The sequence below is a fragment of the Balaenoptera physalus genome (assembly GCF_965194825.1).
Source record: "Balaenoptera physalus genome assembly, chromosome: 16".
NCBI lineage: Eukaryota > Metazoa > Chordata > Mammalia > Artiodactyla > Balaenopteridae > Balaenoptera > Balaenoptera physalus.
The window spans coordinates 45,159,237-45,281,132 of record NC_138898.1 but is presented as its reverse complement, the minus strand read 5'-3'; the positions used below and the strand labels follow the sequence as shown (position 1 = coordinate 45,281,132).

Genomic DNA, 121,896 nt, shown 5'->3' with positions numbered 1-121,896 from the left:
AGTGTAGGAGGGTTCCTTTTTTCCCACACCTTCACCAGTGTCTTCTTTGGAAAAATATCTATTTAGATCTTTTGCCCATTTCTTGATTGGGTTGTGTTTTTTTTGACATAGAGCTGCATGAGCTGTTTGTGTATTTTGGAGATTATCCCTTGTTGGTCGCTTTGTTTGCAAATATTTTCTCCCTTTCTGTGGGTTGTCTTTTTGTTTTAAAGTTTCCTTTGCTGTGCAAAAGCTTTTTAAGTTTAATTAGGTCCCATTTGTTTATTTTTGTTTTTATTTTCATTACTCTAGGAGGTGGATCAAAAAAGATATTGCTGCGATTTATGTCAAAGAGCGTTGTTTTTTTTAATTTATTTTTTTTTATTATTTTTATTTTTTTTAAATTTATTTTTTTATGGCTGTGTTGGGTCTTCGTTTCTGTGCGAGGGCTTTCTCTAGTTGTGACAAGTGGGGACCACTCTTCATCGCGGTGCGCGGGCCTCTCACTATCGCGGCCTCTCTTGTTGCGGAGCATGGGCTCCAGACGCGCAGGCTCAGTAATTGTGGCGCACGGGCTCAGCTGCTCCATGGCATGTGGGATCTTCCCGGACCAGGGCTTGAACCCGTGTCCCCTGCATTGGCAGGCAGATTCTTAACCACTGCGCCACCAGGGAAGCCCTTTAATTTATTTTTTGGCTGTGCTCTGCTGCTTGTGGGATCTTAGTTCCCCGACCAGGGATCGAGCCCAGGGCCCATGGCAGTGAAAGAGCTGAGTCTTAACCACTGGAACACCAGGGAGTTCCCTAAGAGTGTTCTGCCTATGTTTTCCTCTAAGAGTTTTTACTCTCTGGCCTTACATTTAGGTCTTTGATCCGTTTTGAGTTTATTTTTGTGTATGGTGTTAGAGAGCATTCTAATTTCATTCTCTTACATGTAGCTGTCCAGTTTTCTCAGCACCACTTTTTCCCATTGTATATCCTTGCCTCCTTTGTCATAGATTAATTGACCACAGGTGCGTGGATAGAAGAACCCACTTTATGGTGTTGAGTCCTCCTATCCAAGATCTGATCTTTCCGTCTATTCCAGTGGTTTAAGGTTTTTCTCATTCAAGCATGTACAGTGACTATACAGATAGTGGGGAGGTGCAGCAGCTTCAGGACAGCGGTTGCCTCCAGGAAGGTTGAATGCAGTAGAACAGGGACTGCGCTTCTATCCAAAATGTTGTAACAATGTTTTTAATACATCTGAATGTTTATGTAATACATATGAATGTTTCTTATGAAACTATTTTTCTATATCTTTGAAATATTTAATAGTTTAAAAAATACTTAGGGGCTTCCTTGGTGGCACAGTGGTTACGAATCCGCCTGTCAATGCAGAGGACACAGGTTCGAGCCCTGGTCCGGGAAGATCCCACGTGCCGCAGAGCAACTAAGCCCGTGCACCACAACTACTGAGCCTGCACTCTAGAACCCACGAGCCACAACTACTGAGCCCATGCGCCACCACTACTGAAGCCCGAGAGCCTAGAGCCCATGCTCCGCAATAAGAGAAGCCACCGCAATGAGAAGTCCACTCACCACAATGAAGAGTAGCCCCTGCTGGACACAACTAGAGAAAGCCCAAGCGCAGCAATGAAGACCCAATGCAGCCAAAAATAAATAACAACAAAAAAACACTTAGAAATCAATTTTAATAGAAAAGGACTTTTATTGCAAATACAGTGACTCTTCATATTACAGTAGTTTATTCTGATAAAGCAAATGGCCATAATTTATGTATATTTTGGATATAAAACTATACTTTTTTTTTTTTTTTTTTACAAATAATATACTTTCCAGTGTGATGACACTTCTTCAATGAGGAAAAGATTGCATTCACAATAGAAACCATCCTCCCTGAGTCCACAGTCCTAAAATAACAAGCACTGTCCAGACATCCCTGCAGTGGAGCTGACCCTGACAAAGGGGCTTCCCCTCCTCTATCCCTCATTGCCAGTTGACAGTCACAGGAAGTGAAGCATTTCTGGAGTGTCTGTATCCACCCACTATGGAGAATGCCAGTGAGTCAACCAGAGCAGCAACAGTGAAATGGTAGAACTGCAGAGCCCTGACTTTGCATTTTAGCCTCTGTAGCCAAGGTCAGAAGTAAAACATTAAAACTATTTTACCATTTACCTTGCTGAGAGCCCCCATAACCTGTTTCACTAGTAAGCAGCAAAATTAGGAATTTTACCTAGGGACCACTAAAAAAAAAAATGTAGTCTTTTCCAACATGTCTGTTTTCCCCAGCATCTGGCACATAGTCGACCTTCATTAAGTGCTTGTGGGGCGAACAGAGAATCATAATCCTCATCTGTCCAGGGGTGTGTGGCCAATAGCCGTAGAAGTTATGGCATCACAGTGGTTTACTTTTAAAAGATGTTCTTTCAAAATGAACTCCAGGAAGAAAAGTCTACACAGAGAGAGATGCTGAAGCGATCTTATTGAGTAGTTTGTTGAGAGCTCTAACTCTTTCTTCCAAGAATCGGGATTTTTTCTCAGCACCTCGTTGCTTCTCTTCAGTGACCTGAAGCGCTTTCGTTAGGTGAGCATTTTCCACATAGAGCTCCTTGAGCAGCAAATCAGATCGTGTATTCTTTTCAAACTGGACAGGGGAGAAAGCCACACTGCACTGTGAATCTAATGGAGAAATGCCACGCTACCAGCTTGCCCCTCCCAGTCTTCCACGTTGTTCAAACCACAGTTTGGGGATTCTTACAAATTGGAAACAAATATTGGATGTAATGACAATTTTTGTTATCCTGGCGGGAGAGAGGAAATTGAGACTCTGATGAACTATGTGATAGAGAAAAGCCAATTTTGCACAAATTGATTTTTACCATAAAATGAAGACAAAAAGACCAAAATCTGTAGGCCTCGAAAAGAAAGGAAATTGTCAAGAGTACCCTGTCAAATTGGGTGTCAAAGGAAATTGTCAAGAGTTCGCTGTCTGCACTCTCACCTGCCCGCCCAAGTCCAAAACCTTGGAGTCCTGATGGACCCCTTCCCATCTCATCTTTCAGCTAGGCCTTCAGCGTGGGATACAGAGCCCCCCATCTCTTGGGTCCTAACAGCTGGTGTCCTCGTTTCCTTTGATGTGCTTTCAACCAAACCTGGGGTTTGGGTTGAGGTTTTGCCAGGAGTGACTGAGGGAGTCACCGAGTGTGACTGCTGGGAAGGAACGTGAGGACCAGGGACAGAGAGGGTGGGAGGATGGCAGTGCCAGCAGGGGAGGGGCTGCAGAGATGTGGGGGTGGTCAGGAGCGGGTGGCCTGCACAGAGTCACGCTGCCCGGGAACCTGCAGCTCCGGATGCCGCAGATGAACCAACCATACTTGACTGCTATGTAAGAAAAGTATCTCTACAGATTCTCACGTTTCATTTCCTGGAGCTCCAAGTAGAACTTTTAGGACAGCAATGGCCTCTCTCTCTCCTCTCCCCCTCTCAGCGATTCCACAGGACATGGGGTTCTCTTGGGTTATGTCTCCCTGATCAGCTACTTGAATGCCCAAACGAGGCGTCATCACTCACCTGCTCTTTCAGCTCACGCACTTTCTCTTGGAGGAGCGCTTCCACGTTCTTCAAAATCATTTCCACCTCCTCCACCCGCTCTTCTGCGGCTTTCAGCTGTTTTTCATGTGCTTCCTGCACAAAAGGAGCTTAGAGATCAACACTGTACGTTTTAAAAAGAATCATCGCGGGTTTGTTTACTTTAGAATGGAAATTAGCTGAAGTGTGCAAATCTGAGCATGTGGATAACCTTTCATCCGTAGAGGGAGGGTTAGAAATGTCTCACAAGCCACAAAGCTGCATTTCTCATTGTAGTCTAAGCAGATCAGCAGACTGCTTTGTGCTAGGATTTGTCCTTTGAGTCCTAAATGACTCAAAGGTGAGTTTCCCCAAACACATTAGTCTTTCTAAAGGATTTCTGACTAAATTTCTTTGTTTTGTCAATAATCTCTCACAGCTTAACTGTCTCTCCAGCATAACGTTTTTGCATAATGCTGAAAGGCTATTCTTCGTTAGAATTTGTGTTTTACAAACGTCGAATTTCACCCACCTTTGCAGGCTTGGCCAGTTCCTCCCTCGTGAAGGTGCCTCGCCCTCTGGCCCCACCCCCACCCCCACCTCATGAACTCTGAGGACCAAGTTGTGCCCCGCAGGTTTACACTTTACGGTGCTCACTCACTGATGCCTGAGAGGCTGCTTTGAGGTGGGAACCGCTGCCACCAGAAGTTGACAGAAACGGAAGCACAGAGAGGTTAAACAAGTGGCCTGAGGTCACTCGGCTGGGGTGGTGCAGCCAGGATCCAGATCCCTGCAGCGTGCTCTGAGCCACTGTCCTGCTGCCCTTTAAGGCTGCGACTCTGTTTCTATGTGTCTAGACGCCTAGGGCAGCACCTGGCACACAGCCGGGCTCCCCAAGTCTGTGCTGTCACTGCGGTGACCTCTTGTCCAACCACCCCCCACGCCCTGGCTACCTTTAAACATGACGAGCACGGCCCACCTCAGGACCTTTGCACCTGCCTGTGCTCTCACAGGGCTACACAGGCAGGGACCCTGCCTGTCGCCTCCCTTGCAACCCCTCTATCACCATCTTTCAGGCCTGGAAGCGGGGACCGTGTGTGTGGCTGTGTGGCTGGCTGCAGACACGTGCAGCCCGGAAGACAGACTGGGGGGCTTTGGGGGGCCTTCAGGGTCAGCTGCTCAACGCCCCCCAGTTCTCAGGGAAAGTTGGGTCCCATAGCTTCCATAAACCAGTCCTCACGTAGTGGGACATCTGCGGGGCCATCTTCCCCTGGGCACCTGGGCAGCTTTTGGCTAAGTCACCAGAGAGCCAGCCTCCCCCTCCCCGTCACCCTCAGCCGGCCCTTGGGCCCCTGTCCTCACTTACCCGTTCCTCCTCCCGGAGCTGCCGAGCCGCCTGCCGCTCCCCTTCCAGCAGCTGCTGCAGCTCAGCCACGCGGCCCCGAGGCACCAGCCGCTCCATCTGCTCCTGCAGCTGCTGCACCTCGTGGGCGTGCTGGGACCGGGCCAGCCTCAGCCTCATGGTGGCCCCGTGCAGCTGCCCAGGGAGAAGGCACCCAGTGTTGGGGTGACCGCCCAGAGCTACGGGGTCACTACCAGACACAGAAGACTGCATCTCTACCTTTAAGGTCACCCCACAAGGGAAGTGTCTGCAGCAAAACCCACGGTTCCTAAAGAGCCTATTTAGCTGAATTCTGACGCCCAAACTCCATTCAGCGGGCGCTTCTACACAGTGAGAGCCAGGAAAGCCTGCCTGTAATCCTCCACGTGACCTCCCGCCGGATTACGTAACCTTCTGTCATGTTTACCTTCCGGGTACATTACTGGGGTGTAATTCCTTTAATACTGTGACACACGCCAGCTGTGTACGGCAGCCTTCCTCTAAGTGAAGAGTTCATGCCCCTGACACTTGGCTGCGGCCGGGGTCCCAGAGGTGGGTTACACAGAGATCAGCCAGGGGCTGGGAGCAGGTGTGGATGGGCCTCAGCACCCGCTCCCTGGGCACAGAACCCACTGGGTCGTTGGTACCAAGCTGTCCAGAGCCTGGCCACTTCCCCTGACGGACCACCTGGGAGCCCAGATCTCAACACCACTTATATCACTTGGACTCTGGCAGCTTCGTCTGGAACGCACAGAACTTCCCTCTGAGACCCCACAGACAGGAGAGGCAACAGCTCTGCCAGGGGTCCTGCCGAGGGCAGGTTGGAGAGGAGGGCGCCGGCCATGCCAGGCAAGAGCGAGGCTGTGAGCCCGCAGCCCCACTTCCCTCACTGTCCCGTGTCACTGCGTGTCTCAGGGGCCACCCCAGGCGGTTCTCCAGGACGGGTCCCCCCAGAGGCACACGCGTACACACGGGTCCAGCAGGGCAGCTACCATGCTCTTTGGGATGAAGACAGGGGAGGATAGTTCTCACACACCCTCCACCAGATGTAGCCTCCTCCCGACTTTCGAGATTCAGACGGTCACTCTACAGTCACTCTGGCCCGTGTCTGAGCCCCCGCCCGCCCGAAAATGCTCTTCACACCCCCCTGCCCAGGTTCCTCGCTGCCCGCTCTCCACTTGGCTGGGTGGTACATCAGCAGCGCCCAACTGAGTGCCCCAAGCCCCCTCCTTGTGAAGTGAGGTGCGGGTGGAGGCTGGGCTGCCTCCGGAGAGCGCTGCTCAACTGCCACGTGAGAAGGGGGACGTCCCCAGGAGAGCAGTGGGGCCACTGCAGCCAGGAAGCCAGGGCCTTCGCATTCTGGATGCCGGGGCGGGGCAGCGAGCCCCTCGGACAGCAGCCCCTCCTGCCCTGAATCCAAACTGGACCGGCAGAATGTGGGGAAGTGATATCCAGAACTCCCGGGCACCGGCCTCAGAAGCCTAGCCACCTGTATACTCTTCTGGGGGCGCCTGTTGCCACACCACGAGAACCCCATGCCGTGGAGAGGCCGGTGCGGGTGCCCCAGTCCGTGGCACCCCTGTAAGTGCCCTCTCGGACGCCTGGCTCCCCTGCTGGACCTGTGACCTTGGAACCACTCATGGCGCACCGGTGACCACTCCCTCCTCTGTGTGCACCTCACCTCCGCACACCCAGAGGGTCCCTAAGTGCCCTGGAAGCTCCTTACTTCCCTTCTCCACACTTTCATCCAGGTGTGTTTCATGGGGGTCCTCGTCTAAATCACAAAAAGGGACGCCAGCTCACGTCACAGCAGGCTGCTTAAGTGCAGTATCTCCTGCCTGTGACGGCGGCTGCATGCTGGGCATCCCAGCGGGCACGGAAACCTCTGGCAGCCCAGCCCTTCTGCCAGCAGATGGACCTGACTGCTTAGCCTCGAAGGCTCAATCTAGTCCAGGCAATTTCTCAAGGTTCCTTTTGCACTAAAAATAGAGAAGGGAGCCCCCAGTACGTGGTGGCACCTCGGGGAAAGTGCCTGCTTACAGTGGGGGGCTGAGCCCACAGGAGCCTGACAGCACCTCATAAGGCCCCGGTGGGGGGTCCCGCACCCAGACTGACCCCTCTGTGGCCCCGGGCCATCTGAGAAGTGACTGTTCACACCAGGTGACCACAGCCAAGTCCAGGAGTCAGGCCAGGGGCCAGTTGGGGAACCTGGTGCAAAGGCTGGGCAGAGGCATGAGGGTTAGAGACCCTCTCCCACGGCCCTTTTCCCGCTGCCGTACCCTGGCCCCCCAAGCACACCCCAGGTCTGAGTCCACACTGGGTCCGTGGCCCTCAGGGCACCTCACCCCGTCACCTCCCTTCTGCTCGAGCTCCTCAGAAGAAACAGCCCCGCATCCCTGCACCTCACGCTGTCAGGCACCCGCCATCCCTCCTGGGCCCGCTCTGCTCACATCTGTTTGTCCCAGACCGCGAACTCCCTGCCTCCCCTGAGCCTGGTGCGCGCTGGACAAATGCTGCGGCAGGAGAGCGGGTGGAACGCCCACAGGAACGTGACACCTGGGCTCCACTGGGGGCGCGGAGCCGGGTCACCTCGGGGGCTGCTCTGCCCTGTTGGCCTGGACCTCAGAGGCCACCTGCCGCGTTCCCTGGCCCCTGCATCTGTAGAGGGCACACCTGGAGGCGCTGCTATGGCCTCCTGCCCTCGTGAGGAACAGGCGAAGCTCTTCACATGGCTCACTCGAGTTCAACCCGACCCTGGACTGAGCCTGACTCAGTCCTGGGCCTGGCGGGTGCCCAGCTAGCCGGGTGGCCTGAGGCAGACCAACGATGCCCTTGGCTGGACTAGTCCCGGCCAGGCTGTCAGAGGCAAGGCTGACCCCTCCCGGGCTGGGACCACCGTGCACACCCACCTGGTCCCGACTCTCTTCGAGGGCCTCTCTCAGCTGTGACTGTGCCAGTCTCAGGCTCTGACGTTCCTGAGTCACGTGTTCAAGTTCAAGTTCAAGTTTTTGGATTTGGTTATCCTGTTTTTTAAAAATCAATTTCACAAGTATAAGAAGTATCTTAGCAATGTGATACACGTTTAATGCAGAAACTTCAGAAAAGCAAAAATTACAAAATTCAACTCATCCATAATCCCAGCAGCCCAAGGACCACACCCGACGTTCTGCTGTATCTCCTGGCCCTCCCTCCACACGCACGGACTTCTGTCACTAAGACGTTGTATGCTGTGCTTTCCCCCTCTTATTATATCTTGAGTGTTAAATACTTTTCAAAAACATGGTTTTTAATGGCTGCACCATCATTTACTGACTAATTCAATACTGTTGATGATTCAAAGCTGATTCCAATTCTGTTTTGCTATTATAAATACCACAGCAATGAAAATACTTCCAGCTAAGTCTGTACACAATGCTCAGTAAAGTTCCCACTAGCAGAATCATGAAGCCAGAGCACACGGACGTTCCTGATGCTCTTGATGTATATTTTGCCATATTGTCCTCCGGAGAGGTTGTACCAACTTACTCTCCTATCATCAGGATTTAATTCCTTTCTGCTACTTTTTCTAGATACCAGGCTTTGCAAAAGCTGCTGAAGTCCACATATTTTCAGGGCTTGCTTGTTAAGTCCCTCACTTTACCTCCAGGCACATCAGGGCCGTTCCTGATCTGTTTTAGGCCAGACTGTCTGCCCCCCCCCGCCCCGCCGGCCACTCACCTGCAGCTCCTCCCGGCACGCCGCCTCCTCCAGTCTCTGTGTCAGCAGCTGAACAGTGATGTGATTCTTCTTGCTCTGGGCCTGGTGGGTAGAGGCCTCCTCTCCCAGCTGCAGGACCCTGTGGTTGAGCTGGGACAATTCGTCCTTGCATTTCTGACTCTAGAACAAAAAGGGATAAAACACAGATGAAAAAGTTATTTTTTTAAACCAACAGCATTCCAGTGGTTCTCAACCAGGGACCCTCTTGCTCCCCGAAGAACGCTTTGCAATGTCTGGAGATCATTTTGGTCATCACAGCTAGTGGGGTGGAGTTACTACTAGAAACTAGTGGGTGAGGCGCTCAGCGTCCCCAGAGTGATGGGCTCTCAGGCCACGGGGCAGAGGATGAACTCTGGTCCATCCAAGAAGCAGCAGACTGGGCACCAGGGGCGCTCACAGCCCATCAACATCCAACCACTGCTCTGGAGAACTGGCATGGTTTTCTTGTTTCTCCCACGGTTATTTCTAACATTATCTTAAGCAATTTGAAGGGGAAAAAAACCCTCGTTATACTTGAGGCACGTGATTCTCCTCAAATCATTGTCATTAAACACAAAAACCGAGGCTCTCGGTGGGGGGAGCACACTGATAAAATCGCCCACTTTGCAGGCAGCGGATGCTGGACCCTGGGCGGTGCTGCCTGGGATGAAACAGCAGCCAGCAGGTGACACACGGAAGTTCGTTATTTCCAACCGGGTGTCACACACCTTCACACAAACCACGTTTCGCTCATCTGCTTTTCCCCAGCAGCCGCTCTGGAGGCCCAGGGTCTGCAGCCCTCCGTGCCTCAGAGCGGGTCTACGCACAGCTGGTGGGCGCGTCACTGTCGCCCCAGGGCTGGGTGTTCCCACCACATCAGCCAGGCGCAGGAAGAAGCAGGCTGGGGCGAGAGCTACGGGTCTCTCCAGGGGACAGCAGAGGTCTGAGAAGCCAGAGGTGACAAAAACACTCCCAGAGGACTTCCCTGGTGGTGCAGTGGTTAAGAATCCGCCTGCCAGGCTGCACTGAATCCACCTGGTTGTGCCTTCCACACACACACACACACACACACACACACACACACACAGGCATAATGACTGACTGCTTAGAATGAGTTCCTCTGGCATTACCTTTTTTTCTCTAAATTAGTTTTTTCTTTAAATTTAACCTTCAGTTTTGAGTCACTTAGTTGGCTGTTGCATCATATGATTCTTTGGTTGTCTCCCAGTGATGCCAGATGGGATCAGCACAGCCCCAGGTGCTAGTTGCTAATGCCTATAAAATACCACCCACCCCCACAAAGGAGAATCATTTAAGAGTTCTTTGGACTTCATCTTCAAAAGTAGCCAAAGAATTCATGTGACATGTTATCCCAGAAAATCTTTTGCAGTTAGTGAAATTAGGGTATAACTAAGAACATTCAGAATACTACACACACAGTTTAGGTGATCTTGGTATAGTGGTGGGACAGCAGTAAAGTAATTAACATGCACATGCTCTGCTGGGGGAGACTAAAGGGAAAGAGGTGTTCAGCCTAGAAAAACATTTCTCAGTGGATTTCCTATGAAGTCAATGTGTCTTGGGTTTAACTTTGAAACAAATTAAAAAATTTAAAAACTGACTTACTGGGCTTCCCTGGTGGCGCAGTGGTTGAGAGTCTGCCTGCCAACGCAGAGGACATGGGTTCGAGCCCTGGTCTGGGAGGATCCCACATGCCGCGGAGCAACTGGGCCCGTGAGCCACAATTACTGAGCATGCGCGTCTGGAGCCTGTGCTCCGCAACAAGAGAGGCCGCGATAATGAGAGGTCCGCGCACCGCGATGAAGAGTGGCCCCCACTTGCCGCAACTAGAGAAAGCCCTCGCACAGAAACGAAGACCCAACACAGCCATAAATAATAAATAAATAAATAAATAAAAATTTAAAAAACCCCAAAAAACAAAAAACTGACTTACTAGCATTTGTGGATTTCAGATTGAGACCCATGTAAAAGCAGTGTTTTATTCTGTGAAAAAAAAAGAATCCACCAGCCGACGCAGGGGACATGGGTTCGATCCCTGGTCCAGGAAGATCCCACATGCCGAGGAGCAACCAAGCCCGTGCACAACAACTAATGAGCCTGTGCTTTAGAGCCCATGAGCCACAACTACTGAAGCCTGCGCTCCCTAGAGCCCATACGCCGCAACTACTGAAGCCCGTGTACTCAAGGGCCCGTGTGCTGCAACTACGGAGCCCACGGGCTGCAACTACTGAAGCCCATGCGCCTACAGCCCATGTTCTGCAACAAGAGAAGCCACCGCAATGAGAAGCCTGCGCACCGCAAAGAAGAGTAGCCCCTGCTCGCCACAACTAGAGAAAACCCGCGCGTAGCAACAAAGACCCAACACAGCCAAAATAATAATAATAATAAAATTTTAAAATTAAAAATAAATAAAAACACTCCCAGAAAGAGTAAGAGCTCAGCAAGGTGTCAGGACACAAGGTTGGCAGGTGAAAATCCACTGTACTTCTATGTCCTGACACTGAACATGCAGAATCCCATGTGAAAAACAAAACACCATTTCTGGCTTCTGGTCTGGCCTGTAAAGAGCTTGGAAGTCGTCACTCCCATCCTCCCAACACGAAAAAGCTGAGTAACTGAAAACTCAACCATTCTTCTGAAACCCATCAGAGAACTGAGGTCACAGGGCAAATCAACGCCCTGAAAACTGGAGAGACGGGCAAAGAGAGTCACAGCTCACCAGGAGCTGATGGCTGGAGCCCGAAACCAAGTGGCTACTGTGGGCGGAACTGTGTCCACAAACTCTCGGCTGTGTCTGGAGACAGGGCTTGCAGCAGGTAATTAAGGTTAAATGTGCTCACAAGGTGGGGTCCTAATCTGATAGGACAGTGACTTTATGAGAAGACACAGTGAGAGGGCATCGTCTGCAAACCCGGAAGAGCCTCGCCAGAACCAAGTCAGTCCTGCCTTGATCTTGGACTTCCAGCCTCGAGAACCGTGAGGCAATAAACTCCTGTGGTTTAAGCCACCTGTCTGTGGCATTCTGTACAGAGCCTGAGCAGACTAAGACAGTGACCATTTTGAAGTACACAGAGCGTTCTGTTCTCCTGCCCTCAAGGGAAACGTCCTTTTTACCAGATCAGATCCAGCGTGGGGAAGGGGATACCCAACTGCAGCCCCCTCTAACCTTTCTGACTCAGTACACACCTATCAGAGTGGCTAAAATAAAAGAGTGACAACACAAGTGTGGACAAGGATGTGGGGAAACTGGATCAAGCACACATTGCTGCCAGGAACGGAAACTGTTACAGCCACTCTGGATAACAGTTGGGCAATTTCTTATAAAACTAAACATGTAACTACCATACAACTCAGCAACTGCTCTCCTGGGCATTTATCCCATGAAATGAAAACCTATATCCACACAAAGACCTGCCTGGGAATGTTCACGGCACCTCTGTGACAGCCCCAAACTGGAATCAGCCCAGCCGTCCTTTAAAAGGTGAGCATTAAAACAAGCTGTGGGCGACTTCCCTGGTGGTCCAGCGGTTAAGACTCCGTGCTCCCAAGGGCCCAGGTTCGATCCCTGGTCAGGGAACTAGATCCCGCAGGCCACAACGAAGATCCCGCGTGCCGCAGCTAAGACCAGGCGCAGCCAAATAAAGAAATAAATATTAAAAAACAAAACAAAACAAGCTGTGGGACATCAATGCCTTGGAATAGTGTCCAGCGACAGGAAGAAACTAACCGGGGACACATAGCCAGGAATTATGATATGCGAGAAAAGGCAACCCCAAAGTTCGTATTCTGTATTCCTTTTGTATCACATTTTGAAATGACACAATTTTGGAAATGAAGGGCAGTTAGTGGTTTTCAGGTGTTAGGGGCTGGGGTAGGTGGGCAGGAAGGTGGTGGGTGTGGTTATGAAAGAACAACGTGAAGGATCCTTGTGGAGCTGGAGCTGTTCAGTATCTTGACTGGTCATGGAGACACGAACCTACACAGGGGATAAAATTGCATAGAACTTGACACACACACGAGTACACAAGTAAAACTGGGGAAGCCCGAGTAAGGCCCATGGATTGTATCAATGTCGATGTCTTGGTTGTGATATTCATTATGGACTGATCCCTGCCAAATCACATGTTGAAGCCCAAACCCCCAATACCTCAGAGTGACTGTATTTGGAGATGGGGTCTTGCAAGAGGTGATTAAGGTAAAATGAGGTCATATGAGTCTAATATGATGGTGTCCTAATAAGAGATGAGGACACAGACACATCCGAGGGATGACCATGTGAGGACACAGGGAGGGACAGCTGTATACAGCCAAGGAGAGAGGCCTCAGAAGAAACCAGCCCTGCGCTGATCTTGGACTTCGAGCCTCGAGAACTATGAGGAAATAAACTTCTGCTGTATAAGCCACTCACTCTGTGGTACTTTGTTATGGCAGCCCTAGCAAACTAACACAGATATATTATACTATAGTTCCATAAAATGTTACAACTGGAAGAAACTGGACCAAGTGTATTTCTCTGTAATATACTTGTTATAACCACCTGGGAGTCTGCAATTATCAATACTCATTTCAATTAAAAAAAGAATTAAAAAACAAAAACAAAAACAAGAATGACACATCCCAGCTTCTGTGCTTCAGTTCAAAAGCCAGTAAGTGAGACCAAGTACAGAAGGCATTTACTTATGGGGCAAAGGGAGACCACTGTGGAGGTCAGTGCTGAGTGAGACAGGGCATTTACCCGCAGGGTAAAGGGATTAATCAAATAGTTAAGTAAATCTACTGAAGATGAGGAAACCAGGTTTTTCATTGCTAGAGGCAAGAGTTACAAATATGGAAACGGAGAAAACCAGAATTACCCCTGTGATGTTGGAATTGCAGATAAGAGTTTGAATTCATGGTTTTCAGTAGGGAGATATATAAATAAATATACCTGAAACCATGTGCATGTGAGTGTAATAAATATACGTATACACTCCCTAGCTCTATGCACTAACTGCACCTGGACATAGCAATGCCCCAGGAGCCATGAGCACTCCTAGTGCCCAGATCTTGGTCTCTAAATACCATTCGGAACTAAAGGTCACCAAGGGCTCCTTGGAGAAATGACTGCTTCCAGGACTGGGGCAGGGAAGTACTAGATGAACCTGGAATATCGTGGGGCACCAGAAAGTGAGGAAGTGCTCAAAGAATGACCAGGACCTGTCAGGAGGACCCAGAAGTCACCCTGAGGGGGCTCTTATTGGCCAAATCTGGGACAATCTGAGCATAAAAATAAATACTGATGGTAACATATTAATAACCCATTGAATAAAACAGGAATCTATGATAGTAACATAATGATGAATAAATAAATGGAGGGCTTCCCTGGTGGCGCAGTGGTTAAGAATCCGCCTGACAATGCAGGGGACACAGGTTCGAGCCCTGGTCCAGGAAGATCCCACATGCTCTGGAGCAACTAAGCCCATGCGCCACAACTACTGAGCCTGCACTCCAGAGCCCGTGAGCCACAACTACTGAGCCCATTTGCCACAACTACTGAGCCTGTGCTCTAGAGCCTGTGCTCCTCAACAAGAGAAGCCACCGCAATGAGAAGCCCACGCACCACAACGAAGAGTAGCCCCCGCTCGCCGCAACAAGAGAAAGCCTGCGCACAGCAATGAAGACCCAATGCAGCCAAGAATAAACAAATTAAATAAATAAATTAAAATAAATAAATAAATGGAGAGAAGAAAAAGCTCTTCCTTACACTAGAACACCAATTAACAAATATAAAAGGAAGCTGGGATTTAGTCACCAACTGGCCACCATCACAGTAATAACTGACTCCACCAAGAAACAGAGGATGCTAAAACAAGGGGGTGAGAGTTTGATGAAGAACAAGATATTCACATCATATCAAAGCATTTCCCCATAAAATATTTAGCAATTATCAAGGGGAAAGTAACTTTGTGGAGAAGCCTGACCAACACCACCTGACCAAGAATCTAAGTTGACGTCACTAATGCTTGTGTCCCCGGACTGGATGGACTGAGAAGGACACAGCATCACTTTGGGGATATTCACACATAATCTGAATCCAAGCACAGGGAAGCTCCGGATACACCGAAACAACCGCTTGTAATCTTCAAAAGCACCAGGTCCTAACAACAAGGACAGGTGGACTGAAGCCACACGAGGTCCTGGGCTGGCTGATGGGGCAGTTTCATAGTCACACTGATTTCCTAATTTGGGGTGGGAGAGGGCTGATGGGTCAGCAACTCACTCTCAAATCTTTCATAACAAAGTTCTGTGCTTCCTTGTTGTAAGCTTGAAATTATTTCAAAATAATGGAAAAGAGAGGGTGGCATCAGCTTCATGCCAGGTGTCAATACTTCACCTGTGTGCAGAGCTCTTCCATCTCAGAGCAGGCCTTTTCCTTCTCTCTCTTTAAAACCTCAACTTCCTTCCTGTTGAAGAAGCAAAGTTAACAGTATCACTGACCACTCATCGCTCACGGTCACCTTGGCGGCTTGGATTTGTACACCTGCTCCTGGTACCCTACAGCCACTGCTCCGTCACTGTCCTACGCTATCGCTGCTGCTGGTCCAATCAGATCCCAGCTTCGGAACCAGAGGAACCCTGCCAGCACTGTAAGAACAAACCCTCCATGACGTTCCTCAATCACACACGTTAATCTCTCTCTGGCACATGTGACTGCTCTTCACACCCAGCAGCATAAACACCAACACAGGCTTACATTCACTGACATCTGAGGTCAAAGGGGTCCCAGCACCAAACTTAGGGAAAAATGGTTCCTGGAGGGAAAAATCTTGCAGATTTCAGAACTGCTGTAATGTAACAGCGATTGCTTATTGACCATCCACTTTGGATCCCAGGCTTTCATCATCAGGCACTTTTATCAAATCAACACCGCATCCTCGGCAGTTTAGAGCTAAGCTCATCTTGAACGTCATTAAGAAAAAAGCCAAACAAACCATCCTTGGATGAGGCTCTGATGGTGAAAGCAGAAATCCACTGACAGGCATCCCGAGCCTCCACCGCAACACACACCCACACCCACACACACACACACACACACACACACGCACACACACACACACCCACACCCACCCACACGCGCGCGCACACACCCACACCCACACACACACACACACACGCACACAAACACACACACACACCCAGCTCCTGCCTCAGTGCTCAGGCCCCCGACCCCTGACTCTGACTCACTGAAATCGACAGATCAGGAATGAACCTCGGAGAAAAGCACAGCTGAAACCATTATCAGGACAAGAACAAACAGATTCTACTCGCCCAGAAAGGCTGCAAGAGTATCTCTCGCCCCTACGAGAAAGCTCGATGCCTCCCCCGAGCCCTGAGCACGATGTGGAGTTATTTCTGCAGCGTGAGCAGTGCTTGCAGAGCAGCGTCAGAGGCACAGGGGCCTGTGCTGGAGCTGGTGGCGGTGGTGCTGACCTGGCACCTCCTACTTCTGTGAGTGAGGAGCTCAGGAAGGAGGCCCGAGGCCTGTGCCTGGCAAGGCTGGTCAGAGGGCAGCACAGCTCTCCTGGAATGCGGGTTATCTGTGAACACGTCCCACTTTCTACAGCAATGCCTTCTAAGCTTACTCTACGAAGAGCAAGCCCTGTCAGGGACCGGGCGGTCGGGGTGGGACCATTGAGACGGCCCTTACCTCTGTGCAGCCTCTGTCCTTTCTGCAGCTTCAAGCTCTTGCTGGATCCTTGCCAGCTCATTTTTCAAAAACGTGTTTTCTTCAGAGAGCCTATCCAACTTGATTCTGCATGAGAAATTTAAGAAAGGAAGAAGAGTGGGAACTCCAGAAGCTGGTCACCCCCACGCACTCCAGTCCTGCAGTGACCCTGCAGCCACACTTCCCCTTCCCTAGATGAGGGCACAGGACACCACTTCCTTCGCTTTCCTGTATCCCGTGTTAACCTGCTCTGGTTTGCATCTCCCAAGAGATAAGCTATAGAAGACAAAGCTTTCTTAGCTTCTAAAATGGCCACACAATCAACAACTCCCTGGTGTATTCAGCACCTTGGTTCTCTGTGTTCACAGCTGGCCTGTTCCTGTATCTTATAATCTCCACTGAAATGTGAGTGTGCCCATGGCTGGCACCAGTGCAAGACGCTGGGTGAGTCCTCGCAAGGTCATTGCAAGGAGAGTGGCCACCTCCTCCACCCAGGGGACTCCAGCACAAAGCTGAGGAACACAAGGACTGGGGAGGCCGGATCCCAAGGGAAGAGCGCCTCCATCCTACACCCTGAGCTCAGTACCAGGAGGAGCCTGGGACGATGCCCGTATCAGTGGACAGAGGGCGACCTGATGCAACATGGAGCCTTCACGGGGAAAAGCAAGTACCGACAGTGGCTGCCAGGACCAAGTCTGCCCGGAGCCCTCCTGGCTTCCGATGCTCTTAGAGTCTCCCTGGGAAGGTAACCCCATCGATGTGTGACACACGAGCAACTGACCAGTAAAGATCACGGGGAGGCAGCCTGAAACCCACTCCTGCTGCCCAGAGAGTCTATCCTTAACGCATGTTGGTCTTGCGGACACTTATTCCCCTAAACAGGTCTCTACCTGGCATTAGCTTCTTTTCAATCTAAAAGTACTCAAAGCCACATGACCTCATATGTTTATGTATTATTCTTATAATGTCAAGCATAAGTATCTCCTTCATAAGCATAAGTACCACTTCATTTTTCCTCATGAGGAACTAGAGAGAAAAATAAAGACATAGAAGTCAACGGAATTTTAAAAGCAGCAAAGGGTTTCAAGCAGGGGAGTGACACAAATGAGGTCTGTGTTTTGAACTGTCATTCCGGCTCCAGGATGGAAAACAAATTGATTCAAGGCAGGTGTGTGTGTGTATGTGGTTGGCAGGGGATTCTGCCGCCAGCTTCCTGGACCTCAAATAAGACGGCAGTTGCTCCACCCCAGCCGCGCACACTCACCAAATAACCAGAGCAAAGCTGATCATCTAGTGTGTGATGTCCTCACAGAAGGTAATGGAAACCTCCAGGGGTCCCCAAACAAAAAAACCCCGGAAGCTGAAACCAAAGCCATGAGCATTAAGCAACACAAAAGTGGGGTTACCCTGAGGCCAGCACCTACACCAGTGTGGAGAAACCACACCGTGGATACATGCCCTGGGCCAGTTCCCTGGAAGAGGTTAAAGTGGTCTCAGATTAAGAGGCTCCCAACTCTTGGCAAAAGAAAAACACATCCTTTCTGCAGGGAGCAGCCTCTACTACAGCTCCCAGGATTCCCAGAGATAAACATCACGTAAACATGAGCTCACAATTAAAGATCACAATATACGTGGAAAAGGACCACCTATGAGAGTCAGAAGAAGCCAGAACAACAGAATTAGATCCTGTAGGAACCTCAGATACTGGAATTATCAGACACAAACTAAGAAAAAATATTATGAAATGTTTACTTAACTAAAAGATGGAAATTAAAAAAGGACAAGCAACAAGAAGCTATCAGAAATGATCAGACAGGACTAACTAAACAGAATTTTGGAAAATAAAAAGTCAATGTCAAAAGAAAAACTCACTGGCAGAATGTGCCATAGACAGAAAAGAAGTCGGAAGTAATGAAAGAGGTTAAGAAATGGAGGAAGAAGGATGCTCAACATCACTAATCATTAGAGAAATGCAAATCAAAACTACAATGAGGTGTCACCTCACACCAGTTAGAATGGGCATCATCAGAAAATCTACAAACAACAAATGCTGGAGAGGGTGTGGAGAAAAGGGAACCCTCTTGCACTGTTGGTGAGAATGTAAATTGATACAGCCACTATGGAGAACAGTATGGAGGTTCCTTAAAAAACTAAAAATAGAACTACCATACGACCCAGCAATCCGACTACGGGGCACATACCCTGAGAAAACCATAATTCAAAAAGAGTCATGTACCACAATGTTCACTGCAGCTCTATTTACAATAGCCAGGACGTGGAAGCAACCTAAGTGTCCATCGACAGATGAATGGATAAAGAAGATGTGGCACATATATATAATGGAATATTACTCAGCCATAAAAAGAAACGAAATTGAGTTATTTGTAGTGAGGTGGATGGACCTAGAGTCTGTCATACAGAGTGAAGTAAGTCAGAAAGAGAAAAACAAATGCCATATGCTAACACATATATATGGAATCTAAAAAAAAAATGGTTACAAACAACCTAGGGGCAGGATGGGGAAAAAGACACAGACCTTCTAGAGAATGGACTTGAGGACATGGGGAGGGGGAAGGGTAAGCTGGGACAAAGTGAGAGAGTGGCATGGACATATATACACTACCAAATGTAAAATCGATAGCTAGTGGGAAGCAGCTGCATAGCACAGGGAGATCAGCTCCGTGCTTTGTGACCACCTAGAGGGGTGGGATAGGGAGGGTGGGAGGGAGGGAGACGCAAGAGGGAAGAGATGTGGGGATATATGTATATGTATAACTGATTCACTTTGTTATAAAGCAGAAACTAACACACCATTGTAAAGCAATTATACTCCAATAAAGATGTTAAATAAATAAACAGATAGATAGATGATAGATAGATAGATAGATAGAAAGAAATGGAGGAAAAGTGAAAAGACCTAACATCATACACCCAGTTGTAGAGGACAGTGAGGGGAGAAGCAATATTTTACGAATAATGGCTGAGAGTTTTTCATAGGACACAAATCTATACATTCAATAGACAATGTTTTCTAAGTAGGATAAGTAAAAAGAAAACCACACCTATGTCCTACGACCCAACAATTCCATTCTTACGTACACCAGCACCCAGAACAAAAAATGGGGCTCCCCAAAGCCCCCAAGGGTTGCCACTATCCTGACTTGGAAAAGTGACCCCTGGGGGACTTGTGCTGGGGACACAGATGTGCCCAATTCATCAACAATTCTTCCAACTGCACACGTGTGTGTATTTTTCTTGTGCGTATAACACTTTAATAAAAAGTGAAAGTGAAAGAATACACACCTAAACATACCAAAGAAAAACCAAAGAAGATGGAGAAGTTAACAGCAGCCAGAGGATACAACTCAGATCACCATTCTCAGGTTCTAGGGTTCAGTCCCTAGAACCTGAGAATGACCTGTTTCACGGCAAAGGGGAATCAACGCAACAGAGTTAAGGCTGCTAATTCGCTGACCTTAGACGGGAAGAGTGTCCTGGACTGTCCAGGTGGCCAAGGTGGGCACAAGGCTCCTCAACTGTGGAAGAGGAGGCAGAAGAGTGGGCGTCAGGATGGAGTGTGAGGAGGACCAACCAGTCACTGCTGGTGTTAAAGGAGGAAGGGGCCGGACCAAGGAATGTAAGGCCTACAGGTTCTCCTCCAGAGCCTCGGGCAAGGAAGGCAGCTGCTGACACCCAGATTTCTGCCCAGTCGTACCCACTTCTGACTTCTCGGCTCCGACACTGTGAAATCCTAAATCGTGATGCTTTAAGCCTCTGACTTTGTGGTAATTCATCACAGCAGCAATAGGAAACGGACGCTCACACAAGGCAGCAATGGTTGGATGGAGCAGACTGCCCAGGTCAAAGGGCAGAGGGCAGCCCTTTGACTGCTCATCTAAGTTCGTGCTCCTAGGAAGACCATCCTTCAGAAACCGGAGAATTTGAGACATTTTAAGATAAACAAAAAACTGAGGGAATTTCCTCCAGAGAGAGTTTCACTAAAGGGCACACATCAGAGGAAAGAAGATGGTCCCATAAAGAGGGCATCTAACCAGGCATCCAAGCTGAGGGCCGTTCAGCAAAATGCCTGGTCTGGATTCTTCAAAAATGTCTGTGTCCAAACACCCAGAAACAATCTACCAAAACTGACTCAGGAAGGAACAGAAGAGCTGAACAGACCTGTAACTAGGGTTACAGGTGCTGGAGCATGGAGCCTCCCCTGAGCCCCACCTGGGCGGGGCGGGGCGGGGGGGCGGGACGGCTGAAAGCTCCAAACACCTGTCTCGCTCCCGGTTGCACCCCCGGCTGTGCTGGCACATGGCAGTGCCCAGGAAACAGTGTCCAATGATGCAGACCCCACTGAGACTCAAACTGTGACTTTAGCTATGGGGCCAACAGGCCAGGGCAGGCAGCGTGGCAGGAGAAGCAGGGAGAGGACCAGGAGAGCCTGCTGGGCCTCGAGGCAGGGGCTGGGATGGAGAATTTGGACAGCACAGGTCTGGGCTCACGTGTCTGTCACCGGGAAGCACCCGAGACGGACAGCAGAGTGGGATTCTGGGTGCTGGGCTGCGTCTGTGCCGAAGGCCCCTGTGTGTGCCTGGAGCCTACTGTGGACTCGCGTGTGCACTGGGTCTGAAACCAGCCTGTCAGCAGCAGCCAAGATAGTAGACGTGTGTCCACACATTCACCTCGGGCTCTGTGCCGCTTGTGTGGCCCGGCACCAGCTCTGCTTCATGGTGGAGGGAATTCAGAAGTCTGGCCACCACAACCAAGGTTCCACGTCATCTGGGACACCCATCTCTGAGGCAGGGGCACAGAGCAAGGTCTAGATGGTGGTAAACGGTCCAGGTACCTCTGGGAGGAGTAAGGGGGTCTGGGGACAGAGCCTGGGGCTTCTGGCTATGCTAATGTTTTCTTTCTCAAGCTGGGAGGTGCACTGACATTTATTCATTTTGGTTTATCACAAATCCCATGTAACCCTTTTTTTCAGTGAAGCAGGCTGCCCCTGGTCACCCAGCGAGCAGGAGCTGGAGGCTCAGCTGGACACACCTGCATCTGTGGCGAGCCAGTGTAACCTGCCTGGACAAGTGACATGACACCTCACAGAGCCTCTGTCTCCACGGGACCTTGCAGGTGTGCTGTGCGGGGGTTAATGGGGCCAAAGACACTGCACGCAGAGCAGTAACCACATCACACGGCTGTGCGTGGCCTGCAAGTGCCTGCATCACCTCTGCAGCACCTGGAAAAGCCCTTCTAGAATCTTGGACTACTGAGATGGAGCGTGTGCCAGCCTGAGCCCCCAGGGGGCCGGGGAGGAGGGTCAAGCTGCACAACTGGGCGCTCCCCTCACCCGCCCACACACCAACGTCTCTGGCCACCTCCCCACCCTGAGGCTCCCCTGAGGGATCTCGAGGCCCCCAGCCTCCCGGCGGAGCCCAGAGGACAGGTGTGTGGGCCCTTCTCCTGTAACACAAAAGACCATGTTCCGGTTTTCCAAACTATCCCTTTCTCTCCTTTGCTCACACATCTCAGCTTTTTCAAGAACCCCACTGACCCAGACTAACGGCCTTTCCTGTTATTTTGGGGCTTTTAGGCCTTTTATCCACCTCCCCAAGGACCATGAGATGACAGACGATGGAGACCGTGTTGCCCTTGCTACCAGGAGAGTCAGAGGCAGGAGGTAAAGTGAGTTAAAATTCTACAAAGCAAAGGGCTTCAGGGCCTAAGCTCTGGTTAATACGTATTTTTGAAGTCAGAATCTTTGGGACTTCCCTGGTGGTCCAGTGATTAAGACTCCGTGCTTCCACTGGAGGGGCATGGGTTCGATCCCTGGTCGGGGAACTAAGATCCTGCATTCCGCATGCACAAAAAACCGAAAAGTCAGAATCTTTGTAAAATAATCTGTTCTTTCAGGGCTCACGTGTCTGCACCACCGAGAACCACTCAGGTAACAGCCACTGTGATTCTGAGCAGTTTGCCCAAATCCAATTTCAAATTCGGGTTCTGAGCAAGAAACCCTGGACGCAAAATCCCAAAAGGATGCAGTGCCGGACCTGACCCGCTGCAGCGCCTCCTCCAGCTGGTCCCTCTCCTGGGCCAGCTGCCGCGCGTGGCCCCGCTCCAGCTCCACCGCCCGCTGCAGCCGGTCCCGCAGGCCTCGGACAACCTCCTGCGACTCCTGGTGCAGCGTCGCCAGCTCGGCCTTCTGACCCTGCAGCACGCCAACCTCGAGCTTGAAGGCCCGCTCCAGCTCCTTTCTCTCCTCCGCAAAGGCCCTTTTCATCACCTCCATTTCCCTTTCATAGTAATTCACCTGGGAAAAGAAGCGTGAGCGATGTCAGCCAGGGGCCCCTAAACACGATCTGCCTGACGATACAAGGCTGCCCGGCACAGCATCCAAAGAGCGGGGGGCCCAGCCTCAACAAGGTGCTGGGGCCTGTGAATGGCTCCCCAGGGCCCGTGTGGCCGCCTGCTTCTGTCACGTCCCGTAACCTTCACTGCGGCCTCGGGGGGCAGGCCTGGCAGGCGCAGAAAGGCTGCTGGGGGCCGAGGTGGGCTGGGTGCCTGGCAGCAGCAGCAGCAGGAGGGCAGAGGGGGGACAGTGCCTACTGCGAGGCTGCAGTGGCTCTGAACCCCCGGGAGACCTGGCGGGCAAGGCCACAGCAGGAGCCCAGGGGCAGGACCGCAAGGAAGAGGTGGCCCCGCCTCGCTGGCACAGTGACACCTGATGAGACGTGGGTACCGTCCCTCAACAAAACCCACCACAGTTGGGTCACGGAGCAGGAGGCGTGTTCAGCCAAGAAGACAGGCCTGGCCAGGGTGGCCCGGGAGCCCCCCACGCAGGGCAGTCCCAGGGTGCTTCAGCTGGAACAGAGTCGGGAGCTGTGACTCCCCAGCACAGAGCAAGCAGGGAGGTCTGGCCTCAGCGCAGCCCTCGTGACGCTGGGATACCACAACCCTGCTCCCTCCCATTAGTAGTTATGCCTTCTGTCCTGCCTGCTTCCGAAGCGGGTGTGAGGCAGAACATCAATGTCATGCACTTTTCCCTGCAAACCTCCGTCCCCCTGAGCGCGCTCACTATGGGGCAGACGTGTGCGCAGAAGCGTCCCAGCAGCAGGAAGCTCCCTGACCCCTCCGGCCTCCCTCAGCCCCCCTGACCTTGGTCTCCAGCTGGATCTCGAGGTCTTCGTAACGTTCCTTCACCTGCTCCAACATTATCTCCGTCTCTATACTCACTGGGACGGAATTACCCACAAACGTGACAATGCCTGCAACAAGAGGACACTTCCGTTTATGTCCTGCCCAGGATGCTGCAGAGTCTGATCCAACCTCCAAGCCGACATCTGGACGAAGCACAGCCTTCCGCGGGCACTTTCCGCAAGAGGAATGCAATGCTGGCAGTAAGAGGACATGGGCCATGGACCGTCCGCTGCGCCGAGTTCTCAAAGCTGGCATCTTTACAAACCAGCATTTCGAGTCTTTGCCAGAACGCAGATCACTCAAAGGTACGAACGGCGAGGAGGCTCCCTGCCAGATTTGTTAGGCCCTTGAATTCCCGGAAAGATGCCACACGGGGTACATGTCCTGCCCCCTTGACCGTGGCAGGCACACAGAGGGATGGGGACAACGGGAAAACGTGACCACAGCACAGATAGTGCTTTAGGATGAGCCATGACAAAGCTCTGTCTTCATTCTTTATTTCGGCTTCCTCCTTTTCTCAGAGGCCCTCCCTACTTTCTATTACATCACACAAATCATGGGGGGGGGGGCGGTCTCAACAAAAACGTCAGGCAAACTAAGCACTTGTGGAGGCTCTGACAGATCGTAGGAAGAGGGTGTGAGCTACACCTGGTCCAGAAGATCCTCCCCTCCGGCAACATCACCCGTCCTTACAGCTCATCCCGAAAGGGCGCCTATGAACCCACAAGCGCGGCCAGCCCTCCTGGGCCCAGGGGTCCCCCACGTTGTGCGTGTTGGGGGGCACACCCAGGGCTTGACTCGGAACGTGGGTGTGACCGCCGCTGCTGGTCCACAGGCCGGAAAGTGAAGGGAGCAGACCCACCCTGACCTCTCGCCCAAATTGTTATCCACGAAAAAAAGTGACAGGCTGAACGACATCCTGAGAGAACTCAGAGTAAGTATCTCAGGAAAGAGGGCATCCCGTTGCCCTGACAACTGGAAGCCGCCACCTGCGTCTGGCCAAGTGGCACCCGTCAGGAGTGGCCCCAGCTGGATGCACTGCCGGCCCAGACTCCATGATCCACATGGCCCCCGCCACCACAACTCTGCTGTCCTGACTGTCCCTCCTCCTTTGAAGGGTCCAACAGGACCTCTACGGTCAGACGAGGGGGGAAAGTGTAAGATAAAACGCTCCAGCTGGGAGAGCGCTCTGGTTGTATCAGTGCCAACACGAAGCTTGGGGCTGCCTTCGGTGCCACACCTCAGAGACTTCTGGACACAGCACCCTGGGCACAGACCCCGTCTCTCCGCTCCCTGCGTTACGGATCGTGGCTCTCGACAAGGGTCACATGCTCTGTGCAGCTCAGTCCCCTCCAGGGACAGAGGAGGTGACAATAACCCCCTTCCCCATGGCCACACTGGCACCAGACCCTCATCTGGGGATCAGATGATACCAGCGCACCAGTCACATGCCAACACCTCCTGGCTGAGGGCAGCAGGGCTGTGGGTCTCGGCAGCCATCAGCTCCACTAATGCAGCTGCAGGTGAGGGGCTCCCTTCGGGCCCAGGTGCACAGGAGACCCCACTCGGTTTCCCTTGGAGGCTCCCATGTTGACTTTCCTGTTTTAAGTAACAGCTTTAGGACAATACGGGAGCCCGATGCTCTCAGGGTTACAGATGAGAGCGACACATCCTCTGGGGCTGCGTCTGCGTGACGTGTGGCCACAGAGGCGGTCAGGCTGCTGGGCTGGGGCTGTCGCGGTGGTTCCCACGGCAGCAAGGGGCGTGGAGCCTGGAGCACGCGAACCCGTAGGGCCCGCCCCGCCCAGCTGCCAGGGAGGGCGCAAGCAGCCAAAGCCCGTCCTCCTCAAGGACAGCTGTGGCCTCAGAACCTCCAGCCCAGTCTCTAGAAGGAGCCAAGAACATTAACCTCTCCGCGCTTGCAGCCCGTCGAGACCTCCCGGCCGAGGAGGCAGGAGCCTGGTTTTTCCGAGTGACGCCTTTGGCGTCGGCTCTGCACGCGGCAGGCGGAAGGGCCCTTCCCAGGTGCCACGGCCCCGCCCCGTCTCAGACCCCTTCCACACCGGCCCGCCGGCCTCGGTCCACACGGTTGAGCACCCGCCTTGTAAGAGCCGTCACAGACCCGAGACCAGCCTGTCCCCTGTCCCCCCGGCCTCCTCTCTCCTCCCCTCCCCCAGATGACCGTCTGTGTGGAGCATCTCCTTCGATCACCAACTCCCCCCGCCCCTCCCCGGGACCCAGGAGGCTCCCTGCGACATGCCTGCCCTGAGGTCATGGCAAGGTCATCGTAACCTTCACCACTTACTTCTACCGAAACGGTAGAACCCTCATCCTCCTCCATCTCCCTTGGGGCTCTGGGGGTTGCACAGACCCCTGGCCTCAGGTAGGCCCCTTCTCCCACACAAGAGGTCAGAAGGGCTTGTGACCACCTGTGCAGCTGGCCAGCCCCACGCCCCACCCCCAGCCCCGGGAAGGAGCACACGACCCACCACCTCGAAACACCGGGCTCCTACCTGCCGGGCCATGTCCCGGGGGCAGCTGGCTGTGCCGACTTGGGGGCAGCTGTGCCCGCAGGCCTTCCAGCGCGGCCTGCAGCTCGTCGTTGCAGTCCTGCAGGTCCTGTGGGCAGAGCCAGACCCTTCCTCCAGCCGCTGTGGCCACTGGGCCCAGGAGCGGGGCGTGCAGCCGGCGCCCGGGGAGCCGCTCAGCTCCCAGCTCAGCAGGGCAGACGGGGCACCGAAACCGCACCCAGGCACCTAACTGCTCCGCGAGCGACACAGGAGCAGGGGTCATCTCCCGACATCTTATGCCGGGCACCACCTTCCATCATGGGATACAAGGAAGGGACTCAGGGAAAAAAAGTGCAGTGAGAGTGAGAAATAGAGAAAATACAGAGAAACCACAGGTGGTTGGGTGAGCATGCACATAAGGGGAAGAGGGCACTTGGGGGCGTGAAGGCTTAAGAGGAAGGGTCTCTGGGAATTCCCTGGCGGTCCAGCGGTTAGGACTCGGCGCTCTCACTGCCGGCGCCCGGTTCGACCCCTGGTCGGGGAACTAAGATGCCGCAAGCTACACAGCGCAGAGGAAAAAAAAAAAGAGGAAAGGTCTCGTTTGTGACAAGCGTCGTTTGTCCACCCACGAATGAAATACACCTGAACAAGCACATTTGGTCACCTGACTTTCAAAAGGCCAGAAAGGGCAGCGTTCACATCCCACCTTCCCAGGTGGCCCCAGAGCCGGCACCACGGCCACATGGCTCTGGGTCCATGTCCTCCTCCCCCCAACCCCGGGTGGGGTGTGGCCGCCACACCTGGAGGACGGCATGCGTGATGCAGCTTCCACCCGGCTTCTCCTCCTGGGAAACTGGCTCTGGGGGAAGCCAGACCAGCCAAGGCCATGGCACGCCCTCAAGGCTCCACCTCCCTCCCTGATTTTTTTTCTTTTCTTTTTTTTGTGGCCACGCCCCATGGCATGCAGGATCTTAGTTCCCCGACCAGGGATTGAACCTCTGCCCCCTGCACTGGGAGCGCAGAGTCCTAACCACTGGACTGCCAGGGAAGCCCGCTCCTCTCTGATTTTTTGATCTATTTGAGTTTCTTCTCCAGGCAGCTCTTGTCAAATAAACCTCATCTTCCTGAACTCCCCGGTGGCCAGTGCCTGGCTTGTCTCTGCATCCGCCCTTGGAGAAGGAGCCTTTCATCAGCAGTTCTAGGCCGTGTGGGAGAAGGGACAGGCCCTGCAGATCTCAGAAGAAGCACAGATTTACTAGGATCACTGTACCTCCTTCAGAAACTCCTGGGCAAACACACAGTTTCCCCACAGAGGGAGCAGCTCCTTCCTGGGGGAAAGGGCAGGGCTGGGATGTGAGAGCCGTGGGGTAGACCTGCGGGGCGGCAGGTGTGGGCGCCCCCAGCCCCTCTACCCTACGATGTCGCCACGCCAGCTACTGAGCATGTCAGGTGTGGTCAGTCTGGATTGACGTGTGGGTAGCATAAACTCTACACCGATCTTAAACACCAGATTCCCAAAAAGGGATGTAAAATATCTCATTTAAAATGTGTTTATATTGATTATATCTTGAAACAATGACACTGTGGATGTAATAGAGGAAATAAAATATAATTAAAATGATTACTGTCACCTATTTCTTTTTACCTTTTTTAATGTGACTACTGGAAAACTTGAAATTACACGTGTGACTGGTATTTTTACTGACAGTGCTAATCTGGCAGGAAACACTGACAGAATCATTTCTACCCAATGTCCTCCCCCCTCGGTGGTTCTTTCTGCCCCTCAGATGGGTATTTTAAGAGCATATGCACGTCCCACAAATTCAGCAGTGCCAGAAAACAGGTCCTTAGGTGCCATGCTGGGCACAGACTTCTCTGCTCTCAGGCACCACTGTCGGTTCTAACCGATGAGGGTGACATGTGCCGTCCTGGGTCCCAGCCGGTCTACCCAGCGGGTGTCCCAGGGCTGGGAGCCAGGGTGCCTGTTTTCATGTGGGCTGCATGTGAATTTGGGGATGCCTGTGGATGCCCAGGGTGGTCACAGGGTCATAGGGTGTTACTGTGCTAGCCAGGAAAGGCAGCAAGTCCACTGCACACACTGTAGCGCTAAGGCTCTGAGGGCTCTGGACCTGTTGAGGCTTCTCTTCTCGTTAGCGGGAGAAGCGAGCTCAGCAAGGAAGCAGGGGAGGGGGGGATTTCAACAGCAGCTTGGAAAGCATCGGAGAGGAATGCAGAGGCGGCAGACCAACTGGGGAGCCGGGCCGTGCTGAGTCAGCACACACAGAGGGGCTGACCACCCAGGCACAGGCAGTGGGGGGGGGACGTCTATCAGGGCTGGTGCGTGTCTCAGTCCATCCGGGCTATTGTAACAAAATTCCACAGATGGAGAGTTTATAAACAACAGAAATTTACTTCTCACAATTCTGGAGGCTAGAAGTCCATGACTGAGGTGCCTGCAGATTCAGTGTCTGGTGGGAGCTTCCCAGTTCATAGACGGCCGTCTTTTCCCATGTCCTCACTTGGTGGAAGGGATGGGGGAGCTCTCTGGGGTCCCTTTATAAGGGCACTAATCCCCTTCATGGAGCTCCACCCTCATGACCTAATTGCCTCCCAAAGGCCCCACCTTTGAACACCACCACACTGAGGGAACAGGCTTCAACATATGGATTTATGGGGACACACACATTCAGGATGTAACAGGGTAGAAATGGGTAAAGAGAAAATCTGTATCTGGCACTTCTGACCAAGGACAAGCTACTCCATTATGGTGTCCACCCGAGGCAGCAGTGAAAATATGAAACCACAGAGAACCCCTAAGGAGGAAGCGATTAACATTTTACACTTCCCCCCACTTTTTTAAATCTTTTTTTTTTTTTTTGGCTGCGCCTCGCGGCATGTGGATCGTAGTTCCCCGACCAGGGATGGAACCCATGCCCCCTGCATTGGAAGTGTGGAGTCTTAATCACCAGACCACCAGGGAAGTCCTTACACTCCCCTTTACCAAAGTCAGCCTTGCCCAGAAAACTGAGGCTGACAGCTGAAAGAAAGAAAGAAAAAAAAAAAGCTAAGACAATAGTTGAATAGGAAGGGAACTCGGCAACAAGGGAAAACATGGTTCCTGTGCTAGCAAAGATCTTGCTTACAAGCACGGGGAAATGTCAAACAGTGACTTTGGAAAGATGGGTGACACACAGCAGGGAGGTTCAAGGTCGTCTCTACTCTGGAGACTGACGATAAGAAACACCCTAGGCCCGAGGCAGCGCCCCCAGGAGGCTGAGCACACCCAGTACACAGATCTTGGTCTCTAAAGCCATTCTCTCCAGTTAGGAGCCAGGACTCATTGGAGAAATAGCTGATTCCAGCGCAAGGGCAGGGGAAGCAGAAGATGAGTCTGGAGCATCTCACTGTGCTAGAAAGTATGGAACAACTTAACAAAACAAAACATGACAGTGACAAGTCACAAGGTCATGGCTGCCGGCCGGAAGACACTCCCACTGGCCAAATCTCACACGACTTGAGCACCAAAGTAATTTGACATAGTCACGAATTATCAATACAAACCACTGATGAGAAGGGCGATTCCTGAGCCCATACCAACCAGATACACAGATAGATAGACAGGACTTCTCTGCCTGACGGCAGATGCCAAGTGCCAACTGACAGATGTGGAGTGGATGACGGAAAACCATCCTTTTGCAACAACCATTGTGGCAAAGACGGGAGTTGGCAGGAATCACTAACTGATACTGAATCCAGTGAAACTTCTGATGAAGAGCAGGACATTTGCATGGTCTTAAAGTGTCACCCCACACTGTGACCAGGTGATCAAAATTAACATCACCTACACTGTGCAGCTGAGAAGGCATAACCTCAACTTAATCCCAAGGAAGTATCAGGAAAACACAACATGAGAACGTTTCTATTGAAAAGGAAGGAGAGACTGTATTCTTCAAAAATATCCACGTGAGGGACAAAGAAAGGCTGTGGGAATGTGCTACAGATAATGTGTCTCCCCAGATTCATATGTTAAATCCTGATCCCCAGTGTGATGGTATTTGGAGGTGAGGCTTTTGGGAGGAGATCAGGTCAGGAGGATGGAGCCCCAGCACGGGGTCTGTGCTCTAATAAAACAGCCCCCAGAGAACTCCCTCGCCCCTTCACAGAAGGACACAGTGAGAAGACAGCCGGCCACCTGCAACCCAGAACAGAGCCCTTACCAGACACCGAAGCTGTCAGCACCTTGGTCTCAGACCTACCAGCCTCCAGAACAAAGGAACTAAATCTCCGTGGCTTATAAGCTCCCCAGTCTATGGTATCTTTGTTACAGCCACCTGAATGGACTAAGAATGTTCCAGATTAGAGGACATCACACCGACATGACAGCTAAAGGCAACACCTGGCCCTAGACTGGGTCCTGCACTGGAGGAAGATGCTCTAAAGAACATTGTTAGGGGAATTCCCTGGCGGTCCAGCGGTTAGGTCTCCGAGCTTCCACTGCCGGGGACCCAGGTTTGATCCCTGGCCGGGGAACTAAGATCCCACAAGCCAAGAGGCACAGCGAGAAAAAAAAAAACAAAAAACAAAAAACATTGTTAGGTTGACTAATAAAACTGAAACACAACAAGCAGGTTAAAGGACTGTGTTGGTGGAAATTGTGAAGTTACTAAGTATCCACAGCTACCTAGGAGGTGTTGGGAAGCTGGCTCTCTAGGAAGAAAAGCCCAGCTTTGTAGCTTCTGCACGTTTCTTGGTGTAAATAACTCCCCCATCAAAGATTTATTAACAAGAAGCCAGCAAAATTCCTGAACATGTAACATCAACGCCGGGCACCTGAACAGCACCGCGAGGTTGAAGGGTCAGCCTGCTCTCAGGAAGCGCGTGGACCGGTTCAGGGTGGAGGGTCGTGATCGCCCGACTCTCCTCCGATGTACACGTTCGCGTCCACGTGCACACGGTGAGACGTACACAGCAGGTGAAACTGGGGCAGAGACATCCAGGTGTTCCCCAGACTAGTTTCACTTTTGTAACTTCACGTATTAGAAATTACTTTCAAATAAAACGCTTTTTTAATGCTTTAAATGTTAGTTTGAAACAGCCAAAAATATCCCAAATAATAGAGAGGGCAAATCTCTAAATAAGTAGCTTAGCACTAAAATGTAAAATATTTCTGCTGATATTTGAAAAAGTAAAATTTTGAGAACCAAAGGTGAAATCCGCAGCAGCAGTTAAGTGACAGAGTCATGTGAAAAAATGAAGCCGGTTACATTGGTTTGAAAAAATTCAGGTGCACTAAAGCAATGTATTAATTGATGGTTAGTTACAGGTACTCAAAGTGAGAGGGAAAACACAGCAGGAAAGAGAGTTCCTTTCAGAAAGTCAAGTGGCACATTCCAGCTGCACCACATCCCCTAACCACAAACCACACACACCACTCGGGCACCCAAGGAGGGTAAGAGCTGACCACACGCAGGCGCACCCGGGATTCAGGGTGTGGAGGGCAGGAGGTAAGGGTCACGTCACACTGCAGACCAGCACAGGCTCACCTTTATCCTCTGGTGTGGCCAAAGCATCGTGTGCAGAAAGACAGTTCTTAACATTAATTGGGAGGGAAATCATTAAGAGGCAAATGGATACTAGACCCCTAACTCCAAACAATAATGTTCTATCTGCTGGGGTCCTCGGTAATCTCGAGAGAGTAATGGGTTACGATCTGTTTCCCCAGCACTGACATTGTTCACCACCTACGCCCTCTTCTGCACAGCGGCAGCGCCAGCCGAGTGGGCTCACATTGGTAGATTTGGCCCAGGAAACGCAAACACTCAACCACAGGAGACAAGATGAAGCCCTGCATGGTGCCCGGACACACAGAGGGGGCCTTAGAACAGGGGCCGTCTCGCCATCTGGGCAGCCCGTGTGGGGCTGGGCACACGCGCTGAGCAGGCAAGTCCCACCCGTCTCCTTTCAGAACACGAGGCTCGGAGGACCCTGTGGGCAGAAGGCAGGCCGAGATCAGAGGCTCTGCCTGCTCTGCTCGTATGGGGATGCTCCTGTGGACCCGGGCTGGACCACCCTCCACGTGGAGGCCAGGGGGTGGGAGGGACCACCCGGGTCTGAGCGGACAGACCCTGACGACCCCGGGGGTAGGGGGGCACATACCCGGCACTTGAGCTGGTACTCCTTCAGGACCTCTGAGAACCGCTCCTCCTGGGCCAGGAGCTCCGTGCTCTGTGGCTCCAGCTGAAAGCCAGATGCAGGCAGGAGAATGAGCGCCGGGACCTCAGGCCAGGTAGAGGGTGTGTTGTCACCCCCAGACGCTGTCCCCACCAGGCTTATTAGCATCTGCAGGTACAGCCGCCCATCCCTCCTCTTCCTCCCCTCCCCTTGTCTAAAAGGTCTCAGGGCAGAAGGATGTTTGGAATTTATGGAAGGCGGCCATGCTCCCACCTGGAGCCTGGGCTGCCTTCCTGCCTTGGCCACCTGGGAGGCCCCCTGCCTGGACCTGCACCTCCCCTCCCCTCCTCCTCTGAAGGTGATGGTAAGGGCCAGCTGGGGGGCCTCTAACCTCTCCTCCGTGCCCCCCACCACCAAGACCCTGTCACTGGGGTCTGTGCAGAGGGTGCTGACTGCTCCAGGCTTTGTCACTAAAAGGCCAACGTGCAGGGCATCACCCGGGCGTCACCAGCACCCCTGCACTGCATGAAGGGGAGGAAAACACAGGGAAAGTAGCCGTGATAATTTTCTCTCCATTATAGAATTTTAGTAGAAAAAACCTAAATTCCATCGCCTGTGTATTCTTCGTCAAGACCCTGACGCCCTTTACCCAGCGCCCACGGGCGCCTCTCTGGAGACTCAGAATCAGCAAGAGGACCCACCTTGTCCTTCAACACAAACTCCAGATCATTCTGCAGCTTCAGGACCAGCTTCTCCGACTCTGCGAGCTTCTCCACGACTTCAATCATCTCCTTCTGCAGTCGACTGTTTTCCTACAAGACACAGGCCAGCGGTTGGCCGGCTTTGGGGGCGGAGGAGGGAGCTGTGTGGAAGGGCTGCCCCCTCCGAGCGAGAGGCAGGGCTCATGAGCAGGGAAGGTGGACCCCACGGAGCCCTTGGGGATACTCCCCCTTTCCCACCGCCTCAACTTCTCCCACCCACCCAAGCTCTCGGGCAACCCTTCCCGAGCCGTCTTCTAAAAACCAAATTGAAAGCTGTACCACGATGGCCCAGGTGTCCACCAGGAGGAAGGCAGTGTCCTCAGACACGAGAACCAACAAGAAGGCATGCCCAGCCTCTCCTCCAGGGGGACGGAGGCGAGGGAGGCAGGGCAGGTGTGGACAGAACCCGCAGCCCCAAGTTAGGGAAGGAGGAGGAAGAGGGGCCAGGGACACCTCACTGGAAGCAAAGGCAGGGTGGGTGCCGGTCGTGGGACGCTCTCCACAGCCCAGAAGACTGCGTCTGCCCCAGGGCTGGGGGCGCAGGCTGATGCTTTTGTCTTTTGCTGACCCCACTGGTGCTCTGGTCCCAGGGGTGCAGCAGAGGTGGCTGCAGCCGCTGACCCAGAGGCCCTCGGGTCCCCTGTCCTGCTGCCCACACGGCTGGAGATGAGGGACCATGTGTCTCCCAGAAAAGCCAGGACCCTTTCTGCTTTGCCTGAGAAATGGGCTCTTTCCATGGCTGCAGGAAATGTTCTTTAGTGTGAAACCCCCAGCACCACAGGGAGGGTTTAATCCTGGACCAGGAAGGTGTGGGTGTGGAGGATGGACCCTTAGGCAACCTCGCCTCCGTCTTTCCGGGCAGGAGGCCCTGGGGAGGCGCCCCCACCCCCGCCCCCCGAACACGCCTACCTTCAGGGCCAGGGTCAGCTTCTGGCGGAGGCTGGCCTCCTCGGCCCGAAGGCGCTGCAGGTCCTCCTCCAGCCCAGCCCTCTGCCGCCGGGCCTGCTCCCAGAACAGCTCGCGCTCCACCTCCACCTCGGACCGCAGGAGACTCAGCCTCCCCCTGTACCCCTGCTCCAGGCGTCTGCAAGGCACATGGCACATGGCTCGTCGGGCTCCTGAGGGGCGCCACCTGGGCCCCTCCCTCCCCGGGGTCTCTCGCTGGAGCACTCGGCCTCCGCGTCTGGGACTCGTGTGTCCCCCCTGGCACATGAGAGAGCTGCAGATGCTGTGCGGCGGGGCCTCCTTAAATCCCTCCTCGGGGCTGGTGGAGGTGACCCCACACAGACAAGGTGAGCCAGCGGGTCCCTTGGCCTCTGGGGTGAGCTAGCGGGTGACCTCTGGGTAGGTCTCTGATGCTCCTCGGCCATTCAACCTCCTCCACATCATCAAAAAATGACTCAATAAATAAAGGCAGCACCAAAGCCTTCGGTGACCAAACGCGCACAGAAGCCAGCCTCTGTCACGAGGACACAGGCATCAGAAAACCAGTACGTGGCGCATCCCAAAGCAGCCAGAGAAAGGTGCGGAGGCCCTTCCCCTCAGACTCTGCAGTGATCTTTTGCAATAACCATTTCTTTGTGTTTTTTTTTGGCTGCACCTTGCAGCATGCAGGACTTTAGCTCCCCAACCAGGGATTGAACCTGTGCCCCCTGCAGTGGAAGCACGGAGTCTTAACCACTGGACTGCCAGGGAAGTCCTCGCAATAACCATTTCTATCAGCAGGGAAAACAGTGCTAGATCTTAGCTTTATCACTAAAACAGTTGCTTAACAGGATTCTCAGACCCAGTCTATCTAGATTGAAGATGAATGAAACTCTTCGGCAGAGCTTGGCCACGTCAACAATCGAGCATGAGAAACACTGGGCTCGGCCTCCCTCAGTCTCACCCCAGAGCTTCGAGGGGAAGGAGGGCAGCCATCACTTAGGGAAAAGGTTTGACGAGTGTGATTAATCTAATAGCCCACAAATCCTGGGGCTAATTTTACAAATACAAATTTGATCATATCACTCCACTCTTTAAAGGGGAAAGGTGCAGTAAAATACGGCAGAACAGACCCACATCACAGGTGCTCTGTGGCCATCAGCAAGTATATGCAACACAACACAATTTTGTAAGTAATCACGTGCACGGAAAAGCGAGGGACTCACAAAAAATGTTAGGAGCGATAACCTCTGTGGACGTGAGACTTTTGCTCTTATTTTTCCTTTTACTTGTATTTTCTTTCTTTTTTATTATTTATTTATTTATTTATGGTTGCATCGGGTCTTAGTCGTGGTGTGCGGGCTCTTTGTTGCGGCACGAGGGCTTAGTTGCCCTGCGGCATGTGGGATCTTAGTTCCCCGACTGGGGACCGAACCTGCATCCCCTGCATTGGAAGGTGGATTCTTAACCCCTGGACCACTGGGGAAGTCCCTACTTGTATTTTTTAAGTTTTCTACAATGAACATGTATCATTTATTACTTTTGTAATAAAAACAACCTAACACAACCACAAAAACTATTTCTAAAACCGTACCAATGATGCCCCATTGCTCACTGGGCAAAATCCAAACACTCACGTGGCCCTCGAGGTTTCGTGTGTTCCCCCACCAGATTCTTGGACCGAGATACGGCCTTCGAGAACTTCCCTGAGTCCTTTCTGGGCGGTTGGGAGAGTCAGGCCGACTGGGCCGAGACCAACGCAAACCAGTTCTCAGCTACCTGACCGATCGTCTTAAATCGTCCACACTTAAGCTTGTGGGCGCTGGGGAGGGGGGCAGTACAGGCCACAGAGGAAGGACGTGTGTGGGTCAGGCTACTCCAGAGCAGGGAGCCCCAAGGACCCCATGTCCCCAGGCCTCGCCTCAGGACACAGTCCCACGTCCGCCCACGTCAGGGATGCGGCAGAGCGCAGCCGCGGTAAAGAGCCACCGGGAGGCGGGTGGCGCATCAGGAGAGGGGGAAAGCCTTTCAAAAAGGTCAGAAATTCTTTCCTCTGGTTTGTCCACCACCAGCCCGGCCAGCTCACCAGGAGTCCGCTCAGGCCACCCCATGGGCGATGCCCGGTGTGCGGTTTTGGGCTCCGGGCTCCCTCCTGCGAAGCCAACAGGCTGCAAAGCCATTCCCTGGTCCTCTCAAAATGTCCACCCGTCTCGCTGATCACAGGCACGGACAGAACACTCAGCTTGAGTGGGACAGACCCCGACAGATGGAGCAGAGAGTGAGGCCAGCAGAGCACTTGTCCCTGCAGACGCTCGTCACAGGCACTCGGCCAGACGCCACGCTCCCAAGCGAAGGGCAAGACTGCTTCTTAAAATGCACCGTCTTCCCTCAAGGAAGGACGTCAGCAGAGTGCGGGGCTCAGGTGAGACAGCAGGGCCTCAGCTGGCGGCCGCCCGCGTCCACTGCCCACCCTCGGCCGGGGACCCCGGCGGGACCTACCTGACCTTCTCCTCTGCGAGCTGCTCCAGGGCAGAGTGGAGGTCATCCGTCTCCTTCACAAACTCCAGGTGCCTCTGCTCCGCCTTCTCCAGGTCCTGCCTCGCCTTGTCTCGCTCCCTGGTCATCTGCTCTACCTGCCCCCTGCGCGAAAGAGGCAGGGTCAAAGGAGACACCGCTCTGGGCCCAGCCAGCCCGTCTGCAGGAACAAACACGGCTGGCCTAACGGTGCTGAGCAGCGGCCAGCGCTGGGCTCTGACCCACCTCCTCCCAGGGCCGTTTCTGCAGTTACTGTGCCCGGTTTACAGAAGCGCATACAGTGACAGGCCAACTGCCTGGCAAAGGGGTTTCTAGCAGGTTTCCGAACCAGGAGGTCTGAGCCTAGAACGTGCAGCGTGCCACCCCTCCAGATGGCCTCAGGACAGGCAGGAATTTATCTACGCTCCCTCTTGCCTGCAGCTGGGCCTCGGGCCCCAGGGATCCCTAGCACCTAACCTGGGACTGGATGCATGAAGGGGACAAGGCTGGCCACCCATTATCGTGCCTGGCCACAGCCCTGCCACCTGCAGCCTGGCATCAGAGTGACTGTGCAGGGAGTTGCCCAGAACAGAGGAGATTCCTGTATGTGGCCCTGTCCCTGTCTGGTCACCCTGGGTCCCGCCCAAGGCTCTGTGCAAACCATGTCTGGCACCAGCTATTCTGGTGTCTGTTTCTCCCACTGAAGAAGCATCCCTGTCCCAAAGCACAGTCTTTCTCTGGTCCCCTTTGCCGAACTGCCTGACAGGAGGCTCTTCTGTTGGTCCCTAATGAGATGCAAAGTCTTGAGGATGGAGATTGGGATTTCTGCCAGCCTTTTCTGTAGCTTCAGAAAATCAATAAAAACACGAAAAACAATCTTTGTGCCAACCTGCTCAGCAGACGGACGGCCTGAAAAGCCAGCTCAACCAGAGCCAAACCCAATTAAAATGGATTGTGTTCTTGGCCCAACTGCCGTGCTGTGCTTTGTGACTGTGTTGGAAGCATCGTTCTTTCTCCTCCTGCTGGATGCCTGAACCCGGGGGCAAGGAGGCCGGTCCAGCCAGCGGCACCCACACACCCTCCCCATCAGGGCTCTTACTGGCGGAAGCTCAGCTCCTGGCGGTAGCAGGCCAAGGCTGCCTGCTGAGTGGCGCCGCCCACCATCATGAGCTCGTTCTCAAGGGCCCAGGCCAGCTCCAAAAGGTTCACCTTCTCATCCACACTGAAGTCGAGGCTCTGAAAATAGCAAGGCCCATCAGGCAGGCAGGATGAGTGGGTCTCCAGACACTTCCTGGCTCCCTCAGGACAGTCAGGCCCAGACCACGCTGTCCCTGCACCTTCCTTTTCTCTCTGCAAAGTCTCTGCCTCTTGGGTGGAGCCCTTCCCCTGCCCCATCCCCGCTGATGGTGCCCCCATCCCTGTCAACCCCAGTGTCATCCCCATCCACACTATGGTCTCCCCATCCCTGTCAACCCCCGTGTCCCCCCAGCCCCACTACGGTCCCCCCAACCCTGTCAACCCCAGTGTCCCCCCATCCCCACTACGGCCCCCCCAACCCTATCAACCCCAGTGTCCCCCCATCCCCACTACGGTCCCCCCATCCCTGTCAACCCCAGTGTCCCCCGCATCCCCACTACGGTCCCCCTAACCCTGTCAACCCCAGTGTCCCCCCATCCCCACTACGGTCCCCCTAACCCTGTCAACCCCAGTGTCCCCCCATCCCCACTATGGTCCCCCCAACCCTGTCAACCCCAGTGTCCCCCCCATCCCCACTACGGTCCCCCTAACCCTGTCAACCCCAGTGTCCCCCCCATCATCACTATGGTCCCCCCATCCCTGTCAACCCCAGTGTCCCCCCCATCCCCACTACGGTCCCCCCAACCCTGTCAACCCCAGGGTCCCCCCATCCCCACTATGGTCCTCCCATCCCTGTCAACCCTAGGGTCCCCCCTGTCCCTGTCAATGCTGGGGTCCTCCTTCTCCCTGTCAATACAGAGCTCTCCCCTCTACTGTCCCTGCCTCGAGGGTGGGCATGACCCAGGCTGGACAGAGTCCCCTCCCTGGACAAAATGACAGACACAGAAGGGGGCATGTCCCAAGCAGAGGACTCTGCGGTTTGATAGGGAGGCCAGAGAAGGGCTTTTTCCCTGTGAAATCAGGTGTTGTATAAACCGCGTGGGCCCTGGGGAGCTGCACAAGGGGACTGGACCTGAGGCCAAGGCCCCCAAGAGGCCAGCAGAGTCCTGAGAACACCCGGAGCTGGGACCCCCGAGCCTAACGTCCTTCTCCGACTGACCACGAAGGTCCCTAACGTCCTCCTCCTGCCCAAGCTAGTTTGACTTGGGTTTTTGCCATTTCAGACTCAAAGAATCCTGACTAATATGTCTCTGAACTATACAAACAGATACAGGAACAGATGGGGGTTCTGTTGGTGGACACACGATCTATCAGAGAGAGACGAGCCACAGCCCAGCATTCCAGAGAGTCACACTCATTCACTCTCTCGGGATTCGGAAAAGTACAGTTAAAAGAATGGAAAAATTTTGTTTTACGTATTTTACCATAATAAGAGAAAGAGAGAGTAGGACAGGAATGCCCGTCCATCCTGCTGGCTGCCCAGTAAGAACAGTTTTGCCACGTCTGCTCTTTCAGCGATGGGTGCACTTGGCTACAAGGCCCAGACACACGGGAGGGGCAGGCACGTGGCAGGGCCCACGGGGAGGCCCTTCCTTTAACTTATGAGATGGAGACTTGAATCTCCGTCCTTCCCCACGGCCGCGAGTGCTTCTGGAGAGAAATGACACTCAGCTGAAGCGTGTGCAGCAACTGGGAAGCTGAAGTCCTGACACAAGCGCACACTTCTCAGCAACGAAATCACGGGTGGGGGCAGAGGACAGAAAGTGGTCCCAGCAGCAGCTTCCCAATTAGAAAAACCACGTGGCACAACGTGGGCGCCTGCCTCCTGGCGTCCATGCCCATGTACTCCTGCTGTGCTGACCGGGACGGACCTACGTAACCCCCAGGATGGTGCCAGGGTAGCAGTGTGTGGCTTCCCAGGCCAGGGCGTGGGAGGCCGAGGCCCCTCTCCGCTCTCCTGGATGGGGCTCTGGGGAAGCCAGAGCCATGCTGGGAGGAAGCTCAGGCTGCCCTGGGGAGGAGCCCACGTGGCAGGGAGGGGAGGCCTCCAGCCTCCAACGAGGTCCACTCCCCATCCTGCTGGGCCTCGGGAAGACCGCAGGGCAGGCTCCTGGAGACCCCAGGCTAGGAACACCCAGCTGCGCGGCTCCCGATTCCTGAGGAGGTCAGGGATCCGCACAGAGCAGCCCTGGCGGTGGTCCCACAGACACTCGCGTGAGGTCCTGAGAAGCTGGGTGTGGGAGGCCAGCACGTCCAGGCCAGGGCTCGCCTAGCGGGCTTCCTCCCCCAGGGAACACACCTCTCTCTTGCAGGTGGGCTCAGGGCAGCTGGCGGTCCCGTCCAGTGTCACAGGTGAGCAGTTATGGACCTGCTGTGCCAGGACACCCCGACTGCCTGCCAGCTCGCCCGAGAGCCACCCCGTGTCAGGGGGACAGATACGCCTGGGGGGCCAGGTGGAGAGTCCTGCTCAGGGGAGTTCAGTAACATCGCTGCCTCTCAATTCAATGGAATCAAACCCTGAGCAAACTGGAAAATCATCAGTTGCTAAAGGAATGGAAACATGCTGTGACAGCAAGAGAGCAGTAAAAAGAGTAAGTCCTGAAGTGTCTGGGGCAAGCATGAGACTCGTCACTGGCCAGATCCTGACGGCAGCCAGCCCACCTCCAAGTGCAGGGAATCAGGAGCAGCATCTTAGGGAGAATCTCAAAACCATTAGCCTCTGGGACTTCCCTGGCGGTCCAGTGGTTAAGGGCTCCATGCTTCCACTGCAGGGGGCACGGGTTCGATCTCTGGTTGGGGAACTAAGATCCTATGTGCTGTGTGGCACAGCCAAAAACAAACAAAAAAAAACCATGAGCCCCTCTGCTCTTGGCCTCTCCAGGGGCCCATTTCAGTGGTCCGGGCTCAGCCTCTGGTTGTCAGAATAGTCCTGTGGGCCAGCTGTCCAGAGATGGCCTTGCGTCGGGCTCCGCCCGGGCTGCTGGGCAGCGGGACTCAGCAACGGCTAAGCTTAGGTCCAGGAGAGTCTGGCCTGAGGAGTCGGGCAGATTGTCTTAAAGGCTGGTTTCTTGCTCCTTCCTGTTCTATTGCTTTGTGCCAATAAGGACATTTTTGGAGGCAATACAATAGAAGCTATCAAGAGGTAAAATGCGTACCTTCAGGAATCTGCCCTACCGAGAAATACCAGCATAGGGGCAGGAGGGTATACGTGCATTACACATGACGAGATTCATAACAGGAAAAAACGTACGTGTCCCACAATAGGGAAAGGGTAATGTAAATTAGCAAGGTATACGGTATGACACCAATTTTGCAAAAGAAATTTTTTAAATGGGAATGTCTAAATATGCATTTCTTTCCTGTGCCAGGGAAGAGCTCGCAGAATGCCCACCAGACCTTTACCTGTCGCCATCCCTGGAGACCAGGAGCAGAGGGGGGCAGGCTTTATTATTGTATAGATTTCTGTAGAGCTGAAGCTTTTTTGCACAACGGAAAGTGAAATTCGGAAATGAAACTAACCCATCTAGTTGGCCACACCTGCCTCAGCACTCTTCCCTTGCTGTGCCCGCCCTGTGTGCACCTGACTTGCCACCCAGGGTAGAACTCCCTCCAAAGCCCCAGGGCTGCCCTGTGTCCCCACAGAGGGGACTTGACTGACCAGGGAGAGCACAGGCCTCCTTGTGCGCGACCGCTGGCGGGAGGGAGGAGGGCGGGTACAGGGAGAAGAACTCCCCACAGAGCTCGTCTGGGGCGAGGAGAAGCGCTCGGACGTCTGTGACAGTGGTGTCCACTAAGACGTCCCTCCTCCAGGTCAGCAGATCAGCTCTGTGGCTGACACGCACTGGGGGGGGAGAGTCTAAGATGCTGAAACCTACCTTCAAATGGATTTGTTTCAGGCTGTGGTTTTCTCTGCTTTTTACTTATTATGTTTTTAAGACTTCCTATGTCTCAATATCAAAAAATAAAGAAAAAAGTATTACGATGGGCCTTCCCTACACAGGGCCTGTGTCTGCGGGGGGCGACAGGGGGAACTCCGTCCAGCCTCCTCTGTGGGCAACGGCCCTGCCCACCTAGACGCCTCTGCTGGGGCAGCCGTGTGCGACCGGTCCAAACCTGCAAGACCTCCCTGCCGTTGTGCACCCCCTCCTGGGCCCACAGGGTGACGATCTGCTCCGGGAAGGCGAAGCCGGTGCCGTCGTCCACGCTGCACAGGAGGCGCGGGCCCGAGCTCACGGACACGAGGGATGACGTGGTGGTCTGGCCACCACCCTCCTCTGGGACCTGCACGTCAGGACAAGCTCTGTGAGTCCCCATGGTCTTCTCATTCACCCTCCCCGACCTCCCCGCCTGTGTGGCCTCACTGAGGCCTGAGGACAGCACTGATTCCTGCTCCAGGGAATGGGGCGCCCGCAGGATCTGACTCGAGCCCGGGGCTTAGCGCTGTCTACGCCAGGCCATGCAGGGGACGCCCAGAGCCTGCCAGGACCCGAGGTAATTTCTCCCCAAACCACTAATGGCTTCCTGCTGAGGGAAACCTGGTCTGTGCAGAGAAACCCAAGACGGGCTTCAGAAGGAGGGCGGGGGTGGCCCAAGCAGAGGACGCGTGTCCTTAGGATTCAGGGTCAGGGAGTTTTAAGACAAGGGCAAAAAAATCCCTCAGCCAGGAAGCTGACCGGTGAGGCCGAGGTGCTGCAAGAATCCAGCTGTGCTTCCTGCCCCTTAGAGGGCAGGGCCCTTTAGACACACGTCTGCTGTCGGGGCCAGAACAAGAAGCAGCAGCTGGGGCCCCCCAGGCCACCAGGCCCACCCGTTCCCCTGATGGAGCAGCAGAATCTCTGTCTGGGCCCAGGTGCGAGGCCCCACGTCACCACTCCAGCCACGCTGGCATCCACATGCACAGGACGCAACCCCATGGCCATGTCAGCACTTCCCGGGCAGGAACGGGGGCCGCTGTACCTCGGAGGAGGCCCTCCCTCCCACAGGCTCTGGGCACGATTGCACTGCGGTCTCTGCCCTCAGGTGGCCTGGCACCATCCCTCATCGCTCCTGGTTCCTTCCCTGTCTCAGTGGCTTCAGGTGCAGAAACCTGACTCTCAGACGCGCCTGGCCTAGCAGAGAACAAGGTCACTGTTCCTGCATCGCCGCCCACAAACTGCGGGATCAGCCACGTCGCCAAAGAAGCCTCAGCAAGACTCCCCAGGACAACCGTGCCCTGTGGTGGGAGAGGGAGCCTGACTGTCCTGGGATTGATAAAAACCAAATGCACCGAACATCACGATTTAAATAACCACCTAAAATCTGCTCTCCTCCAGCTGGCCTCGTACAGGATAAAATTCAGGAATACAGGATGGGGAGAGCACAGCTCCAGGAACGCTTGTTAAGGCTAATCCTGGGGAAGGCATGGACCCGTCAGTGACTCTGCCCTCCGGGGAGGAGGGAAAGGGGGTGCTCTTGTTGGAACACAGTGTACCCCACATTGAGGCATAACAAGGAACTGCCAGGGAATCCTCATAAGACCCCTATGAGGTAGGTGTGTCCATTTTACAGACAAGGAACCTGAGGCTCAGAGAAGGTGAGTAGCTCACCAGTGACACACAGCTTGGCAGGAGCAATGCCAGATCAGTCCAAGGTTGCACAGCCTCCCACAGCACACATGTGTGTACACACCCCGACCAACTCCTGGGCACCCTCCGTGGGGACCAGGCAGAGAGGTCAGGCCTGCAGAAGATGCTGAAGGCCAGAGAGTGACGGCAGTCGCTCTGGGGTTCAAGAGTTAATCGTCCCATTTTACCTGGTGATGAGACCAGGACCCGCTCGGTTTGACAAGTGTGGAAGATTCCAGAAGTTGAGGGGATCCATGATTGAACAGGCCAAGCTGGAATTCCTCTAGACTCACTCTGCCGTCGCCGTCTTGGTCCAGCTTGTTGAACAGGTCTTCAAGTTCCTAAATAAAAGCCCCCAAGCATCTGCTCAGAGGCTCTCCCACTGCAGCCGTGCCCACCCCACCCAGGCCTGGCCCCCACCCTCCCCAAGCAGGCAGCTCGCTGTCCTATCCAAACAGTGGTCTCCCCGCTCTGGCTTGTGAAATCCACACACATGGTCAGTTTCCATCCTGCTGTGAATGGCCACCTGCGCTTCCCCAAACCCACAAACACCCATCCCGTGTCTGCCGTGCCAGGAGCTTGCTGGATGGCGGGACATGTACGTATGGAACATGGCCCAGGTCCCCAGCAGTTGAGGGTCAGCAAGGGCGGGGCTGAGGGCACTTCAGTAAGGAGGGGCCTGTCCCATCATACTGCCCTCCTCTTCCCCTGGCCCCCGCAGGAGGAAAAGGGTGAATACAGCTGCTGGGAGCGTAGCCAGACGCTGCGGGCACCACACTTGGGCTGGGTGGCAGATCTGGGCCACTGAGGACGGGTGGGGGAGGAGTGCTCCCGGCAGAGGAGGATCCTGCATGAAGGCGGCCAGAGACGGACCTTCGACACAAGCCCTGGGAGTCAGCACAGGATGTGAGACCAGAAGGTGACAACTGCATCAGTGTCTGACGGTGAAGGGGTTTTCCAGGCCCAGCACCAGCCATGACCACCACAAAGACCCAGCCCATCAGGGAGGTCCACCCCGCCCTCTCTCACCTCCTTCTCCAGGCCCTGGAGCCCGACGCTCTGGCAGAGCAGGGCCAGCTCCTGCTCGGTGAGGTGACCGCTGCTGCCCACACCCAGCTCTTCCCAGAGGCCCCGGACCCGGCTCTCGGGGGTGTCGAAGGAGGAGCTGCAGGGCTTCCGGAGGCTCCCGAAGACCTCGGAACCCCAGGCTGGCAGCTGGCCTGAAGCGGGGGACACATACCAAGGCTGTAATTTACTCTGAAATCGGATGGACTGATGAATGGGCAGAGGGACGGGCACATGGACACATGTGAGAGACAAGCTTCAAAGGAGGAATCTAGGTGGTGGGTGCACAGCGCTCACGGTACAATTCTTCCACTTTCGTTCTGTGCAAATTTTCACAATCAAGTGGAGGAATCTGCTGCCTGTGGGGAAAGCATTTTCTTTTTTCAAAAGAATATTTATTTATTTAGGTTGCTCTGGGTCTTAGGTGCAGCATGCAGGATCTAGTTCCCTGACCAGGGATCGAACCCGGGCCCTCTGCATGGGGGCCACGGAGTCTTGCCCACTGGACCACCAGGGAAGTCCCAGAAAGCATTTTCTGAAGGGAACCTGCGAAGCCACAGCACTGACAGCACAGCTGCAAGGTTTGTACTTACGATAAAAAGGCCAGGATTAAAAAACTAATTTTTAGAAACTCTTCAGACCTACCCAAAGTAAAGAGCACAGTCCAGCAAAGGCCAGTGGTCCTGTCCCTTGGGCAGCCGGCCACCCCGGCTTCATCTACCCCCGTTTATTCTTGCCCAAGTATTTGAAAGCAAATTCCAGCTGCTGTGTTCTCACCCCTGTGTGTTTCGTGTGTACTGCTGATCCTAACGCCACTATCACCCTGCAAACCAACAATGATTTACCCAGCTCTCTCTCAAGAGTCTCCCGACAGTTGATTTCTTTGAATCAGTATCAACACAGAACCCTCCCTGTGCATGTGGTTATTCCTCTCAAGTCCTTGGATCACGAGCACCTCACTGCCTGCCCCACTCTCCTTCCTCACATCCCTCCATCACTAACATCGTCTATAAACTGGAAGTTAGCATCAAAGCCTAGTTTGGATTCAGGCTCAGTTTTTTGTTTTGTTTTTTTTTTGTTATATGTGAGCATGTTTTATTGCCTTTGCTAGACTATAAGCTTTTTTTTTTTTTTTAACATCTTTATTGGAGTATAATTGCTTTACAATGGTGTGTTAGTTTCCGCTTTATAACAAAGTGAATCAGTTATACATATACATATGTTCCCATATCTCTTCCCTCTTGCGTCTCCCTCCCTCCCACCCTCCCTATCCCACCCCTCTAGGTGGTCACAAAGCACCGAGCTGATCTCCCCGTGCTATGCGGCTGCTTCCCACTAGCCATCTATTTTACGTTTGGTAGTGTATATATGTCCATGCCACTCTCTCACTTCGTCCCAGCTTACCCTTCGCCCTCCCCATATCCTCAAGTCCATTCTCTAGTAGGTCTGTGTCTTTATTCCCGTCTTACCCCTACAGGTTCAGTTTTATCTTTTTTCTTTTTCTTTCTGACAAAAAACGTCCCAAGGTGGGCGGTGTTCTCCACACCACCTCACAGCAGGAGGCACAGGTGTCTCTGAGATGCAAAGACACCTCGGTGAGTTTGGATGACAGATGGCCAGGTTTCATAACTTTTCTACTTTAGCCAGGTGGCTGACTGAGGTTTCTGAAGCTTTGCCAGAGAAACACCCTCTGGAAGAGGACAGACCTTGGGGGTGCCCACGAGGAGCTCTCCTGGGATGAGCGAGGCTTCAAAGCAGAGTTCCCTCCACGCCCAGGCCACACCACCCAGCCCAACACAGGAAGAGGGCTGCCTGCACCTGAGCAGACCTGGGCTCTCGGCCAGTGGTCTGGAGTTTTCTGGAGAGGAGCCACCTTGGCGTTGCTTTGATAACCCAACTAACAATCAGAAAGCCACTTTGCCAAGGAAAGCTAGGGCCTGTGCGCTCACGAATGATGCTGTGGGTTGGGCTGAGGAAAACACAAGGAAAGGGCCACCTCCGAGATCCCTTCCAGCTTAAAACATCTGAAAGTTCTACGTAACAACGGAAAAGCAATTCTCACACCGGGGTGTATTCTCATGGCTGCCAGAGGACTTATTTAAGTCCTCTGAGGTCTGACATGACTGTTCACACACCAGTGTCAGTTCTAACCTGGGGGGAAAGAAGAACTCCAACCTGTCTCTGGGCAGAGTCCGAAATGACTCGGTGAATAACCTCCCCAGGAGCCCTTCCTCTCGTCCCCTAGATTTACACTGAGTCCAGGGAATTTAGGACATGATTTGGCTGCTCTTCCGGACACAGAAGCGTCCATCTGCTTCGTCCAGTAGCACAGGCACTCCGGTCATTCCCCTGACGTCACCAAGCTCAATGCTGAGCCACCAAGAGCCTCAGCCCCCGAGGACCCCAGTCTGGATAATGCTCAGTGCCAGTGCAGACTTCTCACTCAGGGGAAGCTCAAGGTCAGCTCGGGTCTCGCCCTCGAGCCATGTTCCTGCACGTTCTGCCCTGTGACACACTCCCGTGGGAGGCGTCCTTAAGGCACCTGCAGACCCATGTGCTGATGCACCCAGATTTGCTAAGCACGCCTGCGGCTGCCTTCCAGGTGCTCCGTCAGGCTCTCCAGGACCAGAACCACATCTTACCCTCGACTCGGAGCAGACAGGGCCCCAGGTGGCGGGGAGGCTGCTGGCCCATGCCGGGAGCTTCAGGAAGGAGTCCCCAGGCCCACGCCTGCCGGCTGGGGTCATGCTGGTCCTCCCAGACCGTGAAGCTGCTCCCTTAGCCAGCGGCCCCCCGCCCGAGGGTCTGACCTCAGGGGTCTCCCAGAGCTGGGACCCTGCCCCCAGGAGAAGGGCCCCCCAGGGACACCACCCACACCGGGCACTTCCCAGGAAATTGTCCTTGGCTGGTGGCCCGCTGCCTGGCAGCCCAGCACTGGCCAAAGGTGGCACCGACCACAAGGCCAGGCTTTACCTTGTGCTTCAAACAACTCATTCTGAGGGTCCTTCGCACTTTCGGTTTCTTCATCGGACTTGAGACTCTGGAAAAACAGAAAGAAAAGGACATGTGAGTCCCCAGAGGAAAGGGCAGCGGACAGAGCACCGGGAACAAGCAGAACGGTCTGGTGGGGCTGGGGGGGGACACCTGAGGAAGGGGAGCCCCAGCCCACAGGGCAGCCCTGGTGGTCAGCCACGAGGCCCCGCGCAGACCAGCTCCCTCCCTCGGACCGCACGCTGCGGCCTGCACTCGGCACCCTCTGCATCCCACCCCTCATCACCCATGTCTGTCGGCAACAGTCAAGGAAGAGCAGGTCTCTGGCCCCCAGGTGCTCCGGAGACAGCAGGTGATCTGCTGAGACCTCAGTGCCCAAGGGGCTGGGCCACCGAGAAGTCCAGTAAAACCTCATGCTTCTGTGACCGCGTCCACGGACCACAGAGTCAAAGTCTGCTTCTGATTTTGGAAGGAATGCTGGCTTGACCAGGACTCAGCACTTAGAACCGGCACTGAACTGAGGCTGGAGCTCTGGGGGCAGGTGGTATATCTCATTTTTCTAATGCATTCAACCTGCTGACAACCCTAAAGGCAGCACCCCTGGGTCCTAGTTCTGGGGATCAAAGATGGTTTTAAGAAGCAGAACGGCACCACAGAGATGGCGTGGACACGTGAAGCCTTCCACCCCTGGGGCCAAATTTAAGAGAGAGAATAAAGCTGCAAAGGCCTAGGATTTATTGGTGCCACCCAAGTGCAGCACATCCCTGAGAGAAGCGACTCCAGGATCTAAATACATATTTATTTGCTTTTCCTATTGGCCTCAACAAATGTTGAAAATATAAACAATTAATATGGGGCCCCAGAGCTGTCTTATTAAAGGGAAGCCCCCCTAGAGCCTCATCAGACAGAGGCGGACATCATGGGGAGGAGCCAGGAACCTTCTGGAACCCCGAAAACAGGTCCAACGTGCCACGATTAACCTGTGGGGTGTGGATCTGCCCCGTGGACGTCCTTCCTGACACAAAGCCCTCGAGGCTCCTGCGGTGGACAGCTCAGGGAGCCTGGGGTCCCCGGAGGCATCTGGCATGACATGCCCGCCAGGTTGTGGAGGGTGAGCGGCGGTCACGCCCAGTGCTGCTTTCTCTGTCCTCGGCTGATTAACCTTCCTCTCCTTCTGGCAGTGCCAGGGGAGGGGGGTAGTGGTGAGCGGGGGATTCTCCATGGCCCCCGTGTCTGAAGGAGGACGCCAGAGTTTCCCTGCAGACAGCGAGACCCAGAGACACCTTAAAACTAAATGTCACTCCCCAAAGTGCTCTGGCGATGAGACAGATGCCCCCTCCCATCTTCCCGTATCGTGTCACATGAGCAGTGACTATGGGGGGGGCGTGCGTACTTGGAGGAGGGCAAAGGGGGGGTCGACTCACCTCCACACTTTCCAGGGACGCGGAGCGGCGGAGCTGGCTTCTCACACTGGGCCTGGCAGGCTGCTCCGGTAAACACTGGTCTCCACCTGCAGCGTCGCAGGGCTCGGGCCAGCTCCGACGGCCATACCACTTAGAGCCGCTCACGTACTTTGGGGGGACGGCCCGGGGGGCACCTGGAATGAAAATGGGAGGTGTTCTCTCAAACAGCCTCTGGGCCCACACGTGCTGCCAAGATGCCCTTTACGAAGGTGCAGGTTCCGGTGCAAAGCGTGGCTCTCAGGGACACACACAGAAAACGCCTGGAAGAACACAGGGAACAGTCGACAGCGGGGCTGGGGCTGAGACAGCCAGGCTGGGAGGCAGGGACTTTCCAACCTAAACTCTAGGTGCCGTTTAAATGTTTCCAAGCAAAATATGCTTCTGTTATGCAATAAAAGACTAATACAAAAATCTAGCTTTTTACACAAGGAGAAAAGCCTCCAATAATCCAGCAACATACTGCTCTAGAGACCAGAAGGTCACGTCCCACCCACCCCCCTGACTACAGGACCCCCCCGCCACCCGGACGGGATGCGGTAGGCAAGGCCCTCAGCATAGCTGGGGAGCCTCAGACTCCACGTGGGTCTAAAGTCTGGGACAGAGGCAGGAGTGCATTTTAGTTTGGGATTCATGAGAATCCCATAAGCCCTAATGAACCCCTTGCACTTTTCTTCCCTCCTTACCTGCCCACGTCTGCAGAGCAGTGGGGACCCCGCAGGCAGAGAAGAAATGGTGCTGACTCTGTAGGGAATCTGGGCAGCCAGAGAGAGACTGGGGAGGGCGACGTGGGCCACGGCCAGGAGAGGACACAGGTTCAGAAGGAAGCAACCAGAACGGGCAGGTTGGGGGATAGGATCCAAGGAAGTAAGGCCAGGTCAGGAAAACTGAGGACCGTTTCACACAGATGCGTCACGCTTCCTAAGGCCAAGTACCACCTCCCTTCTCTCCTCCGCACCAACTCTGCAGCCCCTGACCTTGGGACCATCAGAGGAGGAGGCTGGGTCTCACCTGGCCAGTGATGCCAGTGACCAACAGAAACTGGGAACAAGGGAGGAGTTTGGGGAGGAAGCTGCTGAGTTCCACGTGACAGCGGACATTTAAGGCAGGCTGACCATGTCCCCGGGACCCTCAGAGGTTATCACGGGCCCTGCCCGGCCCTGTAATCTCTCCCGTGTAGGAACTCTCGGGGGTGCTGGAGAGCAGGGAGCGGACGCCCTGGCAGGGAGGAAACAGGAGGCTCTGAGTGCCCCACGCAGCGGGGAGGGGCCAGCACACAGGCTCCGCACCTTTACTGAGGGGGGAGGTGCGGGAAGAGGAAAGCCACGGGAGGTGGGAGTGGGCAGCTGCAGGACATTTGGGAAACCAGCTGCAGAAGACGAGGAAGGGCCTGACGCACGTGGGCCCTCCCCGGGGCCCGGCCCGCTCGCGGCTCACCTGGAGGTCATGACCCAGCACCACGTCTGCCCCCCATGGCTTGACCTTGCTCCTGCCCTTCCCCTCCTGAGTTCCCCCTCCGGTCCGTGTCCGGAGTCCCACCCGCCCCTGGATGTGGCCCCATTTCTTCATCATTTCAGCAGGTCAGCACTTTCCTCAGAGGAATGAGATGCCCAGAAAACACACAGCTGTTTCATAATGTTCCCCAAATGTGTCACCCCCACCTCCCTCCAACAGAGAAATGCTTCTCTAGAAAAGAGTGTCCACGTGGCAAATCACGATAGGAAGGGGGCAGCTTCCCACCACCCACAGAACACAGAGCCGTGGCCTCTTAGCGGGAAGCACTGGGGGTCACGGCCAGTCCCCACCCACTGCCCAGGCGGCCCGCAGAGCACAAGGCCAACGGTGCCCTGTGCTGGACACCCGGCTGTGCCTCCTGTGTGTGCATATTTATTTATAGGAGCAGAATACCAAAGTCTACAAGTGAAAAAACATTGGTTATATGTTCTGTAACGGCCTTTACTGAAAGGAGCCGAATGACGGGGAAGCAGGATGTTCTTCAAAACCCCGGGGCGTTTGGCCCCCTGATGACATTCTCATCCCTGGAGCATCAAAGCTCCAATCATTTTTCCAGTCATGGTGGGAGACGGTGGGAAGGACCGGCAGACAGATTAGAAAGCAGGAGAGAGTGACACTGTGGACAGGGCCGGGGAAGGAGGGATGAAGCCCCTGGACGGGGGAGGCTGGGAGGGTGGCTGCGGTGAGAAACTGAAACGCGCCCGGCCCTGGAGGACGGGGCAGGGCTCGCCCCGGCTCTCACAACCCGTGGCTGCAGGGCCACCCGGCGCCCTGCCTCTGTGCACAAGCCCCATCCGAGCCACCTCAGGTAGGCTTATGACCGTGTAATTGAGGAAAGCACTGAAAATCAAAAGAAGAGAAAAAGAACACAAAACAAAACCGGGGGGCTTCCCTGGTGGCTCAGTGGTTAAGAATCCGCCTGCCAATGCAGGGGACAGGGGTTCGATCCCTGGTCCAGGAAGATCCCACATGCTGTGGAGCGACTAAGCCCGTGCGCCACAACTACTGAGCCTGCGCTCTAGAGCCTGCGAGCCACAACTACTGAGCCCACGTGCCACAACTACTGAAGTCCGTGTGCCTAGAGCCCGTGCTCTGCAACATGAGAAGCCACCGCAATGAGAAGCCTGCGCACCACAATGAAGAGTAGCCCCTGCTTGCCACAACTACAGAAAGCCCGCGACCAGCAACAAAGACCCAATGCAGCCAAAAATTAAATAAATTAAAAAATTAAAAAAAAACAAACAAAAAACGGAACTGGTGCGGAAAAGCGCCAGTCCTGAAACAGCTTCTCCCGTCTTTGGAGGAAGTGAGGACACACCCCACAGACGCACACGTGTTTCAGCATGGAGAAGGGGGCAGTGACACGGGCGCGGCCTTTTTTGGGCACATCCACGTCCATGGTCACACAATCACACTCCAAAACCCTGAGTCGGGAAAGGCAAGTGGGCTTCTTCCCATCTCAAGGAAGACAAGTGGGAGACAAAGCAGCCAATGACCTGAGCTGCAGGGCGGTGGGGCTGCTGGCGGGCTGACTCCTCCCCCGCATCAGGGCTCTCGCGTGGCTCCAGCAGGAGGAGCGGGGGCAGCTGACTTCAGCCCCAGGGGCTGGGGCAGGGCCTGGCTCCAGGTTGCAAACCACCCCCTGAATAACAGGCAGGAGCAGCCACAGGACTTCTAGGACTGTTCACTGGAATCTACATAAAACGTCCATTAGCTCCAAGCCTGGCACACAAAGCCTCCCTCACGGTACCCCTGGTGCCCAGATCATCGTGCACCTGCTCCCAACCAAGGACCTGCCCGGGGTCCAGGAGGAGACCGGGGGGGCTGCTGTGGGGCAGACTCCTCAAACGCCTGCCCCACGTGGGAGGGAGGGACCCGCTACCACTTCACTCTCCTTCCCAACACTCGTCAAACACAGCCGTGACCAGCCGGGGCGCATCAGGTGCTGCCAGCAGCAGCCGAGCCCGAGGGTCCAGCACGGCTTCGAATGAGCATGTCCGCCATCACCTTCCGACTGGAGCCCGCAGTCCACACATCGAGCGGGCCTCCCTCCAAAACCCTCCCTCCACCTCCTGACCAAAGCCACCACTTCCGTTTGTTCTGAAATATTACCTTTGTCCCACTGGCCCTGCTCGAAACCAGGATTCTCACAAGTCCTAGGAGCACAGAGCACTAGTGTCTGAGACAGAAGACAGGCTGAGGGCTGCCTCGGCTGGTGGCATCCTGCCTGCTCCACCAGCCTCCAAGGCCTGGCTAACACCTCACACCTGCCCTGCGCTTTTGATTCTCCAATGCTTCCACCCCCGACACCCACTTTATCTTGTCAACACCCTATGCTGTAAGGACAGCACGCGGTATTAACTTGACATCTGTGATACTGTGATTTATAATAAATATGTATTTGGTCTTCCATCCCTGGCACAGCTCCTAAAACCCTTGGAATTTCCTAAATGATGAGAGCAACCACACCTGAGTTTATGTTGATGTGGTGACTTTTGGAACCACACCTCAGGATGCGCTGGTTGCCATGGAAACCAACGATGTAATCAGAGTGTTGGAACTTTCAGCCCCACACCCCGATCTCCAGGGATGTTGAGTTCAATCCCCGATGCCCAATCATTTGATCAGTCATGTCTGTGTAATGAAGCCTCCATAAAACCCAAAAGGATGGAGTTCTGAGAGCTTCCGAGTTGGTGAACATGTGGAGACTGGGGAAGAGTGAGGCCTGAAGGGGGCATGGGCACTCCAAGCCCCTTCCCACAAGCCCTTCCCACAAACCTCTTCTCCTGAGTCATATCCTTTTGTAATAAACCGGTGATCCAGTAAGTAAATGGGTTTCCCTGGGTTCTGCTCTAGCAAATTAATTGAACCCGAGGAGGTCGTGGGAGCCTCTGATCTATAACAGGTGGGTCAGAAGCACAGGTGACAACCTGGATTTGAGATGGTTGTCTGAAGAGGGTGCAGTCTTGGGGGGCTGAGCCCTTCCCCTGTGGGGTCTGAGGCCGTGTCCAGGTAGACGGTGTCAGAACAGAGTTGAACTGTAGGACACCCAGCTGGTGTTGCAAAACAGCCTGGTGTGGGAAAAACCACATATATCTGGTGACCAGAAGTGCCAGTATATTCAGAGGATTGTGTGTATTGTAGAGGAGAACAAAAGAGTCTTCCCCTTACAACACCATTTTACAAATAAGGAAGCAAAAGAAGAAAAAACCCAAACGTCAGTTCCAGTCTACGCAGCTTGGCAGAGACAGATCTGCTGCGTCGTTCGGTGAGAACATCATACTCCAGAAGTCACGGAATCATGGGAAGAGATGTAATAGAGACCGGGCAGGCCTCTTACCTGGCTCCAAAGACCCACTGTCTTCATCTGAGGAGCCGACACCAGCCTGTGATGACAAGACGGCCACGAAACCGTCCTTAAATTCCTCAAAGTTAACCTGTGGATTTGAGAAGAGAGGTCAACGCTACTTTCTACAGGTCACATACGTAACACCCTGGCCTTTTGGTTTTTCTCAGATGGAAGATCTTATGTTGCCTTCAGCACTGAGGACATTCATTTTTTCAAATATTTACTTAAGATTTAAAAGAACTGAAGATGTAATAAGTCAAGTAAAAGTGAACCATAACCCCATCACCAAAAAACACTATTAACAACTCCGTAAAAGTAAATCAGACCACATAATTAGAAAGCAGTGTAGAAAAGAGGTGTCTGATGACCACAAACATTAACACATAAAGAAAAAGAAAAATCCACGTTCTCACCACCCACCAAGAAAGAGAAAACGGCAGCACCTGGGCGAGCCCTCCACCACGGTTCCTTTCCTGATTAAATCCCCCCGCCCCTACTCTGACTCTAATAACATCCTTGCTTTTATACCTCATTTGCATGCACCCCTAGACAATACAGTTTACTTTTGCCTCTTTTTAAATTTGATCTAAATGGAATCATGTGTATATACTATTTTGTGTCTTAGACTCAGTATTACTTCTGTAATATTCATGTAACTTGCTGTGCCTGGTCCACCCATTTTCTCTGCTCTGCGGTGTAACTGAGCAACAATTTATTAATCTACCCTCCTGCTGGTGGATAGTCCCATTGTTTCCAGGGTTTAGTTATTTTTAAAAAAAACAAGAAAAAAACCCGGCTTTGAACAGTTACACATGTGTCCTTAGGCGTTTCTTTGGAGTATACGCCTAACAATGGGATTGCTGGGTCACAGAATATACATTTAAATCCTCTTGGTGAATTGAATCTTTTATTACTATAAAATGCTGACCCTCTTTAGTTCAGTAATGCTTTTACCACAAAGACTAGCTTTCTTATGGAGTATTTACGTGTTATATCTTTTTACCAAACTTTGCTTTTTTAACCAAACTTTTAATAATGTCAACTTTTTATATCCTTATGTTTTAGACATGTCTCTTATGAGCAGTATATAGTTGGATTTTTTTTTCCCCCAGTCTGAAAATCTTTATCTTTTAACTGAAACATTTTACATTTAATGTCGTTACTGATATATTGGGTTGGCCAAAAAGTTCGCTTGGGTTTTTCCATAATATTTAGATTTAAATCTACTATTTTATTTGTGCTTTCAATTTGACCTGCTTGCTTTTTCTCCTTTCTTTCCTCTCTTTGGATTTACTGATTTTCTTTTAGGACTTCATTTTTCCCCTTATTAATTCAGAAGTTATACAGTCTATTTCCATTCTCTTATTGTTTATCCTAAAAATGACAGTACACATCCTTAGCTTGAAAGTTTACTATCAATCAATGCTTTTTGTTTTAGCAAAAACATAATTTATTAAAAGACTAGTGGAAATGATCCAGATGTCCAAAAAGAAAATGGGTAAATAAATTGTGATTCAGTCAGACAACGAATGATGACAATGGGGAAAAAAAAAAACCCACCGACAGAGACAATATATCTACATTGTGTGACTATAGCTCACAGACATAATACGGAGTAAAAGAACCAGAGAGTATACACTGAGCATATGCTGTATATTTTCGCTTGTATAAAGTTCAGAAATAGGCAAACAAATCTATGCTGTTGGCATCAGGACAGGGGTAACTGTTGGAGGCAGAGGGACCGCAAGGGCACCTGAGGAGGGATGCAGGATGCTGGCGGCCCAGGTATGTTCAGGGTGGACGTTCACTGAGCTGCACTCTTCAGCTCTTTTCTCTACTTGTGCTTCTACTGAAGTCCCACAGAAAGAAATCAGCACAAGAGCTTACTGTCACCAGTAAGTGCAGAAAAAGCAGGCCTGGGCTGTAGGTCCAAGCATGCTTCCCACACCCGGCACAGAACTTGAATGAGCACATTCTGTTGCTGCCGATGGGCACTAAACGCAGCTGTTGGCTTGGGGGCACCTCTGCCTCAGTTACACATGTATCAGATCTGACACTAGATTACTTGTTTGTTTATTTTCTGTCTCCCCAACTAGCATGTGATCTCACAGTGACACACTGTAAATACTCAACAAATATCTAATGGATGTGTTTGCCTCTATATCCTATCAAAACTGAGCAGAATTCACCTTCTCACAGACGCATTCTTTCACCTTTGTTCTTAAAGAGTATTCTTTTTTTTTTTTGGCCACTCCTCGCGGCATGCGAAATCTTAGTTCCCCGACAAGGGATTGAACCCTAGCCCCCTGCAGTGGAAGCTCGGAGTCATAACCACTGGACCGCCAGGGAAGTCCCCTTAAAGGGTATTCTTGCTGAGTATGGGATTCAGGTTGGCACCAGTCCTCTTTTAGTACATTGGAGACACCTTTCCATTGGCTTCTGGCTTCTACTGTCACATCTGAGAAGGCAATTGTCAATCTAACTATGGCTGATTTTCAGGATATGTCTTTTTTCCTCTGGCTGCTTTTTAAAAAATTATTAAATGTTTCATTTTGAGATAATTATAGATTCACATGCAGTTGTAGGGAAAAAATACAGAGAGATCATGTGTACCCATCTCTGGCTGCTTTTAAGATGTCTTTGTTTCCCTTCAGTTTCACAATAATATGGCCAGGTGTAGATTTCTTTTTATTTATGCTACTCAGAATTCCATGGGTTTTTGGAATCTTAAATCTGTTTTGGAAACTTTTTAGCTATTATCTGTTCACAAAATCCCTCCTCATTCACTCCTTTCCTCCTGGGATTCCAACCAAAGGGATGTTCCCCGGTCTTCACCTTCTCTTTATAACATCATGCTGCATCCTGGATGAGCGCTCTTTTCAGCTGTGTCTTATCTGCTGTTAAACTCTTAAAAGTTGTATTTGTTTCTTTGTTCAGATTTGTAATGTCACTTTTTAGAGTTACCTCTTTCCTGTGGATATTTTCAAGCTTGTTTTTTTTTTAAATTTTTTTAATTTTTCTAAATTTTTGGCTGCATTAGGTCTTTGTTGTTGCACGCGGGCTTTCTCTAGTTGCGGCGAGCAGGGGCTACTCTTCGTTGCAGTGCACGGGTTTCTCATGGCAGTGGCTTCTCTTGTTGCAGAGCACGGGCTCTAGGTGTGCGGGCTCAGTAGTTGCAGCATGTGGACTCAGTAGTTGTGGCTCGTGGGCTCTGGGGAGCACGGGCTTCAGTAGTTGTGGTGCACGGGCTTAGTTGCTCCGCGGCATGTGGGATCTTCCTGGACCAGGGATCGAACCCATGACCTCTGCATTGGCAGGCGGATTCTTAACCACTGCGCCACCAGGGAAGTCCCTCAAGCTTGTTTTTTTTTAAATCTCTCCTAACATAGTAACCATAGTTGGCTTATACTTTTTGCCCAGTAATTCCAATACTTCACATCTTTGTGCTCTGCTTCTGTTGCCTGTTGTTTCTCTGGCTCTCGCTCATCTTTATTTGGTGCCTAGTTATCCTTGACTGTATGCTGGTTGTTGTATACGACTATTACTTAGGAAGAATTACAGACCCAGGATGAGGGAACTTTCTCTGAGAGGAATTCTGTTTGCTTTTGCCACGTGCCTGAGGGCACCGCCTGTGCAGGACCACCTGATCTAAGTGCAAGGCCTGAGGTCATCTAGACCCCTGAGCGCATGCAAGCCCAGACAGCAAAGAGTACAACGGCTGATTCACTTACCCTACATCTTTACCTTACAGGTGCACCCTCAGGATCTTCCCTTAAACTGGGGGCTGGTTCATCAGTTTCTCCTTGGGTGAGCCTGTGTTTACACATGCATTTCACTGGCCCTTTAAAACCCCCAAATGACATATCAATTTCACAGTTGCTATTTAAGACCAGAAAATATTCTCAGGGCAAATGGGGTTTTGTGTGCTGAGCTTAACCTCTCTCGATACGTGACTTAGCATAGATTTTTAGGTTGTAATTCCCCCTGACTTGTTTGCTCTTTACCATTTTCAAGATCTTTTGTTTTTTCTATTTTGTTCGGCCTTTTTAGTAGCACTAACTGGAAGGTAGGCCTGAGTTTGCTAACCTGCCACTATGCCAATGTCTTAAGTCTCTTCCCTCTCTTTTAGGGATGAGGCATACATTTCATCATTTGGATCTACAAGAATGTATTGAACTAATCTCATATTCAAAAGGCTGTTTCCAGTCTTTTGCCATGTGAATCAATACTAGAATGAATAACCTTGCATAGATTTCATTCCACAAAGAGAGACGTTGTATTGCTTTCATTTTTACATTCCTAGCTTCTAGATGTTGCCTCGCACATAATAAGAGCTCAAAAGTACTTGTTGACTACATGGGAGCGGAATGAAATGGCCATTTTGTTCGATCCAATCTCAGATTTCTTTTGTATCTTTGATAATACTGATACTTATCAGCTGACTTTCTTCTGATCCATCCAACAGGAGGCAATCTGATTGCCGAGTGTGCTGCTGTTTTATGTGATACCATTTTGACTGTGCTTGTGTGTGCTTCTGTGCCCTCTCCCTTCACAGCTCACAAAAGAAGGAAGGGCTGGGCTTCCCTGGTGGCGCAGTGGTTGAGAGTCTGCCTGCCTATGCAGGGGACACGGGTTCGAGCCCTGGTCTGGGAAGATCCCACATGCTGCGGAGCGACTGGGCCCGTGAGCCACAATTACTGAGCCTGCGCGTCTGGAGCCTGTGCTCCACAACAAGAGAGGCCGTGACAGTGAGAGGCCCGCGCACCGCGATGAAGAGTGGCCCCCGCTTACCACAACTAGAGAAAGCCCTCGCACAGAAATGAAGGCCCAACACAGCGAAAAATAAAATAAATAAATAAATAATTAAAATAAATGTCTAAAAAAAAAAAGAATCACTCTCAACCTTAAAATTATTTTCAGTAACACTATGTTATCAATTATTTTTCGAGAGGAAAATTCTTTCTACCCAAATTTAAAATACTCGAGGTAAGATCCTCACCACTGGTAAAGAAACATGAGAAATAACAAAACGCACATGGAAATTTCCCAAGTCACAGGACTCTTAGGCCACGTCAACTTTCTGGCTTGAAACTAGACCTGATAATGTTTCTTTAACGGGAAAAAGGAATTAAAAACAAGCATATTGGAACTTCCCTGGTGGTCCAGTGCTTAGGACTCTGCGCTCCCAATGCAGGGGGCCTGGGTTTGATCCCTGGTCAGGGAACTAGATCCCGCATACCGCAACTAAGACCCAACGCAGCCAAATCAATTAATTAATTAAAAGAAAAAAACAAGCATACTCTCATAGCATTAAAAATTACCTTATTAATTCAAATATTATAATATTGTTTCTTCATTGTTATAACTGGATTACTGTATGAATGACTAACATTTCTGTGGTGTCATATATGTTGGTTCCTGCAAGGAAACTGAGTATGTGATATTTGAATTGAAAAGCCAATCCATTCTCCTGGACAAAGGATTTATCTTGTTTTTCTTCAAAACTTCCTGAAATCTCCACCATTTGGTTTCTGTCGCAGAAAATGGTGACAACTACCTGGATACTTCTGGCTTGACACTGGTGTCCCTAAAACCTCTACAGAATGTTCCACCTAAACGCTGGCTGTGTGCGCTCCCCCGCCTGTGGATGAAGCAGAGGAATGGTAACAGCCCTTTTCCCTTTGCAGCTGCTCCAACACTGACCTTCCTCCAAGCGTAACTCAGGGTTTCAAGGTCACGCTCCCTTTCTCACAGACAAAGCACAAAGTAGAGAAAGGCCGGGAATGATACATCTTACAATGAATCTGGGCCCAAAAGTGATTCTTTCGGTTTTGAGTTTTCCAAACTGTCCAAAATCATCAAGGAAACCATCTGTTTATGCTGTTTTTTGCTTGTTTTATTTTGTTTTTGCCACACACACACGGCATGCAGAATCTTAGTTCCCTGACCAGGGATTGAACCTGTGTCCCCTGTGGAGGAAGTGCAGAGTCCTAACCACTAGACCGCCAGGGAAGTCCCTGTTTGTGCTGTTTTAACCAGAGTGTTGATTTTCACAAATGTGCTTTTTGCTTATCTAGCCTCCAAATACAATTCCAGGTGCTATCAAGAGGGGCTAGGACATGATCTATCAAAAACACACCTGATTCTTAAGTCCATAAAGAAAAAGCAGGAACAGAGTAAAGAGACAGAGAAGGGTGCAGGGGGTTTGTGAGGCTGGGTCCTCCGCGCAGGGGGAGCAGGGCCGCTGACAGCACTGGCCACACGGCCTTGGGGGAAGTAACAGGAGGTCAGATCCGCCCGGACCCTCCCCCAGGGCCGGCAGGGAGGGGTTTCTGGTTGTTCTTCTTCATTTGTTTTTGCCCAAAAGCCAACTCAGAATATTTGCAGCTAGATTTTTTTTTCCCAGTCAAAATGAAAACAGTTTTACTGAGTTCTGTGGAAAAAATGCCCTTCCTTCAAAGGTAAGATTACAGGCACTGGTTTTTTTTTTTTTTTTTTTTTGGGGCTGCGCCATGTGGCCTGCGGGATCTTAGTTCCCTGACCAGGGATCGAACACAGGCCCCTGGCAGTGAGACCCCGGAGTCCTAACCACTGGACCGCCAGGGAATTCCAGGCACTGTTTTTAAAACGAACATGTTAACATCTGGACACATTTAAGAAGCAGGAACACTAAGAAGCCTCTTAGTGTTTCAATTGGGAAAGCAAGTTGTGGTCCAGGCTCCAGATTACCATTCTAGATGACCTTGAATTTCCTAGAGAAAAGAACTCTCTGAGTGCATACTTCCTATCTGGGATAGATACACTCACAGAGATACACTCTGAACACAGGGAGCCTTGGTTCCTGCAACAGCAGTGGGCAATGTTCTGTCCAGCTGCTGGATGAATTTCACGCTGGGTAATTTTACGAGACAATGTGCCTTCGAGGTACTTTGAAGCTGCCTCTGAATGACCGAGTGTGTGAGCTGCGCACAGATCACTGTGTTTTGTGAACCACACGCATCACCCATACCAACCTTCCACTCCCCGGACGAATCACCCGAGCATCTTTCCGGAAAAAACAGAACAAAAACAAATCTCTGGAAGTTACTATGCTTTAAAACAGCAATCTTAAGGAACTTCTTTCTACAACACAGATGTTGCACAGAAGGAAAAATAGCACCCCATTTCCTCCTAGCTTTCCTTTGATGAGTATCTCCAGTCAATTGGTATTTCTCAGACGCCAGCAGCTATAACCACATGCTCTCTGTGCTTTTCTTTGTGAGAATGAAGTCAATGAAGTTACCCACCCTGGCAAAGTGGTCGTTTCCGAGAAGTGTTTGCAGAAGGACGGGCAGCTGCTTTTCCAGATGAAGCTTCAGGCAGAGTTGGGTCAGCTCCTCCCGGTCCAAGAAGCCTGTCCCCGTGGTGTCACAGCTGCTGTAGACATCCCTGAGCTGCGAAACATAGTGGCTCTCTTCCTCTTCGTCCATCCCATCGCAGGCTGCGTGCAGGGAGAAGAAGACAACGGTGCCCTCTGACTGCCGCTCCCACCTCCCTCCACGGTCCCAAAGCGCCAGGCAGTGTGGCCCAGGGCAGGGGAGGAGCTGGCGTGTGGGAAGGGGCACCAGGGTCATCTCAGGACACGTGAGGCTGGAGGAAATCAGGAGAGGCCAGAAACGTGTTCCCACGGGGCTCGTTCTCCCTCACTAGCTCAAAGAACCAGAATTACTTTGTTCTGTAAAAAAGTATCTATTACAGAATAATCAGAAAAAAAGAGAAAGAAAATCATCCAAAATTTCACCACCTGAAAAACAAATCATTTTAATACATTTTGGCAAATATACATTCTACTTTTTCTCTATACATATACACACAGGGCCTGCTGGATGCCTGGCACACTTGTCCGAACTTCTGCCCCAGGATTCCGGTCTTGGGCAGAACTCAGGCTGGAGGTCAGAGGGCACCGAGGGCCTTCCCAGGAGCAATGACAAGCCAGCCCCCTCCTGAGAGAACTTGCTGGTCTGCCGCCTCCCCCCGAGCCCTGCCTCCACGCAAGGGCTGATTCAGGGCCGAGGACCCTGCACACTCAGCCCACATCCCCGCGGTCATGCCAGCTTTGCCCAACACACAGTTCAGTTCCTGACCACTCAGGAACACTTCTTTTCCTCTCCTTTCCCTCATCCCCAGAAATCTGAGACACTGTCCCAAGACAGCAGGTGATTCGTCTCTGGCCATCCAGGCACAGGCTAGTGGTAGACTCAAGCCCAGCATTCTACAGGTCAGGCAAAAAGATCTTTCAGTCGCCATTTGCTAGGACACTTCCTAACCCCCATCCAAGATAAGGTCCATGCTTTGCTTTCAAAGTCCTGGGAAAGACACTGGGAGAAAGGAGGCACTGCTTCTGGTCATGTGTGCCCTATGGAATTCACCATCCTCTAGCCTCAGGATTTGGGGGGGGGGGGTCTTTCTGTAGCTGAGATACCACATGACAAACCTCAGTGCTGAGATGGGCCAGGAAGGCTTGGAAAAACTCCAAGGGCACCTTCATCTGGGAAATACAGCCCGGGCTCAGGTCTGTACCACGACCACCGCATTGGAGTCACACTGATGCACGTGGATTCCCCGGGACTCCGGAGTCCCAGAAAAGGGCTCAAGTGACAAGTCACTGGACACTCTAAACACCTTGGAACTATGGAAGGTCTCAGGGGTCGTGTAGAAGTCTGAGTGGGGCTCAGAATCCTGATGTTCACACACCCCCATTCGCTGGAAGCTGAAGGCAGTGATTTGGAGGGTGATACATGTGGGAGGGGAGAGGGGAGTAACCCAAGACACGCACACAAGCACACACACACACGCAGAGAGAGAGAGAGAGAGAGAGAGAGAGAGAGAAACTAATATCCCCAGAGACATGAAGGAAAAACATTAAAATCATGCAACAAGATAGACTACTGGACAATAGGGATAATTAGACACCAAGGGAGGTTTCCTGACATTGACGTATGATAATCACAATAAAAAATTCAATGGCAACACTGGAAGACAAGGACAAAATACATCTTCTATTAAGTGTACCCGAATAAAGAGACAAAAAATGAGACAGAGAAGAAAAGGAAATTAAAAATCAATAAAGTAACCAAAAAACATAAAGACAGACATAGACCAATGGAACACACTTGAGAGCCCAGAAATAAACCTTTGCATATGTGGTCAAATGATTTTCCAAATGGCCAAGACCACACAATAAGGAAAAGACAATCTCTTCAATAAACGGCGCTGGGAAAACTGGATATCCACATGCAAAAGAATGAAGTTCAACCCTTACTTTACACCATAATCAAAAATGAACTCACAATGGATTCAAGATCTACACGTAAGATCTAAACTATAAAATTCTTAAAAAAAAAAAACAGAGGAAAAGTTTCATGATGTTAGATTTGGCAACGATTTCTTAGATATGACACCAAAAGCATAGACAACAAAAGTAAAAATAGACAAATGGTACTATATCAAACTTAAGAATCTGCACATCAAAGAAAACAATCAACAGTGTAAAAAGGCAACCTATATATAGAATAGGAGAAAATAATTTGCAAATCATACATCTGATAAGAGGTTAATGGTCAGAACAAGTAAAGAACTCCTATAACTCAACAACAAAAACCAGTAACTCTATTAAAAAAATGGGCAAAGGACTTGAATAGACAATTCTCCAAAGAAGATACACAAATGGCCACCAAATGGCCAAGCACATGAAAAGTGCTCAACATCTCTAATTAGGTACACACAAAACAAAACCACAGTGAGATATTATCTCGCACCCATTAGGATGGCCACTATAAAAAAAAACAAGCAAACAAAAAACAGAAAACAACAAGTGTTGGTGAGGATGTTGAGAAATTGGAGCCCTTGGGTACTCTTGGTAGGAATGTAAAATGGTGTAGCTGGTGTGGAAAACAGTATGGAGGTTCCTCAAAAAACTAAAAATAGAATTACCATATGATCCAGCAAATTCCACTTCCAGGTATACACCCCAGAGAACTGAAAGCAGGATCTCAGAGTTATCTGCACTCCTATGTTCCCTGCAACATTTTTCACAACAGCCAAGAGGTGGAAGCAACCCAAATGTCCATTACAAAAGAATGGATAAAGAAAATATCAATAAAATGGAATATTATTCAGCCTTAAAAGGAAGGAAATCCTGTCACCTCCCACAACATGGATGAACCTTATGTTGAGTGGAATATGCCAGTCACAAAACGACAAATACTGTATGACTTCACTTCCGTAAGATAACTAGTCAAAATCAAGGAGACAAAGTAGAGTGGTGGGTGCCGGGGGCTTGGGTAGGGGGATAGGAAGGGTTGCTCAGCAGGTACAGAGTTTCAGTTTTGCAAGATGAAAAAGTCCTAGAGATCTGTTACACAGTAATGTGGATACCAGTTAACACTACTGAACTGTATATTTAAAAATGATTAAGAGGGTAAATTTTTTTTAATTTATTTTATTATTTATTTATTTATTTTATTTTATTTTATTTTTGGCTGCGTTGGGTCTTAGCTGCGGCATGCAGGATCTTTGTTGAGGCATGAGGGATATTAGTTCCCTGACCAGGGATCAAACCCACGTCCCCTGCACTGGAAGGCGGATTCTTTCCCACTGGACCACCAGGGAAGTCCCAAGAGGGTAAATTTTATATCATCGTGGTTTTTACAATTAAAAATTTAAAAATAAGAAAAAACTTTTTTTAAGGAAAAAAAGTTCAATATTTGGTGGCTTGCTTTCTGAAATTGCCTGGCTCTGTTCTGTGGCACTTTTACCTGGATTTTCTTTCCTAAAAAAAAAAAATCAAAATCAACACCCAAAGTCCAGGCATCCTCTAAAAGCCCAGGAAAGGCAACCAGCTGATGGGAAGGGGGGTTCTGGAAAAATACAAGACTTTTCCAAGCAGACAGACGGCAAAGTCCCACCGTGAGGGCCAACAAATAAAAACATCCAGACCGAGTAAATCCTCAAGAAACTTCAGAGCAAACAAACAAGTCCTAAAAATGTCTAGAGAGAAAAGAGCATTCTGCACTCAGCGCCAGGCGCGACTCCCGCAGCAAGAATGGGATTGGAGGCTGAAAGACATCCTGAGGAAAGAGCACTTTCCACCAATCTGGAAGCTAGCGGACGGGTACTTCAGCCAAGAAGGAGGAAGACGCAGGTTGTAGATCTGGGTCCCCTGCAAGCAGTGCACCGTTCTGGGAGGGTGGCCTGGGGCAGGGCCACAGTGCAATCCACACAAGCTGGCCACTAGGGACCCTACGGTCCCGTATCGTGGGACCACGTGGAAAACAACATGGGTGGTTTCTTCTTCTTTCTTAAAAATTATTTATTTACTTATTTGGCTCCGCCATATCTTCGTTGTGGCATGTGAGATCTTCGTTACCGCGTGAGGGATCTTTAGTTGCGGCACGCAGGCTCTTTCAGTTGCAGTGGGACCTAGTTCCTTGACCAGGGATCAAACCTGGGCCCCCTGCATTGGGAGCACAGAGTCTTAACCACTGGGCCACCAGGGAAGTCCCCAACATGGGTGGTTTCTTTTTTTTTTTTTTAATTTTATTTATTTATTATTTATTTATTTATTTATTTATTTATTTATTTATTTATTTATTTATGGCTGTGTTGGGTCTTCGTTTCTGTGCGAGGGCTTTCTCTAGTTGTGGCAAGCGGGGGCCACTCTTCATCACGGTGCGCGGGCCTCTCATTATCGCGGCCTCTCTTGTTGCGGAGCACAGGCTCCAGACGTGCAGGCTCAGTAATTGTGGCTCACGGGCCCAGTTGCTCCGCGGCATGTGGGATCTTCCCAGACCAGGGCTCGAACCCGTGTCCCCTGCATTGGCAGGCAGATTCTCAACCACTGCGCCACCAGGGAAGCCCCACATGGGTGGTTTCTGACAGAGCTGATGGACCATTTGGAAAAGAATAAGGATGTTAAAAAGTAATTATGGAAAAACCAAGAAAGCCTCCCTAAAGCCAAGCTGGGCACAAGAATGGAATTGTAACTGTGCCCCAGACAGCGTCCCTGTGGTGGGTGGACAGCGCACCTTCCGTGGGGGTGGGAGAGACAGGGAAGCCGCGAGGTGAGGGTGATCCGAGGTACCAGCCTGCCCGTTTATGGCCCAGGGGATGTTTCTCAGGCCTCCATAAAGCAGCTCCAGACAGGAGTCCAACGGCATTTAGCACCTCCATGGCTGCTGTGCGCCCTCCCCACCGGGGGAACTGGCTCCACCCCCGCCGGCCCCCCACAGTGAGACCCTGAAGCCAGCACACAGCCCGCGTTGGGAGACTCACCCTGGTCAGCGGTCAGGGTTGCTGACTTGAGCTCTGGCCCATCCAAACCCTCTCTACTGGGAGCACCGCGTCATCAACCAAAATGGGAGTGAAGGGCAGGGAGGGGACGGTGCCGCCTCCCAGATGGTCTGCTCAGCGGGATGATCTCGCTAAGCAAGGGACCACTGTGTCCTCACTTGGGCTCTTCCTCGAAAGAAGACACTAACCCTTGTGCAGCACCCCCACCCCACCCCACCCTGCGTCTGCTCTTGCCTTGGGTTCTGAAGGCCTCCCTCCAGCAGGCCTCCCTCCTCAGCCCATCCACCTGCTGCTGGTCCACTGGGTGGGCATGGGGCGGGCAGGGATGGGGGCCCAGCAGGCACCGCGCCTCAGACACAGCAGGAGGTGGCGGAGGATGCTCTCGGGACACGCAGCTGCACGACCCTCCACACTGGTTTGCAAAGTTGGCTCTTGGTGTCCGGTGGGTACTTAAGACAAGTTCTCAAACCGACACTGAAATGGACTGGATTGGGGTCAACTCCCTTCAGGCCCCAGGATCTGACCCCCCGAGCCTCCAGGCACCAGATCCCCCCTTAAACCCTGCTGTCTGCACGTTAGTGGCGTCACTGCAGGGTGGGGAGCCCAGAGGCCACCTTCCTGCTGCCGAGGTCAAAGGAGACCGGCCAAGGGCTCCCTGAGAACATTTTAAAGCATCAGAATCTTCCTGAACCATGCAAAGGCCACCCTAAAAGACCCCAGACATGGGCAACGCTGCCTTCACAGCTGAGGTGACCCATCCCCTATCCCCGTGCCTCTCTGCAAGGCTGCAGGGCCCCGGCCAGGCTCAGCTCTGGGCCAGTCAGAGCTTCTGTCAAATTGGGTCTAAAACACCACCTTTGCTGGGCTGCTGAGGGGAGGCGCAGGTTCCAGGCCCCGGTACTCATCACACCACGAACGACAGCAGAATCACCATCCCGCACGCCAGTCCCCAGGCTCCCAGCCTTCCTGCTGCTCAAATCCTATTTCCAGAAATGTGTCACTGGGAAACCCCTCTCCCTCCCGACTGGGAAGAGCGATCAACCTAAACCCCAGAACACAACAGTGAGAAGGACAAGGGCCTTAACCCTGCCCCTCCCAGCAGGGAACCTGTAGCTCTGTTCACACTCCCTGAGGCCTGTGTGTGAGGGCAGAGAACGCCGTCCCCTAGAATCCTTGCACAGAACCCCGGGAAGGAGAAGAGAAACAGGGGACCTCTCAGGCGGGGCCCCGCCTCCTGCACCATCCATCCTCGGCGCCCAGGCCTACTCACACGCGAAGTGCAGGCCTCACAGCCAAGTGGTCGTTATAAATAATAAACATCCAAGGGCCTCTTCAGTTTCTTCTTCACCCAAACTGAATTATTTAATCCTCTCTGGATTCCACAAATGCATAAATGTCCACACATCGAAACCACCAGAAAACCCAGCTGTGTTCAGTGCTGACTGCAGACAGGGGACAATGTTCCAGATAAAGAGGAGCCCTTGGCTTATTACGGTTTGATTCTTTTGAAACTGGAATCAGTAGACTCTCAATAATTCTAATGCTATAAAGCTTAATTAAATATATGAGCATAAACTTTGCTACCCAGTGAAGCAAAACACTGTTTTCATCCTGGGGAGAAAAACCTGCCCTCAAACAAACTGGATACGGGCCAAGAAACAGCTGCTGACCAGCACCCTGCAGGACCACGCAGCCCTCTGGAGGGAAGGTGTAGGTTTGCATTTAACTGATGCACAGCGATGAGGGAATTTAATCTGTGGCCCTGGAAACCCGCTGGGTATCAAGGACAGGGAAGAAAACTGTGGCCTCGCACAAGCAGCTGGGTGTGCCGATGTCTGTGGACCCAGAGCATCGCACCCAGAAACAACTCCAAACAAGGCCCTCCATAAAATCCTGTAAAAGCCTGCTGACCCAGAATGAACAGCGCCAAGGTAGCATTCTAGATGGCGCGTTCTGTATCTGGAAAGATGTTACGACCCAGATAAAACATTGAAGCCCAGCCTTGGGTTCTGGAAGAGCAGGTCTTGGTACCATGTCAAATAGCCTTGGGGTTTGTAATCAACCTCCATACTTCAGCAGTTCTGAGCTTGTAGGATTAATTTCTGCATTAACTGTTTTCATGGCTTCTTTCTTGTTTTTCAAAACTTATACTATTTATTTACTTTGCCAACATCGGCCCTAACTATCTCAGCAATAAGGCTTGAGAAGTTATCATTTTTATCAAAGGGATTTTCCAATCCCAACAATATAAAAATAAGCTGATGCGTCACTTAATTGGCAATTAATATAGTATTTGCTCTTCCTACAAAGTAGATATTTAGACTAAAAACTATAAGGATATCAAACTCTAAAATTGTCCTAGAGAACCTGCTTTCTAGGGTCTCCTCAAGAAAACATTGTGGGACCCACTCACCTCACATAAAAACTTTGTACCCTTTGGCCAATATTGTCTTGGTTCCTAAAGATTTTTATAAGCACATGTACTTATATTTGTGCTAGGACTATAGCTATAGACCCAATGGTTATAAAACATCTACATAACTGTAGTTATACATATTATACATACATAATTAGTTATACATATACAAGGTTATCCACATAAGGTTCTACATACAAAAAAATGAGATTTCTCTATATGTATCGTTACATATATGCAAATGTAGAAAACCTACTCTCAGTATCAATATCAACTTCTAACTTAAATTCAACTAGAAAATTCTACCATAAAGAAAGCAGTAGTTTCTCTTCTTTACTAAAAATAGCTAATAACATTGTAGAAGAAATGACAGAACTGGAAAATTACAATTTTGAATCCCCGTTGTAATAGGTGATAGGGTAAGGATCATTAATGTATGATTAAAAACAGTGCGGAGGGAAAAAAAAACAGTGGGGAGGGAATTCCCTGTGGTTAGGACTCCGTGCTTTCACTGCCGAGGGCCTGGGTTCAATTCCCTAGTCAGGGAACTACGATTCCCACAAGCCACACGGTGCAGCCTAAAAGATAAATAAATAAAAATAAAAATAAAAACACTGGGGAGAGGTGACGTCATGCAAAGTGGCAGGGGACGACACTCCACCAAAGCAAAACTGAGCCATAAAGAGTGACTGGAACCCAATAAGGAAATGGGAGGAAAGGAGAGATGATACTCTGATTCCTCTTTGACTACAGGATTTAATGCTGGATGTTCTTCATATATGAGTGGGTAAACGTGTCTGAGGATGAAAGAGAGGAAGAAAAGGACGTAAAGAAGGAAGCGAGGAAAAGAGGAAGGGAAAGAGAAAGAGTAAGAAGGAAGAAAGAAAGAAAAAAGAATTGGTAGGCGGATTCTTAACCACTGTGCCACCAGGGAAGTCCAACACGATGAATTTTTAAACAAACGAGTCTGTCTTTAAGCTTCATTTGTTACAGCAGATGGACATTTAACCAAGGTGATGAGTAACAGCTCATTATCTCAATGAGTATAAACTTGAATTTTCAACACTGAGCAGGTCTGGCAGCCATGGCCCACCCTCACTGTTTTCCTCACATGGACTCTTATTGGATGTTTTACGAGTGATTCCTCTAACCTTGTTATTCAATCCAGATATCCCCTGGATAAGCTGCTTTCTTACTTTGCCTGTGACTCTCAATCTCAGGATAATGTTACAGAACATCAGAGGCAGAAGGGGGGTCCCAAAGAGCGCCATTCAATCACCCCATTTCACAGATGAGGACCTGATATCCTGTAAGTAAGCACAGAGGTGGATTTCCTCAGTCAGCTGAAGAATGTGGACGGAGCATACAAGGGCACAGGCAGGGTGCAAAGGGAACGTTTCCCTGCCATTCCAAGTGTGTGGTGCTTCCCTGAATCTCCAGGTGAGACCTTCTATCCATGTAAATGCCTGCTGATGCTTATAACTGTACACAGTCACTGTATACAGCTCAGTGACCAAGGAGCAGCCCCCATGGCTTCCCTGCTGTCCTCTTCTCCTGTCTTAGACTTTGATGGCTTTCAAGAGCTACCAAATGGGTAGAGCCAGGAGGCTGGAGCTGCTCACACTGACTGTTCACAGCTCCATCCAATTCTGTCTCAATGGCATCATGCTGGTAGCTTAAAATCTGCTCTGGTGGGACTATTTACACACAGTCGTTGGAAAATGCTACAATTCAGGGCTTTGAGGGGCAGTTGTGAAAGCTTTATCAGTATACTACACCACGGCTAAAATATAAAAGACTGATCATAGCAAGTACTGGTAGAGACATGGAGCAACTGGAACTCTCAGATCTTGTTAGTGGGGGTATCATTGGCACAAGAGCTCTAAAAACCTGCTCAGTTTTATCTACCAAAGTTAAATACATATCCACTCTACAACATGGCAATCCAACACCTAGGTACCTACTGGACAGAAACCATGGATTTGTGTACCAAAAGACACACTTTCTTAGGCAGCATTATTCATAGCACCCCAAACTAGAAGCAATCCAAATATCCATCAGTAGTAAAAATAAGTAATTGGTGGCATATTCTGGGAAACCGTAAAGGCATGGAGAGGAATTAACTACATAATGACAACCTCAATCTTACAAACATGATGGAAGAAGCAGATATTGCATTAAGTTCAGAAGCAGGAAAAATCAATCCATAGTGTTAGAAGTTAAGATAGCGGATGGCAGGGAGGGAAAAATAAATAGGAGAACATATGAGGGGCTGTTCTGGGGTTCCTGAGATACTCTGCTTCTGACTGGGATGGTGGTTACACGGGTGTGTTCACTGTGACAGTTCATTATTATCTGTGCACTTGTCTTTGTGTGTGTGTGTGTGTGTGTGTGTGTGTGTATATATATATATATATATATTTACTTCTTTATGCATGCATGCATGCTGTGCCTCCTGGCATGTGAGATCTTACTTCCCTGACCAGGGATCGAACCTGCGCCCCTTGCAGCGGAAGCACGGAGTCCTAACCACTGGACTGCCAGGGAAGCCCCTGTGTGCATTTTTCTTCCGTAGGTTACACTCCAACTTCAAACAGTGAAGAGGGAGAGTATTAGAAACGCTGACGGCACTTCCCTGGTGGTCCAGCTGTTAAGATTCCTCACTCCCAACTGCAGGGGGCCCGGGTTCAATCCCTGGTCAGGGAACTAGATCTCACCTGCCACAACTAAGACCCGCCACAGCCAAATAAATAAATAAATATTTGAAAAAAACAAAACGCTGATCTTCCACACCCACCTCCTGGAACAGTGGCAGGTATGTGTTTTACGACGGACTCCTGTTGTTTTGTCATGGCTAGAGGACAGACACTCCCAAAAGGGTAAAGGAAACAAAGGGCCTGAATGAGAAACGAGAAGGCCCAGGAAGCACTTAGGAAAATAAAGCAAAACAAAGCAAACCTGCAAACTGTTTCCCCAAAGCCACTCCTGTTGCCCCTCCCCACAGGTGATTTCTAAAACTGTATGAGTATTTTCTGTAAGACTCTTCATAAGACCTGGTAGCTCTGGCTCCTTCACTCCACTGGTGTGACAGAACCAAAAACATGCAAAGCCATGGAGTCCATGCTGGGTAAACAGTCGCACATCATGAGAAGCAGCTAAACTGCTTCTCACAGATGCTACAAAGTCAGACACTGTCCAAGACAGGAAAAATAGGACACACTTGACAAATTGTCTAAAAGCGAATCATACTTTAGCTATACTCTTCATGGAGCAATAAAAAGAATAAATAAAAAGAAATGAAAAGTGACTCTGACATACCCTAATTAAAGTCAACAAAATGCTATGGGCTTGTCCTTAAGAATCTTGGGGATATTAAAATAGCCTGCATGTAAGGAACAGTGTATGGGGGACCATATCTCTCTTAGTCTGTTACGGCTACTATAACAAAATACCATAGACGGTAGTTTTTTTTTTTATTTATTTATTTATTTATTTATTTATTTATTATGGCTGTGTTGGGTCTTCGTTTCTGTGCGAGGGCTTTCTCTAGTTGCGGCAAGTGGGGGCCACTCTTCATCGCGGTGCACGGGCCTCTCACTGTCGCGGCCTCTCTTGTTGCAGAGCACAGGCTCCAGACGCGCAGGCTCAGCAACTGTGGCTCACGGGCCTAGTCGCTCCGCGGCATGTGGGATCTTCCCAGACCAGGGCTCAAACCCGTGTCCCCTGCATTGGCAGTCAGATTCTCAACCACTGAGCCACCAGGGAAGCCCCCACAGACGGTAGTTGATAAACAATAGAAACTTATGGCTCACAGTTCTGTGGGCTGGAAGTCCAAGATCAGGGAGCCAGCCTGGTCACGTTCTGGTGGGGCCCGCTTCCTGAGTCTTACACTGGCACCTTCTTGCTGTGTCCTCACCTGGTGGAAGGGATGAGGGAACTCTGTGGGGCCTCCATAGAAGGGCACTAATCTCATTCGTGGGGCTCCACCCTATTGACCTACCTCAGCACCCCCCAAAGACCCCACCTCCTGACACCACCACCTTTGGGGGTTAAGATTCCACATATGAACCTAGGGAACACACACACTCAGACCATAGGAGTATCTTCCAAGCTCAATTCTAGAACTTCCTAAACGTTCCAAAGCTAACTTCTTCAGCCATTGCCATATGTGAGTTACACCATGCAGTTTTATTTAAGGGAAAAGAAAGCTTACAAGGTAAAGTGGCTAAGATATTATTATGAACCAAATGTTTGCATCCCCTGAAATTCATATGTTGAAGGCCTAACCCCTCAGTGTGGCTGTATTTGGAGATGGGGTCTCTAAGGAAGTAATTAAGGTAAAATGAAGTCACAAGGGTGGGGCCCTGATCCAGGAAGATTCATGTCCTTATAAGGAGAGACACCAGAGAGCTCTCTCCCCACAGGTGAGCTAAGATGAGCAGACAGCAAGAAGGCAGTCGTCTGCAAACAAGGGGAGAGTCCTCACCAGAACCAACCCTGCTGACACCTGCATCTCCGACTTGCAGGGTCCACAGCAATGAGAAATGAACTTGTGTTGTTTCAGCCATCCAGTCCGTGGTACTTGTTACGCCAGCCCAAACAGAATCATACAGATTTAATTGCTTTGGAGAATATGTATTTCATCTTTCACATATGGAAGGAAATAAAGTAAAAGACTTCTTATTTTTTTAATATTTATTTATTTATTTGGCTGCGCTGGGTCTTAGCGGTGGCACTCGGGATCTAGTTCCCTGACCAGGGATCGAACCCAGGCCCCCGGTGTTGGGAGCACAGAGTCTTAACCACCGGACCACCAGGGAAGTCCAAATGACTGATGAAGAAAGATTCATGAACAAACATTTCCTAAGCCCCTTCTATATGCTAGGCTCCAGATGCTGCTCTCATGAACTAATGTTAGTAGCAAGGATTTTGCTGCCATGATTCCAAGGCAGAAATCGATGGAAATGAAGAGACCACTGGAAAGGCCTCTAACTTGACAGAGGACTTGGCTAGAGACACCGCCACCGGCAGAGGGAGGTTCAGCCATGTCCGGGTAGGAACTGGTCATGCAGAGACGTCCAGTTTGTGCAGCATGTGAGATGGGCTGGTTGGGTATGAAAACACAGCCGACCAAGAGGAAAACTGGCTTGTGAACAGGCACAGATGCTTGACTTAGTCCAGGTGAATCATTAATTTTAGAAATCCATGAAGATACAAAGATGGAAACTATCAGATGAGCAGAAACTCATGGAGGCTGCAGGGTCTACGCCACGCAGGCTGGGTGGCAACCTGTCAGCAGAGGGAGGGGAGGCCCTGCTCGGCACTGCCTGTGATGGGACCTCCTGTGGGACTGGGAGACAGCGAGTCTACACCGGGGCAGGAGGAACAACGCAGCCCCTGCCTGCCCCACAGATTTCGTCTTAAATTTCTGAAAGTCTCCATAATCAGACAAGGACCTGCACTGCTAGATTCCCCAGAGCTTTGCAATTCATTGCTACATTTGTCACAAACATTTTTTTAAAGATTCAAATTTATTAGCAAATGCTTTATTATCTGAATGAAAACTATTCACTAATCTGACTAGTTACAAAATTAATAACAAAAAAATTAGTAACCTTCACTCCTATAGTCAAATAACAAGCAGTTAGTAGATATAATGAAGAAAAAGCCTATTTACATTAAAATAAATACACAGGATGGGCTTCTCTGGTGGCCCAGTGGTTAAGAATCCACCTGCCAATGCAGGGGACACTGGTTTGAGCCCTGGTCTGGGAAGATCCCATGCCACGGAGCAACTAAGCCCGTGCGCCACAACTACTGAGCCTGCGCTCTAGAGCCCACGAGCCGCAACTACTGAGCCCGTGTGCCACAACTACTGAAGCCCACAGGCCTAGAGCCCGTGCTCCGCAACAAGAGAAGCCACTGCAATGAGAAGCCCACGCACCGCAACGAAAGGTAGGCTCCGCTCCCCGCAACTAGAGAAAGCCCGCACGCAGCAACAAAGACCCAACGCAGCCAAAAATAAATAAATAAATAAAATAAATACACAGGAATAAGCTTAAAGTATGTGCAAGATCTGTATGAAGAAATGTTTTAATGTTCCTGAAAGGCACAGAGAAAAGACTTTAACAAATGCAAAGAGATACCACGTTCTTGCATAAGGAGGCTCATTATATAAATATCAAGTCTCCTTCATCTATACATTTAATGTGTCTGCAGTAAAAATACAATGGGGTATTTTGGGGATATAGACAAATTGTTTCCAAGGTTTGAATAAATAAGCAGAAAAGTCAGGGTTTTCTGAAAAGGAAGAAGAATAAGAGAGGACCAACCCTATGAAATGTTAAAACAATTACAAAGCTGCAATAATTTAAACAAGGTAGTATTTATTAGTGTAAGTCCAGAGAAAAAGAGCCACTGAGCAGAAATAGAAAACGCCTAAAAAAATAGATGAAGACATACACAGGAATCTAGCGTATGATCCAGGTGACACTGCATAGCAAAGTAGAAAATAATTCATCAAGAAAACGCTACCCAAAAAACTGATTAGCCATATGCCAAAAAAAATTTTTTTTGGATACCTATCTCATTCTTTTCAGTAAAGTAAATTCCAGAAGAATCAGAAATTTAAACCAAAAAAAAATTAATCTATAAAAGAACTAAAATGAAATGCAGCTTTTGCATCATCCTTAAGAGTGGGAAGTTTGACTTGAAAGTCAAAATTTCTATGAACAAAAGAATAACATCAGAAGATAAATGGCAAACAAAAAAACTTCTAATATAATTCACAACAAAAGGCTAATTTACTTAATAAAGAGCCCCTAAAATCAATAATGAAAAAGACTTACATCCTAAGTGATCTAGCAAAGGAACTAGATTGCATACAAGGAAACACAAAGGGTTCTTAAACATGGGAAGGGATACTTACCTGTACTTACTCATTAGAAGAGAAATACAAACAAAGCACAATGACATATGACTTTCCACTTATCAGACTGTGGATTGGTTTGCCGGGGCTCCATAACAAGGTACCATACACTGGGTGACTTAAAACAACAGAAATGTATTTTCTCACAGTTCTGGAGGCTAGAAGTCCAAGACCAAGGTGCTGGCAGAGTTGGTTTCTTCTGGAGTATCTCTCCTTCCTGCTGTGTCCTCACATGGTCGTCCCTCTGTGTCTGCCCGGATCCTAATCTCTTTTTCTTGTAAGGACACCAGTCACACTGGACTAGAGCCACCTGCTGGGCTGCACTCCTGAAGGGCCTGCAAGCCTTGTAGTTGCCCCGCCGCGAGATCGAAGAAAGACCCCAGATACAGTGACAGAGACGTCCACGGTTTATTGAACAGAGAATCTTACAAGTCTGAAGTAGAAGGTCCTCAAGAATTTTGCTGCAGCTCCTGGGATGGCCCAGCTGGTAGGTCTGGTCAGGAAGCAGCTGTGTGGCCTCCGTCAAGGTGCTTCAGCTCACAGGGCCTGGGCTTCCTGAGACACCAAATGAGGAGGCCAAACCTCATGGCCCAAGGCACCTTCCATGCTCTGACATCCTAGTTCTCTCCGGTCCAGCATGGTGTCTTTGGGCTCCACTCACCACTGAGCTCCGCAGGTGTCCAGGGGTGAGGCCGTAGAGACACCAGGCCTCTGGGTCCATGCCTCCCACACCCGGAACCCCCAGAACCAAGTTTTGCCCAGACACTGTCTCCTGTCTCCCTCTGGCCTTTGCGTGGATTCTGGATCAATGTCTGCTGAGTCTCACTTTCTCTCTCCCTCTCCTGCTCTGGGCTGGGGAAAAGGCGACATGAATTTTTCTTTGACATCCATGCAAAGACTGGCAGAAACTCATTATGCATCATTAGCAGAGAACTAATTATGTAACCAGAGGTACTGGAGCACAGTGCATGGTGGCTAAACAGACCCCGTCTTAAACCTCAATAGGGAAACGCCCTGATACTTTGGAGCTCCAGAATCGACATTCTGGAATGACACTCAGACACTCAGAATGACAACTACGTTTGTCATTCTTTCCAACCAACTTCACAATGTCCTAAACACACTGAAATGTTTTTTAAAATGTGTCTACATGGAAAAACTTGAAAGTCAGGTCAGTCTCAGAACACGAAAGACGGTATTTACAAGGCTCTAGCCCAACTCGCTGTACACATGGCCATCCACAAATATGCAGCCAAAGATGAAAATAACATGGATCAGAAATGGACTCAAAGCTGACAGGACAGTGAAAAAGAACATATAAATAAAACATCCAACATAACATAACGGAGGGCACTTGTCTCTCTTTTCCAGACACTTTGGATCACATCACATTTACTCAAAGGAAAAGGGACTGCCCAACAGACATAGAAAAGTGAATGTATTAAGAAACTATTTCCCTCAAGCCTTCTCTTGTTTTCTCCCTCCTCCACTCAAGTAAAAGATCTACTAAAAGAACTGTAATACGTAATCCTCTGGGCTTGTGAGGCCAACTGCACCTTTACCCTATCAATCAAACACTGAAGTGGATTCAGAGGTTTTGTTCCAACCCAGGCTGGCACAAGGCAGACAGACACCACCTCCCAACGATCTTCTGTGGGAATCAGGGTGGGCTCCACGCCCGGCCAAGGCCTTTGGGTGGAGTCAACTCAGCCAGGTCTAGAAACGCCCCCTCGGGAGGCTGGAAAGATCCAGGTGCCAGGCTAGGCCCAGGAGAGAGAAACAGAGGGATGGAGCAGGTCCTGGGAAAAGGAAGGAGACACAGAGAAATTCAAACGAGCTCTCTGGTCAGTTCTCACAGCTTCGATGACAGGTTCTGGATGGGCCCCCCTGGTGTGCCATTAGCTCGGGGATCCAATAAATGAGCAACTTCACCTCTGACGAGGTGAACCACACCCCTGAACCACAGCAGCTGCACACTGACCTACCTCCCCACGGCTGCACGTGAGGACACAGGCCTCGGGGACCTGCAGTCCCTCCACCCCTCTGCTGCCAGAAGTTATCTCTCATCCTTGCTTTATGCTAGAATCTTAACTGGCCCCAGAAGCACTTTGGGAAAAGAAGCGTGTGATCTAAGGCAAAGGCTGGAGGAATGGCACTTTAAATGGAGCCGTGCGCTGATGGGCCCTGGGTGTCCCGACTCCTCTGAGCAACTGCGTCTCCAACCGGTGGCCTGTGGGCAACATCAGGAAAGGCTTTTTCTTATTTCCTTTATGGTTAGAGACAACTTTGAGAAAAAGAATCATCATTCCACAGCGAAGATACATTCCTCTGGTTCAACGGCGGTGCAAACTGGCCTGAAGAAATTCCAGCTGGTTTAGTGGGGAAACACGGGTCATGAGGAAAGCCTGAACAAGACCTCATTCCTGGGACCTCCCTGGTGGCGCAGTGGTTAAGAATCCGCCTGCCAATGCAGGGGACAGGGGTTCGAGCCCTGGTCCAGGAAGATCCCACATGCCGCGGAGCAACTAAGCCTGTGTGCCACAACGACTGAGCCTGCGCTCTAGAGCCCACGAGCCACAACTACCAAGCCCGCGTGCCACAACTACTGCAGCCTGTGTGCCTAGAACCTGTGCTCCACAACAAAGAGAAGCCACCACAATGAGAAACCCACACACCGCAACAAACAGTAGCCCCCGCTCACTGCAACTAGAGAAAGCCCGTACACAGCAACGAAGACCCAACGCAGCCAATAAATAAATAAATAAATTTATAAAAAAAAAAAAAAAGACCTCATTCTCTCAATGAAAAATACACACCGTACACCCCAGATTGTGTGAGCCTGGGTCGAGAAGGACTGTCCTTCCCATGCCTTTCCCCACGGGGAAGACAGTGGAGAAGGAAAGAGCATCCCAGTGACACACCTGCGACAGGTGAATGTGGGCTCGTGAAAGAAACCATGGTGCATCATAGACAGAATGACACTCCCTGCACACCTGAATTTAAGGTTTGCAATTTATAGGCAGTACAAAACTTGTGATCAACTCTGCAGCAGCATGGAAGGGAGACCAGTGGGGGAGGGGACAGCTGGGGGAGCAGCTGGCAGGCCGGGGGTGTGGACGCCGATAATCCATTAGGTGGCGTCGGCAGGAGGCGTCCTTCCTTGTTTTACAGCTTGTGGACAAAGGTCATGTGACGTTACCATTTCAGGTCACATTACTGTTACACTGTTTGAAACTCTTTAAATACTAAAACAACCCTATTCCATTTTGCAGGTGAGAAACGACAGGTTTCACTATATTTGAAGGTGTACATTCCTTTGAGGCTCATAGGATTTGATTCATGATTTGAGATCTTTTGCCAGTTTTGGAAAATCCTCAGCCATTATATCTCCAAATATTGCTTCTGCCCCATTCCCTCTCCTCTCCTTCCGGGACTCCAAGGACAGGGGTGTCAGACCCTTTCATGCCATCCTCTGTGTCCCTAACACTCCTCTCTAGGCCACATTTTTGCTCCTTTTGTCTACATGCTTCCTTCTGGATGTTTTCTGTCAGATCCTAACGTTTTCTTCACTGGTGCATATTCTAAACATATCCACTAAGTTAACGGTAGTTAGTTATTACAATTTTTAATTTCTCTAATTAATTCTTTTATAAACTATTATGCCCTTTGGAATAGTTCAGCACTCTGATAACATCCTAAGTCAAGATCACAGGTTGAGATGAATAAAAATGAGGTTTGGTTCCCGAGAAGGTCAATCTGTTCCAGTTCACTCCTGCTCCTGGGAATGATCTTTCAGGTCCTAACCTGAACGCACGCAGTCTGCCAGGTGCTCTACCTTGGTGAGGTCTGGACACCAGTTTCTGCCCACCCGACCCTGTGAGGCTGTCAAAAGTGCTGCTCAGCCTTCTCGCGTCCTTCAGAATGTATGACGGTCCCACAACGATGCAGCCCCAAAGGCCAGACTCCCCTTCCTGGGCTTTCACCCCCTCCAGGGCTTGACCTGTTCATGTTTTACTGCCTCCTAGTTCTCCAGGGTCTTCGAGTGATGGTTAAAAACAGTCTGCCCAGATGTTTCCACTTGACTACAGCAGGAAATCTAAATGACCCAGACCGACATGACTACGTTCTAAGGTAGTTCCCAACCCTACTTATAGTCAAGGCTCACTGCTTTACCCACATACTCACTAGTTTTTTTTGTTTTCCCATTCTTCTTGCATTTCTTTTTTTTCCATTTTTTTCCCTTAATTTTAATTAATTAATTAATTTATTTTTGGCTGCATTGGGTCTTCGTTGCTGTGAGCAGGCTTTCTCTAGTTGCAGCGATGGGGGCTCCTCTTCATTGGGGTGTGCGGGCTTCTCACTGCGGTGGCTTCTCTTGTTGCGGAGCACAGGCTCTAGGTGCAAGAGCTTCAGTAGTTGTGGCACATGGGCTCAGTAGTTGTGGCTCACGGGCTCTAGAGCGCAGGCTCAGTAGTTGTGGCACACAGGCTGAGTTGCTCTGTGGCATGTGGGTTCTTCCCAGACCAGGGCTCAAACTCGTGTCCCCTTCATTGGCAGGTGGATTCTTAACCACTGTACCACCATGGAAGTCCCTCTTCTTGCATTTCTGACTTTCCATATTGAACTATCTTTCTTTTGCCTAGAGTACAGCACTTAGAACTTCATTTTGGGTCTGCGGGTGGCAAACTCTGTTTTTGTCTGTTTAAACTTTCTTCCTTTCATCTTCATTCTTTTTTCCTTAATTAATTAATTTATGGCTGAGTTGGGTCTTCGTTGCTGCGTGCGGGCTTTCTCTAGTTGTGGTGAGCAGGGGCTACTCTACGTTGCGGTGTGCGGGCTTCTCATTGTGGTGGCTTCTCTTGTTGTGGAGCACAGGCTCTAGGTGCGTGGGCTTCAGTAGTTCTGGCGCGCAGGCTCAGTAGTTGTGGCGCACAGGCTTAGTTGCTCCATGGCATGTGGGATCTTCCCAGACCAGGGCTCAAACCCGTGTCCCCTGCATTGACAGGTGGATTCTTAACCACTGTGCCACCAGGGAAGTCCCTCACCTTCATTCTTTTTATTTTTTTCAAATGCAGCAATTATTTCTTTAATTACATAAGGTCTCTATCATCATTGCAAAAACATACCAGTAAAAGTTTCAGTACATGGATTTATGCCAGCAAGCCTCTTTGATGTCCCGAAATCAGAGAACTTAAGAACACCACTTATAGGTATTAATCAACACATTGCCACCCTAGAGAAGAGAGAATTTTAATCAAAAATGTTATCTTTCTTCCAATATTGTTTGTTGTTGGCTTGAAAGTCTAGTAAGTAAAGGTGTCCTTACAGCAAAAAGGACACTGAGTCTATACTCTTCCTTAATAGTTAATCTCAGTAGTGAATTCTTGACACCACTTTTTTTTTTTTTTTTTTCCCTCACCTTCATTCTTGAAGGATGTTTCCACTGGGCATAGATTTCCTTTATCATGTTGAAAGTCATCCATCTTCTGTTCATTGTTACTGTTGAAAAGGCAATTGTGGGCTATCTGTTGCCCCTAAAGTAATCTGTCTTTCTTCTCTGGCTGCTTTTAATAATCTCTATTTTAGTTTGTTTTCTCTCATTTCTGTCAATACATTTACACTATGATGTACTTTTTAATTTATCCTGCCTGGGATTCACTAATTTCTTGACTCTATGGGCTGATGTACCATTAGTTCTGGAAAATTCTCAGTCATTATTTCTTCAATTATTGCCTCTGCACTGTTGTCTCTTTCCTGCTAAGACTCAAATCAAAATGTGTTAGAACTTTTCCAACAAGCCACTCTGTCACTTATTCCCCTGTCACTTCTTTAGTTCTACATGCTGCATTCTGCATAATTTTTACTTACCCGCCTTCCAGTTTACTAATTCTTTCTCCAGCTCCATCTAATCTACTGTGAAGCATGTCCATATTGATGGCTTAATTTTAGTCACTGTATCTTTAAGTTGTAAGATTTCACTTGTGTTCTTTTCTAATTTGCGGTGTTACTTTTTATTATTTTTTACTGAATAATTCCATGCTGAAATTTCCAAGCTTGGCTTTTATTTCTTTCATTATGATTAGGATATTTGTTTTAAAGTCTCTGTCTGATCATTCTAATATCTCATGTCTTTGTGGCTCTGTTTCTGTTGTCTTTTGTTCCTGCTGGTCCTGGTTCATAGTATCTTGTTTGTTTCTTTGTGTGTCTGGTTATAATTGACTATCTGTGAACATTGTACATGAAAAATTACTTGGGGTATTATTTTTTGATGCATGGGATGATTAAATATTCCTCTGGAGAAAATGTTCAATTTGCTTCTGCCAGTAGATTTCTGGGGGCAATACCAATCTGAGACAAATCCTTTTTAAATAAATTTATTTATTTATTTATTTACTTTTGACTGTGTTGGGTCTTCTGAGACAAATCTTAAACTACATTCAAGATTTCAAATTCTTTGAACCACAGAAGTTGTATTATACTACAAGCCACTGCAGGTAAATGGAATACTTCTACTCCATTCCCCAGTCAAAATGAGGGATGGTTTGGTTAGTTAAATAACCTAGAAACAGAAGTCTTACCTGAAATTCTCTTTACTGAATAACATATCTTGGATATTATTCCATATGTGTATGCACAAATACATTAAGATGCAAATGTAAATATCATTCAGTTATAGAAAGAGCTTCCTCATTCTTTGCTACACCTACATGTACCACATTTGCTTAACCAATATCCTATCAATGATCATACGTTGATATATATATATATATATATATATATATATATATATATAAAATACATATATTTCTTTTTCATATTCTTTTCTATTATGGTTTATTACAGGATACTGAATATAGTTCCCTGTGCTATACAGTAGGTCCTTGTTGTTTATCTACTTCATATATAGTAATTTGTATCTGTTAATCCCAAACTCCTAATTTATCCCTCCCCCCATCTTTCCCCTTTGGTAACCATAAAGTTGTTTTCTATGTCTGTGAGTCTTTCTGTTTTGTAAATAAGTTCATTTGTATCATGTTTTAGATTCCACATATAAGTAATATCATATAATATTTGTCTTTCTCTGACTTAACTTCACTTAGTATGATGACCTCTAGGTCCATCTATTTTGCTGCAAATGGCATTATTTCATTCTTTTTTATGGCTGAATAGTATTCCATTGTATATATATATATACCATGTCTTCTTTATTCATTCATCTGTCGATGGACATTTAGGTTGCTTCCATGTTTTGGCAGTTGTAAATAGTGCTGCTAGTGCTGCTATGAACATTGGGGTGCATGTATCTTTTTGAAATAGAGTTTTCTCCAGATATATGTCCAGGAGTGGGATTTCTGAATCATATGGCAACTCTAGTTTTAGTTTTTTAAGGAACCTCCATACTGTTTTCCATAGTGGCTGCACCAATTTACATCCTTACCAATAGTGTAGGAGGGTTCCCTTTTCTCCACACCCTCTCCAGCATTTGTTATATGTAGACTTTTTAATGACGGCCATTCTGACCAGTGTGAGGTGATACCTCATTGTACTTTTGATTTGCATTTGTCTAATAATTAGCAATTTTGAGCATCTTTTCATGTGTCTATTGGTCATCTGTATGTCTTCTTTGGAGAAATGTCTATTTAGATTTTCTGCCCATTTCTTTTTTTGTTTTTTTTTTTATTATTGAGTTGTATGAGCTATTTGTATATTTTGGAAATTAAGTCCTTGTCAGTCGCAGTATTTGCAAATATTTTCTCCCAGTCCATAGGTTGTCTTTTTGCTTTGTTTATGGTTTCCTTTGCTGTGCGAAAGCTTGTAAGTTTGATTAGGTCCCATTAGTTAATTTTTACTTCTACTTCTATTGTCTTGGGAGACTGACCTAAGAAAATATTGGTACAATTTATGTCAGAGAATATTTTACCCATGTTCTCTTCCAGGAGTTTTATGGTGTCATGTCTTTATATTTAAGTCTTTAAGTCATTTTGAGATTATTTTTGTGTATGGTATGAAGGAGTGTTCTAACTTCATTAATTTACATGCAGCTGTCCAACTTTTGCAGCACTACTTGCTGAAGAGACTGTCTTTTCTCCGTTGTATATTATTGCCTCCTTTGTCAAAGGTTAATTGACCATAGCTGTGTGAGTTTATTTCTGGGTTCTCTATTCTGTTCCATTGATCTATATGTCTGTTTGTGTGCCAATACCAAGTTGTTTTGATTACTGTAGCTTTGTAGTATTGTCTGAAGTCTGGAATGGTTATGCCTCCAGCTTTGTTGTTTTTCCTCAGGATTGCTTTGGCAATTCTAAGTCTTTTGTGATTCCATATAAATTTTAGGATTATTTGTTCTACTTCTGTGAAAAATGTCATGGGTAGTTTGATAGGGACTGCATTAAATCTGTAGATTGCTTTGGATAGTATGGTCACTTTAACATTATTAATTCTTCCAATTCAAGAGCAAAGCATAGATTATTTCTAATATTTTGCTGTTATAAACAATACTACAGTGAATAATCTTATATATAGGTCATTGAGCACATGCATTAGCATATCTGAAAGATGTATTACTAAAAATGATGGACATACTGGGACAAAGGATCTGCACACTTACAGTTTTGATAGATATGGCCAAATGCTCTGCATGGAATTTAAATGGGACACACCAGCAGTTTGTGTCCTCATACCCTCATCAACACAGTGTTACAAGTATTTTTATTTATACTTTTGGGTTTTTTTTTTTAGGATTTTTTAAATTACAAGACAGGAGAATATAATATATATTACTGCAACTTTTTTTTTTCCATTAACAATATATGATGAATAATTTTCCAGGTAGATAAACAGAACACTAACACACTTTTTCTAAGTAAAATTTATACTGAAGTATAAATATTCAGGACTTCCCTGGTGGTCCAGTGGTTAAGACTACACGCTTCCACTGCAGGGGGCACAGGTTCGATCCCTGGTTGGGAAAGATCCTGCCTGCCATGTGGTGCAGCCAAAAAAAAAAAAAAAAAAGAAAAGAAAAGAATAAATATTCAAAGATAAAAGTACACAAATCATAAAAGTATGGCTCAAGGAATACTTACAAAGAGAACACACTCATGTAACTACCATCCAGAATAAGAAGAAGACATTGACAGAAGGCCCCATTAGTCATTATCCACAAAAGTAATAAAATGATTCTAACACCCAATTCCAACATGTGTGTGTGTTGTGTTGTTTGTGTGTGTGTGTGTGTGTTTTCCCACACCACCAAGCAATTCTCTGATACCAGCTGGGTGTCCTGTAATTCTACTCAAAATTTTTAAAAATTAATTAATTAATTAATTAATTTTATTTTTGGCTGCATTGGGTCTTCGTTGCTGCGCGCTGGCTTTCTCTAGTTGTGGCGAGCGGGGACTACTCTTTGTTGTGGTGCACAGGCTTCTCATTGCAGTGGCTTCTCTTGTTGCGGAGCACAGGCTCTAGGCACGTAGGCTTCAGTAGTTGTGGCACGCAGGCTCAGTAGTTGTGGCTCCTGGGCTCTAGAGTGCAGGCTCAGTCGTTGTGGTGCACGGGCTTAGTTGCTCTGCGGCATGTGGGATCTTCCTGGACCAGGGCTCGAACCTGTGTCCCCTGCAATGGCAGGTGGATTCTTAACCGCTGCGCCACCAAGGAAGTCCCTCTACTCAATTTTGACAGTATCCACCCAGAGACAGCATCAGACCCCACAGGTTAAGGGCTCAGTCCTACAAGACTGGCCCCCCCCCCACCTTCTTCAGGCACCAAATGCAAGTCCAGGTCATCACCTGTGCTTTTGACTGAGAGGCTATAGACTAGAGGTTCTAATGACACTTTCCTTGGGTTTATTTAATTTGCTAGAGCAACAAACAGCAGGGAGATTCAGGAAGGGAGTGATAGACACTGTGTCCATTTCCCATTTTCACAGCTTCTAGGCTGAGGGAAGCTCCAGCCCACACCGTGTGAAGTAGCTAAAACTTTGAGAGAAAAACACAGTTTTGATAGCTTACAGAGTTTGAGGCAACCACAGCAACTGAAAAATGAGCGAGGAATCCTGAAAAGGAGAACACCAAAGAGAGAAAGCTCTGAATTCTGCAAATGTTACCTAACTCTCCAGAAAACCCATGGACTATGCATGTGCGGAGCAGCCTCCAAGTAGCTCAGGCAAGAATAAGAGAACTGAAACGAGATTTGAGCTGTTTCAAGAGGCAGAGTTTTCAGTCTGAGTCCAATCTCACTGCCTACTAAAACAGACACAAATGAACACTCTTCAGAGAAATATAACAGAACCTTCATTCTCCACAACACAGCTTCACAATGTCCAGGATACAGTCCAAAATTATTCACAAAAATGAAGAACCAGGAAAGAGTAAGCCATTCTCAAGAGAAACCACAACCAGAGATTAACCTCAAGATGAATGAGATGTTGGAATTAGCTGCTTTAAAATCCTCTGCCAGCGTAATTATACTCAAGGATGTGAAAGAAAAGATTCTCCTAATGAATGCACATATAGAAAACCTCACCAGAGAAACAGAAACCATAAAACAGAGCTAAATGGAAATCTGAGAACTAAAAAACACAATACCTGAAATCTTAAAATTCCAATGAAGGGCTTAACAGCAGAATGGATATGACAGAGGAAAAAGTCAGCAAACTTAAAGACAGATGAATAGAAATCATCCAATCTTAAGAAAAGAGAAAAGGGAATTTTTAAAAGATTAGCCTCAGGGATTAAAGAGACAATTGTCAAAGGTCTAGCATACATCCTAGAAGGAGAAGAGAGAGAATTAGGCAGAAAAACAGACTGAAGGACAAATGGCATAGATTATCCCAAATTTGGTGAAAAACAAAAATTTACAGATTCAAGAAACTCAGTAAACCCCATTTAGGATGAATGTTAATAAAGTTATACCCAGGCACATCAGAGTCAAACTGATAAAAACCGGTAAAAGGAGAAAAACCTTGAAAATAGCCAAAGAAAAACAACACATCACATATAAGGACACAACAATTCAAAATGACTGCTGAGTTCTCACCAGAAACAATGGGCTCCAGAAGACTGTGCAACTTCATCTTTCACATGCTTAAAAACAAAACAAAAGGGAAACTCTGTCCAACTATAATTTCATACACCAAAAAATATCCATCAAGAGTGAAGATAAAATAAATACATCTTTTATTTAAAAAAAGCAACTAAGAGAAATGCCAGCAGGCCTGTTCTAAAATAAATGGTAAAGGAAGTTCTTTAGCTGAAGAGAAATTATAGCAGATGGAAACTTACATTTTCAGAAAGGAATAAACAGCATCCAGAAAAGTAAATATCAGAGTAAAATAAGAGAAAAAAGTCTTAAACTTGGAAAAAATACAAACAACTAAAGTAAAATAATCATAACGTTGTCTTGTCAAATTTATAACATATGCAGATGTAATACACATAACATCTAAACTATCATAAAGTGGGTGAGATGGATGTATACATTTGCAGGATTTCCATATTACATGTGAAAGTGGTAGAATATTAACTCCAAATAAATTATGAAAAGTTAAGTCCACAAAAAAACCTGCACACAAATGTTTACAGCAGCTTTATTCATAATTGCCAAAACTTGTTAATAACCAAAATGTCCTTCAATAGGTAAGTAGATAAACTGTGGTACATCCATACAATGGAATATTATTCACCATTTTAAAGTAATTAATTAATTAATTAATTAATTAATTTTTGGCTGTGTTGAGTCTTCAACTGGGGAAGTCGCTATTCACCACTTTTAAAAAATGAACTATCAAACCATGAAAAGACATGGAGGAACCTTAAATGCACATTACTAAGTGAAAGAAGACAATCTAAAAAGGCCGCATGCTGGGGTTTCCCTGGTGGTACAGTGGTTAAGAATCCGCCTGCCAATGCAGGGGACACAGGTTCGAGCCTTGGTCTGGGAAGATCCCACATGCCATGGAGCAACTAAGCTCGTGCGCCACAACTACTGAGCCTGCACTCTAGAGCCCGCAAGCCACAACTACTAAGCCCACGTGCTACAACCACTGAAGCCCACACGCCTAGAGCCCGTGTTCCGCAACAAAAGCAGCCACTGCAATGAGAAGTCTGCACACTGCAACGAAGATCCAATGCAGCCAAAAATAAATAAATAAAATAAATATATTTTAAAAATAAATAAATAAAAATTTAAAAATAAAAAGGCTGCATGCTATATAATTCCAAGTATATGACATTCTGGAGAAAGTAAAACTGTGGAGACAGTAAAAAGATCAGTGGTTGCCAGGGGTGGGGACGGGGCATGGCTGAACAGACAGAGCACAGGGAATTTAGGGCAATGAAACTTCTCTGTATGATACTGTAAAGGTGGAAACGTTATTATGCGTTTAAAAAACCCTCAGGATGTAAAACACAGAGAGTGAACCATAATGTAAACTATGGACTCTGGGTGATAATGATGTCAATGTAGGTTCATCAACTGTAACCACAGTGGTGAGGGATGTTGATGGTGGAGGAGGCTACGGGGTGGGAGAAGTATATGGGAACTTTCTGTACTGTCTATTCAATTTTGCTGTGAACCTAAGAGTGCTCTAAAAAAATAATGTCTATTAAAATTTTTTTAAGAAAACAGAAAAAATCGTTGGATAAAATACTGATTATGCTACAACATTTATGACCCTTGAGAACATTATGCCTAATGAAAGAAGCCAGTCATAAAAGACCACATAGAGTATGACTTCATGTATATGAAATGTTCAGAATAGGCAAATCTATAGAGACAGAAAATAAATTAGTGGTTGCCCTGGGCTAATGGGGGCGGGGTGTCAGAAAGAAATGGGGAGTGACTGCTAATGTGGAATTCTTTTGAAATGATGAAACTGTTCTAAAATTTGTTGTGGTCATGGTTGCACAACCCTGTGAATATACTAAAAACCACTGGATTATACATATTAAATGGGTGAATTGATGGTATGTGAATTGTATCTCATTAAAGCCTGTCATTTTTTTAAAGTAAAGCTGAAATTTTTAAAAAGTAACTGGTTAGAACCCATACCATGCATCCTTTAAACATTAGAATGCTGAAGAGGCCATATTAATAGACTTCTAGAGACAGGGTATTATCAAAGATAGACTTTTCATAGTGATAATTCAGCAGGAAGGCATGTCATAAATATCCACATGCTTAACAACAGAGTCTCAAAATAAACAAAGCAAAAACTGAAAGAACCAAAGATAGAAATAGACAATTCCGCAATTATAGTTGGAAATTTTAACACCAGTTTCTCAGCAGGTGATAGAACTAGATTCCCCACTCCCCCCAAAAAAATATCAATAACGATACAGATGATCTACACAACACCATCGACTACCTTGCCTAAAAATAAATATGCTGGGACTTCCCTGGTGCTGCAGTGGCTAAGAATCCGCCTGCCAATGCAGGGGACACGGGTTCGAGCCCTGGTCCGGGAAAATCCCACATGCTGCGGAGCACCTAAGCCTGTGCGCCACAACTACTGAGCCTGCACTCTAGAGCCCGCGAGCCACAACTACTGAGCCCATGTGCCACAACTACTGAAGCCCTCGCGCCTAGAGCCTGTGCTCCGCAACAAGAGAAGCCACCACAATGAGAGGCCCACACACCGCAACAAAGACCCAATGTAGCCAAAATACATACATACATACATACATAAAATAAATATGCTGAGTATAATGAGCAGTGGTTAAGCATTCATTTCATAATAATTTTTTGTCTCCTCAGAACATACAAGGATCTTTCAGTGGTCTGAAATCTTTGTTTAAGTCTTTGTAAAGAAGCTGACCAAGGTAATTTGCACTGATGCCTTCTTCCTTCTTAACATCCTTTTCCAAACACGAAGATTCATTCAAAACCATTCCATTTTCCCCAAGGCACAGTCACCTTATTCTTTCCTCTTAGACTTTTAAATTCTCTACTCCCCAGAACCCAGGTGGTTTTGATAAGAAGCCCTGCTTCCCTTCAGAAATGTGTTGAGAGCCAATCACAAGCGGTCAGTCAGAGGTAGGGGCTATCCAGGCGGGTGGTTTTTGAGTGCTGCAAACACCACGCAGCAAAAAGTGGACCTGGCCTGTATCCCCGTTTCATCACACGGCAGCGGACACCTGGAAGGCATTTGTTCATTTCCTAACAGCAAGCAGCAGAGTCGAGGCACAAGCTGGAGTCTCCTGCTTTTCGCAGGAGGTCGTTTCACCACCAATGCCTTGTGATGTTCTCCAGAGTCTTAGATTCCATAACACTGTTGCTTTTCAGCAGTTACCCGCCAGGTTCTGCCTCAAGAGACCCATACAACCACCTTCAACATAAGTGACTATCATGTAACGACATATGGCCTGAAAAGACAGCCCCGTGTCTGGAGCATCTGCACACCAGAGAGCCTCCATCACACGGACGAGGCCACATTGCGGGCTCATGCTCCTCCATCCTAAGGATCAAGGGCCCCAGGGCACGTCCTCTCCCTCAAACCACTCCCAGGTAATACAAGTTGCTCTGCATCTGTGGGACCAGGCTAGGACAGCAAGGAGAACATTAAAGAGGAGGTACCACTGGGGCTATGTACACCATGGGAGGATGCCAGGGACAGCTTATTTTTAAAAAGGAAGAAAGAAAAGCAAGTTGCAAAACTGTATTCTTTCATTCAAGAAATATTTACTGAGGGAATTCCCTGGCAGTCCAGGGGTTAGGACTCCGTGCTTTCACTGCTCAGGGCTCGGGTTCAACCCCTGATCAGGGAACCAGGATCCCACAAGCTGCACGGCGAGGCCAGAAAAGAAAAAGAAAAAGAAGAAATATTTACTGAGCGTGTGCCATTCTAGGCACTTGGGACACTGCAACTAACGAAGCAGACAAACGCTCTCAAGCCGGCAAATAAGCAAATACTATCTTAGATGGTGCTAAGTGGTACAAGAGAAACAAAGCAGGAGGGGGTGGGGGAGTTGGCTCACAGTTTTAAATGGGGGGACTGGGAAGGCCTCCCTGTAACGTGGCCTTTCTGCACGCCTGAAGGTTCCCTCCCTTGGTCTGCATACATATGCTTCACAAAAAGCCAGGTTGGCCTCAAATGATTTCAGGAGGTCCCTGAACCCCTGAGTATTCCCCTGCCTTCTTCTGAAGCCTGAAATTCCTTTAATGAGGGTGGAAAAAAACCTATTTAATGACATACTCTCAAAGAGGAATATCTGACGGTTTTGGAAAAGCTGGCAGGCCGTGCTCCCATGTCACCAGGCGACCATGGAAGCATACGGCTGATGGCTGGGCTTTGCTCTGTCATAGGAGAAGGGGGGCACAAATTCCAAGAAGACAGGGGGTCACTGAGTCAGGAGGAGCAAAGGGGGATATCAGACGGCACTCATCCAGGCTCAGCTACCTCTGCCTGGTTGGTGCAGGACAGAGCAGCTGTCTGCTGCGTGGTGCTTATGTTGTGCGGCTGACACCAGGCAATTCCAGTACACTAACCATGATGTTTACACAAGACAATTTAGCAGTGACTGAGCACCCTGGAGACGCACCGATCAGCAGCACTAAGCTGAATCCTTACCTTCTGCACCGTCCGCGATAAGGTGAGAGGAGAGCTCTCCAGCAGACCTGCTCTGAAAGAAACGTTGAAGAAAATTCTTCAGATGGGAAGGAAATAATACCAGAGGGAAAAGTGAAATTTCAGGAATAATGGAGGAGCAATAGAAATGGCAAATAACTATGTAAATATGAGACTATTTTGTATGTACATGTGATATATGTATGTATGACAGCAAAAAGCAAAACTTCTAACACTGAAGCAGTTTCTGATGCATGAAGATGTAACACAAAGTGGTGGTGTGGTTTCTATGTTCCCCTTGAAGTGGCACAATCTTATTTTCAAGTAGACAGAGAAAAGCTAAATATGAGTACTGTAATCTCTAGAGCAACCACTAAAATAGCTATACAAAGATACATGGTTAAAAACTTCAAGAGTGATTAAAATGGGACACTAAGAATATAGTCAATAATAATGTAGGGGAATATAGTCAATAATAATGTAATATCTTTTATGGTGACAGATGGTAACTAGACTTATGGTGATCATTTTGAAATGTACAGAAATATCAAATCACTATGTTGTGCATCAGGAACTAACATAGTGTGTAGGTCAATTATACTTCAAAAACAAACAAGCTCATAGAAAAAGATATCAGATTTGTGGTTATTGCAGGGGTATGGGGAGGGGGAATTAGATGAATGTAGTCAAAAGGTACAAACTTCCAGTTATAAGATAAATAATTACTAGGGATGTAATGTGCAACATGATAAACACAATTAACAAACACTGCTGTATGGTCTTTTTGGGTTTTTTTAAATAATTTTTTATTTTATTTATTTTTGGCTGTGTTGGGTCATTTGCTGCACGCGGGCTTTCTCTAGTTGTGGCAAGCGGGGGCTACTCTGATGCGGTACACGAGCTTCTCTTGTTGTGGAGCACGGGTTCTAGGCACACAGGCTTCAGTAGTTGCAGCATGTGGGCTTCAGTAGTTGTGGCTCGCAGGCTCTAGAGCGCAGGCTCAGTTGCTCCGCGGCACGTGGGATCTTCCTGAACCAGGGCTCGAACCCATGTCCCTTGCATTGGCAGGCGGATTCTTAACCACTGCACCACCAGGGTAGCCCCACTGCTGTATGTTATATATGAAAATTGTTAAAAGAGTAAATCCTAACAGTTCTTATCACAAGGAAAAAATATTATTTTTTCATTTTCTTTTATTTTGTATCTATATGAAATGATAGGTGTTCACTAAACTTATTGTGGTAACTATTTCATGATGTATGTAAGTCAAATCATTCTGTACATCTTAAACTTACACAGTTTTGTATATCAATTATACCTCAATAAAACTGGAAGAAAAAAATGAAATAAAAAAAAAAAAAGGAATACTAAGAAACATTCAAGTAATCCAGGAAAGAAAATCAAGAGAAATAAAAATATAGAAGACAGGGCTTCCCTGGTGGTGCAGTGGTTGAGAATCTGCCTGCCAATGCAGGGGACACGGGTTCAAGCCCTGGTCTGGGAAGATCCCACATGCCGCGGAGCAACTGGGCCCGTGAGCCACAACTACTGAGCCTGCGCATCTGGAGCCTGTGCTCCGCAACAAGAGAGGCCACAATAGTGAGAGGCCCGCACACCGCAATGAAGAGTGGCCCCCACCTGCCGCAACTGGAGAAAGCCCTCGCACAGAAACGAAGACCCAACACAGTCATAAATAAATAATTAAAAAAAAAAAAAGATCCTGTTTAAAAATATATATATATATAGAGGACAGTTATATGTCAACTGTATCTCAAAAAGCATACAAACACACACCAGGGACAAACAGAATACAAATAATAAAATGATAGACCTATTTCCAAACATATTAATGGTTACATTAAATGTAAATGGTCTAAACTCACTGACCAAAACAGAGGGACTATGAGACCCAAATACATGCTCCCCTACAAGAAATCTACTTCATCTTTTAGTAGAAGGATGGGTAAAATAAGCCCTACAAACAATATTCCTTTATATGAAGTGGCTATATTAACACCAGAAGTAGACTGTGGAGCAAGGAAATTACCAGAGATATAGAGGGGCATTAAATGACTTCAAAATGTCCACTCACCAAGAAGACATAATAATCCTAAATGTAGATACACCCAAAAATAGACCAACAAAATACATGAAGCAAAAATGGACAGAACAAACTTCTTTTTCAGTTCCACAGCTTTCTTGGGGCAAAATTCTCTGGAGCCAGTAACTGATAGAAACACATAAACAGTAGGTGACAACTGCTGGAGGCTGGAGATGGAGAGATGGAGTTTAAAACTCCTGGGCTCGGGGGAGGGAGAAGAGATGACACACATTCATGAGTTTTACTTCCAGGATCCCCACCAGGTCTTCATGGTAAAGACTGGAGAAAAAAAAAATCTCTCATGATTTGGACAGGGAGGAGAGGAAAACTTACAGTTTTGAAATGCTCCCAGAGAAAAGTAATCATTTTGAAAAACCACCCATAGCAAATGCCTTGCCTCAAAAGAAAACTATTTTATCAGAGCCTTATCAGACCTGTGGGGAAGGGCAACTTGACAACTGGAGTGTCTTCTAGCCTTCCTGTCTTACAACAGGGAGGAAAAACAACAACAACAACAATAACAAAAAAGGAAAAACTAAGAAACTTCTGGAGGGCACAGTCCAGGACCTCAGGCCCACAAAAAAAGTCTGACTCACAGGATTACGGAATGCTTTCCTCGCCTAGCACCTCACCACCACATGCACAGGGCTCCAGTAGAAAAGCAGTTCATTACACCAAGAGAGCTGCAAGACACAGATTCCATTTCAGATAGAGTTTCTGGGGAAACCTATAGACAGTAGGGAGACAACAAAGGACACTTGAAGAATCTGAAGCCTCTACCACTTCAGCAAACATCAGACACAGTAGGAGTTAGGATTCCTAGCCAGAAAAACATAAAACCTCACAGTACACATCTACTTATTTCAGTTCCTATTACCCGATATGTCAAGTCCAGTTTTCAACAAATAGTTACAAGGTGAGCTAAAGGCAAGAAAAAGCAGAATTTGAGGAGATAAGGCAGGCATGAGAACCTGACTCAGATATGGCAAAGATTTTGCAATTATCAGACTGGGAGTTTAACTATGATTACTATGCTAGGACCTGTAATGGAAAAAAAGTGGACAACCTACAAAAACAGATGGATAATATAAGCAGAGAGATGGAAATTCTAAGAAAGAATCAAAAGGAAATGCTAGAAATCAAAAAGACAGTAACAGAAATGAAGAATGCCTTTGATAGGCTCATCAGTAGGCTGGACATGGCTGAGGAAAAATCAGTGAGCTTTAACTTACATCATTAGAAACTTCTCAAACTGAAAAACAAAGAGAAAAAATAATGGCGGGGGGGAATAAAGGAACAGAATATGCAAGAACTGTGAGACAATTACAAAAGGTGTAACATATGCATAATTAAAATATGAGAAGGGACTTCCCTGGCATCCAGTGGTTAAGACTCCACACTTCCACTGTAGGGGGCATGGGTTCGATCCCTGGTCAGGGAAGTAAGATCCCACATCCTGTGCAGCACAGCCAAGAAATAAAAAATAAGAATAAAAATAAGGGCTTCTCTGGTGGCACAATGGTTAAGAATCTGCCTGCCAATGCAGGGGACACAGGTTCAAGCCCTGGTCTGGGAAGAACCCACATGCCACGGAGCAACTAAGCCTGTGTGCCACAACTACTGAGCCTGCGCTCTAGAGCCCGTGAGCCACAACTACTGAGCCTGCATGCCACAACTACTGAAGCCCCCGTGCCTAGAGCCCGTGCTCTGCAACAAGAGAAGCCACTGCAATGAGAAGCCTGCACACCACAACAAAAGAGTAGCCCCCGCTCACTGCAACTAGAGAAATCCCATGTGCAGCCACAAAGACCCAATGCAGCCATAAATAAATAAATTAATAAATAAATAAATTTTAAAAAGAAGACAGAGCCTGTTAGAGTGGATAAAAAAACAAGACCCAACTATATGCAGTCTACAAGAAACCCATTTTAAATATGAAGACACACATAGATTAAAAGTAAAGGGATAGGGACTTCCCTGGTGGCGAAGTGGTCAAGAATCCGCCTGCCAATGCAGGGGACATGGGTTCGATCCCTGGTCCGGGAAGATCCCACATGCTGCAGTGCAACTAAGCCTATGCACCACAACTACTGAGCCCGTGTGCCACAACTACTGAAGCCCAAGCACCTAGAGCCCATGCTCCACAACAAGAGAAGCCACCACAATGAGAAGCCCGCGCACTGCAACAAAGAGTGGCCCCCGCTCTCCGCAACTACAGAAAGCCTGTGAGCAGCAACGAAGACCCAGCACAGCCAAAAATAAATTTAAAAAAATAAATTTATTAAAAAAAAAAAAGTAAAGGGATAGAGAAAGATTTACCATGCTAACACTAATCAACAGAAAGCTGGAGTAGCTATGTGGATCTCAGACAAAGCAGACTCAGAACAAGGAAAATTATCAGGGATAAAGAGGGACATCACATAATGATAAAGGAGACAATTCTCCAAGAAGACATAACAATCCTTGAACATATGGACTAACCACAGAGTACAACATACAAGAGGCAAGATATGATAGAACTACAGGAGAAATAGACACATCCACTATTACGGTTCAACACTTCAACACACTTCTATCCATAACTGACATATCCAGCAGGCACAGGATCATTAGGGATGAAGCTGAACTGAAGAGCATCATCAATTATGTGGACCTAATGGACCTTTGTAGAATACTTCATCAGAATTCTCAATATTCAAAAAACGAAAAGAAAAGTGGCAGTCCCGTGGTTAGGGTTTGGCGCTTCCACCGTGGTCCAGGTTCAATCCCTGGTCAGGGAACTAAGATCCCACAAGCCTCACAGTGCGGCCAAAAAAACCCCCCAAAACACAAGGATTTTATTGTATAGCACAGGGAACTATATTCAATATCTTGTAATAAATTATAATGAAAAAGAATTTAAAAAAAGGATATAGATATATACATATATATGTATAACCGAACTACTTTGCTCTACACCTGAAACTAACACAATATTATAAATCAACTATACTTCAATTAAAAAAAAAGATTCATCAGTATTCATAGACTATAATAGCAGAATGCATCTTCTTCTCAAGCTCACATGGAACATTCACCAAGACAGACCACATCCTGGGTCATAAAACATACATCAACAAATTAAAAAAAAAACTGAAATCACACAAAGCATCCTATCTAACCACAATGGAATTAAACTAGAGGTAAGTAACAGAAGGAGGAAAATCTCCCAACACTTGGAAATTAAACAACATACTCTTAATAATCTATTGGTCAGGGAGAATATCTCAAGGGAAGTTTTAAAATATATTAAACTGAATGAAAATGAAAGTGCAGCATATAAAAATCTATAGGGTACAGCTAAAGAAGTTCTCAGAGGGAAATTTCTATCACTAAATACTTATATTAGAAAAGACGAAGAGTCTTGAATCAGTAATCTTAAGAATTCCACCTTAAGAATTCTACCTTAAGAAACTAGAAAAAAAGAGCAAAATGAATGTAAGCAAGCAGAAGAGTGCAAATAATAAGAAGGAAAAATCAATGAAATTGAAAACAGAAAAGTAATAGAGAAAAATCAATAAAACTCAAAGCTGATTTTTGCTAGAGATGATTGATAAACCTCTAGCAAGACTAACAGAGAAAAAAGAGGACACAAACTGTCATCATTAGAAATAAAAGAATATCTTTACAGATTCTGCAGACGTTAAAAAGATAATAAGGAATGCTACAAATACCTCTACACACATAACTTCAACAACTTAGATGAAATGGACCAATTCCTTGAAAATCACAAAGTATCAGAACTTCCCCAAGATCAAATATGTAGATAATCTAAATGATAGTTCTAAAACTATTAAAGAAATTTAATTTGTGGTTTAAAAACTTCCAAAAAAGAAATTGCCAAGTGCAGATGGCTTTACTAGCAAATCCTACCAAACATTTAAGTTGGAAATAACACCAGTTCTATACAATATCTTCCAGAAAATAAAAGAGACAACCCTTCCCACCTCATTTTACGAGGCCAGCATTATCTCGATACCAAAAGCAGGCAATGACAATACAAGAGAAAAAACTTAGGTCAATATCTCTCATGACTATAGATGCAGAATTCCTCAACAAAATATTAGCAAATCAAATCCAGGAATATATAAGAATAATAATACACTTATGAAGTGGGTTTATACCAGAAATGCAAGGCTGATTTAATATTCAAAAATCAATCAATGGTAGTACCAAAACATCTACTTAAGTTCTTTCATTTGTACCATTCCTTCGAATAAAGTAATTTGGTACCTCCCCACCTCCTTCCCCTCCCCAAAACAGTCAATGATTGATCATTGCAACAACAGACTAAAAAGAAAAACCTACACGATCACATCAGTGGATGCAGAAAAAGCATTTCAAAAATTCAATATCCACTCATGCCAAAAACTCTCAGCAAACTATGAATAAAAGGAAACTTCCTTAAGCTGATGAAGAGCATCTACTAAAAAACCCATAGCTTAACCCCATCATACTTAACAGTGAAACACTGAATGTTTTCTCTGTAAGACTGGGAAAAGCAAGGACATCCAGTCTCACCCTTCTTATTCTGCATCATACTGGAAGACATAGTACAATGAAGGAAAAGGAAACAAAAGCCATTCAGATTGGAAATGAAGAAACAAAACTCCCTATTCACAGATTACATGATTGTCTATGTAAAAAACCCCAAGGAATCTACAAAAAAACTCCTAAAGCTAATAAGTTTAGCAAAATCATAGAATACAAGTCAACATACAAAATCAATCATATTTCAGTGGAGTTGAAACTGAAATTTACAAAACAATACTATTTACAACACCTCTGCAAAAAAAAGTGAACATTTAAGTATAATTCTATAATGCAGATCTGTATGCTGAAAACTACAAAACACTAATGAAAGAAATCAAAGAAGATCTAAATAAATGAAGAGACATACCATTTTCATGCATTAGAAGACTCAATATAGTTAAGATGTCAACGCTCCCCAAACTGACCTGTAGATTTAACATAATTCCGAAAGAAATCCCAGCAGAGTTTTTTATTTGGACAGGCTGATTCTAAAATGCATATGGAAGGGCAAAGGAACTAGAATAGACAAAGTGTTTTGAAAAAAAGGAATAACGGGAACTCCCTGGCAGTACAGTGGTTAGGGCTCTGTACTGAGGGCCCAGGGTTCAATCCCTGGCTGGATAAGATCCTACAACCCACACAGCTCGGTCGGAAAAAAAAAAAAAAAAAAAAAAAGGAATAAAGTTGGAGGATTCATATTACCTAATTTTATGACTTATTTTAAGTCTACAATAATCAAGACAGTGTGGTGTTCATGAAGGGATGAGCACAAACAGTCCTCTCCTGGTATATCCGCAGGGGATTGGTTCCAGGACACCCTAGCAGACACCAAAATCCGCAGATGCTCAAGTCCCTCATATAAAATGGCAGAGTCCAGTCGACCCTCCATGGCCCTCCACATCCCAGGGTTCTGCATTCGGGAATTCAACCAACTGTGGATCAAACTGCACGGATACGGAGGGACAACTGTGTACATACCTAAATCAGTGGAACTGAATCCAGAAACAGACTCACAAATACGGCCATTTGATCTCTGATAAAGTTGCAAAACCGATTTGATAGAGTAAGAATAGTGTTTGCAGCAAACGCTGTTGGAACAATGGAATATCCATATGCAGGAAAAAGAAACAACGAAAACCTCACACCTTATACAAAAATTAACTCAAAGTTTATCATTAATCTATACATAAAACATAATAGTACAAAACTTTCAGAAGAAAACATGGGAGGAAATCTTTATCACTTGGAGTTAGATGAGTTCTTAAAAAGGATACAAAAAGTAAAATCCATTTAAGACACCGATAAATTGGATTTCAGCAAAATTAAAACTTTTTGATGTTAAAGGTACTGCTCAGATAATGAAAAGACAAGCCACAGACTGGGAGAAAATCTCTGCAAATTACATATTCAACAAAGGACTAGCATAAATAATATAGAAAGACCTATTAAGGGGAATTCCCTGGCAGTCCAGTGGTTAGAACTTGGTGCTTTCACTGCCAAGTTCAATCACTGGTGGGGAACTAAGATCCCGCAAGCCGCACGGCACAGCCAGAAAAAAAAAAAAAACCTATTAAAACTGAACATTTAGAATATCACCCTTAAAAAAAACTTCCAAGGCACTGGAATGGACACACTTCCAAAGGAGATACATGGATGGCAGATAAGCACATGAAAAGATGCTCAAGGGACTTCCCTGGCAGCCCAATAGTTAAGACTCCTTGCTTCCACTGCAGGGGTCATGGGTTCGATCCCTGGTCAGGGAACTAAGATCCCACATGCTGCAAGGCGCAGCGAAAAAATTTTTTAAAAAAACAGAAAAGAAAAGATGCTCAACATCTTTCACCAATAGGGAAATTCAAATTAAACTGCCATGAGATACCACCACACACACCTATTAGAATAGCTAAAATTAAAATGTTTAAGAAATTCCAATACCCAGAGCTGGCAAGGACAGCAAATGAAACTCACACATTGGTGCTGAAAACGCAAAATGTGTAGCCACTCTGGGAAAGCAGTTTCTTATGAAATTAAACAAAGGTTTACCATGGGACCCAGCAATCCCATACCTCAGTATTTACCCTAGGAAAATGAAATGTTTACAAATGCAAATGTTTACAACAGTTGCATTCGTAACCGTCAAAAAGTGGAGACAATCCTAACGTGCTCCATCAGGTGAATGGATGGACCGGCTGTGGTAACCCTCACCTGGAACGCTGCTCTCAGTGAAAGGACGAGCATCCATGCAGCCACACCGACGCTGAGAGAAAGAGCCAGCTTAGAAAGGCCACGTGCTGTAAGATTTCATTTATGTGACATTCTGGAAAAGGCAAGACTATGGGGTCAGCAAACACAGGCAGGGTTAGGACTACCCAAGGGCAGCACGTGTTTTTGGTGATGGAACTGTTGTGTTCTCATTGTGGTGACAGTTACACAAATCTGCACGTGTTAAAACTCTTGGAACGATACACACGCATGCACATATAAGTCAATTTTTGTGTAAGCAATTTTTGTTTTTAAAGGGAGAGAGAGGTGATTTTCCAGAAACTTCTGTCTTCAGCCCTGTAACATAAGTCCCCTGGAGGCAAGGGAACACCAAGGTCTGGTACCATCTTGGAATGGGAAAAACAGATAAAACACATACTGTGGGTTTTTTGTTTGTTTGTTTTGGCCGCAAGGCATGCAGGATCTTAGTTCCCTGACCACCAGGGGTCGAACCCACGCCCCCTGCAGCGGAAGTGCGGAGTCTTAACCACTGGACCGCCAGGGAAGTCCCTAAAACACATATTGAATTTCAATAAATTATCCTGCTGCAGGCTTACAAACGCTAAGGCACGTATAGCTAGCCGGACCAAACGAAATCACTTCAGTTTTCCTCTGAGGGTCTGTTATTAACTTCCCAACGGGTTTCAACCTCACTCCCGTTGGAGCAGCAAAGGCGTGGAATGTGAAGTTGCAATTCCCTCTCATCCCACACCCAGTCTCAAACCCTGGGAACAGGACCAGCCCCAGTAAATGGAGGTGGGCGGGTCACCTGCTCCCTGGAGGCCACTGTGGAGGAGAGATGTGGGTGCAGATGCATTCTGAGAGACAAACGAGTAACCTACGTTTCTCTGCTTGAAGTGAGAGGCGAGGGTGCGCTGGAACCAGCAGGAAGGCGGGCAGAGCAGAGACTTTCCCCAATGGGATGGACAACTCACACCCAAGGCTGTGAGCCCCGTGACCCTTATCACTAGAGAAATGTTATTAGTGGTCACAGAACTACCTAGAGCTTTATCAGCAAGCCAGCTGGAGCATTTGATTCTCTATTGAAGCAAGAAGTTCCAGAAGAGAATCCACATAAACACTAACTTTTTTTTCTTTTCCAAAACGTTTGAGATCCAAACTTTGAGGTGAATGGATGTTCCGGTGAAGGCTCCTTGTACACGCATTAGTCAGAGGACAGACCAGAAGGTCAGCGCAACAATGCTGTCAACATACCCAAGAACACAGGCTGAGTCCTAAGGGCGTGATCTTGCTTTTCTTTATCAAAAATAAGCAAGCATTTAATAGGCACAAGCTTGCTAATCACTAAAGAAACCAAATTAAAACAACACAAGCAAGAGGTTTCCACCACAGGGTGCACGTGAGCTGACTCCACCTGCCTGGCCCGCTGGGGTCAAGGGCTGGCCCTCCCACACCCCTCGCAGGGAGCAGCTGGTGAGGATGCTCCGGTCAGAGACCCCACGGCACACTCATCCCACCGGCCACATAAAGGAGCAGTGGCGGCGCTGGAAGAAAGAAGCGAGGACGGTGCTTTCATATCCAAAGAGAGGGAAAATAGGAAGCCTGAAATTTTTCATTGAATGCTATCTGAAAGTCCCTAACTGCTCAGAAAAAAAACAAGAAGCCTAACCAGAGGGAATAGCTCAGCACACCAGGTCAATGTTTTCAACAGCAGTGAAAATGGACAGACTTGTAAACTGCATGAACACACAAAGCTCATCTTTTAAAAAACTACAGGGACTTCCCTGGAGGCCCAGTGGGTAACACTCCACGCTCCCAGCACAGGGGGCCTGGGTTAGATCCCTGGTCAGGGAACTAGATCCTCCATGCATACCGCAACTGAGTCCACATGCTGAAACTAAAGATCCCATGTGTTGCAACTAAAGATCCCACATGCCGCAACAAAGATCCTGTGTGCTGCGCAACTAAGACCAGTGCAGCCAAAATAAATTGAAAAAAAAAAAAAAACACTACAGAAATTAGCAGAAAAAAACAGAAGTCTAGCACACATTTCAACTCCACACAATACATTCATCCACACTGGAGGTAATGAGGACAGAACCTGCAGGGTAATGATAACGTCTTGGTGAATACATTCTTTCTCTTTAAGTTACTCATGTTTATCACTTTTTGAAATGTTTGTATATCTTGTTCGCCATTCTGAGTAGTTTCTTTTTGTGGGATAATTGTTGCAATTTATTTTTATTTCAGTCAAGTGACCTTAAAGGTTGAGAGAGAAAAATTAAAAGGGCTCTAGGAGTTTTTCTCAACGCCCCACTCCCAGCTGTGCAAGCCCTGGAGTCTACTTTCTGTGGACAGTCAGAGCCACTGGAGATATGTCTCGACCTTTGACACCTCCATAGGATGCTTGCTTTTGCTAAATAATCTTGTGACAATATAAAACTAGTATTTCTTAAGCACTCATCCTGTAATGGGCACATTCCTAAACACTGAGGAATTTAGCTTTGTGAGGGAGGCACTATTATCAACCTTCTATTAAAAGCAAGGAAAATGAGGCACAGAGAGGTTAGGTAATTTGCCCAAAGTCACAGAGCTAGTAAGTGAACACACCCTGAGGTCTAACGACACAGTTAGAGCTACCAACCTTAACATACTACCTCATGCCTACTAATAACATGTAAACCCACAAAGCAGTTTTGAATAGTAAAAAAAAAAAAAAAAAAAAAGTTTTCCCATGAATAAGTGCAGGAATCTGAAATCCAGAATAGATAAGAACATGTCTCTTCTAGCTCTAAACCAAACTAGAAAGTCCTAATGTTATGCAAGAATTTTATATTAGGAAACCTAACTATAAGGAGAGAACATTAACTTGGATAGTCCCCCAAATTAAAAAGCAGTACTTCAACCAAACATTCTGTGCCCCAGTCCATTTCTATTCATCTGTTAGGAAACTTTCTCTGTGCCAGAACCTTTCTTGTGTTGTGTTGATAATAAAGAAAACAAGAGAATAAAGTAACACGGCCCACAAAATCAATTCAGAAAACCCTGTGAACAAACTGCCCCCTGCTCACTGTTATCCCACCTTTCTTATCTTAAATTCCAGCCATGAAGTTAGGAGCCTAAAGGCACATCACACAAAACTGTTGATCTTGTTTGTTCTCTACACATATTTAAAAGTCCACAGAATCCAGCAGTGGCCTGAATACCCTGGGTTTCTCCTTCTAAAGAATGAGCCTGCTGTGAAGGTCACTGTCAACACCGACAACTCAGTGGTCCCCAAAGCAGATTCAGAATCACCAAGAAGTAATCACCCAAAATGCAAATGAAACATAGTAGTGGAGAAACTAGGCCACAGGGAAATCACAGTATTTTGCTACTGCAGTTGTTTTAAGTCCATGCCAAACAAAATAAAGGAAAATGTTACCATCCTGGGCTGATTCAAAGTTTCCCAAGTCAAATGGCGCTCGCTATAAAGACTCAGATGGAGCCATTCCCACGTCTGACACACAGGGGTTCAAGAACTAGTGAGACAATGTGGTGCTACAGAAGTTCCAACCACACTCACAGTGGCCCCGGCGTGGAGAGGAGCCCAGAAGCACCAGGCCAGTTCTATAAAACGCACCTGCTCCTGATGGAGCCTGCCAGCATCCGATGTACAACCAACCCCACCCGACTCACCCATGAACTGAACACCGTACCGGAAAGAAACCTGGGAGGAAGTGCTAGGAGTCAGGGAGCAGCAGGGTCGGCCATACACTTGCAGGAGCTCAGAGCAGGGTCTGCCTAGCGGGAACTGGCCACTTGAATGATTCTACTTTAAAGCCTTCCTAAAATGCTCTCATATTTTAAGTCACAGAATTTCAGAGTTTTATGGTAACTTAACTTGCCTTGTACATTATCTTGACAGACTTGGGAAAAATATCCTCATCTGACAAATGGGGAAAATGAGGCACAGACGTTTGGAGCCCAAAGACACTTCAAGAAATAGGCGGTCTAGGACTTCCCTGGTGGCGCAATGGTGAAGAATCCACCTGTCAATTCAGGGGACATGGGTTCAATCCCTGGTCCAGAAAGATCCCACATGCCATGGAGCAACTAAGCCCATGCGCCACAACTACTGAGCCTGTGCTCTAGAGCCCACGTGCCACAACTACTGAAGCCCGCGCGCCTAGAGCCCGTGCTCCGCAACGAGAGAAGCCACCGCAATGAGAAGCCCGGGCACCACAACGAAGATTAGCCCCCGCTCACCGCAACTAGAGAAAGCCCATGCACAGCAAGACCCAACACAGCCAAAAAAGAAAAAAAATAAAGCAGCCTCTGTTCCAGGCGAGACTGGGACACACCCACCCCATCTCCATAAGCACTGACAGGTCCCTGTGCTCCTCCCACGGGGCCATTCTGGAGCCAACTCTGGTTAAAAATCAGGTTACACTCCCTGAGATAGGGAACCCAGAGGAAGAGCAGTTTGGGGTGGTAGAGGTGAAGACAGAAATCCAGCCTGGAATGTGTTGAGTTTGAAATATCTAGCAGGCACGGAGGTGGAAATGAGCAAATGCAGCCGGATATCTGGCCTGGAACAAAGACGCGAGCTGAGAGACTGAAAAAACTTTACACATGAAGCTACTCGAAGCAGTGTCTTCTTTTTCCCACTTCTCAGACAAAGCCAGAGAGAATACCATATTTCATCAAAACCACGATGCCACTGATTCTAAGACAAATCACTAAGAAAGAAAAACTGATGTCAAAACCTGACACAATGAATTCTAAGAAAGCATTGATTATAAGATGCACCCCAAATTCAGAGATGTTATAAGATGAAAAAAAATGCATCTTAGAAAAGATGAAATATGGGACTTCCCTGGTGGTGCAGTGGTTAAAACTTCGCCTTCCAACGCAGGCGGTGCGGGTTCAATCCCTGGTTGGGGAGTTAAGATCTCACATGCCTCCCGGCCAGGGGACCAAAACATAAAACAGAGGCAATATTGTAACAAATTCAATAAAGACTTAAAAAAAAAAAACAAAAGAAAAGATGAAATACTGCAAACTTTTATTGGTGGAAGGTATTTAGATTGCAGTGAATCCAGGGTGGACATTTGTCTTTGTAACTTTTTATTCTGATAGCATTTCAAATGTATAGAGAAGTTGCAAGAACAGTACAAAGAATTCTCCAATACTCTTTACCCAGCTAGCTTCACCAATTAATTGTTTTCACTTTGCCCCATTTATCATGTCCACGTGATCACTTTCTTTCCCACCCTCTCTCCCCTTCCCCCCTTGAGTTTCAGACTTTGTGCCCTCTTATCCCTAAATACTTCCATATGTATTTACAAACTCAAGGACATGGTCAGAGCATGATAATCAAACTCGGGAAATGTGACACTGCTAACATACTATTGGCCAATCTACCTTTACACTCACATTTTGTCCACTGTCCCAATAATGTCCTTTATAGTCACTCCCCCCTCAATCCAGTCTACGGTGAAGCACTGTATACAGAGGACTTCCTTGGCAGCCCAGTGGTTAAGACTCTGTGCTTCCAATTCAGTGGGTGTGGGTTCAATCCCTGAAGGGGGAACAAAGATCCCACATGCCGCACGGCACAGCCAAAAAAAAAAAAAAGCACTGTATACGGTTGTCAGATCCCTTTAGCACTTTTTCAATTGGAATAGTTCTTCAGTCTTTCTTTGTGTTTCTCGACCCTGAAACCGTGAAAATTTTGAAGAGTACAGAGGCTGCTTACTTTATAGAGTGTGGCTCAAATGTAGTTTGTCTCAGGTCTCCGCACGATGAGATTCAGGTTACGGCGGGAATACCCCAGGCAAGGTGGTGTCCTTCTCTGTACCTCTTATCAGGAGGTTAACTGGGACCTTAACGTTGATTGCTTAGTTAAGGGGCGTCCACAGCAAGGCAGTCAAAGTCTTACTTTATGTGTACAATTTGGAATGATGAAAATTCAAAAAGAATTTAAAATGTATCAAGAACTGCTTAATTTTAAAGCCACATTGCTGCATGAACTATCAGCTATTTTTTTACTCTTCTGCTACAGAGCAGGGCTGGCTAAGTCTGAATTACGCAGGACCCTGCAAACATCCTGTTTGAAGAGGTTTTCTGAGGAGTGCTACCAGCAGCGAGAACAGGCCATTAATGTAGATTATGAGGTTTAGAAATTGGGCATTCATGCTTCTGGCCCAGTCAGGGGGCAAACTCGCCCTGTCACTTTCTTCCTCTAGATCCTCGGAGAGCGGTGACTTCTCTGGAGCCAGACCACAGAATCGGTCACCTGGGCCCAGGGAGCTAACCAGTGGGGCTACAGTCAGCACAGAGGAATCTCCCCCCTGGGACAGAAGGCAATACCCTCCCTGTTATCACGGGGTCACACATTCCCCAGGGTGAGGGGAGGAATCTCGTCTGTCCAAGGCTCCGTCGTCCCTCCCCAGCTGCAGAACTGATGATTCTGCCCACTTTTGCCTGGTTTTGTCCACTTCCATGAAGGCAGCCGGAAGCCAGGAGGCCACGTGGACGGACAGTGCCAGCACCTCCCTCCTCGGACCACATGAATGCAGGGCAGGTGGACATACTCTAGATCCGGTGAGCTCTCCCTGGGGTGTGACAGCCTGCTTGTCAAACTCTCCACTGAGCAGACTGCCTTGTTGGTTTTTAAAGAATTTACAACCATTTACAAAATTCCTGTGCCCTGAAACTAAACTCCAAGTCAGTGAATGTTTCATTACATTACTTGATGTTGGCTCTTATGTTCATGCCATCTTGTGACCCCGAGAGCGACCCCACGGCCCGGTGTGAACCGCGCTCTGACGGATCTGCCCCGGCAGGACCAGTCCACCGCCCTCCGCGGGAAGGGCTAGCAGAGGCTCAGCCCGATCCCAGCATCAGACTCTTTTGTTGTTATTGTTAGTTGTCGTTGTTACTTCCGAGGGCACACACAGCCACGAGGCCCACAGGAGGCAAAGCCCAATTTATTAAGCCATCCACACTCTCGCCCACAGGGGGAATTTGGGTGGGCAATTCCTCTCTTGCCCCGCACTTCACGTGTCTAGACAGATCATGTAAGTCACAGGTTTGTATCAACACTGAAAACTCCTCATTTTCTTTCTAATGTAAAGAAATGATGTTGTCACTGAGGCAGCGAGGTCCAGTCTTCGAGACGGGAATGACAGCACGCCAGCAGCCCCAGCTCAGCCGACTGCTTGCTGCGAGCACCACCCATAGGAATTTACCCAAAGCGCTGAGAACAGAGCCTGGCACACAGTGAGTGCTCAGCCAAAATTTAAACACAGCTCATCGAGAGACCGGGGCTCCACTTCTGACAGTAGCTTGGCCAGGGCACAAGCTCAGGTACTGGGGACATGCCACCTGTGTGGCGAGCCACACAAGCCCTCCGGTGACCAGGCACCCTAAGCCTGCCCCCCGCAGTCCCCACACACCCCGCTTCCAGGGAGTAGCGGCAGGGAAGTGGGGGGACCTGACGCAGATGGGGGAGGGGGTCCTCTCCCAGCCAGTGACCAGTTCAAATGGCCCGGAGGCCAACAGGTGTTTTAGTCCTCATTCTTTTTTCTTTTTCTTTTAATATTTATTTATTTAGGCTGCACCGGGTTTTAGTTGTGGCATATGGGATCTTCATTGCGGCATGTGGACCCTTAGTTGCAGCATACATGCAGGATCTAGTTCCCTGACCAGGGATCGAACCCGGGCCCCTTGCATTGGAAGCGCAGAGTCTTACCCATTGGACCACCAGGGAAGTCCCCACTCCTCATTCTTAAAGCGAGCCATGGAAGCCAAACTCCCTCTCCCTCCTGATGTGGGTGAGACAGCCACCACCAACATGACACTGTGAGGAAGAGGGGCAACCTGGCCCCAGAGGCTGCTTCAGCCACTGGAACAACCCATCCTGAAGCCTGTACTTTCCTTTTGGGACCTCTATTTGTTTAAGCCAAGACTGAGTCAGGCTGTCTATCACAGGCAGCTAAAAACATAACTGATGTATACCTACAAATGTAAAATTCTTCACTGGAAACTTAAAAACCTAGAAATTGTGAAGACTGATTTCCCTTCAGATCTTTAACAATCACAGTAAATGATGACCATTTTGAGAAACTCCAACATACCAAAATCTTAACTTATTAAGCAAAGCAGATCCCCAAACAAGGTAACTGGGTTATAAGAGCACGTGTCACATCACAAGGATTTGCCAGTTTCCTCTCATGAAATACAAAATAACTGTCAACACACAAAAGCTGGTATGTGCCAGCACCTTCAGGGCTTTGGTTCATTTGAGACTATGCACCAGTCTTGAGAAATGAGAAGGCATCATCCCTTGAAGTCTAAGGAAGGACATTCCAGGGTCGAGAGAGACAGAAAAGTGCAACCACCAGCAGCAGATGCAAACTCCAACCTCCATCAAGAGGTTAAAAACACCGAATGCTCCAAAGGACTCCTTTGTCCCATGGTTCACAAACCAAAAGATGACGACAGTCAGAATCCTTTGGTAGAGAGGTTTCACCAGGGGCTCAAGGTTACCTCAAGGATGGGGGAAGGAAAGCCTTCTGCTGTCACCTCCCTCCAAATAGCTCCAGGTAGGGTCTGACCCAAAGTTTTGGCCTCCTGCTTGTGATTAACCAAACTGCTGGCCTTGAGCCTGAATTCCTAATTTGTACTTGAAGCCAAGGACTAAGCTAAGCCCAAATCGAAAGTCCAGTTACAGCCACTGCTACTCAACTTTGTAGGGAATGACCACGGAATCGGACAGCAAAGCAGCCACGGCACTGGAAACACCCTTCCAGGCCGGAAGGCACTACTCTTTCCAGTCAAGAGCCACACCACACCCCTGACTCCACCACTGAAATGTCCACTTCAAGGCCACGCCAGACACTGTTTTCCCTCCTTCTTCTAGATCTGTCTTGAGTCAGGGAAGGAGAGAGATGTTTAGCAACCACCTGTTTGTGGCAAGATCCAAAGCTAAGTATCCAAGGTGAAAAGAATGTGGTCAGAGGGCTCTCTCACATGCCCCAAGTCCCAAACGCCACGTGTGTCATCTTCCAAAAAAACACGAGACGAACTATCCAGTAACCAGCACCTAAAGCCACTCATAATAAAAGGGCAGGATCTGAACACCCTGAATACTTACAGTTAGAACTTTGCGACTCTTTTGTTACTCTATTTCCCACCACCAGATGTTCACAAGGACTAAGGACACAGAACCAAAGACGCACTAATGCTAAGGGACTCACAGCATGGCATCAGCAATGGCACAGCTCACCCACCTCCGAGCAGCCCTGCAAACCGCGATATCTGGGGTAACCATGAGCTAGAGAAAAACAGCTTTCCATCAAAGTTTATATAAACTCCTCAGTTGAAGGGAATTCCCTGGCGGTCCAGTGGTTAGGACTCTGCGCTTCCATTGCAGGGGGCACGTGTTCGATCCCTGGTCAGGGAACTAAGATCCCGACAAGCCCCGCGGCACGGCCAAAAAATAAAAATAAAAACATAACCTCCTCAATTGAAAAAATGTTAAAACCCTAACTTTCCCATAAAATGTTCTCTTTCTAATTTGATGATGTAACGTTATCTGAAGTTCAGGTTCTTTGAAGATGGCTTGTTATTTTACCATTTGTTATTTTACCATTCTGCAAAAACTATTATCCTCTATTTTTTATTGAACCTGAGCTATATATTTGTTATTTGCCATACAGACCAGTTCAATCTGTAATAGCTTAAACCACTATGGATGATGTGTAAATCAAACAGAAAAGGGACAGCGCGGTGGTAGCCGCTCCCCTAACCGCCTTAGCTTTTTTTAATATACACTTATTCCTGCACTCGGTTCATAAAACTGAGAGGCTGCAGACTTAGCCTTCTGTTTAACCGACCAGTTTTAACTATCTTTTTTAATTTTCTGCTTTTAAAAGTATCCTAAGTCCGATGTGGAAAACCTGGAAATCACAGCAGCTGCCTCTAAGGAGCAGCTCACCCTCACTCAAGAGTCGCTCCGTCCTATCGACAGTGTTGGCGGTGGGAGCGCGAGCGTCACTCGACCCTCCCGGCGCTCCAGCTCCACAGTTCTTGCCCCCGACCCCTCCCTGTTCCACAGCGTGGCCTAAGTCTCCAGTTGCAGAAGGGAACCCAGCGACCTTCTTCACTTCCATCCTGTGCAAATACACGGAGCTCCCTACACGGAGCTCCCAGTAATCAGCACGATTTATGCGTTCTGCGACTAAGCGCACTGGCGGGAGGAAAGCTGCGCTTCTGCAAACAACTCACGACAGACAGAACTCGCAGCCGACTTTTCCGCCCCAGAGCGTGAGTCCTTATTTCTAACAATTTTTCCATGTGCAAACTCCTGATACACCAAAAGAAGCAGGTAGGTCCTAGAGCTTCGGCATAGTGGGGAGATCTTATTCAGAGCTCATACCGTGCAGTAACTGGACGCCAGCAGCCGCCCAGAGGACGGGCCCGGCAGCCCCGCGACCCCAGCCGAACGCCCGCCGGCCACCTGAGCCAAGGTCCCGGAGCGCCAAACTAGACGCGGCCCGCCGGAGGGCCTGGCTCTACCGGACCCGCCCCGCGCTCCGGGGTCTCAGGAGAAGCAGGGTCCCGCCGGACTTCCCGAGGGGCCCCCAGGCCCGGAGGCGGAGCGAGGCGCGGGCCCCCCGGCACTTGGTCCCCACCAACCCACCCTTGTGCGCCCCCTGATGCGCTATCACGCCCCGCGGCCGGCTCACCTGGGCGGGGGGGCGTCTCCGGTTCCGCCTGCGCGCGCACAGGCCAAGGGCGCGCGCGGACGCTCTTCTCCCACCCGCGTCCTGCAGCCGCTCTTTGTGTCTGGAGGCACCCGCGCCACGCTCCTCCCGGCCTGCAGGCGCCGATGCTGCGGCAGGCGCGGGACGCGGAGTGCCGAGCCCGGGGCGGGGCCGAGGGGCGGGGCCAGAGGAGGCGGGGCCTGAACCAGGCGCGGGGCCGAACTCAGGGGCGGGGCCGAAGAGGAGAGGCGGTGGAGTGGGCGGGGCAAAGACGACAGGGTACCCTCCGTTGCAGGGACAAAACCACGGGCGGGGCAGGAGTGGGTGGGGCCGACAGAGGAGGGGCCATCTTAAGGGCGTCGGAGGGGCGTGGTCTGTGCTGAGTGGGTGGGGCCTGGTGGGCGGGTCCGGAGTGGTGGGGCCTCTTCGGAAATGTGATGAGTAGGGATGCGAAAGCCGGCTGGGGCTGCCCCGCAGCCCCGGGGGCATCTCGGAAAAGTTTAGAGCCTCGGGTAATGAACCCAGGGGCTGACCTTAGTGATCTCTGTGAGCGATGCACCATTGTTCACAGGTCTCGGTCTAGCATCCTCTTTTGGAAACAAGCCGAGGAGGCCAGCCAGGCAACACTCCAAATCGCAGTTGAGGAAACCGGAAGACATAAAACTTTCGGTTATTGTTTTTCCATCATGTATTCAATCAATAAATATTTATTAAGCACCTACTAGTGCCAGGCATTGTCCTAGGGGCTGAGAATAGAGCAGTGACGATGGGGGGAGGGCGTTGGCAAAAACAATCCCTGCCCCTCGTGGAGTTTACACGTTAGAACACAATTGAAAAACTTAAGGGAAATATACAAAAACGTTAGATAGTTGTAAATGCTAAGGAGAAGCAAAGTAGGAGAGGAGCTTAAGGAGTGCAGCAGGTTGGCCAGCAAAGGTCAGCGGGAAGGTCAAAAGGCCAGAAGAAGTGAGGGAAGGAGACAACTCTGGGGGACCAGCTGGTTACACCTTCCTGGGTCTTTACAGTCTGTCACTCTGGTTTTCTCTCTTTCTCTCTTAAAGCCCCAAACATCCAACTGCCAACTGGATATTCTACTTGTGTGCCCACACAGTTTAAACGCAACCAGTCAACAGGTCTCAAACTGAAATATTTATCTTTGCCTTAAACATGCTTCTTATGGGTTCCCCATGTTGATGAAGGTCACAGCCATTCCATCACCTCCTCATATTTACTCGGTTGCCGGGTCCTATTGACTTCTGTGTCCTCTCTCTCAAATCCCAGCCACACCACCCCCTGTGTCAGGCCCTTGGGTCCCCTCCCAGGACCACCGCAGGAGGACTGCTAAAGCTTTTAAGACCACTGTCTGCACTTTGTGCGTGCCACCTCCGTGCAGTGGCCAGATGTACTTTCTAACACTTACACCTGTGTTGTCCCTCTCCTGCCTAAAGCCCTGCAAGTTCTCCTGCTGAAATTATTCTTCTAGACCTGGCCCTGTCACCTTTCCAGCATTACCGCCCAGCTCACACAGCCTTCAGGCAGCGGGGCCTTGCCGGTTCTCTGTGAATGAGGCAGACCCTGGGCGTTGCAGACGCCCTGGTAACCTCTTGGCCAGTTTTCAGCATTCAACCCAGAAATTCCCCCACCTGTGTTTGCCCCTTTCCTCTGTCCTCCCAGGACACCCATGCTCACTTCCAGACTTGTTTCACTCTTTACTTTGATAATCTTTACATCAGTTTGCTCTTTTGGCAGTTTCTGAGCTCCTATGGGCAAGAGTCATCTTTTTTCTCTGCCTGCCGCTGGTGCCTAGAATCCAGCAAGCGTTGTTTGCTATGCTAAGTGATAGAGTGGGCTATGCTGACACTGTCCCTCTTTGACCTTGTTAGTGATGCCCCTCCGACTCTTTGCTCCTTCCTCCCACCACTGATGTGGAAGGGGAAGACTTAGTAGCATAATAATACATCAATATGATGAAATAAGCTGTAATCTAGCATGGGGAAGGTGTATATACTTTGTAGGGACTCCACTTTAAAAGATGTGAAGATATAGGGCAAAATGGTTTGGGAAGGAGGTAGGAAGAAAGCTAGACGCTGGGGGAAAAGGGTAGGAAACTGTGGGCAAGGGACCAAGGGGAAGTAGCAAACTTCACACAGAGTGAACGGCAGCCAGAGGGGGTTAGTGAAGATGTGCTCACACCATGCTCTGCTGCTCTGAGTGAGGCTGGAGCCCTTCTGCTGTGCCTGCGAACTTACTCAGCCAGGGAGGGGCACAGCGGCAGGCCACACCACGCAGATGTGGTCAAGCTGCCAAGACCCTGATTGATTCCAGTTGATGGTATTAAATTCCCAGGGGTGCATGCTGCCAGAGTGAAGAATGTCTTTTCTCCAATGTTCCTTACTCTCTGCTTGGATTTTCACTCACCAGTTGGAGAATGAATTTGGGGTCAGATGATGCAAATCATAGTGCCATTTTACTGGCTGTTTGACTGTGGACCAGGTGGTCACTTAACCTCTAGTAGCTTCAGTTTCCTCATCTGTAAAATGGAAATCTATTGATAAAAAATAACCACTGCACGGGGACTTCCCTGGTGGTCCAGTGGTTAAGACTCCGTGCTTCCACTGCAGGAGGCACAGGTTCGATCCCTGGTCGGGGAACTAAGATCCCACAAGCTGAGCAGTGCGGCCCAAACCAAACAAACCAACCACTGCACAAGCATGTACTAAGTTTAAAGGAGCTAATCAAAAATTTAAATGCCAGTGGGTAGGTCCTACCTGCCAGAGATTCTGATTTCATTTGCTCAGGAAAGAAACTTTGAGTCACTCTTGACTACCTCTCTTCTACCCTACATTCAATACATCATCACATCCATGTGGCTCTCCTACTTTAAAACTTTTTTTAAATTTTGAATTAGCATTAAATTTATAGAAAACTTTCAATAGTGGTATACAGAGTTTCCATATACTTCTCACCCAGGTTCCCCTACTATTAACATCTTACATAATCATGGTATAGTTATCAGAACCGGGAATTTAACATCAGTACATTACTATTAACTGAAGACCTTATTCAAAAAATCAGAAATGGACTTCCCTGGTGGCGCAGTGGTTAAGAATCCGCCTGCCAATGCAGGGGACATGGGTTCGAGTCCTGGTCCGGGAAGATCCCACATGCCGTGGAGCAACTAAGCCTGTGTGCCACAACGACTGAGCCTGCACTCTAGAGCCTGCGAGCCACAACTACTGAAGCCCGCGTGCCTAGAACCAGTGCTATGCACCGCAATGAAGATTAGCCCCCGCTTGCCGAAACTAGAAAAAGCCTGCGTGCAGCAACGAAGACCCAATGCAGCCAAATAAATAAATAAATACATTAAAAAAAAATCAGAAATGTCTCCAAGGTATCTTGCTTAGGTGGAAGGTGAAGTTGCAGTGTTGCCCAACACTTTAGGGAGAAATTAGGTGCTCTGTTCTCACCATGACTTGCTAGTGGAACATTGACTGTAATTGTTTTATAAACTGAGTATTGTTTAAATTTAACCAGAGATGAGGCTCAGGGGTAGAATCCAGTGCCTTCATTTAGAAGCATATTATCTTGCCCATGGCCTGGATTTAGAAGAAAAACTGATGGCAGTAGGTCAGTAAATTAAGTTAGGAAAATTCTGTTGGGTCGTTTGTAAATCTTGTCCTATGAGAAATACTTTTAGTCTGTCTCTAGAGCATACTTGATGTCTGGAGAGACTAACGATGCAAGAGCAAGAACATTCAAGACATGGGGTGTGGGTGTCACCGCCCCCTTGAGATGCGAAAGAGAGATGCCAGGCTCTAGAGTTCTGAAGACCACTCACAACATAAGATATGCCTGGGGACTTCCCTGGTGGTCCAGTAGTTAAGAATCCACCTTCCAACGCAGGGGCCGCGGGTTTGATCCCTGGTCGGAGAACTGGGATCCCACATGCCGCAGGGCGACTAAGCCCATGCGCTGCAATGAAGAGCCCGCATGCCGCAACTAAGACCCGATGCAGCCAAAAATAAATAAATAAATATATTTTTTTAAATATTAAAAAAATACATAAGATATGCCTTACCAGGGTACACCCAAAGCCCTCACCTCCCAAATGTTTCTCCTCCCATCTCTCTATGTGCTGTGACAAAATGACTTTCGTCCTCCCCCAAACATCCCGTAACCATGTATTCCTTTCCTCAAGGCCTTTGGTGACTCCACATTTACTAGATAGGGAATCCAGATTCATGTCCCTTGTCCAGGATCATTCAGACATCCCAGCCCACCTTTCCAACGTCTATCTCTTGCCTCATGAACCCCTGGCTCCAGCAAAGCCATGTACTGACTGCCTCCTGAGAGTGCCCTTGGCACTACTGCCTTCATGTTTGTGACAGGCAAGTCTCCTTTCTATCTGCTTGAGTCTATTCATTGGTCAAGGTTGTGCTCCAGCCTGGCCACTTCAGAGAAAAACCCCCAGCACCGGCTGTCTGTCCCAGCCATTGAGTAATAGTCCTATTCTGCTTTGTGCCAATCGTTCTGGTGTCCTATTTGTGTCACTATCTGAAGTTCCACTGGTAGGGCCTTCTTATTTGAGTCCCACCATATATATATATATGGTTTTTATTTTATTTTTGGCCGCGCTATGCGGCTTGCGGGATCTTAGTTCCCAGACCAGGATCGAACCCGTGTCCCTTGCAGTGGAAGCACAGAGTCCTAACCACTGGACCACCAGGGAATTCTGAATCCCAGCTTGATTATAAACTCCTACAGTCAGACACGATGATTTTTATGTCTTTACATCTCCTACAACACATTAGAAGAAAGCCTGGTAAGTGGTAGGGTTTATTATTTTACTGGATTCTCAGGTTGATTTTATGTTTCTGGCAATTGTCTCAATTTATGTTGAGTGGAAAAGCATAGTTTTTCTCTGTGATATAGATATCCTAATTTTTCTTAGATAACCTATCATGCAATTGTTATCTATGAATTCCAATGTCATGCAGGAAGTTGAGAATGGCCAGCAAACCCTTGAATGGCTATGCTTTGGCAAACAGCCACAAGACACTGCATTTGTTTTTATAGCGTTAACTCACATAGATTTTTCATAGTCAGTTCAACTTAAAACAACAACAATCAGATGACTTAACAGAGAACTTTATCTTTTAATCCTTTTAAAGGATTTATCCTTGTAAAGGAAAGATTTGCCATATTCAGGTTCTTAGAACATTCCCTGGGAGTCATGGCTAAGCGCTGACCTCAGCACGTTTGGAAAATATATTCATTTGTGGATATTGTTGCTTCATTACCCTTTGATGAGCCTTGATAACTCACATATGCCCAGACTAACTCAGTCTGATTATATCTAACCCTTGCAGTAAATTACACTTTCTTTTTCTTTTAATAAGAACTTATTATTTTGGAATAATTTTAGATTTATAGGGTAATTGCAGAGATGGTACAGAGAGTTCCCTTATACCTCTCACACAGTTTCCCTTAATATTAAGATCTTACATAACCATGGTACAATGATGAGAATTAGGAAATTAACTACTAATGACATGACTGTTAGCTAAACTCCAGACTTCATTTGGATTTCAGCAGCATTTCCACTAGTGTATGTTTTCTCTTCCAAGCTCCCATTCAGGATCTCAGATGGCATTTAGTCATCATGTGTCAGTTTCTTCAGTTTCTCACATTTTCCTTGTTTTTCAGGACAGTTGTGAGGAGCTCTGGTCAGGCATTTCATAGAATGTCCCTCAATTTAGTTGTGTCTGCTGTTTTCTCATGATTATACTGGTAATATAGGCTTTTGGGAAGAACACACAGAGGTGAAGTACTCTTCCCACAGCATCATATCAGGGGTACCTGACATCCTCTGAACATTATTGGTATTGTTTATCTTGATCATTTTGTTCAATCAGTGTCTGCCAGATCTTTCCACTGCAGAGTTTCAATTTTTCCTTTCCATACTCTGTTCTTTGGAAGCAAGTTACTAAGTCAATCCTACACTCAAGAAGGGGAGGATCAAACTCTATCTCCTGGAGCGGGAAGTATTTACGTATTTTATTTAGAATTCTTTATAAGGAAGACCTGTTATTTATTTATTTATTTATTTGATCATTTACTTATATCAGTATGGGTTCATGTGTTATTTTTTTTTTAATTGTAATTAAATGTAATGGATATTAAAGCGTAAGTACGCACACACACAAACACCAACCACATGGAATATAACATTAGCTATATTATTAATGCTCTCATCCTCTTGCTTAATTAGCTATTTTCTTAAGTGGAATCCCTTAAAAAAAAAAGAATCATCACATAGACCAATATCATAAACGACACTTTGGGCTCTGTTTATGTTTGAGGAGATGCAAGGGTGTGTCTTCCAGGAACTTTCTAGAACAGTGGTCATTTTGTCCCACAGGGACATCTGTCTGCAGATGATTTGGGTTGTCATGGGTTTTGGTGGGGGGGGGGTTGGAGAGGTTTCTGCTGGCATCTCGTGGGTAGAGGCCAGGGACGCTGCTAAACATCCAACAATGCTCAAGGTGGCCCCATAACAGAGAACAATCTGGTCCATGTGTCAACCATGCTGAGGCTGAGAAATCATGTTCTGCAGCAGCCGGTGCCCGTCAAGAGCATCCACTCTCCAATGTTCCGGAAAGAGAAGCCAGGTTCGGTTGTGAATAATGTGGGCTTTGTCATGTGGACCTTCGTGGTTTTCCACTCAGTGAAGGAGCCGGGGCACCGGTGCTTTGCCCCTTGCTCACGGCTGTCTCCGCAGCACCCAGAACCGTGGTAGATGTTTAGCGCAAAGGAGCTCAGTTCCACAGGTATCTGCTGCGTGCTGGGTCAGGCTCAGTCCATAGCAGCCACTACGGGTCTTTACGGTGAAGCAGACTACAGGTCTTCAGCCACGAGGAGATGACAGAGAAGAAAAACCTTTTCTATTACCTGCATCTTTTTTTCTCCTTTCTGCTTCGTCCGCTGTCACTGGTTCACACGGTGCGGCACGCAGAGGCCCGGCACCCGGCCCTTCAGACCAGAGTTCCTTGAGGAAGCCATGTGTTATTTATTTTATACTCTTGGTTATAATCCAATGCTATGTTATTTATTTCATCGCTCAAATTTTTCCAGCTTTGGCCATTGGGAGCTCTTTCAGATTAACTTCTATGTCCCTTTGACAGGTCCCCATCCTTTTGCTTTTGGAGCACTTCCTTAGCTTCTGGCACCATAAGATGTTCCAGACTCAGTTTATACTTTGCCTGCCCCAGCCCTAGTATCAGCCATGTCCCCAAGGAGCCCTGGTTCTTTGCATTGAAAAATGGTATTTAGAAACCAAAATCTGGATGAGCGTATGCTCACTGCTATTGGAGCTGTCACTGCTTCTAGGCACTCTCAGGACACAGCTTCAGGTAATATATGTATGTATAATGACCCGTGCATACTAACATAATTACAAATTATCTATCTATATCTATCTATCATCTATCTATCTATCTATCTATCTATCTATCTATCTATCTATCTATCTATCTCAATTTACCTATTAAACTGAATATAAGTTCATACTGATGTCTCCTACTTAAAGGAAATTAAGGGACTTCCCTGATGGTCCAGTGAGTAAGACTCTGCAATCCCAGTGCAGGGGGCCAGGGTTTGATCCCTGTTCAGGGAACTAGATCCCAAATGCCACAACTAAGAAGTCCACATGCTGCAACTAAGAAGTCTGCATGCTGCAACTAAGAAGTCTGCATGCCACAACTAAAGATCCCGCATGCCACAACGAAGATCCCACATGCTGCAACTAAGACCCAGCACAACCAAAATAAATAAATAAATAAATTTTAAAAATTAAATTAAATTTAAATTAAATATAAGTAAATAAACTGAGGTGGTTCTAATGCCTTAGCAGCCTATGTAAACAAACCAAAACCTAAGCCTGAAATGCCTCAAGGTTAAGAAATCAACACCTAAGGACAACCAATCACAAACAGCCAACCAGGCTTTCCCAAATAAGGCAACCACTTAACACTATAGCCAATCAAATAATTTTCTTGCTTGGCTTCCACATCTTCTCTATAAAAGTCTTTCCCCAGCTCTTGTCAGTGGAACGCTCCTACCACTTCCAGTTTGGTGATGCCTGATTTGAATCAATTTTTGCTCAAATAAACTTAAATTTTTGGGGGCTTCCCTGGTGGCGCAGTGGTTGAAAATCTGCCTGCCAATGCAGGGGACACGGGTTTGAGCCCTGGTCTGGGAAGATCCCACATGCCGTGGAGCGGCTAAGCCCGTGTGCCACAGCTACTGAGCCTGCGTGTCTGGAGCCTGTGCTCCGCAACAAGAGAGGCCACGATGGTGAGAGGCCCGCGCACCGCGATGAAGAGTGGCCCCCGCTTGCCGCAACTAGAGAAAGCCCTCGCACAGAAATGAAGACCCAACACAGCCAAAAATAAATTAATTTTAAAAAAAGAAAATAAAATCTTAAAAATTTTAATATACCTCAGTTTATCTTTTAACAACAGTAAGTCAAAGTATAGATACACTTATCATCTTGAATCAAAATGCTGTTGACAGAACATGTTTTAGAAATTACTCCAGTTTGAAGGTGTTAAAGTAACCAGATTAGGCCCAAGATGGAGTCGCTCATGCTAAGCCCCACGTCAGCAAACCAAAACTTAACTAAGGCTGAGCTCTCCCAGAAAAGGAAGGCCTGGGTCCACCAATCACACTTCCCTGCCTGGCACAAGTTACCTGAGCTGCTCCAAGACTGTCCTTTGCTCCACAGAAGGAAGGAACCCTACTTAGCCAATCAGCAAATGCCCAGGGTAACTTCCTTGTTCCCACTCACTTTGGTCTATAAAAATCTCCCACCTTGTACAGCCCTTTGGAGCCCCTTTCCATCTGCTGGATTGGATGCTGCCTGATTTATGAATCACTTTAAAGCCAATAAAATCATTAAATTTACTCAATTGAATTTTAAAGATCTTTAATTTCTAGAGAAAAAGGTAAAGGAAGTAATTGAGAAATGAGGGGGTCTAAGATGTTCGTGCTATGGGATTTTTTTCTTTTATTCCTGGAATTTTCTCATTTAGAATAAAGTTTCCCTTTAAAGGCATGTATGATTGCCTACAGTCAAGGCTCTTCAGGACCCAGAACCCTGGGTTAGTTCTGGCTCCTGAAGAGTTTAGATTGCACCCCAGTGGAGTAAAGCCCCAAGCCCCAAGGGTCCACTGGACAGAACACCCAGAAGTGGTCCAGGGCCTCTGGGCTGTTGTCTTGGCCAGGACTCACTGAGATCCCGCAGTCCTGTTCACACATTGGGGCACACACAGAGGGAATATACTGAAAGTTTCCATGAAGTATCCCACATGCTTCAAGCCTGTGAGCTCCACGAGAACAGAGCTGGGCTCCTTTGTTTCCCTGCTGTGGACTCAGTGCCCAGGGCACCCCACTGCACGCACACACACACCTGGTGTGTGTGCACTGCTCAAATGTTCGCTGGCTGAATGATACAATAACCAAGTCTTGCAAGTCTAACAGCTATTACCTCCTGTATTAATCTGTCCAGGCTGCCGTTAACAAAATATCACAGACTGGGTGACTTAAATAACAGGAATTTATTGTCTCACTATTATGGGAGGCTGGAAGTACAAGATCAAGGTGTTGGCAGGGTTGGTGTCTCCTGAGGCCTCTCTCCTTGGCTTGTAGATGGCTGTCCTCTCCCTGTGTCCTCATGTGGCCTTTCCTCTGAGGGCACGCATGTCCCTGCCTCTTCTTATAAAGATACCAGTCCTATCGGATTAAGGGTGCACTCTTATGACCTCATTTAACCTGAATCACCTCTGTTTTATTTTTAATATTTATTTATTTGGCTGTGCCGGGTCTTAGTTGCAGCATGTGGGATCTTTGTTGCCGTGGGCAGGATCTTTAGTTGCAGCATGTGGGATCCAGTTCCCTGACCAGGGACCGAACCCGGGCCCCCTGCACCGGGAGCGCAGAGTCTTAGCCTCTGGACCACCAGGGAAGTCCCCTGAATCACCTCTTTAAAGACCCTGTCTCCACATAGTCACATTAGGGGTTAGGGCTTCAACATACGAAATCTGGGGAGACACAATGCAGTGCAGACGCCTCTCCTCACCTGCAGGTCCCTCACCCTCCTTCTCCTTACATACGTAATTCCTTCTCTTCTCTCTCCATGGACCCACTTTCTCTTTTTCTGTGGTTTTGCTTGATTCGCTCTTTTAAGCGTTCACTCAAGAGAGTGGAATGTGCTGAGTTCACAATCCTGGGGCCCGTGGTTTCGCCTCAGACCTGTTTTGCTTGGCTTGACGATCAGGGCCCTCCTGCGGTCACCCCCTTCTGGGTTTGCTACAGTCCACACCACCTCTGTGCCCTCGCCCCGGCCCCCTTGGCTCCTCCTCAGGCTGGTCTGGCCCCCATGGGCATTCATGAGCGGAACCCCCAAACTAGACCCTCTCAGTCCCAAATTGTAAGAAGAATCTGACCTGCACAGTTGGGCTCACTTGGTGGCTGCTGACCCCCCACCAGCCAGAGAAGCTCAGAGAAGAGGCCAAGGACAGGAGTCCCTGTACGAAGGAGCTTTTGGGGGTTCAGAGGCAAAGACTGGCAAAGAAATAATTGGCATCCCTGGTCCACATCTTAAAGGAGATTCCCAGCCTTTCTCTCTCTGCGTCTGTCTCTCTCACCCAGGAATGTTTGAACCCGGTAAAGGAACCATTTCTTTCTCACGTCGTTCTTATTCGGTCACCACACACACACTGTTAACACTACAGCACGACACACACACACACCCCATTAGTCATACCCCACACCACCTACACACCCCACTACACACAAGCCCACTACACAGATACCCCACTAGGCAAACGCATACTCACTACTCACACCCCCACCTGCAACCTCTCTCCTCACACAACCCCAAAACATACACACGCCAGCACTCACATGATTCCACCAAGCACCTCCCACTACACGTACCTCACTACTCACACACCCCACTGATAAGCACTCCACTGCACGTACAACTCACACACATATACTGCAGTACTCAGCACACACAGTACTCACACACACTCCTACCCCAGTTGCCAATGCTTACACACAGCCTACTACATACACACACAAAACCCCCTGCACACACACCCCACTACTCACATATACACATGAACACAGCCCACTGCACCCATATGCCTCAGACACACACCCATGCACACTCAACCACACAACACTCTGTATTCACTCCCCACCACTCACACACACCCCACTACACACAGACCTCACTATGCACACGTATCTACACCCCTTCTACATATATGTATACACTATATATATGCAACCCACTTCATGTGTATGCACCTCTACACACAGACACATACACTTTCACTCCACTAGTCATA

General features: G+C 48.4%; 1 protein-coding gene across 3 annotated transcripts; it reads right to left on the bottom strand.

The window, feature by feature from the left end:
- Nucleotides 1-658: 658 nt before the first annotated feature.
- Nucleotides 659-110,660, bottom strand: NINL (ninein like). Of its 3 annotated transcripts, XM_082428589.1 has the most exons (24): nucleotides 110,462-110,659; nucleotides 90,833-90,884; nucleotides 60,877-61,070; nucleotides 53,582-53,678; nucleotides 48,691-48,863; nucleotides 47,249-47,315; nucleotides 44,240-44,430; nucleotides 43,399-43,551; nucleotides 41,721-41,888; nucleotides 37,570-37,706; nucleotides 36,456-36,596; nucleotides 33,942-34,116; nucleotides 32,973-33,083; nucleotides 32,257-32,337; nucleotides 26,104-26,209; nucleotides 23,549-23,658; nucleotides 22,444-22,703; nucleotides 16,373-16,477; nucleotides 15,059-15,128; nucleotides 8,647-8,805; nucleotides 7,839-7,952; nucleotides 4,915-5,085; nucleotides 3,552-3,665; nucleotides 659-2,625 (listed from the first exon to the last, which is right to left on the bottom strand). In XM_082428589.1, the coding sequence occupies exons 3-24, from the start codon at nucleotides 61,057-61,059 to the stop codon at nucleotides 2,434-2,436; spliced, it is 3,078 nt and encodes a 1,025-aa protein (XP_082284715.1). In that variant the 5' UTR covers nucleotides 61,060-61,070; nucleotides 90,833-90,884; nucleotides 110,462-110,659; the 3' UTR covers nucleotides 659-2,433. The 3 variants fall into 3 exon arrangements, with proteins under 3 accessions (XP_082284715.1, XP_082284716.1, XP_082284717.1); XM_082428590.1 differs by lacking the exon at nucleotides 41,721-41,888 and having other exon boundaries at nucleotides 110,462-110,660; XM_082428591.1 differs by lacking the exon at nucleotides 90,833-90,884 and having other exon boundaries at nucleotides 110,462-110,646.
- Between the last annotated feature and the right edge of the window lie 11,236 nt (nucleotides 110,661-121,896).

Coding starts and splice junctions, on each gene's coding strand:
- NINL (XM_082428589.1), bottom strand. CDS start 61,059: ATGGACGAAGAGGAAGAGAGCCACTATGTTTCGCAGCTCAGGGATGTC. Junction 23,659..26,103: donor CCCGGGACATGGCCCGGCAG/GTAGGAGCCCGG, acceptor CTCTTGTTGCAG/GCATTGTCACGTTTGTGGGT. Junction 7,953..8,646: donor CGTGCCGGGAGGAGCTGCAG/GTGAGTGGCCGG, acceptor TTTAAAAAACAG/GATAACCAAATCCAAAAACT.